This window comes from Lynx canadensis, chromosome F2 (genome assembly GCF_007474595.2).
Source record: "Lynx canadensis isolate LIC74 chromosome F2, mLynCan4.pri.v2, whole genome shotgun sequence".
In the NCBI taxonomy this organism is placed as follows: Eukaryota; Metazoa; Chordata; class Mammalia; order Carnivora; family Felidae; genus Lynx; species Lynx canadensis.
In genome coordinates this window covers 13,319,934-13,464,112 of record NC_044320.2, presented here as the reverse complement: position 1 = coordinate 13,464,112, position 144,179 = coordinate 13,319,934, and the positions used below count along the sequence as shown (strand labels likewise).

The 144,179-nt window shown below is 45.4% G+C and overlaps 1 pseudogene; it reads right to left on the bottom strand.

Annotated features, from left to right (window-relative positions):
- Nucleotides 1-12,040: 12,040 nt before the first annotated feature.
- On the bottom strand, nucleotides 12,041-12,139 carry LOC115506571 (annotated as a pseudogene).
- Nucleotides 12,140-144,179: the final 132,040 nt, after the last annotated feature.

The window sequence follows — 144,179 nt, the reverse complement described above, 5'->3', positions numbered from 1 at the left end:
CCCCAGCTCCTAAAACAGAGCCTGGCACATAGAATCCTTTCAATAAATGAATGAATGAATGAATGATGAGTGAACATGATTTATGAAAGCTCTTGGCCAATGGGACAGCACTTGTTCTCATGATTCATCCAATTTGCCTGCTTGAGACATTTACATTTTGAAGGCTCCCAAGGTTGTTTGTTTCCTTCACAGATCACCCCATGACTTTAACCCCCCTACTTGAGTTTCCTGCAGATTACAGCTGAATTTCAGGGTGACAAAATGCCACATTTCCCTTCTTTCTGGTTTCCCCTCTCTCTTTTTCCCCTCCATAACCCACCAACCAGTTTCAACACATCTCTCATTTCAAGTGAAGAGTATTTAAAAGACTGTAAAGTTTATTGAACTCTTACAACACCACATGTGTATTTGTTAAGTGCCAATGACTCAAAAAACATATTAGTCTCTGCTGAAATTCATGTGGTTTTACAAATTAGGGAGAAAGTTCTAGGTTCAGAGTCTTTTGCCAAGTTATAAAAACTTGTTACACACCTTTTGCAAGGCTCTGTTTTCTTCCTTCCTATTGTCATTTAGTCCGTAGCTTGAAGCAACAGAGTGAACTGTATCTCTGTATTCTCACTGAAAATATAGAAAAAAGATCATCCCTTTTTTAAGGGCACCTCCAAGGGGGGATTTGAGGGATTTGTGTTCATCCTTGAATGCAAATTATAAACAAAGACATGTATCAAACAGCAAAATATCTGCACCATCTCCAGCAAAACACAAAGACCATCAACATGGGTCAACAAGGCAAAATTTTCCCTCTGCCATTTTTAAGATCAATGCCTATCACAAAGTACACATAATACAGTCAAGAATATTTATCATGCAGTATTCATATTAACATAAAATTGGATCTAATCAAAATGGCCACCCAAAAAGAGGTTCGTTTAAGCACATTATGGTATACTTATATGAGAGAATACTATACAGCCCATAGAAATGATATTCTCGATGATTTAAGGAAAGTGAGCCTGACACCTTGATAAACGGGATTCATTCAAAGTAGAGCGTATAAACTGAGCCTCATTATTATGTGTCGGCCCCTTCTAAGATGGATTTTGTTTTCTCCCCTCTCTCTCCTTTCCGTCTTCAGTCCCTGGTCCCTCCATACAGTAGAAGACATAGAACGATTTTGACTCTACTCTTGTTTGATTAAAAGGCCATGGTTGTGTTTAGGAGTCCAGACACCCAGAGATAAATGCCTGCCGAGGGCCTGTTCCCACAGCTGCTGCCCAGGGAGGCAGCATAGCACCTTGAGAACCACATAGGCTTGGGTGCTTTGGAATGAAGTAAACCTGGATTTGAATCTCAGTTCTGCCACTTATTGGCTGTGTAACCTTAACCTTGGATTTGTTTCTCTGTTTCTCTATCAATAATATAGGGTTAATTAAGCCCATCCTATATAGCTGCTGTGCACAGTAATGGAGAAATGAGATTATTTCTTAAAGCACTTAGCAGAATTCTGAAAAGTAAGAGGTGCTAGATAAAGTACCCGCCCCCCAACACTCCTCTGATAGCATCTGTCCCCCACATCTCCCCTGTCCCTACCCCAATGTTCCCAAAACACTGGGAGGGGGAGAGGCTGGGGAGGGAGACTGGCAAAAAAAAAATTGTTTTCTCATGGAAGAACTTACCCACCAAGCTCCGCACTTACCCCTAGATTTATTTTTCCTTTTGTGCATAGAGAGATAAAAGAAAAAGGAAGCCTCTGGCAGCCTTATTAATAAATTTATCATTTTCTGGATTTAGAGACTTTTTAAAATAAGTCATCCAGTGTCATATTACACTCGTTCCCACAACTCGGATTCCATGCCCCCACAAGGATTCCAAAGCACTGGTCTATCTTGGGATATACCTTTTATCAAATAATCAAGGACTAATAATAAGCAAACTGATATCATTTTGATGAGGGACAAAGAACTCTTGTACACTTTCACACATAATGACTCTTTTAATCCTCCCAGTGATTCTCTAAAGTAGGCACCATGACCATCCTCATTTTACATATGAGGAAATTGAGGCACACAGAGGTTAAATGACCCAATGAAGCTTCATCCATCCATCCACTGTCAGGGTAGATATGAGCTCAGATAACCTAGCTCTAGAGCAAAGTCATCCAACTACAAATCAGTCTTGTGAGCCAAATCCAACCTTCCAGACTTTTGCATGGCTCATGAGTTAAAAATATTTTTTTTACATTTTTAATGAATATATGTTAAATAGCTCTATAAATCTTTACGTACAGCTCTCAGCATTGCCTCGTGGCCCTCTAAACCTAAAATGTGTACTACTCAGCCCTTGATAGAAAGAGTTTGCTGCTTCCTTCACTAGAAGATAGCCCCTCTCTAACACTGAAGACACTATCTTCACCCTGGGCATTTGCCATCACAGTTCCCTAGAGCAGTCCATCAAGAGCTACACAAGTCTTTGCCTGGCCTAAGTCCTCAACAAAAATATTTCCTGGAAGATTATAAAAGCAACTACAGAGAATAACCCCTGCGTGACTTTGAGGAAATTCTCACTTGCTTCGTGCCTCCATTTCCTCATTTGTTCAATGGGCTGGTGACACTGCCTAGCTCACAGGGTCATTGGCAGGTGACGGGGATAATATGTGGAACGTAGTGAGCACCTCCCCTGACCTGTCTATGCTAGAATAAATGGCCCTATTGCTATTATTATTACCCAGAGTTTTTAAATGTTGGCACAGAGGAAGCTCCCTACAAAGGGGCTTCAACAAGTTCATGGGACACCCAAGACTGCATGCAAAATTTGTATTTAAGATGCATTTTTTGGAGAGAGTTTCCCTAACTTATTTCAGATTCTCTAAAGGATCTGGACTCGAAACCCTTAAGAACAAGAGCTCAAAACTATACCAGTTATAGAAAGTTCCTGAAGACGCTGAGTAGAAACGCAGGTGCATCCCAAGGGTTCCTGAAGCACCACAGGAACACGTCTGCTAGTTCTGCTCTGTCCTCCTCACTCCACACACACACACATCCTCTTCCTACTCTTGAGGACTCAGGGAAGGAGAAAGAGGCTAAAGTTTAAGACTACATATTGGTGCCACCACTCTTAGGACACCTTCACAGAGAGGCTTTCCCCAACCAGGCTTTCTTTCTCAATACCACTCATCCTCCCTCCACCCCTGTAAATTCATTCCAGTGCTCATTTTCATAGCTATCTGGACTTACTCTATTTACGCATTTACTTATGAATTATCTCTATCTACCATCTGAATGCAGCTTCCATGAGGATAGGGGCTTGGTCTATCTTGCTCTGACCGAATCCTCAACATTTGATTCAATAAATATGCAATCAACAAATAACGAGACCCAGGGGTCCTCAGGAAGTTTCAATTCAGCTTGAACATAAACATTCAAAGGCACCGGGGGGCTCTTGATTGTACTAGGACTGCTAAGCCTCCTCCTTGGCCAAGTTGCCCCAATTCAGCTAAAGGGTGCATCAGAATGCACATTATGCATATTCTGCAAGGAGATGGGAAGAGCGAGGGGAGGGTATGCCCATTCTCAAACAACTTATGAATACCCAGTGTGTAACATCCACGATGTTTTCACATTTGAGCTTCCTACATCTGGCTGCTGCTACCTTTGGGCCGGTACACACCTTAGTGGTAGAGTGGCTATACTTTTGGAACTAAAATCCAGTCTAACGAAAGGACAGAATATCTAAATTGAGCCTGTTCTTTAAAAAAAATTGGATTTTAATTTTTTTATTAATTCAGCAAAAATACATTGAGCATTACTATGCACTAGGTACCGAGCACTGACCTGTGAACAAAACAGACAAAACCTTACACTTGTGATGTTTATGAGAACTCCCCTCCCTCAGTCCCATTCCCTATAGCCTCTCATATCTCGTTTACGCAATTTTCCCCCAAATACTTTTAGCATAAGGTAATACACACAAACGTACTCATGTACACACAGTGCACCAAACATATCATGATCTAGATCAGTGGTTCTCAACCAGGGGAGATTTTGTCCAGGGGAAACCTGGGAATGTCCAGAGACATTTTTGGTGTAGCAACAGGGGGCAATGCTACTGGTATCTAGCAGGTGGAGGCCAGGGATGCTGCTAAACATTCTACAATGTACAGGATAGCTCCTCACAACGAAGAATCATCTGGTCCCAGATTTCAAGAAGTACTGAAGTTGAGAAGCCCTGGTCCATAGTTTAGGACTAATTGCAGACCCAGACAGCACTTGTACCTTTCTCAGATTTTCCTTAATGTTATCCAGCTTCAAAAACTATAGTGGGTATTTGAAGTTTCCCATATTTTAGAGACTTTCCACATCCTTCTCACTCTCCTTTGCAATGCTCAACCTCAGCCCCACCAGTCACATGTCCGTATGGGAATCTAACTGAGAAGTGATCAAGATGAAAAAGGACGTGCTAGATGGAAGCCATTTTTTGGCTTGAGATGGCAGTGATGGCTGCCTTTGAGGAATAATGGAGGTGGACTGTCTGGCACCCTAAGTTCCAGATGTGAGCTGTGGTCTCTGTGCTCAATGGCAGTGATGGATACACTGTTGGTCCGTTCTCGTGATAGAGTTCGGATGTGGCTCTTGTCCCTGGAGCTGCCAAGTTTTTGACACTTTAGCTTCACAGAGATCCAAAAAACTAACTAATACACTTCAATAAGTTCTCCTCCTACCCAAGCCCACTAAAATGACTCCACTGTCTGTTTGCACTGTCTGATAATAATAAGCAGGAAAAGTTCATGACCAATCTGTGATACGAAAGGGATGTATTTATATTCACTTAGATCTCTACTGACTCACACCAATCATTTCATTTTGAGGTGAAGAGCACCTGGGCTGCTAACATAGTAAAACACCTCATCGTGCATTGCTTGGGGGGAAAGACCACAGAAAGTTAATAACTTCTTCAACAGCAAAAGAAGAAACCTTGTTCTCAGCCCTATAAAGTAGCCTATGTCTCCAGCCAGCCAGGAACTTTTCCTGGCTGTAAATACAACCTACGTGCTTATGTCTCTATTTTGCAAGCACACACACACACACACACAAAAGGAATCATAAGCCATCTATGCAACTTTTCATATCAAATTAAAAGGAAGGGAAGGAAAGAGAATGAGAGAATGAGTGGTGTGGGGGGCGGGGGGGGGGGGTTCCATAAAGATTTTAAAGCCAGACTGCCTTTGAGCTTCCTTGAAGGTTAGTGCAAGGAGGTTATAACACCCGGCTTGCTGAGGATCTGCCCTACCCCAGGAAAGGAGGACGGCCAACCCAGGGAAGATGCACACTTTCATCTCAGCTTTGCTACATTGGGGAAGGGCAGACACATCAACCTCTTCTGCTCACCAGTTCACCTTTTGCCAGGAGGGAGTGGGCGTAGCATTCTGGTCACTTTCCAGGCCGGACTAGGAAAATCACAAAGAGGCTATAGATCTGCAGCTAGTCTCACAGCAACAATCTGATCGCCCAGGAAGTAGAGTCTAAAATCAAGCTCACGCTCAAAGCAATAGTAACCATTTATCTTGCCCCTCCCGTGTGCCTGACACTTTGCTTACATTTTCTCTAATTGCCATGGCCATCCTACAAAGTAGATTAGCACCAGTTTATATGTGAAGAAGCTGGAGATCTAGGAGGATATGCGATTTGCCTAAGATCCCACAGCAATATCTTAGAGTCTGTGGGAACTGATGGTAGAATCTGTCTGAACTCAAAGCCAATTCCCTTTTCGTTGTGTCAGGATTCATCTCTACTCCCCTCCAACCTCATCTTCCAGACCATCTCCCTGTCTGCTGCCATAACAACCCCACCCTTTTGGATCTAGGCAACCTCCATCTCTCAGTCAGCGCAGCAGCGACGACAATGATTTGGATACAGTGGAAGATGGGTAAGGGCTTGTCAACTGAGATTCAGCTTCCTGTCCTGGGTCGGGCACTAAATGGAAAACCAAATGAATATGTATTTTGTGTACTCAGTTCACTCTCTTCGGTCTTGATTTGCTCATCTATTACACAGGGGTATTGGAACAAAAGTCTAGAAGGACCCTTTTAAATTTTATTTGAGAAAATGCTTGTCACTGATGTCGTCAATAAACTCCCCAAACACACACACTCAAAGAAACACACAGAAGCTTTACCTAATGTTTTGAGCCATTAGCTCGATGTGTAAAATCTCGCTGTGAAGGATTGGTACAAATATTCTGTCTATAGACAACTACTCATTATCTCCTTAATAGCACCTTATGCGATGTATATATATATTATTGATTTGATAACATTGCATTTATGGCCAACAACAGGAAAACCCAAACCTGAATGAAGCTTACGTACACATGTATTTTCTCCAGAAGGCATATCACAGTCTTCTTGGTCTCAGGAACACTAGATAGCACTTCTCAGGGACCATTTTAAACAGCAAAGTCACCAACCACGAGCATAAAAAAAGTGAAAAACTTAGCACTAAATAGACTGTAGAAAGGACACTTGTTTACAACGTGAGAGCTAAAACAAGAAGGCAAAGGGTCTCCTTGTTCGATCTCAGCTGGAAACATACGTGTTGAGTGACTCAAACTTTTGCCACTCTGTGCATGTTCATAAATGACTGTGCGAGCACAGCCAGTCTTCTGACCACAGAATGAACTGCTTTGGGGGTTAATCCCATTACTTTCTGGGTTGGACTGACAACTGCCCAAGAAGGATTTCCTCATGCCCCCTGGGATATAGATCTTCCAGCAAGGGCCCCTTTCTATGCTGCCACAGACCAAGCAATTTAAAACACAACAGATGAATCATCACATTCTACCCATATCCAAACCCTTTGTTTTTCAAGCCTGTTATAAGCTGTCCCATACACTTTGGTCTCCCTGCTCTTTCTTCTGTCATGTATGTTTAAATTCACCTAACATTAACTGAAAACCTACTATGTGTCTCTTTTGTTTACAAGTATTACTTAATTATACCTCCAAAGAGCGCTGAGAAGTAAATTATTGTTGTCATTTTACAGATGGGCTCCCCAAGGCTCATAGAAAATAAGCTACTGTCCCAGTTACTAATCATGGTGGACCTCCAAACTCCAACCCACATTTCCAAACTCCACTGGCGGTGTTCCTGTCTCTCAATGGCACTGCCCAAACTTTGGGATGACCTGGGAAAATGGATGGATGGATGGATGGATGGATGGATGGAAGGATAGATAGATAGATGGATAGATAGATAGATAGATGGATAGATAGATAGATAGATAGATAGATAGATAGATAGATAGATACAGAGATGATATAGATATAGATACATTTTTTTCATTCCAGGGTCCACCCCGAAACTACTGAATCAGAATCTCTAGAGATTCTTAGGCAATTAGCCCAGCTGTTTCTGCCAACTGGAATTTATGAGCCACTGCAGGACTCCACATGCAGTTTCGTCTGAAGCAAATTCTTCTTTTGAAGCACACAAAATGGGCGGTGACATGAAGAGTGGGCAGGAAAAAGTGTCCTTGTCCAAAACTTTCTCTTCCCCTCATCTCCATGAGCGTCCTTGCAAAAATAGCTACTAGAGAATGTCAGACACATGTTACCCACCACTAATAATTCAGTTTATTTAGCAAATATTTATCTATTCAGGGGCGTGTCAGACCCTGCGTTAAATGACGGGGCTGCTAGAGAAAAGAGTTCAGTGCTTCCTCCACATAAGACAAATAAAGATGATGGCCCCGAAGTTGAGGAGTTGTCACTGGGGATATGTAAAAAGGACTGGGGGCGTGGATGGTGCTGGGGAGCCTGGCAGAAAGAAATCTCTGGGGAATTTCTGCTCTGTGGTCTACATGGTGTGCCGCACCAAAAGAGAATCTGAGCGAGAAAGAAATGCCAGAGAAGGACAGAGACTTTACAAAATTCTTTGCGTTGACCTCGCTGTTCTTTCTTTTTTCTTTTCTCTTTTTAAATTTTGGTTGATTTGTTTATTGGTGTTTTAAAATTTACGCCCATTAGTTAGCATACAGTGCAATAATGATTTCAGGAGTAGAATGCAGTGATTCGTCCCCTACATATAACACCCAGTGCTCACCCCAAGTGTCCTCCTTAATGCCCCCCACCCGTCCCCCACCCCAAACCCCTCCAGCAACCCTCAGTTTGTTCTCTGTATTTAAGAGTCTCTTCTGTTTTGTCCCCCTTCCTGTTTTTCTTAAAGCGCTTCCCCTGGCACAAGAAGACATTAACTGGAGAGAAGAGATTTCACAGAGGTGGTGATAAATCAAGATATGTTTGTTTTATTTTTACACATGGAATTTTGAGTGATTTGCTGTTCATCTCCACCCTTTTCCATCCAAAGTCATTATGAATCTCAAATTCAGCCCTAGGTTGACTGGTTGACTCTTCCTCAGATGTCATAAACTGATCCCATTACAAAGAATGGAAACGATGCCAATAAACCCACCCTCTTCTTCTCAGAGGGTCAGGGTGAGTCCCTGCGGAGGGGGGATGTTAGGAATCACACTTCGCAGAATCAGACCATCAGCCCTACTGGTCACAGTTAGAACCCCAAGAACTCTTCCTTCCCACCCCCAGGCTGCTTCCTCCATCCAGGGGCTCATTGCCCCTCCCCAACGTCCAGCTAGTGGCTGGTGCTTTCTCCTCCATCCTTGACCGTGGGGAGAATTCTACATCCAGAAACATACTTTCACCTCACCATCTGACTCTGCAGTCCAATTTGCTTTCTCCCAGAAGCCCTCCACTCTCTCCATCATTATTTCTCTAAAAGGACCATCACGTTCCCCTCTAACCCACCTGCCACCAGACGCTTCCTTCTGAAACATGAATCTCCCTGTTTACCATCTTTCATCTGCTCCTTTACTGGACATATTATGTCAGCCTCAACCCCACAGGACACTTGGATTGCGTACACCCCTGCCATTCCCATGGGTAGCTTGTGAAAGCCCAGGCTTGTTCGAAAGTTCTCCATGCTGTTTGTTATGCCATTGTCTCCTTCTGGAGTGGCATCTTTCCCATCGACAGCAAGAGATCTACTAAACTCAAAGCTCCGTGGCTGAGTCTGGTCTTGTTCCAACTATGTCCCTGGCACCCAACTCTACATCTAGCAAGTAAGCAGGTGCTCAATAATATGTATGAAATGAGCGAGTGACCAAGGGAGAGAATAAGTAAGGAAGAGGGAATTCTTGCTGAGCCCTCTCCAAGATGTCCAAGGACAGTGCCAGCCTCTTTCCCCTGTGTCCCCACAGCATGTCAGATACCCCTGTGCTGTCACCCTTACCACTCTCATGGCACCAGCACCAGCATCCCTTCTTGGGCACAGTTTGTGCCATATTTCAGTGACACATGATAACCGCATAATACATAATCACTAACAACGTAAATTTAGGGACATACTTCATCCCCTCAAGTCTTTCTACAGTTTTACCTGATTCCCTACCTTTCCTCTTCACCTTCCTATCTTCAGAAGATTTCAGATCTCACCCTCTTATCCCAGAATTACTAGCTGAGATGCCTACCCCTGCACCTTTCCCCCTGCTTCTTTAAATCCTATATTCCTCACAGCCAGCAGAAACTATCCCCCTGAACCTCCTCACCCTACAGGAATATTCCTCCTGTGGCTCTCAGGTCTCTTTAATAATGGTAACGATAAGCATCGTGACTACCATTTTTCGAGTACCAGAATGAATCACAGGTGCTCTATAGAGTGCATACATACAGACATTTTTGTAACTTACACACACCATTGGCAAAGACAGGAAACTGAGGCACAACCAGATTAAATAACTTTCTTGAAGTCAGGCAACTGGTAAATGATAGAATATGCAAACCTGGTTATTATCCATTTCTTCATGCATTCATTTATTTATTGAACAAATCATTACTGAATGCCTGTGGGCTATTATTCCCAGACTTGGACACACTTTGGGGTGGAATAATTCATTTGGCAAACATAACCAATTCTGCTGTTTAGACAAAGTGAAGGCAGACAAAGGAGGGAAACCAGAAGGGATTCCAGATTAATTGACTCAGAATTAAAGCAAGGCAGGAAAAGGGAAGAGTGGGGAGATGAATTTCAGTTTCAGACAAGAGCCCTGAAAAGAGAGCAGTTTGTAGGGAGTAGCTTCCTTCCTCCAGGGCTCCTGGTTGAATGAACTCCCTGAATGAGGAACGAATGTTGAGACTTGTTTTACTGCTATTTACAAAAGTAGGTTTTAAAGAATCAGCGATTTGCAGATTCCACTCGGATGCGTCACACCCGTCTTTCATTCATCACACCAAAGAGAGCAGGGAAGTTGAAGGCACGGACTTTGAAAGACTATGTATTGTGAAAGGGGAAGCCTGGGATCCAGTGAATGAATGTTCCAGGATGAAGGCAACAGCAGTGTCCTGGACAGGGGTTTATCTCCCTCTCCCATCTTCCAGGTAGTTAGATGCTTGTCAGTTTACCCTTTTAGGCTCTACTCGATCACGGTTAGTGCTTAGCAAAGATGACCTACATTTGGAATTACCCTTTTCACCTATAGATCCTCTCCGTTAGTAGATTGTCAACCCTTCAAAGACAGGGACTTTTCTGTTCATTGTTCACCTGCTTCCATGCCTAGCGTGTCACCTAGTGCCATGTTACTGAGCTGCTGGGAAACAAAGGAAGGGCAGAAGGAGAGAGGAAAAGGAAGAAAGGAGAAACAGAAGCCAAGGAAGCTTACTGGATATTTGATAAGATAGTACTAACAGAGTGCACTTGCCGTCAAGAGTTCTGTGTTCCAACTCCAGTCCTGGCATCAATAAGCAAGTACTACAGACCCTCAGATCCCCAACTTCTTATGCTGGTAAATGGAAATAAATAATAGTGCCTCCTTCGTCAGATCGCTCAGGAAATTAAATAAGGTAATGCGCTGGGCAACATTTTGTAAATTTATCCAACTGTAGATGCAAAAATGGCTATTGGAAGATGGTCTGACAAGAATGAAGTGCTCTTCAAGACTTCAAGGAATTGCCATCAGACGTTGAAGCCAGTGGCTTTTACCAGGACCTTGCTGGCTTAGATGAGCTGTGTTCCTCTTTAAGACGACTCAGGTGACCAGCAAACACAGTCCCTGCAAGGTTTTATATTTAAAGAAGAGAATCTTAGGGGAGCCTGCGTGACTCAATTGGTTAAGCATCTAACTCTTCATTTCGGCTCAGGTCATGATCTCACGGTTCATGAGATCGAGCACCATGTTGGGCTCTGTGCTGACAGCATGAAGCCTGCTTGGGATTCTCTCTCTTCTTCTGTCTCTGCCCCTCCCCCACTCTCTGTCAAAATAAAGTAACTTTTTTTTTTAAAGGAAAAGATAATTGGAGTGTGCATTGAAAAGAAAAGATTCCAATTGCCATTGTCAACAGCAACACTGGTTGTGTTTGACAGTGAGTGAATTCTGTCACTTCTACTAGCATTTATTGAGCTTTTATTGTGAACACAGCATTCCGAAGCATACTGCTAAGGAACGGAGAGCAAAGATAATTAAGATTCACCTCATCCCCCATGATGTTCAATCCACTTCCTTCCCTACAACTGGTTTCTCCATTTGCCCAACAAGAGGTTGGGAACAGCTATCTCAGACTTTCTACCATGACCTTTTACAATCCTATAATGCTCGAATGCCAGGGTTCAAAGGGTAATTGTGATTACCATCTTCTTGATGATTCTTCTGGGATAAAGCTGTTTGCTAGGAATCCCAAATTGATGTCAGCTCCAAACAATGGCAAGTATACAATTCACAAAGCCCTCTCTCATACATTTGCCTACTGTATCCTCACTACAGGCCTGCAGGCTAGTGTTCTCAGACTCCTTTACAAAGAAATAATTGGGTCTTAAAAGGACTAAATTATAAAAAAAAAAATTAATTAATTAATTAAAAAATAAAAATAAAAGGACTAAATTATTTGCCCGGGTCATTGAGAAAGAAATTAGCTGGGCCAGGGCATAAAACCAGATTTTCTCTTCATTCATTCATTCATTGTTTTTATTTTAATTCCAGTTAAAAAATACGGAAGCTTCACAAATTTGCGTGACATCCTCGCACAGGGGCCACGCAAATATCATTCCAATTTGTAGTGTATGTGCTGACAAAGCCAGCACCAGATTTTCTATTCCTAAACAGAATTTTCTTCATCCCCTTTACTCTGCAAGAGCTTTTCTGACCAGGTGATCGAGTAATATTGGCTCAGGGAAGCTGAATTTAGCCGGAGGCCAATAGGACCCTTCCAAAAACCCGCGGTCCCCCCTCAAGCACTTGAAAGCCCAGAGTGGGTTAAGTCTTCCCTGGCTCAGTCCCAACAGACATTAAATTCACCTGTGCTTGCTCTGAAATAAATCAGTGTCCTTTTCTGCTGCTGCTGTTGTCTGGAAATAATGCAAATGCAATGGGCCTGCACTGACATTATGCTTCCCTGGAAGGATACACATAATAAATTGTCCCTTAATGCTGTTAAAGAGACATTTTCCTCTTATTCAGGAGCTCTGGAGGTTGGTTTGGGCTCCTCACCCAGCGAAGAGGAAAACATGGTGCCTTGTCACTGGGCCCAGTCATTCCTGTGACCCCTCGGTGCGCCTCGGATTCCTGCATTGCCAAGTTCAAGGATGTATTTTCTAGCCCCCGTGTCAAGTCACGGGATGATCTGGTAACCTAGACTGGTTTCCTGGTTTGTGACTTGACTGTATTTATTTTTATTTCATTGTAAGCAGTTAAATGTTTACTTATTTGGATGCTTCGAAGCCAAGGGAGACTGGAGCTCCTGGTCCACACCATTCATCCTTTGGAAGAACGCCAAAGCTGTTTCCGCAGAGGACAGAAGGCATTGGTCTCCCCTGCAGGAAGCCACTGCCATTCCTTAATTGTTTGCTAGAGGAAGAATCAAGGGTAAAATTTAAAGTAAATGGCTGGCCGGGTTGCGCTAATTCATCAAAGCATGTTTCAAGTCAGTAGTCAAAGCATGCATCAGCCCCGGGCACCACCACCTCCTATGCAAGTAGAAAACCCAGCAGACCTCCAAGCAGATGAAATCATTAGGAGGCATTCAGCAGTGCTTGAAAAGCAGAGAGGAGGCAGGGATTTCTGTGCACGTTCCGCTTTGCCACATGGGGAAACACCAGTTGTCTGTGACCTAGTTATCTGGGAGAGATACCCACAAAACTGTTCACTGCATGGGAACCCCATCCTCCAGTGCGCCCTGTGTGCTCAGAAAACAATTAGAGCTTCCTAGTTGGACTCTATTCCACTTGCTTAGAGATTTTTTTTAGTTGCAGTAAACACAAACCCACTTAAAGTAGCTTAAGAAAAGGATAATTTTCCAGGGAGAGACCATGGACAGGAAATAAAACCCAGGGTCATTAGAGATTGGAAGTAGGCACTGGAAAGTTTCCAGAAAGCCCATCAGCATCTCACCTCTCTCTCAATACACAGTCCGTTGTCTGTGTAATGCTTCGTTCTCCTGCTTCTCTGTGAAATCTCCTTGCTCTTAAGCATGGAGTCATCGATTCATTCAGTAAATATTGAATTCTACCACGTGGCTGGCCCTGTTCAGGATGCTGGGGACCCAGCAGTGAACACAATACTCAAAAACCCATGCCCCTGTGGAATGTGCCCTGCAGTAGAGAGCTAGACACTAAGAGGACAAGTACGGTGTGTTAGCATTAAGTGCTTAGAAGAAACGATCAGGACAGGAAATGAAATGTTGAGACAGCACTTAAAATCTTGAATAGGACGGTCATGTAAGACTCCACAGAGAAGGTCATTTTTATTTATTTTTTATTTTTTAATTTTTTTTAACGTTTATTTATTTTTGAGACAGAGAGAGACAGGGCATGAATGGGGGAGGGTCAGAGAGAGAGGGAGACACAGAATCTGAAACAGGCTCCAGGCTCTGAGCCATCAGCACAGAGCCCGACGCGGGGCTTGAACTCACGGACCGCGAGATCATGACCTGAGCCGAAGTCGGACGCTTAACCGACTGAGCCACCCAGGCGCCCCGGGAAGGTCATTTTTAAATAAGGACCTGAAGGAAGTGAGAGAAGTAGCCGCACAAATGACAGGCTGAGCACACTGGGCAGAGGGTACAGCAGGTACTGAAGGACCTGAGGTGATTCAAGGAGTGGCAGAAGCCCAGTGGGGTGGGGAGCAATGAGTAGAGGACTAGTGAGAGACGAAGCCTACATCTGGGGGTGGGGGGTGGGGGGAATCACAGAGTGAGGACGCTGCCTTTTTCTCTGAGTGAGGTGGGAAGGTCCAGAAAGGCTACCTCCACCTGAGTAACCACATGGCCCGCCCAATCCGGGAGTGGTCTCTTACTGCTAACCTATTACTGAATCAAAATCCCTTTGTCTCCAAAAGAGAGAATCCAAGAGACATTGACCATGCCCACTCTGCTTCTGCAGTCATCCTGAGTTCTAGGGGCTTGCCCAAGTATCAGTCCAGCCAACTAGGCTAAAGCCCCACCTGACAACCAGTGAGAGCCACTGTCTGTATATGCAGATGCCATTTCCATTTTTGCCTATTTCACTCAAGAATGCAGAGCAGTGGGCCAGCTAGTCAAATTTCGGGGATATGGAGACCCAGCTATATCTCTTGGGCAATTTCTCTCTCCCTCTCTCTCTCTCTCTCTCTCTCTCTCTCTCTTCAAAATACTTGAGGAACAGTGGAGGGTACAGGAAGAGACTTAGTGTCTGGGAGAAAGTACCCATACCCCACCCCACATTGGGTCTCACAGAATCTTTGCCGACTAAATGAATTGACAAGTGTTAATAAGAGTATCAGGACCTTAGGAAATGGAGATCCTTTTCGAAAACTCCGATTCTCAGAAAGATTTTCACATCAGATCTTCAACAAAGACAAAATTAGAACACGTACAGCCTCAGCAATCTCTTTACCCAGAGTCCTCAGATATGGCAGAAGGATCCACAAGAATTGTCATGAACATTTGCGAGGGGGTGCCAGTCATGTTACTATTAATAAATACCGTACTAGAGTTGGACATGTTTTTGAATAAATTAGAGTGAATTCAATATGAACCCCAAAATATCATCATTCTCACTGCTAGCATCCAACGCGCCTTCTGAGTGCAAGAGAAAGGGTGAAGCTATGGCTGGACTATCTGAGCCGCACATAACCCTACGCAGGTCCCACACACGTACATCTTCCCTTTTGTGACTCTTGCTGGAAAATAAAAACACAGCCACTTCCGTGGGGAATAAGATTGGTGCAATAAGGTACTTCTCTGCAGGGCAACTGCCACTTCTTTCTCAAATGACTGCCACAAGGACCGGCATGTTCCAGAACTTTCTTCTCTTCAATTCTCAGAGCACTGAACTCGTGGAATGGCCAAACAAACGATGATCTTTTTCTAAGAACAACCCTAAAATGGTTTCCTGTGTCATTCTTGTAATTACATGCAAGAAAGTTACCATCTGTAGTTCAGCCGTGGCTCTTCACATGGAAGAGGAAATGACTAAATATATATTTACATAGCTCTCATGAATATGCATTTTGTAAATGCACAAATATGTACAATTACTTGATAGACTGTTTTGGTTCCTATCTTTCGAATATTTAATACAACCATAAATGTTTAATTCATATTTACTGAGTTGATTGAACAGTGTTAAATTGATGCCAAGTCTTGCTAGAAACGAGATTGAGTGTCTCTAGCATATTCGTGCAGCAGGATCTGGCCAGCAGAAGCCACACTGACTGGTTAAGTGATGGTTTTCTTGTAAAGAATATCGAACAAAGCTGCTCATGAAAATTGACTTGGCTGTAGCCGACGGGAATGGGACTGCATTTACGTCCCACATCAGCCTGCAGAGCCCTTCGTCATTTGGCCTCCCTGCCACCCCTTCGCAGCTCTTTCCACTCTGTCCCCTGTCACTCAGCCACCTCTCATTCCACCTTAAGTCCCTGCACCAGCCGCATCCCGTGCCCACAATGCTCTCCACACAGACACCGAGACTTTGCTTACGCACCACTTGCTCATGGTTTATCACGACCAGCCTTTTTGAAACTGCAGCGCCCAACACTGTTGAGGGCTCCTTCTGCTTTTATATTTTATAAATACAAAATATTTTTCCATGGCACTCGCCTCTCACATCAAACATCATTTACTCATTTATAATGTTTATGATTCATGGTCCGTCTCTGTCTGCCCTTACTAGAAGGTAAACATCATTATGAACAGAACTCTGTTTGTTCACTGAAGGAGCCCCAGACGCCCAGAACAGAGCTGACACTTCAGGGCCCCAAAGTGGTGGGAGGGAGGAATGGGAACCAAGAGTCCTAGGTTCCAATCCAGCATGGGAATGAGGCAAGGCCAGGGCAGAACAGCAGCAGAGAACTCTCCTGGGTACATGTCAAGTCTCCACCAAGCTGGACCACACGTCTTTTAGAAGATCACCTCTAGGGGCACCTGGGTGGCTCAGTCGGTTAAGCGGCCGACTTCGGCTCAGGTCATGATCTTGCGGTCCGTGAGTTCGAGCCCCGCATCGGGCTCTGTGCTGACAGCTCAGAGCCTGGAGCCTGTTTCAGATTCTGTGTCTCCCTCTCTCTGACCCTCCCCTGTTCATGCTCTGTCTCTCCCTGTCTCAAAAGTAAATAAAAAACGTTAAAAAAAAAAAATCACCTCTAGAGGTGGCACCCACGTGGAAAGGTTTTGCCATCGTACTATGTAGATGCAAAATGGGAGTGTCGGCATCGCCTTCAGAGATCTGAAAACTGAATGCCATAGAGTAGATGAAAACATACCCATCTATCAGGGCAAGAGAGGAAGTAAAAATGGAGTAGGCTTCTCATGAAGCAGGGGATTGTTTTGTAGGGTGATTCCTACCCAGAAATTGTTCAGCTGCCACCAAATGCCAGGAGAGGCTATGCAATGTGGCCCATCACTGCAGTGTGGACACAAAGCACTCCAAGATGTAGCTTCTGCAGCAGAGTCGTTTTGCAAAGAAAGTGTGAGGGGAGGCCACACCTCCCTGGGGTGTGGTGTTGCACCCACATCCCAAATAGGGGACGGTATCCTTGCAACTACAGAAACAGAGTGGATGAAGATCCTGGATCCCACAGTGTGTATGTTGAGCAGTTCGTGACAAATTGAACTGTTTATGACACAGAATTCATCGAGCATATCAGCCCAAACCAAACGCAAGGGATCGTCAAGATGTGAAATAGATATGTAAAAAACGGATATGCTACTGAATGGGACAAGAAGACAGCGTGAGAATAACAGAGAAACAGAGGACAAAGGATAAAGATAAAAAGGAGGGGCTCATCCTGGAACCAGGAGAGAGACACCTCCCTAATTCTCCTGTCTACAGATGTCACCAAGATTCTGGTGAAGGAAATTGCTGGTAATTACCAGAACCACACACTCTAGTTATAAATGGAGAGTATTTATAGCTTGTCATACACGTGCGGGAATGTTTAAGGGGATGTTTAGTGAACTGTAAATAGCGTGGGTTCAGTTCTGCCCAACTAATCCTATATGCCATAATTATAAAGACTCAAGTAAATACAAACCCTTCAATTATCAAGAAGAGATATCCGAACCAAATAGAACTAACAGACAGTAGCAGTCAAACGCCTGATGCCCACAAAAGTGTGGAGACAGAAGTACTTTCAGACCCTCTTAGGGCTTTATAAGCTGGTTACACGACACTTAATTTTCTGGCAACTAATTTTGCAATTATTTTTCAAAGGCTATAAAAACGTTCCTAATATTCATCCCCCTACTCCTCTCTATCCACACTTACAACAACTTCTGGGAATACGGTCCACGGTCCATAGAAATAAGACAAAGAAACCAAGTTATTTGCCCACAGGTGTTTGTGACTGCACAGTTTGGGATAGTAAAAAATGAAAAACAACACAAGCATTCCGTTATTATGTATATGGTTAAGTATGTTATGATGTTTCCCTTTTGTTTAAAAAATTTTTTTAATATTTATTTATTTTTGAGAGAGAGAGAGAGAGAGAGAGAGAGAGAGAGAGAGAGAGAGAGACAGCATGAGCAGGGGAGGAGCAGCGAGAGAGGGAGACACAGAATCAGAAGCAACCTCCACACGTGGGGCTGGAACTCACAAATAGTGAGATCGTGACCTGAGCCGAAGTTGGACGCTCAACCAAATGAGCCACCCAGGCGCCCCTTCCCTTTTGTTTTTATTACACTGAGGTTATGGAGGTAGTTTTATGAGTTTTGAAAAATGTATGCAGTTGTGTAATCACCACCACTATCCAGATACAGAACACCTCCATCACCTCCAAATCTCCCTGAAGCAGCCAATTCCACCCCCCAGGAAATCCACTGACAAGATCCTTTCCCTGGGGTTTTGCTTCTTCCAGATCATTACCTGAATGGAATCACAGAGTGTGTAAACTTTTGCATGCCTTCTCTCACTCGGCATAACCCATGAGAGATTCGTCCAAGCTGTTGCTGGATGGAATTCTTAATACAGATGCATCCATATTTGTTTATTCATTCACTACCCACTTTGCTTTTTGGAACTTTCTATTTTGAAATAATTACAGATTCACAATCTATAATTATTAACTCACTAAATTAGAGATTTGAGAGAGAGCGCAAAGAGGTGTCATGCACCCTTCACTCGGATTTCACAAATGGTTACACCTTACATTTTGTAACGATGTCAAATAGCAACAGCAGGAAATCGACAGGAGTGCCCGAAGTTCTACACCCTATTATCACACGCCTAGAATCCCCATAAGCACCACTGCCATCATGATACAGAACAATTCACTCACCACGGAGATCTCCCTTATACTTCCCCTTCCTGCTCACACACCGCCACTTTCACCCCTTTTCACCCTCTGCCATCGATAAAATCGTTTTAAGTACTTTCTGCTTTGACGTCCTCCGATAACCACATCAGACAGTGCTATCATTTTGGCTTCAACCATTAAACACAATTTAGAACCTTCGGGAGAGGAAAGGAAGCCTGTCATATTTATACATGTTTTTACCTTTTCCATTTATTTTCTGTTTGGGGAATTCCTTTCGAAAACTTGCTCTGCTGGTGGCAAATTCTCTCAGTCGTCCTACACCTTAGAATACCTTTATTTCCCCTCTGTGCTACAAAAATATGGTCTCTGGGTATAGAACTCTGGGTTAAAGGTTCCTGTCCTTCAGCACTTAAAAACAGGACAGCACTTCCTCCCGGCCATAGAGGTGGTTTCTGATGAGAAATATGGTGTCATTCATTTTGTCTCTCCCCACCCCCCCACACTCCCCTGCCGGAAGTGACCGTCATGCCTCTCTCAGTGATTTCAAGATTTTGCGTGTTGCCTAGTTTTCAGAAGTTTTATTATGACGTATCTTGGCACAGGTGTCTTTGGGTTTATCCTATTCAAGGTTCACTCCGCATCTTGAAACTGTAGGTTTATCTTTTGTCAAATCTGGGAAAGGTAGCCATCATTTCTCCAAATACTTTCTCAGTTCCACCTTCTTTCTCCTCTCCTTCTGAGATGCCAATGTCATGAATGCTGGATATTGTGTTTTATTTTATTTCATTTCATTTTTAAAGTTTATTTGGGCGGGCGGAGGGGCAGAGAGAGAGGGAAAGAGAGGATTCCACGCAGGTTCCATAGTGTCAGAGTGGAGCCCAAGGCGGGGCGGTGGGGGGAAGGAGGTTCGAACCCAGGAACTGTGAGATCATGACCTAAGCTGAAATTAGGAACTGGACGCTTAACCGAATGAGCCACACAGTCACCCCGAGATCTTTTATTTTATTCCCACACATCCCTGAGGCTTGCCTTTTTTTTTTGTTCCCCCTTTAAATTCCATTTTCTTGCTGTTGTTCAGACTAGGTCATTTCTATCGCTCTATCTTAAAGTTTTACCACTTGTTTTGCCTATTCCTCCATTTTACTGTTGAGTTTTTGGGGTTTTTTGTTTTGGTTTGGTTTTTGTTTGGTTGGGTGTGTTTTTTTTAATATAATTTATTGTCAAACTGGTTTCCATACAACACCCAGTGCTCATCCCAACAGGTGCCCTCCTCCCTGTGTTTGGTTGGCTTTTTCAAAAAAATATTCTAACATTTCCATTTGGCTGTTCTTCATATCTTTGCCGAGCCTTTCTATTTTTTTATTCTATTTTTCAATTATGTTCATAATGGCTCACTGAAGCACTTTTATAATGGCTGCTTTAAAATTCTTGCCAGACAATTCTAACATCTTAGTCATCTAGGTGTTGGTATCTCATAACTGTCTTTTCTCATTCAAGAATTTCCTGGTTCTTTGAAGTGATTTTTTTTTTTATTGAATCCCGGATATTTGGGGTTATAAGACTCTGAGTCTTATTGAAATCTTCTCTTTCAGCAGACTTCCTCTGATACCAGCCAGAGGGAGAAGGGAGACACCACCTTATTCTGCTGGATGGAAGTGGAAGTCCAGGTGTCCCCCTTGTCCTCTGCTGACTCTCAGGAAAATGGAGGGAGCCCTCCTTCCTCCTGGATGGGGGTGGGGATTCAGGCTCCCCTCAGACTTCTGCTGGTACCACTCTGGCAAGCAGTGGGCAGTATGGGGGGGGTGCTCATTAGTGCCCAGTCAGGATAGAAGTCCCAGGTCCCTATTTAGCCTTCTCTGTCACCACCCCAGCTAGGTGAGGGTGGAAGCCAAGACCCCCCATAAAGCCGCAGTTAATAAGATGGTATGAGGCTGCTCTTTTCTCGTGGTATTTGGTAACCCGTGTCTAAAAGTTTTCTTTCTTGCTAAGCCGCCCTTTTTTGGAGAAATCAATCTTTCCTTGGGGCCTTTTTGTCTGAATGCATCAACATTGCTAGGATGCCAATTTCTCTAGCACCCAGTGTGGGATATACAAGGCAAAAAAGAAAGTCCAGAGAACTCGTTGCCATGTCATTCCCTGCGTCCTGATGTCCCCTGGCCGGTCTGCCTACTTTTCTCCAGTCCTCTTACATTGGTTTGATGTGTAAGTCCAGAGTTTCAAGATATACTTATCCAGAGATATAGGGAAAAGTGCCTATCCATTTCGTTTCAAAAGCTTTTTTTTTTTTAATGTTTATTTATTTTTGGGAGACAGAGAGAGGGCACGAGCAGGGGAGAGGCAGAGAGAGAGGGAGACAGAATCTGAAACAGGCTCCAGGCTCTGAGCTGTCAGCACAGATCCCAACTCAGGGCTTGAACTCACAAACCATGAGATCATGACCTGAGCCAAAGTCAGACGCTTAACTGACTGAGCCACCCAGGCACCCCTCAAAAGACTGGTTTATAAGACTATGTTGGAGCACAAGAAAATAAAGATAAAGCATTAAGTGAAAAGAAGATTATCACATTTTCTGCCTAATGTGGTTACTTACCACTTCTTTTTTAAATCACAAGTGTGTAAGAAAAAAGACTGGAGGGACATATACCCAATGTTAATGGTACTGAGTTTGTAAAACAGAAAAAAGGGGCGGAGCTTTTCTCCTCTACTTTCCAATCTTCTGTACGATAGCAACATCACATTAAACGTTCACATTAACAGAATAACAAAAGCAATTTGTCACTCAGGGAAGTAAAGCAAAGATTCTGAAGAATGGAAACTTCAAAGAGCGCTATTCCAAGGTGGCTATGTTACGTTCATAAAACTGCACTGTAATGTAAACCTTACCATTTATGAAGTCTATGAAGAATAGGCAGGGTTGTTGCTTTATGTTGAACAAATCCAGCTGGTATTTGAACGAGGAGAGTAATACGGTCAGTGGAAAGCAGTTTTATGGAATCGGTGGAGAAAGAAGTGGTGTTTTATACTGAAGCACGTATTCTCTGGCACAAGCCCACAATAAATTGAAATCGACACCAACAGTTGGCTCAAAAATAATCAACTACAAATATGCTCAACACAGAAGCATTCTCGTGGACAGAACCACAAGTCGCGCTCCGCATTGTTCCTAACAGCTCTTTAGAAGTCACCAGATGCAGTCCTAGCGAAAATAACCCAGTGAGGTACAAGTTAATTACATAGTTACCAGCAAAATCACACACATTTTTTTGCAGTAATAATGTGGTAAATAAATACATGCTCACTCCATGGGAAATGGTGGCAATTATCAGGAGCACATGTTCACACCATCATATTGCTTACTGATAATCGTGCAATTAACCAATGGCAGCATGCGAACATGGATATTTATGCTTCTCTGAGCTTTGCGTGCTATGTGGCACGCATGTGAAAAGCACAGATGGGGAGTTTCAAGGGTGAACCCCAAGAGTGTGAGCATTTTTAGTGGTCACGTCTTAGTCTCCAAACCTCCCCAAAAAGGGAGCTTCTGGTTTATTTCAGTCACAACTATTTTTAACCAATTGCTTCACATGCAATTAATGCTCAATAAACTCTTCATTAAGTGAATTAATAAAAGGTAATAAAAAATGTGTGTGATGTGAGTAATCCAAAAGGAACAAATAAACAAGAATAACTTACGTTTGTGTTGGGGTTTCAGAAAGAAGCTTCAGGTATGAAATCAGAAGTTCCTAAACCAAACACCAGGTCTCCAATGACTAATTAAGGAATTTCAAACAAATTACTTCCAGCCTTTGAATTTCAGTTTTCTCAACTATAAAAGGGAAGTTAAGAGGTTTGTTATGTGGCTCAAATGAGCTAATGTACGTGCAAACATTTGTAAACCAAACAAAAATATACGCATAGGAAATAGTTTTGCTAAGGTGCTACCATTTCAACAGCAACAAACCCAGACCTACCTTCGCAGAAGCATGTGTTATCTGAGAATTTCTCATTGGTAGCAAAAGAGAGAGGGGAAGAGAGTCAGCACAATTACTGGTCAGGAGGGTGAGGGGGTAGCATAAAAGCCTTCCATAATGGCTAATCTGCAGAGTGAGTAATCCATACAAAAAATTTTGGACATATTGGGTCTAATCCAGAACTAAGCCTATGGCAGGAAGTTCCTAAAATTATAAAAGCAGTGGGAGTTGTATAACTTCCGTACCTCTATGACATACACATCAGCTCAAGCAATCTATTTTTCTCATTTCAGTGGACTCACTTGGGAGAAACAATATACTTTCTAAATAATAAGGATAGAGGAATTTTTTTAAAACATGGAAATTCATTGCTTACCAACCAATGATTCCCCTATCTCTCTAAATTTCTGCTTCATGCCATCAAGAACAACATGCCGATCCTTAGGCTAATGGCAGTCAGAGAAAAAGCATCATATCTAAGAGAGCTTTTGTACGTCAGAAAGAATTCAACAAAGTTTTTCTCACTTATTGCAATTTGCCAACCCAGTAGAACCTTTTATTCAATATGAATGGGTCCCAAGGTTGGCTGGTTGATTGAAAAATCTGTTTATATGGATTCACATCTTTTACATGCTTTATTTTAGTTGAAAATATATAAATGTTCATTTAGTCACCAATCTTTTAATGTAACGACAAGGGTTTTTTGTTTTTTGGTTTTTTTATGGGTCCAGTGATTGGAGATCAAAGCATGTGTCTTGTGTAAACACACCCATTATGCATTGTCCACAAGTCCTAATCTTTCCTGGGGTGGAGTGACATCGTCAAACACTCGGGAAGAAATCTGAGTACAGATCTCTTATCGATTCCTATGAATGTTTTCCCAATGATTTATATTTGTCTCAATCACACCTAACTCAATAGCAATTTTAGGAAAAAGTTGTCTTCATCAAGTCTTTCCAGAGCACTTAGCTTCAATTTCATGGACATCTCAATTCTCGTTTTTGTACTCATATATCATCAGTTTATATAACAATTAAATGAGATAATTGCAAGAAATAGTTTAACTGACATAAACATATTTATGCATAAACATAACTCAAGTGCAAAGTAAGTCCTGGGTCTCCACTTCGCCTTCTCCTACGTGTACAGAACAGAATAAGAAGAGAGCATTTCTCAAACTACAGTAAACTAAGCTGAAATTTTTAAGTTCTTTCAGTTTCCACTCTCCTGTACAAAAATGCGTGCTCTGTATTTATTGCCATCGTCGGGGATGGAGTCTCTCTCTTCCTTTCCCCTACAAGGTAAGTAACCTTATCTTGTTCCTCTGATAGCTATGGAATGCACTTTTGAGTTGTTGTAAGAAGATACATTTTCCTACTAGTTTCTATTTTTAAAGTAAATTTTCATTTTAGACTAGTTTCAGGTTTACAGAAAAATCTCAAAGGTGGCACGGAGCTCCCATATACCCCACACCAGGTCTCCCCTATCATTAATGATTGCTGGCTTTTTTTACGTAACTTTGAAGTGTTTTATTCAGAACCAAAGACTCTCCCACGTTACAGAAGCCATCAAAATGTGCAACATTTCTTTTGTAATGTTATCACGCTTTTTTGTATTCCTCACCGTGGATCCATGGCGACAGCTACCAAAGGTTACGTACACCTTTATTGTTTTGACTGCACAGCACCCTTTCCTTCTACTAGGATACAAGCACCTGGTTTCCGGTGTGAAGAACCACCCACTCCCCTCACAATTTCTGTTATTCCACCATTCTAGGGGTGGACCAGTGACCAGGTCTGGCTAATCAGAGCACCCCTCACCGTGGCCACAATAATCGAGGCACTGTTAGGGTAGGTTATAACCACCTTGTGGGAACAGCCTAACTGAGAATATGATCTAAGAGAAAAGCAAAGAGAGAGAGAGAGCAAAAGAGTATTCTAATGACATACGTGCCCAATCATTGGGACTAACTAAGTTTTTAACTGTTATTCTGAGGTAATAACTCATGGAATTTTCTTTCACCCTCAAAATAGTAAATGATACAGTCAACCTAATGGGAGCCCTGGATTTATCAGTGCATGAAGCCAGCCGCCTCCATTGTTACGTGAACCAAAAAATAGTTTTAGGAAGAAGGGAAAGGTTGGCTTCAAATAATTTGAGAAGCAGAGGGTTACTTGCCGTGTTCCTCATCACACATCAGTCACAAAGTCTGGTTGACCATTTACAGTCAATCCATGCATAACCTGCAGAGACCACGCTTGAACATTTCCCTACAGGAGGCACATGCAAAGACCTAGAAGCAAGAAAGGGAACAACGTATTTCAAGACCTACAGGGAGATCAACAAGGCCAAAGTGGAGAGAGAAGTAAGAGGGAAGGGAAGGGAAACAGGGGGCTGGCCGAGTTGCACAGCCTTTAATGGGGACTTGGACTCTATTCTAAGTCATTGAGAAACTGGCAAGGGTTTCAGATCAGAAGGAGAGTTGCCATCACTTATCCATTTTGCAAAGGCCACTCAGCCTGCATAGGGAGGATGTAAAACAGGAAGCTGACCCAAGAAGCAATGAGGTCTTGAGTTGGGGCCATGGTAGTGACAATGGGAAGAAATGTATGTATTGGAGGTATAGTTAGGTTGCTCCCACATGTCAAATGTGGAGTCCTGTTAATAGAAACCCTGCCTGAGCCTGGTCCGCTTTCTCTCCTCAGACCAAATCACTAGGGTCTGAAATCCAGCCTTGCACAAATCGGTATTTGTTCAATGGATGAATCCCAAAGATTTGGTAGTTCTGAATAATTGGTGAAAATGAGACACCTCAAAATTCTCTGATGAAAATATTTTGTCTCAGTTCCCAGGTTTATGCACTCACAGAGGAAGTATTCAGGCATGACATACTTCAGTATGGCCACCTCCGTTTTCTTGGGCAAAAGCAGAAGTCATACTTTTAAGATTTCAAATACTTTATTAAGGGTAATCAGTTCTGGACTGATCGGAAAACACTTCCAGTAATTAAACATCAGTGTTTTAGTGAAAAGACCAGTGACAAAGCTTAAAGATCTCAATTGGAGTTTCTACCACCCCTGTTTCCCCACCTTACCTCTTATCTTATGAGGTGGAGAGAAGAAAACCGACGGTATCAAAGTGATACCGTGAAACTCAAATAAATAAGCATTATGAAAACATTTTGTGATATGAAAATCCTAATACATTAGTAAGAAGGGGTTAGTTTATTCACATTGAGGATTTATATGGTGTCACTCTTGCAAGCTAAACAAAACAAATGAACAAAGGAAAAAGAGACAAACAAAAAAAGCAGACAAATACAGAGAACAAACTGGTGGTTGCCAGACGGGAGGTGGGTGAGGGGATGGGATTAAGAGTTCAGTTCTCATGAGGAGAACTGAGAAATGGATAGAACTGTTGAGTCATTATATTGTACACCTGAAACTAATGTAACACTGTATGTTAACGACACTTCAATAATAACTAAATAAATAATAAATACTCCGTCAGCCACTACTTTTTGATTTGTTTCCTAAGAGGCATTCCACTACTGGAATCTTCCAGATACCCTTAGCAGACGCCTGTGGGTGCCTACACAGGAGGCCTTCCCTCTTCTTTTTAACAGGATCCTGATTTCCAAGTGGGACCACCACTCTTCCCCATTTTAACTCATGGGCTTTCACCAGTGACCAAGTGGGTTCATCTGTCAGTGACACATTTGCTAGAGATTCTGGAAAACAGACGTTCCCTTCGTCTTTCACGAGAACATTGTGTCTTCCCCACTGGATGTGAGCAAAGACAGCCATAGCCTCCAGCTGCAGGGGTATTAGAAGTATGAGTGGAACAGAGGAGAACTGCCTGAATATCGTGGAAGCAGAACCAAAAAATGGAAAGAGAAATAAGACATTGGTCGTGTCGATTTATCCTTAAATCAAGTCACACTAAGTTCCAGGTCTGTCTGTCAATGGCCAAGTGACCTTGGCAAATGTCCATTAACTCCCCTGGGCTTTTGTTTCCTCGTTTGTATAACAGTGATAATTGTCCACCCCTCACGGTGTTGTGGTGAGGGTGGAATTAGATGACAATCGCCACATCTTAGAACAGACCTGGAGAACAGTAGGTGCCCAGCTGATGAGGGCTCTCTCCCGTGGCTCAGCTCCTAAGAAGAGGGCTACACTGGGATGATACAGTAAAGACATGAACATGAGATTCTTGTTTGGGGTTTGAGAAGAGTCAATGCCCTTCACTCAGGCTACTTTGTGCAATACCTCACTCACCTCTGCAAAGGGCCGGGGCGGGGCATGCTCCACTAAACTATTTCTTACCGTCTTATTTTCATTTCTGTTTGTGTAATTCAATTTGCATTTCCATTGGCATATGAATTCACTTTCCAAGAACAACCCTGGGCCAATATGCAATATGATGTGTTTGTAGGCATGTGTGTGTGTGTGTGTGTGTGTGTGCACGAGTGTGTGTGATATAGAGTGTGCATTTGGGGAGAGAGCAGCCGGGAGCCTAAAAAAACAGCCAGTTAGAAACACAATTCCCTCAGTTACAGCCATCCCAAACCTCCTCATTTCCAATCTCTGTGACCATATACTAAGGCCCTGGTCTCGCTCGGTGCAGAATTGTCTAATTTTAATGTAATCCTGAGAAAGGAAAGAGACAGAGACCAAAAAAAAAAAAAAAAAAAAAAAGATAAGGAGAGAAAGAGGCAGATGTAACTGGGAAAACCAAGGCTCAGCTGGCTCCTTCTCAACAGCAGCAGCAGATAAGGAAGCAACATGTCTGACCTATTTGAACATCATCCAAAAGGAAATCCTCTCCCCACCTGCAGGAAACTCCAAGACTACACCTGGCAAGAGAACACAGGCAACAAAAGGCAGCGACATTGGCGGGCAGAAGCAGAAAATCAGCAATTTGCAGCCAGCTCTGTCCCTACCGCATATTTCCCCTTTTCTAGCCCGAGGGTCCCCAGCTGTAAAATGGGCTGTCAGAAATAACTCCCCAGAATGAGGACTAATGTCAACCTCCTGTCGGCTGCTTCCAGCCCAACCCTTCAAGCATATGTCCCAGACAGGAAAATAGGGGGTGTAAAAGTAGGAGTACAATAAACACCCCAGTACTCCTTCCAAAACTCCTTTTGTTTCATAAGATCTCCCCCCCCCAACCCCCCACAGCAAAATCCTTTTCATCTCCCAACTGAATGGTGCCTCTTTTGTGATGACTTCACAACATTCATTACCCAGGCCCACCCAGGCATCCTCTCCTCTGGGTCCCATAGCACTCTGAAAGTCCACAAGCCCCTGAAAGATTCTGATGCATGGCTGCTTTCAATGCCTGTGCCTCCTGCCAGGTTGTGAGTCTTCTGATGAATGCTGCAGGGTCTTTCCCAAGCCACCAAAGAATCAAAGTCAAGTAAGGTGAAGAGCCTACAGTCTAGGGGTGGTTATGGAAGGGAAAATATAATTACAAAAGAGATCAAAACAGACATAAAGGACAGAAGTAGCACAGAGATAGAGGGATAGGTTCTGTTGGGAAGGGGTGGGAGGCACAGGGAGGCCTTCCAAAGAAGGGGTACCTCAAGGATTAGGACCTGCTGCAGCATCTGAACCAACTGCTCCCCCAGAAGGCCTGCTGGCTGAGGGAATGGTATCAATGCCTCTGAATATTCAAGATCCCAGGGACATCTCAGAAAGTTACCCACGGCCTCATTCAGTTGTTCTAGCAATAAAAATCAACTTGGAACTCTGCAAATCTATCCTGGCATTTAGCATTTTAGATTCTAATGGAAGGTACCAGCCATGTGGCTGAGATCAGATCTAATTCAGTGTTCAGCCCGAGATTCATCAATTATTAAAGAATGATTTTGCTCTGCTCTCTGTGAAAGCTGGAAGTGGCATCATCTACTCAAAGACCCGTGTTCAGCTCGGCCCAGCATTAATTCATTTAATGATTCAATAAGAATGTGCTGACCACCAACTGGATACTGAGCACCATTCTAAACACGGAAAACCACAGAGAGTAAGAAAGTACAGTCTCTAATCAGATCTAGTGGGGTTGAAAAGCCTGCCTTTACCTGTCTGCATGTTTCAGAAATCCCTTCTATGGTTAAATACTCCTGGTTCGTCAATCACAGTATTGATTGAAAGTCCCTGTATGTAGTTCCCTGCACACACAATGCAGAGCATTTTTTTTGTGTCCTTTTTGCTCTCTCTACATTAATGCCATTCCCTCTTCCCCTGCCATTGCCTCTTTCTTCCTTGAGATTCCTCTGTGTTTCCTCAAGATTCTAATAGCAACTCCATGCAGGCAAAGAAACTTGTCTGATTTGTTTGCTGCTGTGTCCCCAGAACCCAGCCTCAGGCCAGACATACTGTGAGGATTCAATAAGTATTTGTTGATTGAATACATGGTGTGATGGATGATAAGATAAAGGCATCCCCTCTTCCAAGAAGCCTTCTCTGATTCCAAAGCTGGGGTTAAACACTTCTTCCGGCTGCTCCCACAGCCTCTCTGCCGGGTCCGGGAGGACACATTCTCTATTTGTCTCTGTATCCACCGTGAGCTCCACTAGAAGAAAGGCCAAGAGTGTTTCATCCATAATGCCCCGGCTCTAGCCGAGGGACAAGCCCAAGGATGTACTCAGATGTACAGTAAATAATGGAAACCCTCAACTCCTAGGTAACTCATTGCAGACTGGCCCTTGATCAGTTCCTAAGGACTCACTCTACCACCCGAAAACTTCCCAGGTACTGAAGAGCTTCTTAAAGCCAAAAGCAGCCGCAGGGCGGAGGTGGAAAGTATGTTGGATCGACTGTCAGAAGCCAAGAACCCAGTCACAGCTGTGTGAATGGGGGAAAGAGTGAATTATAAACGTGCTATTATTTATTGCCATTAAAACTAAAAATTACGTTCTGACTCCGTATGCAGGAGAATCCTGTGCATTCTCCAGAATTCAACTGGCACGGACCCAATGATAGGAAGTGCAGGATAACAAGGACCACAGTAGCAATAGGGCATAAATGCTGGTTCTGTTTATCCCAAGGAGGCATTTCAGAGGCTCTTTCTTGCCCTTGGTTTCCTGCAGGGATGGCAGAGGGCCAATTCAAGGAGGCACCACTTGCTGCCTGGGCTAGCACTACGGTAAGAATCCTCACCAGCGGAGAGTGCTACGCCCAGGAAGCTCTGTTGTGATGGCAGTTTTGGTCTGGGGTGAAAGGGGGACAAAAGGCAGGTTTGGCCATGGACCACCTTAACTTTCTCCCAGTAATGCTGCCCCCACCAATGTCCCTCAGTAACCACAGAGGTGTACAGTCCCAGCAGCTATTAACCTGAGGACGCATCCTCAAGTTATTCATGTAACATATTCATGTAAGTGCATTGTGGGAGTCTCAGGGTGGCCACGGGGTCAGCTCACCCAAAGCAGGGCATCACTGGTCTATCCCTCTTGCTGCTACTCAGAGTGATACTGACTTCATTGAGAACACATACAGCTGCAGTAACCTTTCTAGAAGTAACTCCTTACTGTGCTGGAGCCAGTGATTCCTGGAGAGAACATCTGGTAAACCGCAGGATCTTTCTCTCCTTTGCAACATCACCCAGAATTGCATGCCTTATGTAGCAGAATGTTATTTGTACTAGGAAATCTCCCCAACATGATAGTACGCCAGAAGAAGACCTGGCTTCACTCGGAGCTAATTGCTTAATTTCTCTGTATCTCACTTCCCTCGTAGGTTAAGAGGAATAAAAATACGCACCTCCTTCCAAAGTTGCAAAGGGAGAAGGGGCAGCTCCCTTGGACCACATGCTATCTCAGTGGTGTCAGTCACCAAGTGGAGATTGTTAAACTCGCCCACGATAAGAATAATAAGGACTACCTAGTGAGAGAGTGTAGTTTTGAGGGTTTACCATGCAGCTAGGAAGTGTGTTAAATACTTACACTCATTATTACACTTAATTTTCACAACAAAGCCATGGGGCGGCTTGGTTATCATTTCTGTTGGGGAGACAGGGACACAGACTTGGAAGACTGAGTGCTATGCCCAAATCCCATGCTAATTAGCGAAGAATTACAAAGGCCGTTCGCGTCCAAGTGGCCTGGTTTCCAAGCCCAGATTTAGTTAGTCCTAGGTTGGAGTAAGGAGGAGATTGGTGGATGCATGAATCAGAAGAGTCCAGATTTAAAAAGCTTGAGGAGTGTCTCCTCCCAACTGCCTTGACTTTGCAGATGGGGAAGGCTTATGAATTGGAAGCTCCTTAAGGCGTAAGCTGTGGTCATCCAACACCTTGGCAAGAATGAGTTTATCCAAGCTGTTGCAGTTCCAACAGCTAAGATCATAGGCTAGTAGCACACTTTGCATGTAATTACTCAAGTAATATTTATTTAAAGAAAGAAAGAATGGTACCTTGACTGAGACCAAGAAGGTCTAGATCTATATCCAGACTTCACCATTAAGTGTGATGATCCCTTCTCTGGGGCCATTTCTTTGTCTATAAATGGAGCGCGGTGTCTTTTTTTTTTTTTCCCTCAGCCATAAGACACCAAAACAGGTGAGACAAACACACTGAGGTGTGTTCCGACAATGTATTTTATATAGATCTTATCTTTCTGATGGCTGGGGAAAGAGAACCTTCATAAAAATTAAAAAAAAAAAAACCACGAAGACATAATACATGAAAAAGTTCATCTTGTTGCCAAACTGAAGATTCCCTGGAGATAGAGACCAAATTTCGTATTAATCACCACCAGTGTATCCTCAATGCTGAGGATTGCAATGGGCTGGCCGAGTCTATAGGTTTGGAGAATAAAGGAGTGTCACCAAGAATGTTTCATATGATGGAAAGAGATTTTTCAAGATAAAGGTAGGTGGGAAAATACGGTACAAAAAAAATTTGCACCTACTGCGTAAACTCATCTCCATTAAAAAAAAAGTGCATAGGAAAACTTTTTTTCATCTAGAAGGAAACATGCAAGACACAAAGTGGTTTGCCTCTAGATAATAGGAAAATGGGAAATCATTTTTCTGCCCCATTGAATTGTCTCTGAGTTCTCCAGATTTTCTGCAATGATCAGTTGCTAACTGATCATTGCAGAAAATAAATAAAAAATAAAACTGCACCCAGAGCCCAGCTTCATAACTCAGATCCTAACATAATGAGGAGGCAACTCTGAGTCTCAGCCGTGAACTGCCCCACTTCATATTAGAGTCGATGCTTAGCCCTGGGACCTCCCCAGCCATGTTATGAACACGTGCTTGCTTTCTGCGACCCCAAAAGCTATGCAACACTCTTGCTGAAAGCCCCCTGTACCTGTTCGGTGCGGGCCAGGAGGGAAGACACTGTCAGGGTATCTCAAGACAGACAAGACCCAGATGCATCCCAACACAAACTCACAGCCATGACTATGTATCAAGGGAAGCCAGAATCCAAAGGACGGACCTAGAAGCACTTCGCGCAGTCACGTCGTATCTCCTTCACCAGCCTCCTCAATTTTTTGCCACCCATACATGAGCATGTTTCTGAATCCCCAACACATCTCTAATGGGGCCAAGAAGGATAAGGAGATGGGACCCAGTGTGGATAAGTAAGAAGGGAGAAGGAGAGCTATAGCTGTACCTCAAGTGGGTATCTCACAGCACATGAAATTTCTGACTTGCAGAAATTTTACCCAGTGATGGACTGGTGCCGGACCTAGCAGTGCGTGGGGCGATGCTCATCTTTGAAGTGATGATCTGGGCCCTGCCGCTTCCATGAGCCCGCTCTGGTTTACGGCTCTGTCTCCGGTTGCCTATTAACATGAGTTAGTGCCAGTATTTTACAGTCTGAACCTCTGCAACACAAAAAAACAGCCATTCCCCAGGGCTAGGCGGCCAGCCACAGGAACGGCAACATACGGAAAAGGAACACGACTTCTCTGTGTGTTCCCTTTCACCACCTTGCCCTGATAGAAAGCTACAAGTCTTGTCATGACAGTGCTTCATTTCAGTGAGTGCTGGACCCTGAGCCTTTACGGCAAAGCCCTGCCTCTCTCCTTTTCCGTCTCCACCATTCAGGTGATAGGTGCTAGACTCCTAGTCTCTCTCCTGCACTGCCTGCTTCCACCCTTGCCCACCCTTGGCCACCTCCTCCGCCTGTGGTCAGAGTGAGCTATCCGAAAAGAGAATGAGATAATCGTATTACTCCTCTGCTTCAAACATCCGATGCTTCCCATCAGGCTGAGAACAAACTCAAAACTCTCTGCACTGGCTTACCTAAGACTACATGACTTGACATTCCTCCCTGACATCTGGATTCCCTTGCCTCCTGTGCTGTGGTTCAACCATGTACTCAGTTTCTTCCTACCCCCAGGACCTTGGCACTGATGACTCTTCTTTCGCCAAAAAAAGTTTCCCTACCCAACCACCCACCCCTCAATCTCTTCTTACTTGGCTCCAACTAGGCTTTCAGCACTTTGCCACAAAATAGGTATCCCCCAACCATGCAGTCCCTCCCTATCACATCACCCAGCTCAATTGTCTGTATGCTTACTGCCAGCTCTTAAATGTAGGGTCTGCATTGGCCTATCTTCCTCCGTAGGAAGCAAAACTCATAAAAGGCCAAAGACCTTGACATCTTAATTTAAAGCTGTGTCTCCAGAACCTAGGATACATCCTGGCAATGTCAATTTCTTTAATGAATTCCTGAGTGAATGAATGAGTGGACCAAATTCAAGCATAAATGCAACCCCAAATCACAGAGCGGCTGTTCTTTAATCTGTTACCATTTGCAAATGTCCCTTTCACCTCAGATCATCAAAGGTGAAGAAAAACTTGAAGAGAAAAAGTGAATCAGAATCCTAGTTTTACCACTGACTCTACGTTCCTGGACAAGTTCTCCTAAATTCCCTGGTCCTCCGTTTTCTCTTCTAAAATAGGGGAAGCAGAGAAATAGAGACACCTACCTCATAAGCTGTGGTGCCGATTGGATGTGTAGACATGTGCCAAGAAGTCCTACACGGGTGGCCCATGTTACCGCCATCATAATTCTATTCTAGCCATTTTGGCCGCATCGTGTACTAGAGGAAGCCCTTCGTTCTGCTGCCGTTGGAGGGTCATCTGTGCTACGGGGAGCAAATCTGAAAGCAGGACAGCAAAGAGACCAGTCACTCCCACAGCTGAGCGGTAATGAGGCTGGACCAGGGGAGGGGCTGTGCAGACAGACTTGAGCCGCTGGATGAACAGGGCAACCCAGAGGTAGAGTTAATAGCATTTGAGGCCATAGCTGGAAATTGGCCATCTGCAGCTCAGAAAAGTTCTTCCCCAGAACCTGGCCCGGATGGCAATCTGCTGTTGGACCTCCAGCCTCCAGAACTATGAGAAAAAATTGCTTCTGTTGATAAGCCACCCACTGTGTGATATTTTGTTATAGAAGTCCTAATGGACTAAAATAGGAATCTACTTTGTCCTTCATGGGTTTTTTTTTCTGAATGTGTTCAAAGACAAGCAGCAGGGGGGACTGGGGTGAAGAAGACACACACCCAACAACACTTTCTCTCTTCCATTCCCTCGCTCTCCCCTGTGGCTTTCCAATCCCTCACCTCTGATGAAATACAGTCATCACTTCACTAGCTCCTCCTCTGAGTATCCAGCTCACGTACCTTTCTTCCCGACCAGCCATCCGGGCAGACTCTCTATGCCTCCCTGGACCCAGAAACTCTTCTTTTCTGTATTATTTGGGATACATGAGTAACAAGGGCTCAACATTCTTTCATAAAAAAAAAGTGTCCTCTTCTAATATTATAAAGAAAAGGAGGTAGCCTAGAGAACATTCTATCCCCTTAATCATCCTCCCATAGGCCCACCAATCATCAGGTGATTGGTGAGACATAAACACAGAGACCCTAGGAACATAGAAAGATGACAACCATGGACCCTTAGGGATCAGTTAAAGCCTAAGAAGCAACAAGATTGAACCAGATACCTTAAAAGCTGTATCTCTCTCTCTCTCTGTCTCTCTCTCTGGATTCCCCAGGGATCTCAATACTATCTGTATATGAGGACGTTCTGAAGTCAGACATTTGTAATCCTGAGGTCTCCTGTGTGTAATTGGGAAGAATTGGACTACTCAGACATTAAAGTCAAAGAAAGTCAAAGAAAGATGAGTTCCACGAACAACTTTGGGAGGAAAGTGGACCCTAAGCCTACATCTGGACATACACATGTAAAAAATAGCCTTTCAAGGGGTGAAACAAATGTTAATTTGGCAAAGAAAAGTTCCTGCCATTGAGTAAGTTACTGTCTATTGGGGGTGTGGAAGTCTACCAGGGGTAACAAATTCAAATGCCTTTAGGGGTTAGCAGATCCAACAACATTTATCATGATCAAGGAGTTGTGGGGGCTGGGGAGGGGTATAAAAACCAAACAGTGCAGCTCCCTTATAAAGGCTCTCAATTTCAGAAACATTTTCAATTCCATGGCTGACAAATAAACACCCTTTGAGTAATAAAGTTTCATAATCTCACACAAAGCTCCTTAGAACAGAGTCCCTCATCCTGAGCACTGTTGACATTTGCGTCCAGATAATTCTTTGTTGTGAGGCATTGTTCTGTTCGTTGTAGGATGACTGGGCTCTTCACACTAGATGCCACAGGCACCCCCACAGTTGCGCAATCAAAATGTCCCCAGACATTGTCAAACGTACCCTGGGAAACAAAAGAGCTCCCTCCTCTCACCACTTGGGAAAGAAGGGCAGGATGTCACCATAGCAAACAGCAAGGCAAGAGGACAGCCCCACACTTGAAACAGCATCACAAACAATCCAGTTGCATCTCCACAGCAGTCTGGTGTGGAAGGATTTCTTCCCCCAGACGAACAGATGAAGCCGAGTTGCGTTCGGATCTGGCAGAGGTACTCCTTACCTACGTCAAGCCCTTCTGATCAAAGCTGCCTTGTTGAGCAGTCTGTCATGCCTCAAGCAGGGAATGTCTATGCTGACAGCCAGAGAGAGCTGGCCTTAACTGCTGTGTTTGGAACGTATCTCCAGCCATTCCTCTACCCACGGCCCGGAAGACGAGCTGGGGAGAGGCCACAGCAGTTCTGGGGCTATTGCAGTCATACTGATGGTAAATGACAAGGCTCTGCATCTGGGCAGTGCGGGTAGGGATATAGAAGAAGGTACGACAAATATTCAGAAGACAAAATTGGCAGGATTGGTGATGAATTGAACTAGGATTTAAAACAAAGGATTTAAAAACAAAAACAAAAACAAAAACGATGGCAAATTCTAGAATGAACCAGCATTAGTGGTGATAATTCACATCAGCTGTTTTAACAAATAAGGCAAATCTCAGCAGCTTAACAAAGGTTATTTCTCACACACATCATAGTCCCTTTGGGTGCCTGGCTCGAAGAGTTTGCTGTGGTGATTCAGAGATCTTAAGTCCTACGGTGCACCATCCTCCAGGTCAGAGGTCAGCAAACTACAGCCTATGGGCCAAATCCAACCACTGCCTGTTTTATAAATAAAGGTTTATTGGAACACAGTCACACTCATTTGTTTACACATTGTCTACGGCTGATTTCACACTACATTGGTAGCGTTGAGTAATTGCGGCACAGAGCATATGGCCAGCAAAGCCTAAAATATTTACTATCTGGCCCTTTGCAGAAAAAAATTTCCCTGGGATTCCCCGCTGAGTCCTCTTCAATCAACCAAAGACCAAAAAGAACAAGTAAGAAGGATCACACATGAAGTTTTATAGCCAACCCTAGACACTGTGCAGACCATTTCTCTGACCGTACACCTTGCATTGGCCAGAACTCAGCCACATGGCCGCCCTCACTGCAAATCAGGCTGGAAGATAATGGAGGAGCCGACGGCTAAGGGTGGGAACTACCAGTGCCACGTATCCATGGCTCTGGACAAACCTCCCTTTGCCTGATTATCATCCTGTGGTTTCCTTTGAATGGAAAATCCACATATTCTTGCAAAGCGCTATAAACAACCATATCTCACTGGAGAAGCATTAATGACCAACATAAACTACTGAGTCCTGAGTTTAAACAAATGTGTTATGTTAGTTGATAATAGTAGAATAAACATGACCCCAATTAATGAATTTTCTCAGAGTTATATCGTCTTTATTAGTTCAAGTAGAGATATAAATGGAAACTCCATTTAACTCAATAATACAAAGTGTCTACTTTATGCCCCGTGCTGTGCCAAACAGAAAGGAAAATAAAGACATACCGGATACCTGCCGGGGGCTTCATCCTATGCGTGAAATGCATAAATAGAGAAATAACAAAAGAAGTATTATGGCTAAGTTCAAAAAAGGTGGCGCTTTATCTTTTCATCAGCTCGGAGAAAGAATATACCGTGAGGACTGGGGTAGCTGAGACTTACTTCCTGGAGAAGAAAAATAAAGCCCATTGTGATTTATGCCTGTTTCCCATAAAAGTTAAAATAAGAGTGAAGGTTGACAAAATCTTAAAAATGCTTTACTACCTAGAAGTCATTCTCACTAGGTAATATCCTTAATAATCGCCAAACTCCTGTGAAATTGGCATCATTAGGACTATCTCACTGCCACTGAGAACCAAACTGCGGTTATGGGACTTGCCCTGGGACACAAAGCCGGTGAGGGGACCGTAGGCCTGAAACAAGGTTCCAAATTTTCTTTTTCCTTTTCTTCCCTTTTCCTGATTTCTAATCCAGAGCTCTTTCAACTCTATCACATTGTCATTAAAAATAAAATAGTGTTCTTTGACAGACTTACATTGCGATAACCACAGAGAGCTCATGATGTGTTGCAAAGCCAACAGCGGCCAAGAAAAACCTTTCCACACAGACAGTGAAATTTCTATTGGCTCGAAGACAACCCAGCCAAGGGTGAGGGAAACAAAGCCACAGGCTGAAAGTTCTCTCCAAAGATTTCTCCATCCAGTTCTCAGGTTGAAGGCAGCTTTGAAGTTAAAACGCAGCATCCCGACAGGTAAAGGAAGTAGACCCGTGAGGGATGTCAGTGCCAAGAAGTTCAATAAATGAATTAGACACAGAATAGTTGACTGAGGATATAGCAGCCCTTTGCGGATGGCCCCAAGGAATTCTGGATCCTACTTAGGGTCATGTTCCTTGACCCCTAGAGCCCCTTCCATTTGACTAAAGAGGCAGCTAGGACAGTAAGCTCCTGACTAACCAAAGATAATCTGAATATGTGACGTATATGTATACGGTTTTCTGTCCATGTTAGCAGCAAGTTCTCCCAGACCAGTGGAACAGAGAAGTGCCATGTCCTGGTGGAATATAGACCTCTTATGGTCCATTTGAGCCAACACTTTCATGGGGTGAACAGCAGCAGTTACAAAGACCAGTTTATTTTTTTTTTTTTTCAACGTTTATTTTTTTTGGGACAGAGAGAGACAGAGCATGAATGGGGGAGGGGCGAGAGAGAGGGAGACACAGAATCGGAAACAGGCTCCAGGCTCTGAGCCATCAGCCCAGAGCCTGACACGGGGCTCAAACTCACAGACCGCGAGATCGTGACCTGGCTGAAGTCGGACGCTCAACCAACTGTGCCACCCAGGCGCCCCAACAAAGACCGGTTTAAAAAGAGAATTTCTCCTGGGGTGCCTGGGTGGCTCAGTCGGTTAAGCGTCTGACTTCAGCTCAGGTCACGATCTCATGGTTGGTGGGTTGGAGCCCCACGTCAGGCTCTGTGCTGACAGCTTGGAGCCTAGAGCCTGCTTCGGATTCTGTGTCTCCCTCTCTCTCTGCCCCTCCCCAGCTCGTACTCACACTCTGTCTCTGTCAAAAATAAATAAACCTAAAAAAAAATTTTTTTTAAAGAGAATTTCTCTTTGGGGAAGCCACCCATGGAAATGGGAAACAAAATGAAGTCCAATTTGCCTTGGCCCTAAACGATAAATTCTACACCCCCAGCATGACATATAAGCTCTTTGGGTTCTGGTCCCTATCCACCTGAGCTATCTTCCTGCGCCCACTCTTCTCCCCCACGCGCCATCAGGGTGACCCTCTCGACATATCACTCACCATGTACCTAGGCTTTCTCCCACTTTCTCCACCTGAAAAATTCCCACACAAGTCCCATACTCAATCGCTAATGTCAGTTTATCTATGACAATCTCTCCAAGCTGTCCTTTAGAGCGCAAGTCAAATTCGGCTAGAATATGTGTGCTCTTATCTGTTTCCCTAACTGGTCTGGAAAGTTGAGTGAACAGACATGATGCCTAATTCTTCTCTGTTTTTTCCACATAGCCTATCATATTGCCTGCCATGTAACAGACACTCAACAAGTGTTGAGGGTGGTAAATCTCAGACAAAAATCTGGCCAGAGGGAAACTGTGAGAAAGTTAAAAAAAAAAAAAAAAGAAAAGGCCTAGAACTGAATCTTGAAGTACCCTAGACCCACTGCTACTCACCGTCGGACCCGAGACACATCAGCAAGCATATAGAAAGTAAGAGTATTTTGTCTACCTCATAGAACTAAAGTCAGGATTAAATGATAGAACGCCAGGGGAAAATCATTGGTTAATCATGTCAAAAGTGAATCACTAAGAACATGAAAGGAATTTTCACCATGGACTGTTAGCTGCACCAATCCATTGCTACAGAGTGTTAAGTCAAGAGAAAGAGAAGACTGTATCAACCAATAGGATAAGAGGAGGTCTTTCAGTAAGAGAGCTGGACAAAAATTCAGATTTATAACCAAATGGCCATTTGGTCCCATAATCATGGAGCACAGAGAAATAAGAAGACAGAGACCCCACTTAGTGAAATCATGACTCTCTTTATGCCTCTGGATGCCATTTAGTCCCACTGTTGGTTGGTACTTTCATTTGCTTATTAACATCTGTGTTCACTCAAAGACCCGTACGGCTCACTCTCAGAGTTTGGCAACTCTGAAGAGGTTGGTTCCACTGTCGATGGATTCTCTCTTCTCGACCAGTTTTATTTCCTTAGAGTAGAGAGCCCTGCATCTCCTTACTAACCGGTGGTACCAATGGTGGTGCAAAGCATAGGAAGCAAAGGTTGTCCTAAGGATATTCACATTTATTGAAAGCCCACTGACAAGTATGAGCCAGGCAGTCATTGAAGCCCACACCACATTATACCTTCAAATCCCACCTGTAAGTGACTTACTCTCTTTTATCCAACAAATATTCAATGAGATGTTCTAAGCACTGGAGATATAGCTGTGAACATACTAAGCAAAATCTCTGGTGTCCTATCAATTGTTACCTAACGGCGGGAGAAGAAAGACAGCAGATAAGCCAATGGTAATCACATTAGATATTGAGTTTTCTGAGAGGTAGATGTGACAGAGGAAGTGAAAGGTGGCTTTATTGTAGATAGTAGGGAGGTTATTATTAGTCTAATTTTATCAGTGAGGAAATAGAGGCTCAGAGAAGTTAAACAACTACTCCAAGGTCACATAGCTACACACTGACAGAGGAAGACCTTAAACCCATGTCCTTCTTAACCTGAAACAATAAAATAGCCCACACAAAAGAATATAGTCAAGAAATAAATGTATTATTCTCTTAGCCTTTCTTAGTAACTATTTAGGAATAGGACAAAAGTCAGTGTTGGCTGGAATGAGTATAGAAGTCTTCATGATAGAGGAAAAACTGAAGCTGGTCTTGAAGTCAGGATCTAGAAAAGAGAAGGAAGGAAGAAGAAGGAAGGAAGGAAGGAAGAAGAAGGAAAAAGAAAGAAAGAAAAAGAAAAAGAAGAAAGAAAGAAAGAAAGAAAGAAAAGAAGAAAGAAAAGAGAGGGAGGAAGAAGGAAGGAAGGAAGGAGGAAGGAAAGGAAAAGGAGAGGAGAAAGAAGGAGGATTGGTTATTAAGATAATAAGAAATGGTTATTAAGAAGAAATGGTTATTAAGATAATGGTTATTAAGGAAGAAAGGAAGAAATGGTTATTAACATAATAAGAAACTAGGGGTGCCTGGGTGGCTCAGTCGGTTGAGTGTCTGACTTCAGCTCAGGTCATGATTTTGCTGTTGCCGAGTTCAAGCCCCATGTCAGGCTCTGTGCTGACAACTCAGAGCCTGGAGCCTGTTTCAGACTCTGTGTCTCCCTCTCTCTCTCTGCCCCTCCCCCACTCACATTCTGCGTGTGTCTCTCTCTCTCAAAAATAAACAAACATTAAAATGTTTTTTAAAAAAGAGATTGCAGAGAATATTCAAGTGGATGCAGTGGAAGTAGGAATTGGCACAGGAGACAACAGGAGGCGACAGCAAGTTTTTCAGCAAGAAAGTGAAATTCAGAGGTGGAAACTGAAGCTGTCTCTGACTCTCCTCTGTCCCTCTAAAGTCATCACTCCTAAGTGTGGTTCCCCAACGATGTTCTCCTCTCCTATTACCTTGGAGTTAGACCTCTGCTAACTGGGCTTCTCAACGACGTGGACTACATCATTCTAGTCTCTCCATCTTCTTGGCATTGGGCACAGGACCAGGCACAGAGTGTCCAACTCCAGCTAGCAAAGCTCAACAGGCAGGCAGAGAGGCTACCTGGTGGATGATGGAAAAGACGGCACCAAAGTGGAGAGTCCCAGTGACAGTGACAAACCAGGAGATTCACCCACAGCGACCTGAGGCAGCGGAGCCAGAGAGAGCTGAATCCGAAGCTACTAACAGAAGAAATCAGGATCGTCACTGTGAAGGGAGGGCAAGCAATCACCTCTAGGTGTGAATGAGGCAAACTGAAGAAAAAAAGGAGCCAGGAGGTTAGAAGGAGAATCTAGAACAAAGTGGAATACGAGGTGAAGAGTGAGTTGGGCCAAGGGATCTGAAACGAAGACCATGAACAATGAGATCCCTAGAGGGAGCTCCCCGTTGTACGTTGCCTGGAACTGGTACCAAGGACAACTCACCATGATGGATCCCGGTTAAGCACACATTAAAATAAAGATGAGTGAAAGGTGATAGGAGTGACAACTTACGGGAAGGAAGGAAACCAGCGAGAAAAGGAAAAGAATAATGTATGGCATTTTCAGGAAGCCTTTATAACAGGGTCAGAAAATGGTGGACCTCAAGCCAAGTTCAGCCCGCTAACTGTTTCATCAAGTTTTATTAGAACACAGCCACGCCTACTCACTTACAGAACATTCAGGGCTGCTTTCACACGGCACAGCTGTTGCCACGGGGACTGCCAGGCCAAAAAAGCCTAAAATATTAACCATCTAGCCTTTAACAGAAAAGGGTTGCCAACCTCTGGTTATAGTAATGGAGTATCGCACTTTGGCCCTAGAGTGGCCAAAGATGAAACTGAAACCTGTGACTGGAGTGAGAATCTTGGATGCCTTGCTGAGAAGCTTAAACCTTTTTCTACAGGCAATGGGAATCCACCTTCATAGCCTCAGGTACCAAACGCATCTCTCCATAAGCATAACTCAAAGCCCATCAAAGAGCTCACCCGTTCCCACCAGTGTGGCACTCACGTAACAGGAACAGCCATCACGGTTCTGCTGGGACTTCGATTCACTAAGACTTACAAACGACACGCTGGTCACCAGTCTACCATCCTTGAGCATCACATCACCTCTCTGATCTTCAGTGTTCTCATGTCCAGAATGCCACCCATAGGCTCTTTGTGAAGTACAAAGGCAGATAATAGAGAAAAACGATTTGTTAAACGCATAAAACTGTGTAAACATCAGGGATTTTTTTCATTGATTCACACAACCAAAAAATGTGTTGAGCACCTATTACATAAAAGGGGATTCAGAACTGAGTGAAGGTAAGACCCACAATCTAGAAGGAAAGGTGGCAGGCAAACAACCCCGTCAAAGCACTCCCATGAGGTCACACATAATGCAAAGTCAGGAGAAATCAACTGTGCTTGGGAGAAAGCGGGGCTCCCAAGAAAGAGTCAAAAGAGGGGTCTCGAACAAGGAAAAAAGGTTCACCATGCCGAGGAAGGAGATGAACAGCATGTGCAAAGGCCCAGGGTGGCTCAGGAGACGTGGCTGGGAACCAAACGTGGATGCAAACAGAAACGAGGCAGAAATAAGGTAGGACACAAAAGGTTTTTCTGTGCTGTGATAAAAACTCGACTTGCTCTGTAGGGGGTAGGGAACCACTGAAGGGTTTGGCACCCAGGAAGAACTTGGTAATGGCTCATGACCAGGCTATTAGTTAGGTGCCCAGCATTTCCTCCCCTGCATGAACGAGGACGCTGCAGCAACAGTGGCCAATGGAAGATTTTTGGGTGGCTCTGCACCCCAGGAAAGCCAAGATTACCACTCACGCTCATTGTCTCTGCAGCCCTCAGGCAAAAGCAACAGGACCAGAGACTAGAAGGAGAGCACTTGAGAGACCCTGGGCTAATCCGCCTAACGTGCCCCCTGGCTCTGGGTCACCTGCCTCCAGAGAGCTGTTGCCTACCTCTGTGCCATGTTTCACATTCCCCAAACTGGGATCCTCCCCGAACGTGATCTGAGCAGCCTGTGTAGATCAAGCAGGACAGGAGATAATCAAGTTATCCAGGAGTGGGTGGAAAAAAAGATAACTTCCTGATTTGGGCTTACATAGTGGGTCAGAGTTTTTGTTGTTCCCTCAGTTCCCCAAACCTCGGTGGTGTCTTCTCCACCTCAAAAAGGGGGGGGGGGGATTAGGAAGTGATTAATATAGAAAGAGTTGCCGTGGGAAGGATGCCCATGGGAAACAGCGCCAAAACTCCCTCCTCCTGACTGGCCCTTCTGCTGATGGGACAGCTTAACGAAAGGGGCCAGTTTCCTATTTTTGTTCCTGAAAGCTCAGTGTGTCACAGAAGGGGGAACAGGACCAGGTTGCAGTGCAGTCTGACATGCACAGAGGTCCAAGAAGGACCCCCTCAGAGGGAGTCTCACCTATTAGGAAAGTATGCATGGGTCTGAAACTAGATCCCAAGTTTCACTTCCTGTGGGATCTTAAGCCACCTGCTAAACATTTCTAAGCCTCACTTTTGTCATTTATAAAATAAGGACAATAATTCTTACTCCCCTGCAATGTTATAAAGTGAAATTAAGTAATAGATTTTAAAGCCAAGCACAGTATTTAGCATGTGCCAAACATACTGTGTCTATTATTAAAATTATACCTTCAGGGGCGCCTGGGTGGCTCAGTCGGTTAGGCGTCCGACTTCAGCTCAGGTCATGATCGAGCAGTTTGTGGGTTCAAGCTCCGCGTCGGGCTCTGGGCTCATGGCTCAGAGCCTGGAGCCTGCTTCAGATTCTGTGTCTCCCCCTCTCTCCGCCCCTGCCCCACTCGCGCTCTGTCTCTCTCTCTCTCAACAATAAATAAACGTCAAAAAAAATTGTTTTTAATTATACCTTCAGCTGAGAGCTTGATGCACAAGACAAATTCCTAGCTTCACAGTTCAGTCATGTATGATAAACTTTAAAAATAAAAAATACCCGCAACATGAAAAGCTTAATAGACTGAAAGGAGTGTTTGAAGAGATAGTTATCCTATTACTGGCCAAGATTTTCCAAGGTTCCTTGAATGGCATCTAGCAAGTGCCCCCCGGAAATTGTGTCAATGATTAGATAAATAATTATGTAGTTAATTAATTTAATACTGAGATAAGCAGACTTTAAGAATATACACCTACATAAAACAAGTTTCTAATATACAGGAAGTTATATTTACTGGCAGGGACTGAAAAAGTAAATTGCCAAAGGGTTCAGAGACAACTCAGAGAGAGGAATTTGAAATCACAGATTTCACTCATATGTGGATTTAAAAAAACAAAACAGATGAACACAGTGGGGAAAGAGAGAGAGGCAAACCATAAAACAGATCTTAACTGTAGAGAACAAATTGAGGGTTGCTGAAGGGAGGTGGGGGGGGGGGGAGTGTGGTAGGTTGTTGCTGGACATTAATGAGGGCACGCGATGTGATGAGCACCACGGTTGTTGTAAGTGATGACTCACTAAATTCCTTTACTCCTGAAACCAATATTACGCTACATGTTAACTGATGGAATTTAAATAAAAACTTGAAATAAAAAATAAGAAAGAAATCACAGATAGGTACCTAAGCAAAAACCATGGTCAACTAACCCATAGTTATATGACCATAAATACAGACTGAAGCAGTATTCACTATCAAATTGGAAATTATTTTTGGGGGCGCCCGGGTGGCTCGTCGTTAAGCGTCCGACTTCAGTTCGGGTCATGATCTCACTGTGGTGGGTTCGAGCCGTACGTCGGGCTCTGGGCTGACAGTGAGAGCCTGCAGCCTGCTTCAAATTCTGTGCCTCCTTCTCTCTCTTTCCCTCCCCCTTTGGCGCTCTCCTCTCTCTCAAAAACTAAATAAAACATTAAAAATTAATTTAAAAAATGATTTTAAACTGATAGCATTGATGACCTGGGTCTGGGTGTAATGAGTCAATTCATGTACAGTTTGGTCAGAATGCACATGTATCAATTTTCTGGAAAGCCATTATCCAGTTCTATTAAGAGCCTTAAAGTATCTGAACATTCTGATGCAATGATTCTACTCTAAGAAATCTACAGTACAGAAACACCACAGACAAAAGATTTCATGATAGGAATGTTCATCACACTATTATTTAGCAAAAGAAGAGGAGGAAGAGAAGAGCAAGTAAACATGTGAAATAGCCGTGGATCTAATAGAAGGAAGATCCAGGGAGGCTCTACAGCAAGGCAGCTGGGTGCGAAATTAGCTGAGTTAGGTGTTACACATTTTTGGTGTGTTCTAGGGTGCAGGAAAAATGCTAAATTTAGAATTTGTTAACATAACAGGTGTGTTGAAATCACTAGGTAACTTCTGAAACTATACTCAGAGCACGTAGCTGCCCATGAGTCGAGAAAAAGTTGAAAAGAGAAAAAGACAAAAACCTAAATCAATCACAATGGACACAGGAAAGAAAACAGTGAAAAGAAACATGAAAGACAGGACAATTGGAAAGTACATGATCAAATTGTAAAGATAAATCCAATGTATCATTGTGTTAGTGACTTCCAGTACTATAATAAATTCCACAGGCTGGGTGGGCTTAAACACTGGGAGTTTATTTCTTACAATTCTGGAGGCTGGAAGCTAAGATCATGGTGCCAGCCCAGTCTGTTCTGTTGAAACCTCTGCCACTCATGGAAATAAAGAAGAGAGCATTTAAACCCTAATTACCTTCTTGAAGGCTCTATCTCCAATACACTAGCATGGGGTAGGGGGTTAGGGCTTGAGCATATTAATTTGGAGGGACATAATTCAGTTTCTTATCAAAGAAAAACACCTTATTATTTATCCTCCAAAAAGCAGAATGTAAACTGTTTATTTACATATATTATATTAAAATTAAGTCACTCCTCATGGGAGAAAGGTTGAAGTTTGTATTCAGCATTCATAAAAGTGTCTAAAGGGCAAAAAAAAAAATCAGTGAATCAAATCTTTGCCAGTAAAAATAAGATAGAAAATATAACTCTAAAGAGATATATTACAGTGGCATTATAAAATGTAATGCATGCAATAATTAACAAAAATATGCGCACCATTTGTAGATACTATAAAACTTAAATGGAAGATATTAAAGAAATGTAAACAAATGGTGAGCTCTACTATATAATATTCTAAGCAAGAATCAGTTTCTTGAAGATACGAATTCTTACTGAATTGATCTATAGATTTTCATATATTTCACAAAATTTTCTCATAAAACTTGATAAACTGATTTTAAAATTTGTATGAAAAATAAAAGTCCAGGAATGGCCAAGATGCTCCTGAGGGTGTGTAGCTAAAAGTTATGGGGGCTTCCCCTGTAAGATATCAAAAATATTATGAAGGTACAGAATTAAGCCAGCATAGTACTCATGAAGAAACCAACAAAAAGGAAGAAAATATAGACCTGTGAACAGACACACACACACAAAATGGAAAGCTCATTACTACAGAATAGCCATTGCTGACCAGTGGGGTAAGGATAAACTATGTAATAAATTGTACTGTGATAACAGTTATTCACAAAATGCTGAAATGTATTTGACTCCCAGCCAAAAATCACTCTAGTTGAATAAAAGTTTTGGATGTAAAGAACCAAACTATAAAGCTTTTGCAAGCAATATAAAGACTATATTTAATGTTTGGTGGTAACAAGTATTTTTTAACAAAGCACAAAATCACAAACTTTAAAGAAAATACTGACAATTTCATTACGTGGAAGTTAAAAATTTCATCAAAAGACACAATATAAAAGTGAAAGTCTCCAGGCTGGGTAGAAGATCTTTGAAGCCAACCAATAAAGTCTTTGCATTTGGCACATATAATATTTCCTACACACCAACTTTTTAAAAAAGACAAACAACCATTAGAAAAGGGGAGAAAGTTGGGGCACCTGGGTAGCTCAATTGGTTGAGTGTCTGACCTCTTGATTTGACTCAGTCATGATCCCAGGTCGTGGGATGGAGCCCCACATTGGGCTTCATGCCGAGCACGAGCCTGCTTCAGATTCTCTCTCTCTCCATCTTCCCTTCTCCCCCACTCACCCTCTCTCTCTCTGTCTCTAAAAAAAACAGAAAAAGAAAAAGAGAGGGAGGAAGGAAGAAAGGAGAGAGATAGGGAAAGAGGGAGAAAGAAAAAGAAAAAGAAAGAAAAAAAAAGAAAGGAGGAAGAAGAGAGGAGGAGGGAGGAAGGAAAGGGAGGAGAAAGAAGAAAGAAAGAAAGAAAGAAAGAAGAGAAAGAAAGAAACAAACAGGAGAAAGTTAAAAACAAGCATTGATGATGGGGGGAGGGAGGAGGGTGGGTAATGGTATTGAGGAGGGCACCTTTTGGGATGAGCACTGGGTGTTGTATGGAAACCAATTTGACAATAAATTTCATATTAAAAAAAAAACAAGCATTGCACAGAAGAGGACATACAAATGATACCAAAACATAGCATGCTCAGTCTCTTGGTTAAGGGACATTTTCAACAAGGAAATGCAAATCAATCCGACAGTGAGTTACCATTTCACACATAACAGATAGGTGAAAATTTAAATGGTACGTAACACCAAGTGTTGGTGAAATTGTGGAACAATAGGCCCCCTAGCCGATTGCTATTGAGAAAACATGTTGGCATGGCCATTGGAGAAATATTTTGGCATTAAAGAGTAAAATTGAGGGGCACCTGGGTGGCTCAGTTGGTTAAGCATCCGACTCTTGATTTTGGCTCAGGTCATGATCTCGTGGTTCATGAGTCTGAGCCCTACATCAGGTTCTGTGCTGACAGTGCAGATCCTGCTTGGGATTCTCTCTCTCCTCTCTCTCTGCTCCTAGCTCACTTGCTCTCTCTCTGTCTCTCTCAAATAAATAATAAACTTAAAAAAATTAAATAAAAAGTAAAATTGAGTATGCACATATATTCTCAGCAACTCTATTATCAACTCTATAGCCTTGTATTACAAGATTCTGATACCGTGAGCCCTTGGGCCAGCCATCAACTTCCCGACCTCAACTCCCCCACATCTCATCCCAGCCCGGCAATAAGATTCTCCAAGTCCCATCAGAGAGAACTTTACAGACACAACACAAGAGCAGATGACCAATATCTGATGATCACTGCTTCACTAGGACATGCTCAGCATGGACGAAGATGCGACCATGGACACAGGTCCCATCTAGGATCCAACATGTGGTCACTGACCATTAGAGCCTGAAATAAGGGAGGCCAAGTATGAAGTCCTGATGCATATGACCACTGGTACCAGCTACCTACTGGATAGCTCCAACATCTACCTACTGATAACATCCTAACTGGTGGTTCCACATCTCTGATCATTTGTCATAGATGTCAACACGCTTGTGTGCCCTCTCAGTGGTACCAAGGCCAGCTCAGATGAGCTGCCTTTGCCTTTTAACCAAGCATTTGTCCTGAACCTCCATATGCATTAGAACTAGAGTCTCATCGTTATTTTGAAATGCTTGATAAGACACCGCTTATTGGGATTTGAAACCTGTTTGCATTGTGAGAAGTAATTTTAATACAGCAATTTGCCAATAAGAGAAAAGTTACTAGATCCCACCACTGCTGTAAAACGTTAGAGTTGAAAATATAATGCTCATTTTACATCACCTACCAGTGCAAATTTTCTCACATACAGTGACCATCAAGAATTGAACAGATCACCCTTAAAAAATTTCATTGGAGGGCGCCTGGGTGGCGCAGTCGGTTAAGCGTTCCGACTTCAGCCAGGTCACGATCTCGCGGTCCGTGAGTTCGAGCCCCACGTCGGGCCTCTGGGCTGATGGCTCAGAGCCTGGAGCCTGCTTCCGATTCCTGTGTCTCCCTCTCTCTCTGCGCCTCCCCCCCGTTCATGCTCTGTCTCTCTCTGTCCCAAAAATAAATAAACGTTGAAAAAAAAAAAAATTTCATTGGAAATCATACATAGCCACTTTAGGCAAAACGTTTCACACAAAGATTGTATGTATGGAAACAAATTCACATTTACTAATAATCTGGAAATATTTTATTTTACTTCACTTGTGCTATGATTATTTATGTAATATAAGTAAGAGGCAATGGTTTACCCCCATGTGCTCTACTAATAGGGTCATCATTTTTCTAAGAGTTTCATGACAGGAGAAAGATTGGGAATCCACGCTGGAGGAGGACCAACTGCACATGCGTTCCAGAACACACATTCAGGAGTGTTCTTACCAGTCCTGTTCATTATGGCAAAAATGGAAACTCTCCCAGCTGCCCAACACCAACGGAATAAATGTCGGTAAGCCCACCCTGTGCACCACATGCAGCAGTAACAAGGAATGATCTACAACTGTAGGCATCAATATGGATGGATCTCAAAATCACAACTAAACATCAAACATTAGGGAATTATCTGTAGGCGGCAAAGTTTATAAGAAAGGCGATGGAATGATAAACACAAGAGGAAGGAGAGGCGTGTGGTAGGAGATGGAGAGCAATCTTCTAAAGAAGAAGTGACATGTTCCCTAAGCTAGATAGAAGCTTCGTTATTATTGGAATGTTCTTTATGATTTAAAAGTGTGTGTAGTGAATTATGCAATTCAATAAACAATGAACAAAAAATAGGAGCTCTTACATTTCCTGCCACTTGGTCAAGCATAATGGAGCAGAGGACAGAGGGATGTGGGGGAGGGATGGCTGGCAAGGAAGCAATGGAGAGGAAGAGAGAGGAAAACACATAAGCGCATCCAAGTCCATTACTTCAGAGTAAATTCCCTGATGCCTTCTTTACTGAGTTCTGCAGAAGCTCTAATCACCTTTGCCCTAGGGTTCCAGGAATTTCAATTTGCATGTTGATAATGACTCCTCAAAGCACCCTGCTCTAAAGGGAAAATGCTATTGGAGAAGAATAAACCTGTTACCAAAATCCGTTCTGCACCAAGCCATCCAAACACCCCGCCTTGGGAAAGCTGGCCTTAAAACAGAACAGCTCTTAAGAGATGAATCAGGTGAAGAATGAACTTACAAGTGAATAGAGAAAGGGCAATTCTAATGTGTAATTTACCTCATATAAACCGGTGTTCTTAGCTACCTCTTTTTATCACTCTGCATTTTCATGATGTCTATCATCACAGCACCAGGGCCATTAGATGGGAAATATTAGATTGGGAGAAAGCTGTTAAATAAATGGGGCTTCCGAGAGCCTAATGAAATGTACTTTCCATACACAACAGGCCCTCAGAGGGAAGAATCACCAGTTTACAGGATGATTTATGTGCTCCCTGAAGTTAGGTCTATGCCAGATTTTTCCGTGCTGGGTAAACTCATTTAATTCCGTATTTATTAAGCACAGGTTAATAATTTCCAACAGTTTTACATGCCGGCCATAGCACAGAGCAGGGGAAATAGAAGAGAGTGCTGGCTTAAACACTACAATTCAGCAACTGTGTTCTTTGAGCAAACCATTGACCTTAACTCCCTGTGTGTGTAATTCTATAACATGCCTGGCCCCCTGACCTGTGGGTTTGTGTGTGTGTCAAATGCTTTATTCCATGGAAATGTGAACAGGTAGCAAAAAAGTTTAGATCCGTTTAAATGGGCAATCGCATACGCTTAAGTTCTAGAGTCTCCGAACAGAATTTTAACATGGGTTCCTTTCCCCTTTAGAAAACGCAACAGATGGTAACCAAAGAGTAAGGACTGGGATTTTTGCAACCTACCTCCTACCCAAAGCAAGATCAGGTTTGCACTTAGGCTGACCAACATGTCGAATTCCAATGAGGCCATATCCTTATCTCATGAAATAGAAGAGGAAAATTCAAGGAAGATTCAGAGATGTAGATGCTCATCCATATTCCTAGTGAGTCCAGTTCTAGAACTCTCTCTAGAGTACAACCCACAATATAGCAAAGTCCAAAATGCAGTGGAGGGCGAGGTTGAATCTGTGCCCGGAAACATTCATTGCAGAATGACTTGCAATTCAAAAAGTTCCGGGGGGAGGGGATAAGTCATACATGAAAGAATCAACTAGTTGTGAACACTTGTTGTGTGCTAGCCACTGTCCTGGGCATTTTACATATATTTTCTCATATAGTCTTCACACTTATGACATGCATATGTCCAACCCCATTTTATGGAAGAGGAAACAGAGGCCCTGAGAGAGTAACTCTCAAGTAACTTTGTCTAAGAATGTATGCCTAGACTAGATCTACCTAACTCACTCCACTATGAATTCTTGCCATTATTCCCCCAGATTCCAGACTCTGGGGAGGGGTCGAAGGGGGGGGGCACGTGCAATTAGGTGGATGTGCTGGCTACCTTCTGTGTGCCCATCCAACTCCGCTCTCCCTCCTTCTCTACCTGCTCTCAGCCCACGAGGCTGCCCTGTGTGGGTTGGATCGGTGGACTCTCCCCATCCCTCTGGCTGCCGCATGGCAAGAGATCAGAAGAGGGGAGGCAGGGAAGTCTGAGTATTGGGTTAAAGGCTGGCTGTGTCCCTCATGTCAAAGTTACGGTCCCTTGTCTGGGAAAACTCTCCATTTTCTGAAACCACTTCCCACACCTCATTCATTCAAGCCAGGGGATAGTACTGCCCCACTGTGCTAGGTCAAGACACTGCACTATCCCTGTGGGTTCCCTCTATCCTTTCACACATTTATATAGATAGACCTTTATGGAACTCTCCTCAAACACAGACTCAGTGTGTCATTTGGGTCCTTGTACAGACCCTGAATGATACAAGTAACAGGAAAATCCAAACAGAAGATGGCAGAGGTCAGGGTAGGGCCAGAACTGGTGAGGTCCTAAGACAGTACAAGGGATCTCCCATGTGGTTCTTGATCAGTCAAGTCAACGTCACACATATTTATTGATCCCAAATGCTTCGGTTCAAATGGGGTATGTCGCATAAGGAGCTCACAATCTTATGGTAGAGACCTAGATGTCATAAACAATGCAGGACTCTGATAGGTGCCACGCCAGTGGTAAGAACAAAGTGCTGAGTGGGCAGGGGAGAAAGAGTATCTAATTCTGCCTTGAAGCAAAGCCTTCGGTGGGGGGGGGGGGGGCGGTGAAATTTGAGAGATGAGCTGAGTTTTGCAGGCAGAGAGAATGAAACCTCATCTAACTAGTAGGTAGCTAGAAGAATTGATTGACACCTGGAATTTCATATCTAGGTAGATTCAGACTAGTCTTTTCCAAGCATCTCCCAAGAAGGATTTAAGTCACCAGACCTCATGGGTTGACTGGGACAGCCCTGTTCTCTCCCCTTGGCCCAGGACTGCAGGAGGCTGATTTCTCTTTACACGAAGACTCATCCTCCTGGCAGCCCCTCCCCAGATGGGACCAGAATCCCAGCAAATGGATTTTAGGTAGCTTTCAGCCTTAAAGACATATTTTTGTCATATAACCTGCCTTGGACAAAAATTGCAGAATTCTGCCTTAATTAGCACATTAAACCTCTTAGTACGTATAGGCCTCATTAATGTTCAGACATGCAAATTCCACACAGGGCAAGTCAAACTGCCCCTCTCAAACACAACTCCAGGCAGCGAATAAAGACTGTAAATCTGGTTCAACCTTCCAACGCAGTAGTTTCTTCCCATAATGCCTATTCCTGTACATAATGGCACACAACTCAGTGTGCTTCAAAAGCAGTGCGTCAGTCAAAGGCAAGGTGGTACGACGAACTAAAATGTCAATAATTTTTTTAAAAAAAGGGCAAGGTGGTGTAAGCCTCCTAAATGACCAGCAAACTGGCCCTCTCTGAAGGATAAAAAGGGCCACTGCATAAGTGGCTGTCGGTTTCTTGAGCTGCTGGAATTGCATTCCCAGGATCTCTACTCTAAAAGCTTAAGCAGAACACTAGGTCTGGTGACCTATTTCCCAGAGAAACAGAGACTCCTTTCCTCTGGACTTTACAGTGATACGGATGCTGTTATTTGGCTACATTTAATCCCTTAATTTTTATCTGGGAAATATCCCTTAATTTTTATCTGGGAAACGGCAATATTCATCTAATGAATATGGTAGGGTGTGTTGGGTCAAGAGCAGGATTATGGTGCAAGGCCTTGTATGAAGCCTGGGAGTCCAGCAGATGTAGACTCGATTCCCTGACTCACCAGCTGACCTTGGGCAATCCACTTAACGAATCCATTCCTCAGTTTCTCCAGCCATAAAATGGGGATAATCATAGTTCCCACCAGAGATACTCTTTGTGAGGAGCTTTGATGTCAGTTTCCACAGACAAGGGCTGTTATAATTATCCTGGGTGCAGTAATAAGGAAGGCAAAAAGCCAGACAGATTTTTATAAGATCTCTCAGGTGCCAGTTTCCAGCTGCTGCCCATGAGACACGTTGGACAATAGGCCCACTCGCTCGTGGAGAGAAGCATACTCATGCGGTGGGGAGCAGAGTGAGGCTGGAGGGATGTTTGTTCAAATTTGTCGGTCTGAGGGTTACCGTGGTTGAATGCAGACTTCCGATCCTGACAGGTGTGTGCACTCATATCTCTTTCTGTTCCTTATTTTTTTTTTATGAACTTGGAAAAAGTTAAACTTTCGGAGCCTGAGTTCTTTAATCTCCCGTTCCCCTGTTAAAAGAATCCATGAGTAGCGTGTGCAAAGTGCCCACCACAACACCTGGAACATCGTAGGTGCCAAAATATTAATTCCTTCTTTAAGTAGACTTAAGGGCTCCTGGGTGGCTCAGTGGGGTTAAGCATCTGACTTCAGCTCAGGTCATGGTTCGTGGGTTCAAGCCCCGCATCAGGCCCTGTGCTGACAGCTCAGAGCCTGGAGCCTGCTTTGGATTCTGTGTCTCCCTCTCTCTCCCCCGCCCCTCCCCCACTTGTGCTCTCTGTCTCTCTCTCAAAAATAAATAAACATTAAAAAAGAAAAACAAAGAACTTAAAAAAAATAGACTTAACCTCTTAACAATTTTAGGTTCATAGCAAAATTGAGTAGAAAGTACAGGGAATTCTCATACCTTCCTGCCCCCAGACACCCATAGCCTCCCCAACTATCACCTGCCCAACTAGACTGGTACATTTGCTACAACTGATGAACCTACACTAACATATCCTCATCACCCTAAGTACACACTTTACACTAAAGTTCACTGTTCACATTGTACATTCGAGAGTTTTGGAAAATGTACACTGACATGTATTTGTCATTGTCGTATAACACAGAATAGCGTCCACTGCCCCCACATTCCACGGTTCTCCACTTGTTTATCCCTTCTTCTCCCCAGCCACTGGCAACCACTGATCTTTTACTGTCTCCATAGTTTTGCGTTTTCCAGAATGAAATAATCCCTTTTGGGATTGGCTTCTTTCACTTGGTAACATGTATGCGAGCATTCTCCATGTCTTCTTGTGGCCTGAAAGATCATGTCATTAGAGCACTGAATAATAGTATATTGTCTGGAGGTACTGCGGTCGATTTATCCATTCACCTCCTAAAGGACATCTTAGTTGCTACCGAGTTTTGACAAAAATTAATAAAGCTGCCATAAACATCTGTGCGGCCGTTTTGTGTTACACATACATTTTCAACTCCTTCGGGTAAGTACCAAGGAGCACAATTACTGGAGGATATGGTAAGAGTATGTTTAGTTTTGTAAGAAACAAACCATCTTCCAATGTGGCTGTACCACTTTGGGTCCCACCAGCAATGGATTTTCATGATTCTTATAAGTGTGGATCTTCTCTTTTTTGGAATCAAAAATATCTCGAATACATTAATCTAAGGCATTATCTAAGACCTAGAGAGCAGCAGTACTCCAAAATAACAATAAACCCCCAACCTTCTACAAGTTACAGGGTATTTCTCTCCAATGTTCAATACATCACCAACTGGTATTTATCACACCTCCTATCCAGTCTGTCTTGATGGCACTATGGGTAAATTCTAGCCACAGAATCCAGGCCCAGAATTGGGTTAGGCACACTCTCACCATGCCCAGGGCCCCAAAAAATGAGCAAAAGATTAGAATTACCAGCTACTTACTTTTTACTTATTCCATTTGTAACTATCTATCCAGCACCTACTGGATTCTTGACAGGCTTTGACAAGAAAGAGCAAATGTTTTTGCAGAGAGATGAGACCAGAGACCATCAGAGTAAGAGTCAGGTTGGGATTGGGCAAGGGTCGAAGCTCTTCCATTTGGAGAAAGCTACATAAGCCAGGGCAGCGAGAAAGTTTTGCTCTTGGGGCAGGAAGATGACAAAGGAGAATGGCAAAGGCTCTAGCTTGTCTAGACCCGACTAGGCTCATGACTGGTACAATCTAAGTGGATTACAGTCCCACCTTGATGATGAAAGAGGGCTGAGAGAAGGATGTGTGCTGGAGTCAACACACTTTGCTTCAGGACACCTGCTGACATCTCATGAAACACACTAATACACTTGTTATGGTGCGATGCTTTCATTAGTCCGTGGAGAAAGCATTTAAGAGTTTATTTAAATAAGGCAGAAAACAGTTATGTCTTGTGCAGTTTAACTAAAATATAGGACAATTTGGGTGGCCAGCCAGTTGAAGTATTTGACACTCACTCCAGTGGTTCTTTCTTTGTGTGTGTGTGGCGGGCGGGGGGGGGGGGGGTTCCCCAAAATGAGGACATGACAGAAAAACAGCCTTTTAGGTCCTTGTTATTGTATGCATATAGGATTTTGTCTAAGATGGGCCAAACAATCTACCTCAGTTGACCACCCAGTTGTTTTGAGCGTCATCTTAACTAGCGGTTAAGATTAGCATGCTACTCAAGGTCACAGAGGAAGTGGATGACGTAGCTCAGATGAGGACATGCGTTTCATGCTTTTTGCCAGGTTGTTTGCCCCATTCAGCACTACTGGCAAAAATGAACAATAAAGTATAATAGGAAAGGTAACCGATTTGGACTGTAAATAAAAAAGAGAGAGAGCAATGATTGAAATTCACCCGTCCTCAGACCATGAGAACAATTTGCTCAGCTTTATTAATGGGCATCCTCACATCCTTACCGACTTTAATTACTAATTAATTAAAAGATGATTGGATAAACAATAGGTTGTACTATAAAATGCAGATAACAAAATTTTGCTGTCATGGTGCCTAATGAACATTCTTGACCCTATCGCCCTACCAATCTTTCAGCTCCTGGGTTTCTGAAGTAAAGAAACCCAAGAGTTATTTCTTAAAAATTAGAGTTAAATCACATCAACATTAAACGGCTTCTGGTCAAACTGTATTGAGGGCCAGCCTTAGGCAATCATAACTTAATTGAAGTGGAATAGGAAAAAAATCACAGCAAGTGAAACAGTCTGGGAATAGTGACAAGAACCTTGGTCTTTTTTTTTTTTTTAATTTTTTTTTTTAACGTTGATTTTTGAGACAGAGACAGAGCATGAGTGGGGGAGGGTCAGAGAGAGGGAGACACAGAATCTGAAACAGGCTCCAGGCTCTGAGCTGTCAGCACAGAGCCCGACGCGGGGCTCAAACTCACGAACTGTGAGATCGTGACCTGAGCCGAAGTCGGATGCTTAACCGACTGAGCCACACAGGCACCCCAGAACCTTGGTGTTAAAATCAGCATGCCTATGTCTCAAACACTTGCTAGACACCATGGGCCAGATACTTCCATTTTTCTGAGCCTCATTCTTCTCATCTGTATAATGGAGATAATTAGTTCAGCTGAAACAAACAGAGACACAAAAATAACAATGGTCTGCACACGGTAGACGTTTATTTCTCTAATCTGTAAAAGATGCAGAGGTCGACAGTCAGGGACTTTTGGCAGCTACACTCTGCATAGATTTCAGAGCCTAAGTTCCTCCTATCTTGTTTTCCCTCCATGCAAGGGGACTCTATTTCCAAGGTCACCCCGTAGTTTAAGAAAGGCTGATCCACACCTGCCTTCATACATTCAACTCAATAGATATAAATGCCTAAAGGAACAAAACATTTATACCAATCTCTAGTAAGGAAAGTTTCTGGAAACGTCCAGATAACACCCAGCTTACATCCCATTGGCCGGAACTTAGTCATGTGGCCATATATATCTGCAAGGAAGGTTGGGAGAATTTAGTGTTATTCTGGACAGCTATGTATCTAGGATAGGGGGATTTTATCACTATATAAATAGTGGGGAGTGGAAATTGGGGGATACTTAGTTTTCCCTAACCCAAGATATAGCTCAAAGGATTGTTATGAGAGCCTAATAAAATTATGGATGTGAAAATAGCTAACAAAGTGTCTGGCTTATACAGTGTGTTCAATAATTACTGGCTGAAACTGATGGACAAGAGAAAATAGACCCTCGTGCTCTGTTGGTGGGAATGCAAACTGATACAGCCACTCTGGACAGCAGTATGGAGATTCCTCAAAAACCTAAAAATAGCACTACCCTATGATCCAGCAATTGCACTATTAGGTATTTACCCAAAGGGTACAAAAATACAGATTTGAAGGGGTACATGCACCCCAATATTTATAAGAGTTTTATCATCAACGAGAGCCAAACTATCTATTGAGAGAGCCCAAATATCCATCAATGGAGAGTGGATAAAGATGTGATATATAGATATAGATATAGGTATAGATAGAGATAGAGATAGAGATAGAGATAGAGATTTAGAGATAGAGATAGAGATAGAGATACATACAATGGAATATTCCTCAGCCATCAAAAAGAATAAAATCTGGTCTTTGCAATGACATGGATGGGGCTAGAATATATTATGCTAAGTAAATAAGTCAGAGAAAGACAAATATCATATGATTTCACTCATATGTGGAATTTAAGAAACAAGATAGATGAATACATGGGAGGCGGGGTGATGAGAAGCAAGGGGAACACACCATAAGAGACTCTTAATGATACAGAACAAACTAAGGGTTGAGGGAAGGAGGTGGGTGGGGGATGGGTTCGATGGGGGATGGGCAATTAAGGAGGTCACATTGAGATGAGCACTGGGTGTTGGATGGAAGTAATGAATGACTGAAATCTACTTCTGAAACCAATATTTCACTGTATATTAACCTAAAATTTAAATAATAATTAATAATAAAGAAAAAAGGGAAAATAAGGCTTTTGAGAATTTTGAAACTCTTTAAAGAGTAATGGGAGTGTGCTCCTTTAGCACATGCATACACAAAGAGATCCAAATTCCCCAGGGGCACTGATAAGCCAGGGAATGACCTGTCTTTATTTATTTTGGGGGGGGGGTGGGGCAGAGGGGGGGGAAATGACCTGTCTTTAAGCCCAGCTTCTGTTCAGAGTCTTTAAGGGACCAAGAAGTGCTAATTGTGTTCTGTTTCTCAGTCCTCCGTGTCTTTACAGTTTTCTCTCTCCAAAATCTCGCTGCTTCTCCACTTTGCCAGGACTCAGTCCAAATATCACTTCCTTCCAGCAGCCTTCCTACTCCCCCAAACTGGACTAGGTGCCCTTTTTGCTGAATTATCACATGTTGGTGCATACTGCTGTCATAGAAATAACCGTATTGACATTCAGCCACTAATATGTCTCTATCACTGAACCGTGAGATCCTTGAGGGAAAAGATAAAGCCTCATCCATCTCTGTATTCCCAAAACTGACCAAATCCCAGGCCTCAATCCCTTATTCTCATCCAGGGAATTAGAATATATATTTGATGAACATTACAAGGGACCGTTGGCAAAAGGTTTTATGTACAACCTGGGAATAAATAGGTACAATTCTCTTCCTTGACTTGCTGAATGCCTACGGCCAGGACCTGGCACATATTGGATCCTTAGTGAATTCCTGTTCTACACCACTAAATGGATTGAAGACTAAAATTGAGAAACCAGCGTTCCAGAGTAGACCATGACAAGTTTGGGAAAGACAGAAATCATACGTAAACTCTGTGTGTACATGAACTTGGATAAAAGAGAAGGATGGGAAAACAAAACTAAAAAATATGCTTTGGCATTGTGTGTCAACTATACTCATATTTAAAAGAAAAAATATTTTGGGGGGCAGCTGGGGGGCTCAGTCGGTTAAGCGGCCAACTTCAGCTCAGGTCATGATCTCACGGTTCGTGAGTTCGAGCCCCACGTCGGGCTCTGTGCTGACCGCCCGGAGCCTGGAGCCTGCTTCGGATTCTGTGTCTCCCTCTCTCTCTGTTCCTCCCTCACTCGCACTCTCTCTCTCAAAAATAAGTTAAGATTAAAAAAATAATAAAAAAAAGAGAAGAAAAAATAATTTTAAATTGCAAAAGTCAGATCTGGCTTCTTCAAGAAGTTGAAGCTTTTTGGTTACCTCCTGAAATTATGTTAAGGGAGCAGCTAATTATTTATCATGGTAAACTTCCAGAATCAGAATCACTAACAAGCTTAAACAAATAAGGTATTTAGGAGGAAATGGAATTAAGGTATGTTTTTTACAACAGTCAAATAGTTATAAAATAAGAATCATAGATTTACCCACCCCAGAATATCTAGGGTACACCTCAAGATTAGGGCTGTGTTCAGGCTGATTGTAGACTAGAAATGAAAACAAAGCCTAAAGGGGAAAAAAAAGATATGGAAAAAAAAAAAAGATAGTGGAAACCTAGTTAGAAGGCAGAGTAATGAGAACTTGGTGATTGGATAAATATGACAGAAGATAGAGAAAGAAAGACATCAGAATAACTCTAGTTTAAAATATGAGTGGGGCACTCAAGTGGTTCAGTTGGTTAAGCCTCCGACCCTTGATTTTGACTCAGGTCATGATTTCAGGGGACCCAGTAGTGCTCTGTGCTGAGAGCACAAAGCCTGCTTGGGATTCTCTCCCTCCTTCTGCCCTCCCACCCCCCCCCCCCACTCACTCTCTCTCTCTCTCTCCTCAAAAATAAATAACTTAAAATAAAATAAAATAATTAAAATTAAATAAGAGAAAGCATTGAGAAAGCAAAGGAAGTTTGCCTTGGAAAGGAGCTTTCGTGGAGGCAAGCCTGTTGTCTCCATGTATCAAGGACTTTATTCCATGAAAAAATTGCTGGGTTTGTTTAGTGTTGACGTCAGAGGTTGAAACTGGAACCAGGGTTGGAAGTTCAGAGAAATTCTGCTTTAATGGCATGAAGGATTTCCTGAGGTTCACCTGCTATCCAAAATTAACACAGGTGTCAGCAAAAGGTAGTGAACTGCCCGTCGAGGCTGTGCCCAGGGAGACGTTAGATGCAGCTGCTTTAAAGGACACGTATGGACGTGGACTAGTCTCTCATCTCACTTCTGGTAACATCCTGTCTTTGAAGAACCACTCCTTCCCCCTTCTCTCTGGTGGTCTTGTGGCCCAGATTGCACAGTGAAGGAGTAAGTCGTAAAGAATGGCTGTAAGTGAGCATGGCATCCAAGCCTGAAGAATAAGGGTCCCCCATCAGAGTTTTTGCAGAAATCTTAGGGAAGTTTTGCTCTCTGTGCAGAGCACCTTTAATGGTAGATAGAAAGTTGAGCCTGGCGCTCCTGGGGACAATCCAGCTGCAACCCAGGGAAAAGAGGCCTAGAAATGAAGACGACACACAGGAAAGCCAAGTGGAGAAGGAGAGAGACAGAAACAGAGAGACAGAGAGAGAGAGAGTGAGAGATTCAGGAAAGAGAGAGGAGAGACTGAGATGGAAGGAAAGAGAAAGATTCAGAGGGAGAGAGAAACAAGAGAAAGGGAGAGAAGAAGGGAGGAAGGGAAGAAGAGAGAGAGATTCAGAGAGAGAAACAGAGGGTTGAGAGAGAGGGAGAGAAAGACAGAGAAGTAGAGGAAGAGAGGAAACCCGAAGAACTTTTTAAGAGAGCCCTGTTCATAATTGTATCTTTTTAGAAACTCAAAAAGAAAAAAAGCCTTTTTTTCTTTAGCCAGCCAGTTCAAGATAGGCTTATTGTCATTTGCTCCCCCCCCCCCACCAAAGAACCCTTATTATGGATGCTGTATTTAAAAATCCAAGTATAAAATGGCTCCCAGACAAAAGATCAATGTCAACGAAGCTTTGAAAAAAGGCTTTTTTTCCTTAGCCAGACAGTTCAAGGCTTATTGTCACTTGCCAACCCCCCCCCCACCCGCCTCCAAAGAATCCTTATTATGGACAGTGTATTAAAAAATTCAAATATAAAATGGCTCCCAGACAAAAGATCAATGTCAATGAAGCTTTGAAACAGTGTGTTTCGATAGCAATTGGACGATTAGGTTAAAAATAATAATAATAATATTTGACATACTATAAAGATTAAAATAAACCTGAACAATAGTGTTGGTCGACAACCCTACTGGGAGCTTCCCAGGTGTAATGTGAACCCAACCCCCATTGGTGGACAAGCAGAGACTGAAGAAAGAGGCAGGCTACTCCAGGTTGGTAAGTGGCAATTTCAATAATAGCAAAGACCCTAACGGGGCACAGTCACATATACCATGCAGTGTTTTCAACACCACACCACTCTCTCAAGGCCATGTCCTTAGAGCAGCCTTTATAAACAGGAAGAGCAAGCAGAACCCACATTCCAAGGACACGGGAGGGGGCGAGGAGCCTCCAAGGCTCAGGTCCAGCTTATGGGTCAATCAGTCTTTCTGATGATGTTCCCCAACAAATAACAATAACAAAGATATCTTTTACTGTCATGGTACTTAGAGAATTTACCAAGCACCTTCTAATGCATCAAAGGGGAGCATATTTCTCTGCTGATTCCAGTTATTATTTGTAGAAATTATAGCACTGCCCTTCAGAAATATACTAACAAAAAAAGAAAGGAAAAACAGTAAACATTTCCAAAGGGGAATGACAGAATTGGCGGGGGGGGGGGGGGGGGGAGGGAATACAAAATACCACAAAGCAACATTTAAATTCTAAGTACTTTGGACCTCACAAGCACCGTAACATTCTGGTGTGGATCTTCCTCACTGAAAACGCCTTTCGATGCCTTTAGCAGCTCCCCTAAGACCAACAGCATAGTAAGTAGAAATGAAACGTTCTTCATTACACCGCTGGATCATGCTTTAATAGGAGAGTATAATCTCATTACAAGCTCTAGTAGTCATCCAGATCACAATCTTAATTGCCAGTATAGGTAAAAGTGTAATAATATACGCTTATCCTTTTGTGGGATTTTTTTTTTTTTTTTGTAATGGCATAATTAAAGAAAAGCAAGAAATTTTTTCTGTGCGCATGCCTTCTTGGCCTCGGGCTATTACAGACTTTGCCCCACCTTTAAATGTGGTATTTAAGTGGGATCAATTCTTAGAAAACTATACAACACGTTAAAGACTCTCTTACATTTTGGGGAAGTCACAGGGTGGGTCATTTTTTTCCCCTCCCAAATCTCTTCCCTTTCCTCCCTTCAAATGCTTCCGTGTAAACCACGTTACGAGAATAAATTTAGAAACAAAAAATCTATGTTCATGTGCTGACATGTTCTGTTGACCTTGAGTAAATCAGTAACATCTCTGGGACCCACTCTTCCTCATCCATGACATGGGACTGTAAATGCCTCCTACACATGTGGACCAAGTTAAAAAAAAAATGTGTAAGGTTGCTACACCTATAAACTATTATATCCCTTTAAAGCGGATTTCATTGAGCACTTTGTAGGAGTGCTACACTGAGATGATATACCTTATCTACTTTTTGCTCTTCTGATATAGAACCCCAGAGTTGGAAGGGATCTTTAAAAAGTACCAGGTACATCCCTCCCAGTTAAGTAGCCATCCTCTGGTGGTTTCCTCTGTACAGCAGGTGTCAAGCCTCTCTGGAGAAATGGGTTTCAACATGTAGCCAGGAGCGGTATGCCAGGACTGGAAGCCAGCCTTAGAGTCGAACAGGAAGATATCTACACGCGTGGATGAGGTCAGAGATGGGAACACACACACAAGCCGATGATGTGAATCAGATCAAGATGGAGGAAGGGACATATGCCCAGTGTAGATTATGAGGGTGAGGACCAGGAGCTGGAAATGGGTCAGGAAGAAGCAAGGATCACTCGATGACATGAGCCTTGTGGATTTACGTTGAACGGGAAAGTCCTCAAGACTTGCTCCGGCTTTGGAACCTATTTGGGTTGTCAAACCTTGGGTATTGAGGGCCCTCCGAGGAACAGGAACAACTTCTCAGAGTCATTACTACTTCCAGTAGATCCCTACCTCAGGAGGGATCCATGAGACCCAAGTTGAATGACTGCATGAACTTCTAGCAACATAATTACATGACTTCAAGTTTCTCTAATTTTAACGTTTCTTGTTCTTCCTTCTATCGCACTGGCACCCAATGCATAGTCAGGGTTGAGCACAGCCTTCAACAAAAGGTTAATAAATATGAATTTAGATAGATCATGGACCATGCACTGAGCTTGGCAAGGGAATATGAAGCTGAAAAGACAGGAATGGCCTGTGCCCTCATGGAAACTATGGTCTGACCATGAGGACAGACACTTAAAAGCAATTCTTTAATTCCTGTCCAGAAATAAAAGAGAAACAGATGCAAAGGGGAGACAATTAGCTGAAACAGGGCTGATGGACAGATACAGCACCAGGAGGAAGTAACTGGTTAGCGACCACAGCCTTCAAGGGGCATGGCACCTGCAACCAAGGTCCAGTCCAGTCATCAGACACAAGAAAGGTTTCCTCTGGAGAAGAGCATGTGACCTCAGTTTGTAAAGGATGGAACACAGCAGAACATACAGCATGACAGGTGGCCATGTCAGCATGCAGTGCACAGCCCCAGAGGCCTCCCTTCACAGAGGTTTCCTGGCCTCACAGCCAAGATAACCAGGGCGGTGGACATGAGCCAAGTTAGCCAATGGGATTTTTCTAGAATATGATATGGAGGAGAGAAAAGGATTGAGCTCAATCAGGGCATGTTGACAGATGTGGTGGGTAGTCATGCATAAAAGCCAGCAATGTAACTTCGCTAAGATTTCCTGGACACCTACAATGTGTTTAGCGTTCTTCTAAGACACCATACATTTTAGAATAGAATATTCGTGTGTGTGTGTGTGTGTGTGTGTGTGTGTGTGTGTGTGTGTAGAAATATTCATTTACTCTGCACAGCAAGAAGAGTAGGTGCTATTTTGTCCCCATTTGATGGATGGGAAAACTGAGGCTCAGAGAGGTAAAGCGAGCGATAGAGTTCACACCGTCAGGAGTGGGGGCTGGGGCACAAACCAGGAAGCCTGGCTCCAGAGCCCATGAGAACCAGTGCCTTGGGGAAGGAGAGATGGACCTAAGTGATCCAGCAGAGAAGGGCTAACAGAAGCATCCTTCCCCCTGCCCCCCACCCCCCAGTTGGAGACCAGCAGCTTTTGCTGTGGCTGTGGCCCTTGGGCTTCACAGCCATTCTCTCAAGAATGATACAACAAAACCAATTTCTAAACCCAACAGTTCATGAAACTAGGACCGTTGATACAGTGGCTTCCGTCAATCTAGAAAGAATTGGAATAACCTACATCTCACTGGATGCTTCTGAGGAACAGCTTGGGCAGGGGCAGCTGACAGGGCCTGACAGGAGCCTCCGGCAGGATCAACACAAATAATACTTCTCAACTGGAAGTAATGTGAATCTAGCGCTGGTCAGCTGTCCCAGAAATCAAATTCAGGTCCAAAACATCTACCCTATATTAACCTTTTATGTTTCCAAATTGCAGCCTTAATCTCTTTCCATCAGCTTACTTGTAATTGCACCAGAGACCCCACAAACCTATCATTATTCCTCTCTGAGGCCCCGAGGCAATCATTTGTGTGCTCTCTGATTGAGTGCCCTGTTAGTTAAGTGGGGAAAAGGAAAAAACCTTTCTCACCACAGTGCTGTGAAAATTCCCAAGATTCCTGTACGTGGCACTTGGAAGATACGTTTTTCCCTTCAAAAAAAAAAAAAAAAAAAAAAAACTTGCCCCTTGCTTTTCGAGATGCCCAGGATGTATGAGGAAAGGGGAAACCAAGGTTTTGATTCTTGCTTATAGAAGTCTCCCATTCATTCATTCGTTCATTCGTTCAAAAAGTAATTCTTGAGCACTTACTATATGTGAGGCACTGTGCTACGTGCTAAGGAGTCAATGATGATCAGAACACATCTTCAAGCAGCTCTCAAGCAGCTTATGGTCTGTTTAGAGCAATGCTCCTCTGTCCTGGCTGCACATCATAATAGACCGAGAGACTTTTTTTTTTCATAGAACTTATTGTCAAGTTAGCTAACACACCAGCGTATACAGTGTGCTCTTGGTTTTGGGAGTAGATTCCCATAATTCATCACTGACATATAACACCCAGTGCTCATCCCAACAAGTGCCCTCCTCAATGCCCATCGCCCATTTGCCCCTCTCCCCCCATCCCACCCCATCAACCCTCAGTTTGTTCTCTGTATTCCAGAGTCTCTTATGGTTTGCCTAGACTGGGAGACTTTGAAAAAGACCCATGTTCAGTGGCCCTACCCAGACCAATTAAGTAAAAATATAGAAGTTAGGCCCCTGCCATTTGTATTTTTCAACCTCCTAATGATTATGATAGCTAGAGACAGGTGAGAACCATTGGTTTAGAATGAATGAGTTACCCTCTCTGGCTTTGGCCCAGCCTTTTTTAGACACCATTATACTCACAGACCTTTGGCACCTGCAAGAAACACCCTTGTCATTTTGTCTATATGACAGTCAGGTGGTCATTTCTAGCTTCTCTGAGGCATGAATTGGAACTTTTGAATTGGAAGGCTGGGTACAGAAGTAAAATCATCAGCTAGTGACCCAGTCTGGGTGACCCTTTGGTATCCATGACTCCATGTCCTTTGAAGGGAAGGATACATTCTCTATGGATAGCCAAGAAACTGAATTTAATAAACGATCAATTAATCTATGGAAGTGGGAACGGACATCTTTTATTTTTATTTGCCTGGATCCCTTGGTCCAAGAATTCCCCTCTACCATTTGAAGAATGACTCATTCTTCTCCCTCTCTCTAAATCCATGCATTTTTTTATAGGGCTACCCCTCAATCCCTTAGCTCCAAAAGATGTCACTTGGCCCAGATGAAGCAATGTATAACACTGTATACGTTTTGCCTATGACCTACACCAAACCAATCAATGTCCATCATCAGCCTTTGCTGAAACAATCAGACATCATTTTTGTTCACGGTTTACACAGCTGGCATACAATGAATTGAAGTTTCTGGTGGGTCTCTTAGCCATCAGCTGGGGAGACTGGCTGAGAATAAGGTCAATTCAGATTTCTGATGATCTGGTTTGAATACCTGGGTCAGGTAAGCCTGAACATCTATCCTTGATCTTCTCCTTATGTGAACTAATAATTGCCCAGTTTGGGTTTCAGGCCTATTCGAATCAGATTTCATCTCTCACAGTCAGAGACAGTTCACTAATAAAGTGGATAAATGAGTGAATTCTCTGCTCCTTACTCTTCAGGTAAGGAAACAGCTTGGCTTCTTCTCTAGCCCTCTAAATAGTTGAGAAGGTTATGGTGCCATCAAAGGTACTGACCTGCTTGTCTAGTAAAATTTTTCCCAAAATGTGCCCCATCGAACATTACATTTTTCCGTGTTCAAAGTAAGTTTTACAGTGGAACTGTTGAAAGGTCTCTTCAGTGCAAAATTTCTCAGACCTTGACTTATCAGTGAGAATTGTAAATCTTTCACAAGAACTGTATAGACTATATTTTCCCAGCTTATTTAAGTACAAGACTCTTTTTTGTCCTACATCTCCTGGGACTAGAGTTTTGGAGGGAGTGGCATTCAAGCTGCAACCTAAAGAATGTTCTTCCTTCTGCCTGTAACACTCTTCCCACACCCTCACATCCCAAGCCTGTCCAATTCCTACTCCACAGTCATGCCTCAGCTTAAATTCCATCTTCTCCAAAAAAGCCTTTAACAGAACCACTACTGTCACCCTCCCCCAACTTCAGAGAAGGCAAATTATACTCATCTTTTGCTGTCTCAAGCTCTATACTTCCTATTTTACGCGATTTATCACACAGGATGATAATTATGCATATGTTTCCCACTTATATCCGTGGAAGCCATTCTACAATATGGCTGGCAATGAGCCTTACCTACTGGTATTCATGCCTTAGTGAATCACCTCCCACCCTGATTCATGACTGGCCAACTAAATATGGCAGAAGTGAAGATGTGTAACACCCATGGTTAGGTCATAAAACTCCTTGCAGCGTCTGGCTTGGGTTCATGAATTGCTCACTCTGGAGAGAGTCAACCACCAATACCATGAGAACACTCAAACATCCTCATGCAGAAGCACTAGGCCCCCGACCAACAGCCAGCACCAACTGGCCAGCACTAGGAGAGTACCAACTTGGAAGTAGATCTTTCAGCCCCAGGTAAGCCTTCAGAAGAATAAAGTTCCCAGCCACATCAGCCTGAAATCTAGTGGGAGACCACAAATGATATCTATCCAGCTGAGCCCTTCTCCCATTTCTGACCCATAGAAACCATGAAACTATAAATTCATAAGGACCAAATCTGAATTGCTTGCTATTATACCATACCCTCCCCAAACGCACATGCATACATGCTCACACAAATACAATTACACACCACACACACACACACACACACACACACACAACACACTACACAGATCCTAATTACAGCACTTGAAACAAAAAAGGCACTCCACATTATGAAATGGATAAATAATAAATGAATGAATATGTAAATTATAAATATATATACACACACACATAAATACGTGTGTGTATGTGTATATACAGTGGAACTGGCTGATAACTTGGGTTGTGAAGTAAGAGAGGAGAAACTCTAAGTTATTCAACACTTAAATCCTTAGAAGACTCTCAACAGAAATTCATATATCTCACTGTGACTACAGCCCCAAAATGGGAAATTCATAAGACATGACGTTAGCATGAGATCTGTATGGTTTTAGGCAATTGCCATATTCTCCCTGGACCTCACTCAGCCTGCTATGGTAGAAAACAAAAGGGTTAGGCTAAAAGGCATTATCAAAGGCTGTGTCACCTCTGAATGTTAAAGATTCCGAGATAGCAAACTTGAACAGCAGGAACGAAGTCAGCTTGGCTTGCACAGAGTTCTCGTGTGACACAGCCATGGAAGGAAGCCCAAGTCACCTGCTGATGTCCTGTCTTCTTCTGTCCCTCTTCCACCGCTTTCATCTTGAACCGGGTAGAGTTAATGGGTCTCCAGTCTACAGAGAGCAGGCGAAGGCTCTGTCCGGACAGCTGTCAGATCTCTGGAGCAAACCACCCTCCCAGGATTGTCTTGGAGTGGTGTTGGTCCTTGGCCATGGTGGCAGTGGTGGTGGCACTTATAGCCTTTGGAGCCCTACTTCTGAGTCAGCCCCTCAAAAAACAGCTTCTGCCAATGGTCTCACATAGTCAGCTCTTAACAGATACAACAGCTGCTTCTAAGAACATAGTGTAGCTTTAGGCATCCTGCCTAGAAATTCTTTTTCACTGAGTTCCTGGAAGAGGCTGCTTGATTTTTCTCCACACCCAAGACTCAGCGGAGCCCAGCAGGCCAGAAAGCCAAGAACAGCACACACCCGCACCTGAGGAAATTATGTCTGCTCAACCCAGGCTCATTGGGGAAGTGGAAAAGGGTGTTTGTTCTGTGAGGAGACCTTGTGAGTGTTAGCAAAGAAGGAGAGGCTATCATTCTGATTTAATAGCATGTTGGGGGAGGACAACGGAGATTAGAGCTGCAAATGACATGTAACATGTGTCAGGCATGTGACATATGTGTCTCATTTCATTCTTATAAGTTCTGAAAGGCATGCATACTTTTTACCCATTTTATGATTCACAGAATATTGGATAGCAATGCACAGAAGAGTCTTGTCCCAACCCAAGCCTTTTCAACCACCAGGCTGTCTTGCTTCCTAATCAAAGTCACTGAGAGTGTGAGTGAGCATGTGGCATAGTGGAAAGGGTAGAAAAATCAATACACTTTTAGAGCAGGGTTTGGCAACCTGTGGCCTGTGGGCCAAATCCAACCCACTACCTGATTTCATAAATCAAGTCCTACTGAAAACACTTGCAAGCTCATTCATTTCTCTTATTGTCTATGATTGCGTTCACACTGCCCTGCTTGAGCTGTATGTACGGTCTGCAAAGCCTAAAATATTTACCAATCCTGCCCTTTAGAGCAAAAGTTTCTCAGTCCCTACAAGGCTGTGGTATATAAGCTCTTATTGCCACGGTAGGTCCAGACTAGAAAGACAGAATTGAAATTTCTAATTAGCTTTGCTTGGATACGGAAAGAATTAGAAAATTGACCAAATTGCTATTCACAATTAAATGTCACTTTACAGGACAACTTGGACTAACATTGTTCTTGTATTCTAGAAGTCACTAACAGAGCTACAGCCATTGGTAAAGTTAAACCAGACATTAAGTGTAGAGCCACGCTGAGTAAAGTCAGCTCTCTGAGGGGTTAAATCCCACACCATCCTCTGAAGGGTTCAGTGTCATATTAGTTCAAAAGAGCTGTCCCCCTACCCCGTTCTGTGGGCCAGTTGGAGCAGTCACTCAGACAAGAGAGAACGTTGGTGAGACTGAATGAGTGGTAACCTTTCCCCATGGTCTCCACCATTTCTAACTCTGGCCACCGGCTCCCAAACCTAGAGCACGAGGTGCCCCATTAAGAATTATTGAGCTCAAAGAGCAAAGGGAGGGGAGATATCGCCACAGAAATCTGGGAGCTACTGAAGAACCCCAGAGATCTGTGTAATTTAACAGAAACAAAGCTCTGAGAAGGTAAGTGACTCCCCGTGATAGGGCAGAAGTTCTTACTCAAGCCCCAAAGCCCTGTGCAGGTCGTGCTCGAAGGTGACTCTGGGCATGGATGTTTGTAGGCAAATGAGAAAGTTCTTCTCACTGGCACTCTGATCTCTGCCATAAAGGGACAATATGGGCCTGGATCAGGTTTCTCAAATTTCAGACATTTTGGATGACTGTTCCAATTTGATAGGTCTGTGGATGGCATATACCATCATGACTTCATATATTTAATTAAGTCACTTTATCTTAATTACCATAAAAGGAAACTATACCATCACATCAACGGGAAATCAGTATCGGTTCCCAATAAAGGTAAAAATGCCACGTAAGTGGGACAATGGTGTTAAATTTCAGGTAGATGACATTGCTCGCCAAAGCTCTGTTCCAGATCCCTCCTCTCTCCTCCTTTCAAAAGGTTGGAACAAACGCTGGAAAGGTCCAAAGGAGTAGCAGCAAACTGAGCGTCTCTCCAGAAGGAACAGAGAGAATTAAAAAGAGAACAACTTTTCTCACAGCCTCATATCATTAGCAGTATTCTCCCCGACTTTTGGGAAACACTGAAACCAGACAGTCTGATTTCATGAGAATTACAAAGCCAGACAAAGAGTTGGGGAGAGGGAGTAGAACGTAAGAAGGAAAGATTCCCTTCCTAAAATGGATTACATCCCTCCAGTTTCTTGTTGGCACCTCATGCCCAGCAGAACCTGATCGATGTTTGGTAACCCCCGGTGGGAACAGTACGGTAAAGCCAGAGCTTGGATATCAGAGTCAGATCTGAATTTGGATCCTGATTACCATATTTTGACTGCCTGTCTTTGGGCGGGTACATAAAACCCTCTCTGAGTGTGTTTCTCATCAGTTAAAAGAAGGGGCAGGAGGAATTAACAGAAGCTACGCTGCAGAATTCAATAGCTATGAATAGTATATGAATAATATGTACATGAAAGAGTGCCTGCATATAGTCGGCACCCCCACAAGATACACTTCTTCCTTCTTCCCTGCACCTTCCCCCCAGAATTGATTCTCCTGTTTGACTTCCTGTTTTTGAACTTTCTTACCTGGTCTTAAAGTACTTAACAAACTAAATGTGTTCTAATTTGGGAAATCAGTTGACTATTTTCTGAGACAAGCAAGGACATCCAGAAACCTTCTCTTCCCTTTAAGTTCCGTGAGCTGCCCCAAAGAGCCGAACTGAGTTCTGTACTAAGGGTCTGAGAGTCCCAGCCCCTACCACACCCACACAGCATATCCCCCTCACGGAATCCTAAGGGGGCTGAAGGAGAATGCCCCCTCTAATGCCAAACACAGCCCTGGGGAAACACATAGTCTATGTCGCTGAATACTCAGATCACTGGAAGGCTGAAACTTATTCCCATTTTGGAGATGGCAAAACCAAGGCGCAGAGAGATTAAGTAATATACTCAAGGTCACGGGGGTTTGTAAGCGGACACAGAGTGTTTGAGGCCACGGTCCCACTTCTTTCTTCTCTGCCATTGAATAGCTGAACTCTGACTCCATCATAATCTCAATGGTCCCACCAGAGATCAAGCCCCTGCTTCCTGGCTAATGAGCATAATGGTCCCTGTCCCTTCTCAGCACATCCTTCATGTGTCTGCTACAGTCTGAACACCTCACGTGGCTCAGCCTTCTCTGCGCATCGCCCAGTCCCATCTTTCTCAAACTCCTCACATAAATCCAGCCCTGTCAAGCTTTTCTCACTCTCTGCTGCGTCCTTTTAACTGCATCCACTCCCTCAGTGTCTGCTCATTAGTGGGCTGTCTGAGACCAAAGGCAGTCTGTCGGGAGACCCGAAGGCACATCAGCACTGAGTGAGTAATTACCTGGTGCATCGTGAATGAGTTTCTTACCGAGTCCAGCAATGGGAAGGTGCAGCTAGAGGTTCAGGGTGACAAGAGAGGGTAAAGGGCAACCTCGAGAAAGTTGGATTGCTGACCCGGCATAGGGCATGTCCTAGGCACAAGGATGTTTAGAGTAGAGATACATCAAAGAAGATAGACAGGTGTCTCCACCAAGGACTCACCATCTGGCTTTCCCCTGTCCAACATGGGAGCCACTGCCATGGGTGGCTATGAGTACTTGAAAGGAGGCTGGTGAGACTTGAGATGTGCTGTGTAATACATACCACATTTGGCAGACTTAATATGAAAAAAAGTGTATAAAATATCACACTAGTAATTTTTTCCGTTGATACCCCAGATGAACATAATATCACTACTAGACCGGGTTAAAGGAACATACTATTAAAGGTAATTTTTGTATGTTTCTTTTTACTTTTTTTTTAAACACCAAGGCAGCTAGAACATCTGAAATTACCATGCGTGGCCTTCGTCAGATTTCTGTTGAACAGTACTGGTCAAGTCAGCAAGGCAGGCATGGAGTTGACATACAAGACTCGTCAAATTAGACCCGTGTTTATCTAGACACAGTGCTCTCTCGTGGGGTGGGCAGCCTTCCGAGTGGGGGAAAGCACAGCTATTACTTATTTACCCAACTCACATCATCCCCCCAACACGCATTACCTACCAATTTTTTTCTACTTTTCTCACTATTTCCCTTATGCACGTCTCTGTCAGAGAACAAACTGTACAAATGACATCGTCTGCCACCTATGGCACCCAGCACAACCCCTCGAAGTTACTGCAGTACTAGACCCACAAGAAAAGTCGGTCGAAATAGATCAATCCAACGTGTGTTTATCTAGACCAATTTCACAGGGGCCGTTTCTACGTGGATGAGTAGCCAAACAGTAGAGAAAGGCTTTTGATGTGAGTGCAGAAAGACAGACACCTGGAGACCCTCGAAGAGAAGGCAGGGACACGTATTTGCTACTGCATAGCAGACTCTCAGCGGGACGCTTAGCATGCGAGATCTGACATCAGCTTCAAAGAACTCTGTGAAAAAGCCCACCTCTATGTTTACAGCTGAGGAAACTGAGGCCTAGAGGCTACGTAACTGCCATAAGTCAGCGCAGGCTATAAGGGGACAGGGCCGGAGGAGAGATCTCGTCTGCCCGTCTTCAAAGTTCAAGGATTTTAGCTTCTACCTTGGATAACATTGCCGACTTGGTACAAGCCATGTTTTCTGAGCCTCGGGGACAAGATGTTGTGCAATACCTGTGTCTGTCCACAGGAGGGAATCCAGAGGGACACAGGCGACGTGACTTTGCTCCCTTCTGGGCCCAGCTGCCAAGAGCAGCTTCCTTTGCGGCTCCAAAATTGTGTTTTATCCCACAGGTTCACACTGGGTAGACTCCCAAACCCATACCCAGCACTTGGAAACCAAGCCAGTGGAGGAGGGAGGGAAAGAATATTTTCGCAATAGCTACAGAGCTATTCCTGGAGCTGGGGAGTGTTGACACCGGGCTGTCAGAGAGGGAACAGAGAAAGACTCTAATTTGGAAACATTTTACCACTGTGTACTTGACAACGTACCCTAGGTTGGTCAAAAAAACAGTGATGAAGGCTCAGATGGGTAACTGAATATGGCCTGGCTTATGTTGGCCTTAACATCCACTAGGTGACAAGAAAGCAGTGGACGATGGCTCACGTGGGTAACCAAATATGGGCTGGCTCATCCGTGGCCTGTTACTACAGTAACTCCAACTTTCAAAAGGTAATGGGGGATATCGGTTGCTGGGGTTCAAATCCCAGCTTTGCCACTTTACAAGCCGCCTGACTTTGAACAGATCAAGCTCTCTGTATCTCATTCCCTCGTCTATAAAATGAGGGCAAGGATCATCCCTGTCTCATGAAGTCATTGTGAGATTTAATTCAAGTCAAATACATGACACGTTTTCAACAAGGTAAGTAGCAGCTTACAATTATTTACTGTGGTTTGTATTGGGCTATCCAGAGGCAGCTCCACCCCGCCACCCTCACTCAACAATAGAGTAATCCAGGCTAACCCTACCAAAAGAACATTCTCTTCCCACAGATGCATGGAAATGGTGCGGTTTTCTTCTTAGGTTTATACTTAGCGGGGCAAGAAGTGGAAAATGTTGGTAGAGAGGAGGAAGACAGCAGAAGGCATAAAGACATGAAAAATGAAAGAAAAAAGGTTATTAAGAACGTAAACTTTACACAGGATGCGCTCTCACCTTTGTCCAGGTGAGTGTGACCACAAGCTTTCCTCATCTCTGTAACTTCTGATGATCTTCTCCCCTTGCTTTGAAGTGATGTGTCCGGTGAGGCTTTATTGAGAAATACTTACCAAGTTCTAATAGCAATGTGTTATTTGGAGATGGGGCTAAGTGCTCTCAGAGCTCCTTGGAAAGACTAAATCACCAAGTTATCTTGAGCTGATAGAGTTCGACTCTGGAGTGTGGGGTGGTACCATCAGCTATACAAATGCTCCGTGGGTTCTCAGGAATCCCGAAGCCGGTTCATTCAATCCGTCGCGGACATCAGACTGAAATAGAGGGTTAAGAACCACTGTGTCTGGAGTCTTTCTCTTTCCCCCTGACTTGTTCAGAAAGAACTTGGACATGAGCTCAGGGTAATTGCAGAGACAGGACAAACAATTTTCAGAACTGATGGTGTTTTGGCCGTGAGCTGCAGCTGTGCAACACGCAATGTCCTGCATTGACCGGTGATTTCCTTATACGGTCATTTTTTATGTTACATCTCACTGTTTTTAGCACTTGTGAGAAAGACAAACGAAAGAAGGGGACAACCCTCCCCCCCAAACCCACTCTCGTGATAATGACCTCCAAGTATGCTTCTGCCTCTTCTGTGGTGACTAGTGTCCAGAAAGGTCAAATGGAAATTTCTTTAAATGAACACCGCCCTCATCACAGTCCAGCACAAAAGGTTTAGTTGCAGCGTTTGTAAGATGAGGCTAAAGCGATTACTCTCGATGGGAGTTTTGTGTACTAGACCTGCACCTACAACTTGTGCTTGTCCCTTCCCTCTGTGAAAGCTGCAAATAAAACCACACTAAGCAAGTACGGAGCGAGCACGGGTTTTGTAGCCAACTCTGAGGTCTGGTCCCAGCTCCGTTATCTCGTAACTATCACCTGGGCAAGTTGCTCTCACAGCCTCAGTCTCCTCATCCAGAAATTTCCCAAACCAGGCTACTCTGCTGATCGGCTCCATATCCTCCCTGCCACTCACGCAATGGAGGGAGGCAAAGATGTTAGAAGCGATCTCAGGCCATAGTTAAGGACAAAAGTTTTGACTGTTCAAAAGCTAGATTTGAGTCTCAACTCCACCACTCGATCGCGGTGTGTGACCAGGACAAGTTAATTAAACATCTCTGGGCCTCTTCTCCTCATCCATAATATAGGGAAGTATATGCCACCGTTAGCTTTGGGCAGGTTGCTTACAATTCTAAATTCAGTTTCTCATTTGTCAAGTGAGGTAATAATGCATTCTCTCATATTATAACAACAACAACAACAATAATAATAATAATATACGCCTTCCCGTTACCAACATCGCACATCAGAGGGAACACTAGTACAACCTGAGGAAACTTCACTGGACACATCATTGTCACTCAAAGTCTATATTTACATCAGGGTTCACTCTTTGGTGTTGTTCATTCTATGGGTTTTGAAAAACTCTACGGTGTACATGTATCTACCATTATAATTTCATACAGAACAGCTTCACTGGCCTAAACACCCTCCGTGTTCTGCCTATTCATCCACCCCTCCTCGACCCCTTGAAACCACTGATCTTTTTCTTTCTCCACTTGTTTGGCCTCTCCAGAATGCCACATAGTTGGAATCATACAGTGGTGGCCTTTCAGATTGGCTTCTTTCACTCGGCGATATGAATTTCCATGTCTTTTTGTGGCCTGATGGCTCATTCGTTTTAGCACTGAATTGTGTTCTATTGTCTGGATGTGCCATGGTTTCTTTACTCGTTCTCCTATTGAAGGACACCTTGGTTGCTTCCAAGTTTGGGTAATAATGCATAAAGATACTATAATACATCCACGGCCAGGTTTTTGTGTGGTCATACGTTTTCAGCTCCTCTGTGTAATACCAAGGAGCAAAGCTGTTGGATCAGATAGCAAGAGTGTGTTAGTTTTGTAAGGAACTGCCAAACTCTCTTCCAAAGGGGCTGTGCCATCTTGCGTTCCCACCAGCAATGAATGGGAGTTCCTGTTGCCCCACATCCTCACCAGCATTTGCTGTCCTAAAGGTTCTGGATTTGGGCCATCCCAATATGTAGTAGTAACACCTCATTGGCGTTCTAATTAGCAACTCCCTGAAGCCCATAATATGAAACATCTCTTCTATGCTTATTTGTCATATGCTGTATATCTTCTCTGGGCACCAAATCTTTTGCCCATTTTTTTAATCAGGTTGTTTGCTTTCTTGTTATTACATGTTTGAGAGCTCTTGTGTACTTTGGATACCAACCTTTTATCAGATATGTCTTTTTCAAGTATTTTCTCCCACTCTGTGGCTTTGTGGTTCCCCATTTTCTTGAGAAAGTATGAGTTTTTTTAAAGTTTAAATTCCTTGGCCTGGAAAACCCACGGGCTGATCTTCTATGATTTGGTCTCTGCCTTCCCCTCACGGTTCATTTGTCCTGACACGGGCTTGAATCTTCTACCCACACAGAACGATTCAAAACTCTCCATCAACCCCAGGCTCTGGGAGGCTCAGATGCCTCTTCTCAGTGGGCTCTCTCTTCCGGAACGACCACTCTGCCCTCACCCCCTGTGCCACCACTCCCTTTTCCTCCAAAACATGGCTCAAAACTTCGCCCTCTGTGAAGTGTCCTCACAACCCTGGAGAAGTGTCCACTTTCACATGAGCCTCCACTGTCTTCTGTAGCAGACTTCTCTTTGTCTACACTCAGAAGCTCTTTACTGTGATCCTGCTGGCTCAGGCACTGAGAAGAACAGTGCTCTTTTCATATGCTTACATCCCCTCTAGACACTGTGATTCCGAGGACGGGAGATGTACTGTATCAGCAGGACCCGCCAGGCTAGGTGCAAGCGTGCGTGCGGCAAATGTTGGTGAATGGACCGGATCAGTGGAGGTAAACGAATGATCACTAATGCCCCCTTTGAGTCCAATTGTGAGGAAGAGGTGATCAATATGACTGAACCATGATTTCAGTTCCTTTCCCGATCACTCCCCAAACCATGCTCTTTTCTCTAGGTACATCGCTGTACTAGCTTCCTATGCTGATATGACAAAGTTGCCACAAATTTACTGGCTTTTAAAACCACAGAGGACTTATATCTTACAATTCCGGGGGTCAGAAATCCAAAAATGGGCTTCACGGAACTAAAAACCAAACCTCCAGCCGAACTGTGTTCCTTCTAGACTCCAGGGAAGAATCTCTTTTTGTTTCCTGTCCTTTTCAGTTTCTAGATGGCTGCCTGCATTCTTTTGGCTCATGGCCCCACCCTCGTCTTAAAAACCTGCAGTGTAGCATTTTCCCATTCTTATGTCCCCTTGTCTCTGTTGTCACAGGGATTCGTCAGACCCTAACCTTCCCACCTCTCCTATGAAGACCCTGTGATTGCTATAGGTCCAGTAATAATCCAGGATAACTCCCCATTCACGAGCCTTGCTTACCCACATCAGCAAACTCCCTTTTCCATGTAAGGTTACAGAGCCCTACACAGGGATGAAGACGGGCACATCTTTGTGGGGCCATTACTCCACCTACTACCAACTCGATTACAACCCAGGAGATAACGAGATCATCCAGGGAGAATGTTGGAGCCAAGAGAGACAAAACACCGAATTTATGGGGAGCATCTGAACAGAAAGTCGGCGAACAGAAGGGCAAAGGCTGCAGACAGGGTAGGAGAAGAACCAAGTGGAAATTCCATCCCAGAGCTTAGAAGAGGAAATCTCCAAACTTGTGGCCACGGAGCCAAATGCTCAGAACTCAGGAGAGGGCCACTCAGGATGCCATGCCCTGTGGGAGACCACCAGTGACCTTAGCAGGGAGGCCTGGTGGCAGAATGGAAGCCACCCTGTAAGGCCTGCCCCTCTGCTCCCAGGAAGCCTCAACCCTGCCTCTTCCCTCGGCCAGTCCCTGCGTCCTTGAACTCAGCTTATTGGAACACAAAGAGCCTGCAGCTGTCACTTGGATATAATTGGAAAAGTCAGGAGTCAGCCTTTGGAAAAGTTGTTTCAGACAGCAAGAATATTTTAGCTCAGGGAGAAATATATTCAGCTGATGAAATGGGTGGGGACCGGGTTGACAGGAAGAAGGCAAGATCCCCCTGGTACCTCCCGGAGCCTCTGTGCCCATTTTCTTTTATGTGGCGTTGCTGTCATTTTCTACCATGAATGGTGTGACTGTTCAGTGAATATTTAATCATGACGGGGTCTCTTCTCGGCCGCACCTCCAGTCCCCTAGCTTGAGCCTTTCTAAAGTAATAAGTCTACTCATCAAACACCAAATCGGCACCTTCCCATCTCCATGCTGGGCCTGTGGTGTAGACTCTAGCTGGGTTCTGAGCGACAGGTGGCTGGTTAGGGCTGCAAGGGACAACTCCCAAGGATTGCCGATCGATGCTGGCCTAGATTACCCCAGGGAGGATCGTTTTAAACCCCAGAAGCCATTTGGCAGTTCTATTAAGGCACCTGCATGCGCGGGCCGCTGCCAACAGACCCGTCTCAATTAGCTCACACACAGTGATTTCTCCCTGCTGCGCTCACGGACGTGCGCGGGATGTCGGGGAAGAGTATGAGCCCTCGCAGAGTGATGGAGAGAGGAAGGAGGCTTGAGAAATGCTGGGGAAATCTTTCCTCCTCCTGGACTGGGGCGTGGGAGACAAATGCACACACCCTTCTTTAGTAAGGACCACTGACAATAGGCAGCTGGCATTGTTCTAGCCTTTACTCCCTGGCACTCCATGCCATACCCACCCAGAGACCTGGGGTTACTTTCATCCCATTTTTAGGTATGTGGAAATCCAGGCTTCGATAGTTTAGGTGAAGTCCCCAGGGTCCCTAAGGATGATGAGGGGCCGTGCCAAGGTTCAAGGTGCCAGCCAGGTCTACATGGACTCCAGGACTGTGGTGGGTACTTACCACTTTTCCTGTGCCTGCTGTTGGGCTCATTGTTTTGCATGTATCATATCGTTTAACAGGCGTGTGTTGTGTGTGAGAGACAGAGAGAGAGAGACAGGAGAGACAAAGTGACAGAGAGAAGGTGGATACATTTCTGGCTGGCTGAAGGCAGAAACAAACGTACCAAAGTAGAAATGGGCAATGGGGGGCACCTGGGTGGCTCAGTTGGTTAAGCCTCTGACTTCAACTCAGGTCATGATCTCACGGTTCATGAGTTCGAGCGCTGCATCAGGCTTTCTGCTGTCAGCCCAGAGCCTGGAGCCTGCTTCGGATTCTATGTCTCCCTCTCTCTCTCTGCCCTACCCCTACTCATGTGTGTGCTCCCTCCCTCTCTCTCTCTCTCTCAAAACTAAATAAACATTAAAAAAATTGCCAATTAGTGATTAGACGTCTATGAAAAGAACAGAAAAGAAAAGAAAAGGGCAATACTGAATCCATTTAGGACATTCTTTCCCTTCTTTGCTTAACAAATATTTACTGACATCATCTCTGTGTCAGGCACAGTATTAGGCAGAGGGAAATGGCCATGAATCAGATATGGTCCAGGAGAGAGACTGATAACAAACACATCAATATCGCAACAACTGTGATAAAATTGCAAAGTTGATGAGCAAGAATACGAGCTCAGAAGCGATGCAAGGGCCTCGCCCTGTCTGGAAGTTAGCAGAAGACTCTCTGAAATGGAATCTGTGAGCACATTAGTGAGTAAGAAAGTAGGGTTTCTGCTCTCTGGGTATGGGCTAAACGGTCATTCGATGGCGAGCTCCTCAGGGAGGTAACATCTTGCTATCAAGCCAGGCCAGCACTGGGATGGAATCAAAGCAGGAACTAGCCTGCCCGCTTCGTTACCAGCCAGGAGACATGGCATCGATCAAACGAGTCTCTAGGACTCTAGGGTTGGGACTAGATATCTCCAGCAAGAGCCAAGAATATGGGCCTCCCAGGAAGTTGCCAGGCTCCTGGAAGAAACACCATGCATTGCGGAAGCTCCAGCACCTTTTCCAGACACTGTAACCACAAGGGATGCTTAGCATGCATTATCTCATCTGCGCTTCACAACAAACACACGGCGGGGGGGGGGGGGGGGGAGTGGGGGGAGGGAGTGGCCAGAAATATGCAAGCCTGACCCAGAAGGCAACTGGGAGAGGGCTTGCCTGAAGGCACCCAGCCCCTGGGATTAGACAGGGGACTTCCCATCCTCAGCCAAGACCCCATGCACAGGCCCTGGTCATCGAGGAGGACCAGACTGAAACTCACCTGCTAACTTCGTATTCAGTTACGAATAGCCGTATAGAGAATGCTTGCGTAGCATTTCACTTTTATTTCCCAAAGCACTTTGCTTCCCATTATCTCACTGGAGCATCTCAACAACCCTGCTAAAAACAAACAAAAACAACACAAAACACACACGCGCGCGCACGCACGCGCGCCTGTGTGGCTCCAAGATATCACGTGCTCAAAGCTGTGCAGCTGAAACACTGGTGAAAACCAAATCACAAATCCAGGGGTCTTTCCATAGAACCCTTTGCTTTCTTTCATACACCACACCACACCACACCATCCCTCAATGTGTTTATTCCACAAATATTTCCTGAACATCTCCAGGGTATGAGCATGACCCGGTTACTAGAGATGCAGTTCTCATGAGCAATTCACAGGGTAAACAACCCAACACATTACAGAACCATATGGTCAGGGCTCTAGCCATGGAGGGTGCAAAGTACTGAGGGTCGGGGTACTCAGAGGAAGCAGGAACAAAAAGGCTGAGTGACAGGGTTTGGGGAAAGGGGGGGGGCTCCCTAAAGGAGCTGGCATTTGGCTAAAGTGTAATGGATGAACATGACTTTTCCAAGACAACCAAGCTAGACGAATATTTGAGGCGGATGGAACAAGGGCTCAGCCATTCCAGGAAAATGTGGCCGGAGCAGGCACAGGTGAGAAATGAAGAGAAGGCTGAAGAGGAAGGAGCTGGGGTGCACCGGAAGCAAGGGAAGCCGTACAGGTGTTTCAGCAAGGGGCTGGTGCATTCTGCTCTGTGGTTGCTGCATGAATGTGGAATAAAAAGCAGGGAAAGAGCCTGAAAACTGAAACCTAAGGTTTGAGGGTGACGGTGCAGAAGGAGGGACATTGAGTCTGAGAAAAATCCGGGTCTGCAATTAGCAGAACTGAGTGACTTATTGGATGAGATGATCAGAAAGAAGGCCAAGGATGACAGCAAGCCATCTACCTTGAGACGCTGGGGAAACAGCAAGCCATTGAGAGAACCCTTGTTTCTTCAACACACACACCACACACACACACACACACACTCTACAGAATATAGGACAAATGGAAATATATTTGCATGTTAGCAGTACTTGGCCTTGAATGACAAAATACTTTCCAGAATTTTCCAAGTGTTCTAAATGTGCATGTATTATGATGGGCAAAGTAACATTTTAAAATTACTATTCATAATTAGTTACATTTTAAACAACTACAACATTCTCATGTTTTTGTGAGATAAGGACATCATTAGCCCTGTTTTATAGAAGAAAAACTGAAGCTCAGAGAAGGGAAGTAAGCTTCTCAATGACACACATCTATTACGTGGCCCTCATGACTTACGTGGCCGCAGATCTGTTTGATTTCACAAGCTGAGGTTGGAACTGAATACCCAATACTGCCATAAAAAGAACCCAAAACTTGCTCCTGAAAGTTTGAAGCATTGAGGTGACCAGAGATGTTTTTAATGGGCAGGTCAATTTTAGACCTGGAGCTTGAGAGGAAATTCCTCATTGGAGAAATGGTTGAGGAATCCTCCGCACAATGATGGGAAAAGGAGAACATCCCAAGGATAATGCATAGACTGACAAGAGAAGGAAACTGCCAAAGACCACCCAGTAAGGAAAGAGAGGTGGTGGGGGAGACACGAACCTGGAAGCCAAGGGAGAGGAGAATTTCAGCGAGCTGAGAAAAATCAGGAGGAATGAGTAGGCTTTGGGGTGGAGTCTGGTGATGAGGCTGGCAAAGAACATTCCAACAGCATAAGTGAGACTGCACCTGGTCAAAGCAGGAAATTACGGAAAGTTCTTTCAAGAATGGAATTGACAGAGAATAGACGAGGAAAAGATTCGTAGGTCACCAAAAATGGTGGCGACAAGAGAAGGGTTTTTTTTCCCCTTGGAGAAGGCTTGACTGGGCTTCTAAGGCTGAGTGGAAAGAGTGAGCAAGCCAGAAGAGTCAGGAAAGAGAGGGGAAAAGACAGAGAACAATTTCTTGAGAAAGTGAGGAGGGGCGAATCTCATGCACAGGTGAGGGGCTTCTCTGAAGCATTTCTCAAACGTAATCATTTCACATTCCAGTTATTGATTCTCTTGCAAACAAACCACTTCAAATGGCAACTGTAGTGGGAAACCGTTTTATAGGCTACCTGCTTCTGTGGGTCATCCCTACGGTGACAGGCCACACCGGGGAGGCTTATCTCTGCCCCCACCATGCACAGAGCACATCTGGGACGACTCTCATAGCTAAGGGCGACTCTGATGATGGAGGACTAGAATCACGCATGTGGCTGGAGCCTGGGCTGGGATGGTTTGAAGGCTGGGCTCAGCCAGGACAGGAACGTTAGATCTCTATGTTCCCTTGACCTTCACATAGCATGGTGGCAGGGTCCTGAGAGGGGATAACAACACTCTAGGTATCATCACTATTGTTTTTGCTGAAAACAGAAAACAAAACAAGAACAAACAAAGAGCTAAATAAAGTTCAGCAAGGCTAGGCCACTTTCTCAGTTTCACATGAGCTTTACGTCATGATCTCAATTTCACTCCAAAAATACATTCACACCACATACAGGAAAAAAAAAGTCTGGAAGTACACATGCTAAAATCTTAGAAGTAGTTGTCTTTGAACGGTTATTTTTTTTTAAGTTTATTTATTTATTTTGAGAGAGAGAGAGAGAGAGGGAGAGAGGGAGAGAGAGAATGATCAGGGGAGAGGCAGAGAGAGAGAGAATCACAAGCAGGCTCCATGCTGTCAATATAGAGCCCAATGTGGGGCTTGACCCTCTGAACCATGAGATCATGACCTGAGCCCAGATCGAGAGTTGGATTTTCAACGAACTGAGGCTACCAGGTGCCCTTGAATGTGATTTTTATCTTCCATTACATATATGTATGTTTTGTTTTCATTTTTCAGCAATGACTAGGCATTACTCATATCTTAAAAAAAATTTTTTTTAAAAGCATTTTTCAAAACAACTTAATGACTCTTCGACTTGGCTGATTTCAGGACAAGCCCGGGTGACATCCTCTGGATGGAGACACAAACCAACCTCTGCCAGGCACGTATCAAGGCTTCATACTTGGCACCACCTTGTCTGAGAGATGAGGTTCCCACACTTGGTACTAAATCAGACATCGTGCAGGGCAAAGAAACTGCCACTGGCTGAGAAGGTCCTGTGCGTGCCACATCACAGGTGGGGGCGTGAAGAGGCCAGGATGTCACTAAGTATCATGCCTTGTCCTTGGGACAAAGGCACCAAAAACCTGCGTGCCTTTTTTGACATAACAAACTTGGATTCTGGGGCAAAGGACCTGAAACTCCTCCAAGATTTTCATAAACCAACTCATACTTTAAACACATTAAGGGCAATCTTGGAACACAATAGCATCTCCCCTGAATCATGCCCCGAACATATGCAATTTTTTAAAGTTTATTTTATTGTTTGAGAGAGAGATAGGGAGCAAGCCAGGGAGGAAAAGAGAGAGAGAGGGAGACAGAATCCCAAGCAGGCTCCACGCTTTCAGTGCAGAGACTGATGTGGGGCTTGAACCCACGAACCGTGAGATCATGACCTGAGCCTAAATCAAGAGTTGGATGTTAAACCAACCGAGCCGCATAGGCACCCCAACTTATGCAGTTTTAAATTAGGGTTTTCATTCATCGAATGGAAATGGAAGAATTTTTATAAATTGAAGTTTTTAAATGGCAGGTTTTGAATTGGCTTTCAACGAACCATAAACAAAATGTAGGGTTCAAATTCAAGTACCCTTACTGAGAGCAGCACCTGGCCCTATGCCTAGTTCATCACCATGCACATGCACTGGTGCCTTTCTCTGTCACCCAGGACTGGGAGAGGCCAGCAAGCATCCTCTGAACTCAACTGCCAAGTTCACACAGAATCTAGCTGACCTTGGTTGGGCAGCGTGTTTGGGTGACAAGCCAAGAGACCACCCGGGTTAGAGGCTTGGGACCAGTCCTCCACTTAGCTGCCTGCAGCAGGAGGAGAGGACAAGGAACCAGACCAGACAATCTCGAAGACCCCTCCAGCCCCGAAGTTCTGTGTTTCTTTCAAGTCCCAGATGCAAACATGTCTCCTTGTTACATCAGAGCCGCCCTTCGTCTGTCATCAGACAGCCACACGCCCACAAATTACCCATTGAGAGACATGCAAAACACACCTCCACACACACATCCTGAGCCCACAACCCTGCAGCAAACAGCCTCACCCAGGCTCACACCCAAAGAGAAGCCACTGTGCCCATCAGGGCCCAGCAGCTCCCGCCATTTGCTATTCTCAGCTCTCTCAAGGTCGTTTAAGAGAAGTATTTTTCTCCCTGACACTTTCTTCCCACTGAAAAGAGTTGGAAGCCCCCTCCTCGCTTGCCTTCCCACTATCTGGAATTTAATCCTATTTATTGCAAGTGCCTATTTCCCTATCTCCATATTCCACTAGACTGTAAATGTCCAAGAGGAAAAGAGCCGTGTGCCATTTTTTCGAGCGTTTTATCTCCAGCAACGAGCTCAGAGCTGCGTATAAAGTTGCTGCATGCTGGGCGTCTTTGTCATCCTTCCAGATCCACATGTTCTCCAACGCTTCTCCCACAGACAGCCGGGGTCTGCATCCCCTTCCCTCTAGTCTAGGAAGGCAGATGCCATTCTTATCATCCCTCCTTTGTAGGGAGAAAATGGCGGCTCGGAGCTATAGAGCCCTGCTCAAGGTCACTCAGGTAGCAGTGGCAAAGCCGAGATTCGGGCTGAGTGTAACTCCAAAGTCCAGGCCCTCTATCACCAGTGGGGTATCCCGCTTCCTACACAAAGTTACTGAGGGTTCATGTATGTGGAATCGAGGGAGGAGTAGGAAAAATAAATACCTTCTATAGCAAGGGTAGGCAAAGGATAGCCCATGGGCCAAACCCAGCTTGTACTTACAGATAACATTTCTTGAGATGTGGTCACACTCATCCATATACATATTGACTGTGACTATTTTCACATACCTCAGCTGAGTTAAGTGATTGTGACAGGGACGCTTATGGCTCACAAAGCCTGAACTACTTCCTATCTGGTCTTTCCAGAAAGTTTGATGCTACGTATTCGAAAGGCCAGGGTAAAGGATTACCGACACTGTCTCAAGGGCACTGGATAGGCTTTGTTATACCCAAGGTATCATAAAGGATGACCCACTTGTCCCTTTTGCTCCAGACCTCTCCTAAGATTTTCAGGGAACTTCCTGCCTAGTCCTGGGTAAACCAGGACAGTTGGTGACACTGGTTCTAGATAATGCAGCACAGACTCCGGGCAAGGGTACAGCCCTGCCCCACCTGGAAATGCCCTAAGCTTAGTGCAATAGACGCTGATGGGGAATCAGATGCCCTAGGCGCAGGAAGGCACTCTTCCAAGGTCCTGCTGCAGAGCTGACCCAGGGCAAGGTCGTCCTGTTAATGAGCTTAATTGGATTTTGCCAGCTGGGCCATGAGCTCATTGTCCCTGTCAATCCCCTGCCTTCAAGTGCCAAGAAAAATTCCTAGAGGAAATGATAGTGACAGACCTGAGCCCTTTGCAGCCCCCTCAGACCCTGGAAAGGCATACACAGAGTCTGCCTTCATGCACCCCCAGGACAGTAAGGAGATAATATTGATGATGAATCTTCTTGGGAAGTTACATTTAATACTGAAACAGGCTTGGGTCTTTTTTTCTTTTTCTAACCATTCAGTTCCATCCTTTTGGGGAGTGGTATGATAGGAAGGGGGAAATTGTAATTCTGGAGGATGTATATATGTATATATATATTATATATATATATATATGTATATATATGTATATATATATATATACACATTGTATATATGTATATATACATACACATATGTATATATGTATATATATATAATGTGTATATATAATATATATATATATATACACATTGTCTACGCAAATTTTTCCTCAGAAACATGAACTTTTATAGGCCTAAGACTCAAACTCATGGTCCCCTCACCTTAGAGATTTGCTTCTTGTTGTGCAGGGGGCCTACATAAATGAGGTATGGACAAGCCAGTCGTTAGCATAATTACCAGACATGATGCTAAATAGCCAGGTACGAGCTGAGACTGGGAGGGAATCAGCCCCAGATGCAGCTCTCCCTGTACAGTTACCAGAAAGAGGCCAGAGCGGCAACGGACAGGGCTGAGAACAACGCTTCATTGCCTTCCTCCAGACTCAAGGGCTACACTCTAACAATTCTCAAAGGATGAACTCAACTTCTGCAGCCCCAGGGTCAGAGTCAAGGGAAGGTTTGGGAAAAGACCTAGAACAGGGGTAGCACACTGTGGTCCCTAGGCCAAATCTGCCCACCACCTGTTTTGGTACAGCCCACAAGCTAAGAACAGTTTTTACATCTTTAAATGGCCAAAACAATTAAAAAGAATAATAATATTTTGGGACACGTAAAAATTATATGAAATTCAAATTTGAGTCTCCATCAGTAAAAGTGTTCTCGGAATGGGGCAAAACTCATTTGTTTCGCTTTGTCAGGGCTGCTTTCACTTTTACAGATGAAGAAACTGAGGTCCAGAGAGATGAAGTAAATAAACTCTCCCAACTCCACACTGTTTGTAAGAGTCAAAGCTAAGATTGGAGCCCAACAAAACCATCATAACTCTGATGAGTCTCATCTTGAAGGAGGCAAAGAAGTAGGGTGTTGGGTGAGTGAGGGGATGGGGGGTAGAAAGTCAGATGAACAATACGAACACAGGCCTGAGTCGCACACAGCGTCATCTGTGGACAATGGCTGACTAAAGCAGTGTATACAAACAAATCAAGACCACTAAGCAGAAGCGGAAAGGGTCGTTGAAAAATACGCCATGCGGGCTCTTCATTTTACAGAAGGGAAACTGAGGACATGAGAGAATCCGCCCAAGATTATCCAGCCAGTCAGAACAGGAGGTGAAGACCACCGCCTCATCAACCCCAAGAGATGAGGGTTGGGTCCCCGCACAAGATATGGAGTCAGGGGACAATTCACTGGCGGTCAAGAGCACTGGCTGGCAGATTCCAGTTCCACAGGTGACCTTGCACAATGCTGGATATAGTCTGTGAGCCAAAGGCCAAATCGAGCCTGAATACACTTACCCTTCCTTCCCCCACCAAAGTTCCAGAAAACAAAATAAATTAGCATTTGAACAAGTGATAATAAATGTGAAAGAAATTACACACATAAAAGCGTGATCTGTTTGAAAAGGAAAGAAAACGTCCTGAGAAGGACCCAACGCTGGGGCCTGATATTTGTGGTGAGAATCTGAGTGCCAGTTAGTGACTTCTCCTGTGCTAGCTGTCCTTCCTCTTCCAGTCTTGCCCAGACAATCAGAGGCCAGGACAAGGACCAGAGAACCACGCGCAGAAGTCACCAGACTCAGACCGAACACCGGCTGCATATGGGGCTGTCTGCGTGCGCTATCAATCACGACCCCGAGGGGTAGACGGCACGGTTCCCATTTTACTCACAAGGAAACTGAGCTCGGAGTGACTAAGTAACCACCAAAAGTCACGCAAGAAAGGTATGCTCAACAGATGCAGAGAAAAGTGGCATCATTGCCGTTAGATGGCCCAGATTGCCCCTTGGGGTCAAATGCCACCACAAATGTCTTTTGATGCAGGCTTGAGGAACTGATCATGTAAACCTTAACAACCCAGGCAGGGCACTTTTCATCTCCCTGCAAGCTGCGTGGCTCATCTCAGGATGAAATGGGCCGCAGGGAAGGGTTTGTAATTCAACTCCGGACTCCAAAGGCTCCCGCAAGATAAGCCCACACCCTATGCAAAGTTATGGCAGGAAGCCCCACCAGGCCCTTGTGATAAGCTCTCCAAGCCCATGGCCGGGGATTGACGATTGTTTGGCAAGGGGTGGTATCCACTGCTTCAACTGTGACTTTGGACCAGAGGCTTCTAACAGACAGACGTGCCTCAGGCCAGTCATGGCAGTGTATGTGGTGTCAGGGCCCGGCTGAGATTACTTGGAGAGGGAGATCGATGCTATTAAACCCCTACTTGGTGTGAGTGACGGTCTACTGGCACGTGTCAATCCCGGAGGCATATCAGAGAGACAAGGGGACACATGCTGAATTGGCTGGAGTTGAGGTTGGGGTTGGGGAGTGGTATATCCACGTCAGGTATCCTGAGCAGGCTTCCACCCAGGGCTCCAGCCTTTGTATTCTGCATAACAAATGATTCCCTGCTGCTCCCAGATATCTGGCCCTGTGCTTAACTCTCTCAGAAGACAAGCAGGCATGCATTCACCAGAACAATCTGTGGAATCCTGTTTTATCCGCTTTTGGGGAAGGACTTAAACTGCCCCCCCCCCGCCCCCCGCCAATCTAAAGAAACATTAAAGATGCTGACATCCGAGCCCATTTCCACAAAGCTGTCTCACCTAATCTCTAGCGCTTTGTTCCATGTTCCAAGAGGACCGAACTGCTAGGCGCCCCCAGATATATGTAAGATGCTATTTCCTGTCCCTGGGCCTTTGCACATGCTGTGCTCTCTGCCCCAAACTCTGCTTCCCTTCTTGTCCCCCCTCCCCCCATCTATCCCCTCCTCCTCCTCCTTGGCTCAGATAGCATCTCTGAGCTGACCTTTCCCTGAGCCTCCCGGGGGGAGCTGTACCCCTCTTCTGTGCTCTCCCAGCGCCCCACCATGACCTCTGTCAATACTTCTCCCCGGAAACATAACCGTGCGTAGGCCTTGGCTTCACCATCTCTACAGCTGCACAGCAGCCACTCGGCCCGGAGAAATGTTCCCTAAATGCTGACTTCATTAGGCAGCATGCAGAAAGGACCTGAGGCAACAGACCAGGTCCGGAAACCTCTTCGCTGACTTGTTCAGCAAATGTTTTTGCCTACCTGAGGGGTGCGCAGAGTGAAAGCAGACGGCACGTGGTAGAGAGCAAAGCTGGCCTCTCCCTGCCCGCGGGGAGTTCATGTGCAGGTGAATCTCACAAGCTGAGGTACAACTATTTCGCTGGAGTTTTGATTGCGGGCCCGCAAAGAACAAGGCCGAGATTCGGGCGAGGCCGGTGAGGCACTCACCCAGGGTGCGAAATTTAAGAAAGTGATCCCCAAAAAGACAAAAAGGGACTTTAAGGAAACATTTTTCAAATCAAAATTAATGCGAAAACATGCATGCTGAACAATATGTCCAAAATATAAACATATACCATGCCAAGCCAAGCCCTATTGGAGCCGAAGGAGGAAAAATGTGTACGTACATGTTTTTACACATTTTAATAGATTATCTCTGCCCCCCCAGCACATTAAAGTACTTGAAAACATTGAGAACATTTAAAAATAGGTGTATTAAAACTCTGTTTTATGCTTAAATATTTATTTCAAAACCGAATTTGTTGTCATTTTACCATCAGCTTAACTCAGAAACCTCTGAAGATTGCCACTCGGTCACGAGAAACTGTCAAATGTGGCAATGGGGAGTTTGCTTCTAATAAAGCCAGGAGCACGTATTTTCCCTCTGGCCTCAGGCACTAACTTGGCTTAGCACGGAATAGGTCTTTATTTAAGACTTGTTATTTTAAGACTGTTATTTTGTTCGTCATTCTTTTGCATGAATTTTGATAGTTTGAAATGTTGAGTTAGAATATTTATCTCGATCACTGAGGGGCTTTAAGGGGGCACCCACTTGTATGTTGCACCCAAAGCAAGCACGTCACCCATTTCACCCTAATCCCAGCCTTGCCAAAGATTAGAGGAGCCCATCCTAGGCCAGGGGTTCAGGAAAGCCACCCCCACCCGCCCCCACCATGGAACAGTGAGCCTGAGGCCTGTAGGGGGCGTTAAGGGTGTGAGGGCTGGAGAGAGTCCTGCCTACAGTTCAGCTCTGAGTTGGTAAGAGTCTTAGCCAAGCATAACAAGAATAATGGTGAGCATATATCAGCCTAATATGCCCAGGCACCGTCAGGGGAAATAGATACTGATTTAATCCTCACCCTAACACCTATGAGGCAGGGATTGCTATCCCCATTTCAAAGACTAGAAACTGGAACACAGGTCAAGCTACCCGTTCAAAGCCATGAAGGCATGAAGTGATAGAGACAGAATGAGAATCCAGGCAACCTCATGCCTACGCCGATCTAAAGACCCTCCGCTTTCTCACTTACCAAAAAAAACCCAAAAAAACGATACTTTGGCTGGAGTGGACCGAGGCACCAGGAAGCTAACGTGGGAGGAGGATGAGATTCGGGGCCAGAAGTTCAAGCCTTGGGAAGGTCCCTGCAGGAATTTCAAAGCCCTGAATGGAGAGTAAATGGCGCCATGTTAAAGCTCTCACCGCCATCGCTACAGGTGTCTCGTGCCTCCATCTTTGAAATCTGGACACATTTGGCTCAAGCGGTCCCTGGAAAGAAGTAGAGGAGGAGTGTTTTAACATAATTTACTTTAATTCAAATGAGGACTGTCTCGGCCGAGCCACAGTGGATTCCACACACTGGTGATGGAAAGCCCTGCCCACACAGCCAGGGGACAAGGGACCTGCCACAAATAGGAACCTCAGCATCTTTCATCACCAACAACCTTCTGAGCACTTTCACTGCACGTGGTGAGGCAGAAGTGCGGTCAAAGGCACAGATTCTGGCATCAGACCGCGTTTTCGGTCTTGACTTTGTGACCCTGGGTGTTACCTACAACCTCTAGACCTCAGTTTCTCACCTTTAAGAGGAGGTATCATTACAGAACTGGCTTAGCTGGTCACAAACTCATTCTCCTTTTCTCCTGGCACACAGCTAGACTATTCACAGCCCCCGTGCCATTAGGTGTGGCTGTGACTAAGTATTGGCCAACGGAATGTGGGAAAGAAGCAATGGGTACCACTTCCAGGCCTGACTCACACACCCTCCCTCACCATCCTCCTCCTCTCTCTCCCAGTCTGCTGGCGGGATGATCAGCCCCCGGGGGGACTTGGAAGCCCTGGGTTGAACATAGAGCCTCCACCAGCTGGAATCCCTGGTCAACCGCATGCAGCAAGGAGCTCCTGTCTTGAGGCACGATCTCTTGGAGCAGGACCCGAGGCAGGGACTGGAGTGAATGGGAGCCTTTGACGAAGGGTCTCAGGGAGAGGAGGTGGGGAAGGGGAGGCCAGGCCAGGGACGGGGAGCGAAGCAAGGATGTGGTTGCAGCAGGGGACTAGCCTTGGCCTGACCCCCCAAACTACATCACGGGGCTGGTTCGGCCTGAAGGCAGGCAGTGGGGCGCTGGCCTTTGTACTTGTCATCCACTGACGACGCACCAGCATCCAGGAGGTGGGGGATGTAAACTCCCTCCTGGGCAGGAAGCCTCTTCTCCCCTCCCCCCACCGCTCAGCAGAAGTCAACTTTCTGGAGAAGGGGGGCCGCTGTGAGCCAGTATCACCCACGATGGTACCCCCCAACCTCCCACTCAGGAATTTCTTGTGGAGTTTACTTGAGCAACAAGTGAACACGGTCTTTGTTCAGCCACCGCAATTTCTGGGTTTCTATACTTCACCGTAACAAGCATAAGAAAAATCTATCGATTGAGTTGTGCGGTGATTAAATGAGATGCCATCCGACTGTGGTGATTAGAACCACGGGTTAACGCCTATGTCTGAAATCATCAAATTATGCGGATTAAATACATGTAACTTTTTGGATATCAATTATACTGCCAATAAAGCTGTACCAAAAAAAATCTTCTGGATTTTTTTTATAAAAAATTATAATTCATAATTATAAAGTTATAATTCATAAACAACTTTCATTTTAAAAAAATATTTTAAAACCGCATATTGAAAGGGATACCATGGGCCTGGGAATATGGACCCAAAGCAGCCAAGATAGGAACATGCTCTGAGAAATCTGTCTTTCAAGAAAAACAAATTAAATTATTTGACCACCTCCCTCAAAAATGAGATGCCAGGCTCAGACTGCTTAGCACATGGGATGCGCTCAAGGACTGTTAGCCATCATCAGTGATGATTTCTCTGCAGCAGTTACTGGAGAGGCGAAAATGCCCGTCCTGCCCTGCTCTGGTGATCCTCACAGTCTTGAGAGCAGAGGACAGGTGGAAATAGATGATTACCAACTACGGGAAGTAAGGGCAGTGTCCGAAATATGCGCAGGGGAGCTCACCCCTGAATCTACCTAAGGATGGAATAAAATGCTTCAAAGTGGAAGTGAAGCTTGAGTTGACTTTTCAAGGATAAGCAGGTGTTCTCCAACAGATACAGCAGAGAAACCACTCCCAGAGCGGGGGCCATGCATGAATGATGATGTTGGGGACCTCTCCTTCTGGCTCCAGAGCTCCCTGTATGTATTTACACAAGAATTGGTATTTTCCGTTGTATTGGTCCCTTCTGCCTCTTGGTTGTCTGATCTGGGACAAATCACGAAACCTTTAGAGCCTTAGGGTCCACAGTTGTCCTAGGGAGATGACGGCACCTGTCTCTTAGGCTCGGGTTTGATTCCAGGACTGGGCAACGCACAACCTGACCATAGTAGATACTAGATTAATGTTAGTTAGCCCCTCCTCCTTCCCTGCATGCCTCCCCCCATCCTGCCCCAGGGCTTCCCCCATGGTACCTGCCTCAGGAACCTCTTGGTCACATAAAAGCTCCCACCTACCCCACTGCACCCATTCTATCCAATCCAGAGCCTCAGCTGCATGCTGTGGGCCAGGCACTCCAAATCGGCACTCCTCTTTGTTCCCCCACCAGCCCCCGCTCACAGCCAAGCCTCACCCCCCCATCCCTCCCGCCTCCTGCCTGCCCCATTCATCAGCAGAAGCTTGGGGGAGTATGGATGTGTCAGACACAGAGTGGGTTCCAATCCTCTGATGGCCTGACTATTTTTAGCAGACCCCCAGCCTCCTGCACACCTCGCCCCAGGTCCTCAGCTGCCAGATCTTTCCAACAGGAACAGGGACGTGCCTGGATACAAACAAGATTCGAACCTCCGAGTCCCTTTTACCTAGATATTTGCAGCTCCAGCCTGCGAGTCCAAACAGTCCAGGCTTCTGTTTGTGAACTTGTTTCTTTTTTCCCCACTCCCCAGCCCCTGTCTGTTCTTATTTTGGTTCGCCACCAGCAGCAATCATTTCCATCTCCCTATAAACTAGCAGAGAAGAAGGTCCCTCTCCCAATACAAAGATACTATAGCAGGCAGGGAAAGTGGAACCATATTGGGCAATTCAGCAGAACAGAAAAACGGAGGATGGGACACATCACACGGGAGAGAAGACATAAGACGTTAAAGATAGGGGCCCTGGGTGGCTCGGTAAGCATTGATTCAGGGTTTGTGGATCGAGCCCCACACCCGGGCTTGCACTGACTGCACAGAGCCTGCTTGGGATTCTGCCCTCTCTCTCTCTCTATCTCCATCTCTGCCCCTCCCTTCAAGGTGTATGTGCAGGGCTCTAGGAAGAAAGAAAGAAATCGAGAAATCAAGAAAGAAATCAAGAAATCAAGAAAGAAAGAGAGGAAAGAAGGAAGGAAGGAAGGAAGGGAGGAAGGAAGGAAGGAAGGAAGGAAGGAAGGGAGGGGGGAAGGGAAGGAAGGAAGGAAGGAAGGAAGGAAGGAAGGAAGGAAGGAAGGAAGGGAGAATCTACACTCACTAAAGAGTGTCACTATTATTTTCAGTTTTGACATTCACCTGCACAACAATCCTGTGAACTCCCCCCTAGAATTAGGAGCACCTGGGTGGCTCAGTCGGTTAGGTGTCTGACTTTGGCTCAGGTCATGATCTCACGGTTCATGGGTTTGAGCCCTGTGTTGGTCTGTGCTGACAGCTCGGAGCCTGGAGCCTGCTTTGGATTCTCTCTCTCTCTCTCTCTCTCTCTCTCTCTCTCTCTCTCCTCTCTCTCTCTCTCTCTCTCTCTCTCTCTCCTCTCTCTCTCTCTCCTCTCCTCTCTCTCTCTCTCTCTCTCTCTGTCTGTCTCTCTGCCCCTACCCCACTCACACTCTGTCTCTAACAAACAAATAAGCATTAGAGAAAATTAAAAAAAAAAAAAAAAAAAAAGAATTAGGAGCACCTGAAGGACAAGATCAGTTTCTTATTCTTTCGCAGACCTAGCACCTGCCATCATAACACACACTCACTGTTGGCTGAAGATGAAAAGGTAGCTGGTGCCATCCTTACTTCATAGATCATGACAGTCAGGCTCTGAGGAATAAGACAAACCTAGTGTGTCTGCCTCCAGCCCCTCCAGCCCCTCTCTTCACTAAGCCATGGCCATACTCAGCTGCCTCTTTTACAGAAATAATTTGGAACGACAGATAAGGTCATCACACACATTTGTCTGAGGGGTGAAGAAGGCTAAGTTTGTCCACATTATGGAACAGATCCAGGCAGGTGCCCTCTGGTATCCTGTCATCGCGCAGAGATGCCCTGGTTTACCAGCCCTAATCTCCGGAGTTTCTGGGCTAGTGATCATTCATTCATTCATTCATTCATTCATCAAGGATTGATTGCAAACCTTGGCAAGGAGGAAACAAAACATAAAGAGACACAGGCTTTTCCTTCTGGAAGTTCAGTCTACCAACTGATGTGGGCTTGTACGTAAATAATGCTGCTATAGTGTGACACAGGTTTTAAAGGAGATTTGCCCAAGGTCCCCCTGTGAGATGAGACAGCAGGATGTCTTCACTACTTTGGAGGCAAGAAGGAGGATCAGAGAGGACTTCCTCCAGAAGGAAAGGCTGGATCTGGGAGAGCACTCACTGGGCGAACAAGGAGGGAAAGGGCGTCGCTAGCAGCCAGAATAAAAGACCAGGAGGCACAGCTGAGCAGGAAGCCTGAGACCATAAGCGACTGTGAGTGGCAGGTGTCTAGGCAAAGAGCTCAGAGCAGTGACTGTAGAGGAGGCAGCAGGAACAGCCTGCACAAGCCTCACGGGCAGCTTGCTTCATCGAAGACAATCGTAGACCCTGGAAGAATTTAAGGTGCGGCCATGATATGATCAGATTTGTGTTTTAGGAGCAGGGTGCACATTTCTCATCCACACATGAGCCCATTCAAGGGAGGGCACACTTTCTTTTCTTTTTCATCCTGTCAGCAACATTTGCCCCTTTCTTGTATTCCAGAAGTGAGCACGAGCTTGGCTCTCCTCCTGCTTTCCTGACGGTGCCTTCCCTGCTTTCTCAGTAAGACTCTCTCTCTCTCTCTCTCTCTCTCTCTCTCTCTCTCTCTCAGACTTTCTAAACATGGATGCCTCCCCAGTTTCTGCCAAGAGTCAACTGCCTACATTTTCTCTCCACTCCATCCTTGGGGATCTCATGCACATCTGATGCTCCAACACTGAAGTGCCTTGAGGGTGAACCCTGAACCCAAATCTCCAACAGGGTCTATAATGATGGGCAGGTCTCCACAATTCTGCCAAAATACCTGAACGTTGTTGGCCAACATTATTTATAAAGCTGTTCGAGAAGAGCAGATTTCTAGTCCTACGAGAGGGTTTGGCTAAATCCTGTGATGTCAAGATTGCCCCAAGTGTATCAAAGTACCAAACAAAGAAGTAAAAAAGTAGCATCTATGCATACTATTTTGCATATCAAACACATTCTTTGCCCTCTTTAGCAGGTGTTTACTGGGAGTCTATTCAATATCCAAACCTGTGCTGGGCAATGCAGAAAACACAAGGGCAGCCCTTCAACCCTGTTCTTTCTTCAAAGGGCTTCCACCTCCGTGGGCACAGTACAGGGGACAAGGGGACATCGCGACCAAGAGTACGAGCTTTGTGCCTGCATCCTCGCCCCTCGCAAGCATGATCCTGGAGAAGGAATTTCACCTCTCTCAATCTCAGTGTCTCCATCTGTAAAATGGGAACCAATAAACACATCCCTTATCGACTTGCGGCAAGGATCCAGTTCAATAAAACTGTAAAGGGGAGTGTCTGGGGTGTTATAAATGAGCCACTGCAGGAAAGAGTTTGGTAGTTCCTCGAAAAGTTAAACCTGGGGTTACCAGTTGATGTATGACCTAGCAATTCTGCTCCGAGGTGTGTACCCAAAAGAAATAGAAACACGTGGCCACATACAAAGACGTGGGCGTGAATGTTCACTGCCGCATTATTCACAACCACCAAAAGGTGGCCCAACCGTCCACCAGAAGGTGGCCCAAACTGTCCATCGATGGCTGAACGGATGAACAATTGTGGTATACCGATATTTGCTGGTAATTTTGGGGTGCCTGGGTGGCTCAGTCGGGTTAAGCGGCCGACTTCGGCTCAGGTCATGATCTCACACAGTTTGTGGGTTCGAGCCCCGCATCAGGCTCTGTGCTCACAGCTCGGAGCCTGGAGCCTGTTTCAGATTCTGTGTCTCCCTCTTTCTCTGACCCTCCCCTGTTCATGCTCTGTCTGTCTCTGTCTCAAAAATAAACATTAAAAAAATTAATTAAAAAAATAATAAGGGGCGCCTGGGTGGCGCAGTCGGTTAATGCGTCCGACTTCAGCCAGGTCACGATCTCGCGGTCCGTGAGTTCGAGCCCCGCGTCGGGCTCTGGGCTGATGGCTCGGAGCCTGGAGCCTGTTTCCGATTCTGTGTCTCCTCTCTCTCTGCCCCTCCCCCGTTCATGCTCTGTCTCTCTCTGTCCCAAAAATAAATAAACGTTGAAAAAAAAAAAAATTACTGTTTTAAAAAAATAAATAAAATGGTTAATTTTATGTTCTATACATTTCACCTCAATTTAAAACCAAAACAAAACTAAAAACAACGAGGTTTCCCCTCTTCCTGAGCCAGTCATGATCGTCAGCTTGGCTTGAGATTAGCCCCGAACTCCACAGTGCCAGGGCCACCTGGGCGGCTCAGACAGTTGGGCATCCAGCTTCAACTCACGTCATGAACTCACGGTTTGTGGGTTCGAGCCCTGCTTCGGGCTCCACGCTGAGAGTGCGGAGGCTGCTTCAGATTCCCTGTCTCCCTCTCTCTTTCTCTCTCTCTCAAAAGTAAATAAACATTAAAAAAAAAATACCATGCCAGTCAGGCAGGAGCCCTTGGCACCTGTGCAGCCCTAGGGCCCAGGAGAAAGACAGGAGACTGTCCCTGCCCCGTGGAGCCCATGGACGGTCACAAATGCTCCTGAGCTCCGGAGGCTGGTTCTCTGGCTGTGCATCTCGTGCCCACCTACTGCAGTCTCTGTGCAAAACATTCAAAACCTCTGACCCCCCGTTTCCTCACCAGTGAGATGGGAGGAATAACAGTGCCAGCCGCAGAGATGTGAAGATGAAGGGGCAGAACGTTTTCCTGGGCCTCCGCCAACAAATTAACACAAACCCCGGGGAGTCGGGGCAGCAAACTTTGTCCCTCACGTCTAGAGACCGGAAGTGTGACCTCAAGCTCTCGGCAGGGCCACGCTCCCTCTAGAAGCAACAGGGGAGAAGCCTCTCTTGCCCCTCCAGCTTCTGCTGGCTCCAGGCATGCCTTGTCTTGTGACTGTATCCCAGCCTCCACCTGCACGGGACCTTCTCCTCTTCCCCATGTCCATAAGCACACTTGCCACTGGATGTAGAGCCCAGGTGGATAATTCAGGATGATCTCCTCTCCACATCCTTACCTAATTGTATCGCAAAGCCCCTTTCGTCCAAATAAGGCCACGTCCGCAGGCTCTGGGAATAACAACACAGACGGATCTCCGGGGGGGCCACCATTCAAACCACTACGGGGAGAATCCAGATGAAGTGCTTCTGTAGCACTTAGTAATTGTCAGAGATGTCATCACCGTCCCCATCATTGTCACAATTATTGGCTAGGCCATATCTCAGCCCCTCTCGGGAACCCTTGAAATCTTCACCTCGCTGGGGCTCCTCCCAGGCCGCAGACACTCTTCCTCCTCATTAGGAGGCCTGATTTCTTCCGGTGCCCCCTTCCCCTTACTAAGGTGAACCCTCACAGGGCTTTTTACAGCTCTCCTTCCTCATCACCAACCATCGAAGCCTCCCATATCTGGGTCCCACCACTACTCTGATATTAGATCGTAGTCTAGACTGCCTGCATAATTTATGGAGCAGCCCCCAGCTACCTCTGCCCCATCCCTGCCATCGAGGCTCCTGCTTTCCTCCCACCTGCTGCCTCCAACCCTTAACTAGGGAGTTTATAAAAATCGAAGGCTCAGGCTGCATCCCCAAACCACTGAATTGGAATTTCCTGGGAGTAGAAGACAGTCATTCAAGAATGGCATTGTCCCATACCCAGGCACTTGGAATGCCCAAGATACCCATGGGACTCCGCCCACTGTGCAGGCGTTTTAAAGAAAACATCGCACTTGCTGGGCAGTCCTGGACCAGAAGGAGATATAGTGACACAGCCTGGGTTTTGGTGGCAGATTGGGATCAAATCTTGCTACTGACTAAGCTCTATGGCCTTGGCCATGTTCCTTAACCTCTGAAGCTCTGGTTTCTTGTGTTGAAAATGGAGACAACAATGTTTACCTGAGAAGTAGTTTGTATAGTGATGGATATTCACATCTAGCAGTGTCTGGACCCATAATAGGAACAATCAAAAGCCCCTACCTCCTGGAATTCCTCCCTTCCTCCTGGAATTTGCCAAAAGTTTAATCCAATTTCAGACACCAAAACTGTACCTTCTATAAGTGGCCCCTGGAAAGGAATGATTGTTTAGGCTAGATTCCTGAACGTTTTATTAGATAAGGGACGACTCCAGAAACCCACTCTGGATTATTAAAATAGGGAGGGGGGTGCTGATTGGTCCTCGGCTTCCAGACACTTGGAGATCATCTGCCTGGTTTAACACAGGCAGCACACAGAGATCTGGCCCTGTGACAGGCTACCAAAGCTGGTAGCCGTAGACGTTCTGTTGAGCAAGTTGGCCAAATTCTCCATCTTCCTGCCAAAGCAAAGAACCCAGAGGCGCTGGTTCCAAGAGACTTGAACTTCCGGGGGAGCCGCAGAGTCCCTACTCCTGACCACCCAGTGTTTTCTTGGTCATCCCTACAAAGTGAGGGACAAACTCCTCTGAGAAACCAGAAACCAGAACCCACCAGGCTGGGAAGTGAAGAACCCAAACCCTCTGCCTTTTGCCTTCCCAACGAGCACCCACAGAATCCTCCTACACCAACAAACACTCAAACCAAAAGCCCTTTCCTTGCCCATCTCATCTTTTCATCCTTCTCATACCAGTTTGCAAATACCCTGCTGTCGTCCTTCTCCTAGGATACAGGAAAGATGGAGGTATCTTTGCTATCTTCTTCCATCTTTTTTTCTCTGTCTCTTTTCCCCAGTGCCCAGTGGAACATCTGACACATTTATCCATTGATTTATTCAGCAAATGTTTACGGAGCACCTGCTAGGTGCCAGACCCTATGCATGCTTAGAGATTGGCACACAGAAGACAATCCACCGAAGAATTGTTGAAATGAATTCAACTTATTTAGAACCCACCCATACCAGCCAACCGGTTCACAGATAATACGTTGGCACAAGTCCCATGGGTCGTAACATTCTCATATGCCCTGAGCAAAATGTGTACTTCCATGGGGAAGGCAATATCGGTACCTTAAACCTTCACCATAAAAGGAGTCTTAGGGTTCATATAAAACCCCGGATCCCAACTCTGGATCCCCAGGTGATTCCAGTGTACCATCAGAGTTGAAAAACACTCATCTAGTCCAACCTCTCACCCCAAAAAAAAAAAAAAAAAAATGTCCCTGCTATGTCTCCCCATTGTCTTTTGTATAAAATACCCAACTGTTTTGCCATGGTCTACAGTGCTCTGCATGATCTGATCCCTGCCTGACCTAACCCCTCTGCTCACGGTGCCCAGCCACACGGACCTCTCTCCATTCCCGAGAGCATCAGTCTGGGCCTTCACCTTTGCTGGTCATGTAGGACTTACTCAAGGCTTATCCCATCAGAGACAGCTTTTCTGAGTACGCAGTATGAAGTATAACACACTCCACACTCCACACACACATACACACAAAAGCACACATATGACATACAAACACACAGTTGTTCTTGTACATCCCCTTTTGTTGCGCTATGACACCCATCACTGGCTACAACTATCTTTTTCAACTATGTTTCTTCACTTCTTTCCTGATTGACTCCACCATTAGAAAGGAAACTTCATGAAAGCAGGGACCTTGTATATCTTGTTCACCACCGGATCCAAGTGCCTAGTGCATAGAAGACGCTTAGTAAGCACTAGTTAAATGAATGAATCCATCAACAAATCAGTCATTGAGCTGGAGTCCCTACCTGCACACCTCTAGTGACAGAGGGAAGTATCTTTCTCCCTCCCAAGGTGATCTCATGCCATTGTTGGCCAGTTGAGATTGTTAGAAAATTGCTTCCAGGGCACTTAGGTGGCTCAGTCAGTTAAACAGCTGACTCTCGGTTTCTGCTCAGGTCAGGATCTCACGGTTTGTGGGTTCAAGCCCCGCATCAGTCTTCATGCTGACAATGCGGAGCCTGCTCGGAATTCTCTCTCTCCCCCAATCTCTGCCTCCCCTGCTCTCTCTGTCTCTCAAAATAAATTAATTAATTAAAAAATAGTTTAGAAAATTGTTTCCATCGCTTCTTGGCCTTTTAGCTAAGATCAAGTGTAGAAAATTGTTTCCAACACCAAGCTGGTGCCTTCATCCTTCTCACTTCCTGCTACTGGCTTCACTGTCACTCCCTGCAGCCACCCCAAACAAGGCCAGTCCTCCTTACTCATGACAGGCCTCCAAATATTTGGAGACTGTTAAGTTTCCTCGCGGCCTTCTATCATCCAGGTGAATAGCTTCTGGAAGATGTCATCAAGAAACACGGCCGTGTTGGCCTTTGATGACTGTGTCCATAAAACAATTCAACTTCCTGAATCTGTAAACAGCCTATGTTTTTATTTTCCAGAACAGCCGCCTACACGCTGCCAGGGTGGGGCCTGCATTTGCATTTTCCCCATCTCTGAGCTGTCACCACGAAGGTCCGAGTGTCCTCTTTAGAGGACCCCGAGAAATACACTCCTGGCCATTATCAATTTCTACGAGAGGATCTTAGAAGCTACTTAAAGACAAAAAATTTTTAAAGAGGTACGTGGGACGAAGTCCCCACGGGAGCCCACTGCTCTGTGGGTGTAAGAAGGGAGCATAGAATTTGTTTTCCTTCAGATTCTACCTTTATCTCCCGCCAGGCCTCCCCCATCACCCTTTCTGAAGTAGCATATACACCCCCCTCCATCCTCTACCAGCCAGCGCCTACTACCTGGTTCCAATGCTTTGTTTTCCTTAAAGCACATGGTCCTATTTATCTACTTAGTCGCCTGTTTATTGTTCCTTCAGGTAGAATGTAAGCTGGGTGAAGACAGGGACGTTACCTGCCTTACAAAACATGGTATCACCGGGGCTAAAATGGCAGCCAGTGCCATGACGGTGCTTCATAGCCAATGAGAGAAGAATACAAGGTTGCCCGAAAGCTTGGGAGATATCGGACAAATCAGATTCTCAGTTTCCTCTTCTACAGAATGGGGAGAGAAGACAGTAATCCCCTCCTTACCAGACAACTGGAAGGACCAACTCAGATGATGTCTGTGGAAGCGTGTCACCAGCTGAAACTCCATGAGATGTTCAGGGTTATGGCGTCATACACAGGCACACACAGGGCTGCATTTACAAGCAGAAAAAGTCAGTGGCTGCCCCTTGAGTGTGATTTGAAGGGCCTAATTGCCCTGAAAGAGTCTCCCTTATTGTTTTACTGTCTCAAAATTCCACCATGAGACATTCCTTTCAGTAAAGGCATCGTGTTTCCACTAACAGAGAAATGCTTCCCTCGATCTGAAGATGGGAGGGTAGAGATAAGGGAGGAGAAGATAGCTTTCTTTCTCTTTACCACAGCTATTTTCCTTTCAGCCCTGGAGTCTTGCTAATTTTTACAACACTTCAGATGCAGGAGCCTGGATTACTTTCACTGCCAACTATTTTTAAAATGGAAGGATAAACTTCACTATCATCAGCCTATCTTTCCAGCTTGGCTTAGGACTTCGGAGGCATTTTCCATCTGGACCTCAGTTCTGTCGCAACACACATTCCATAGGAGGAGAACCTCACCGTCAAGTGTTTCCTGTCTGTCTTGCCAAAAAAAAAAAAAAAAAAAAGGACTCCAAAGATGAGACTCCAGGCAAAGCTTTGGCCCAGACGGGTCCAACAGGATTATCACTGTCTGGAAGCAGAGGCAGGGGATCCCCTGTGCCTTCAGGACTGGCGGGAAGAAGTAAACTTGGGAGAAGCCTTGACCAACTCCCCGTGGTGATGCCTACACTCCAACTAGCCCAACTGTCTGCCCTTCCCCGTGCCATCCTTCCTGTTCCTGCATTCCGACCTTGGTGCTGGCTGTCCCTCAAAACCCAGTCACTTATGTAACAAGCAGGGCCTTAGCTCCTGCTCTGAACTGGGGTCATACGTGATCTCTGTCCGTCAAGACTTCAGAACCAAGTGAGGGCACCCAAAGAAGATGGCAAGCAGGACGCACGGTGACAATTCCAGGATGCTGGGGTGCTCAGAGGAGGAACATCGAGGGGGGTCATTTAATAAGGTCTCAGAAGGTTTGGGAATGCTTGTGAGAGGAGGGGGTAAACTGAAGCTTAAATCGTAAGTGTGAATTGGCCCAGGACGGAAGGGAAGAAGAGCACCACAAAACTTCGGGGAACAGAATATGCAAAATGAGAGAAGGGCATCTTCAGGGAAGTAGAGGAGGTTGGTTTGGCCCGAGAGAAGAGAGTATAAGGCAGGAGCCAAGAAGGGCCTGGAACAGCAAGTGGGGTCAGATGATGAAAGCCCCACAGGGTATGCTGAGGGGGATGGGCTTATCGCTAGAATGTCATATCCCAGAAGCCACCGAAGGATTTTTAAATGATCAGGGTTGCATTCAGATAAATTACTACAGCTATAGTTTGGAAAACGGATCCTGGGGAAGGAGGCCAGATGGAAGAGTGGAGAACAAATAAGAAGCTATGGCAAAACCCACCCAAACAGTGGTGACATCTGAAACAAGGCAGCGGCAGTTCAGGGAATGAGAAGAAGCTCAGTTCAGGGCATGGTGAGACCCAGGGCTTTGGTGCCATGTGGACCTGGGTCTTTATCTTGGCAGCTGGACCTACTCATGTGGCCCCGGCAAGGCAACGAGCTTTCCACACAGTCACTTTATCTGGAAAAGAAGATAATAATACCCAGCTCGTCAGGTTGTGACAATTTGAACTGCAAATGTCAGATGTCCAGTGCGGTGCAGAGTCAGGCACACAGTAGGTCTTCAACAGAGAGCAGCTTTTCTGTTTATCTCTATCATTGAAGAAGAGAGAGCCAGCATTCTAGATCTGCCAATATTCTGCATTAGCAACCCCAATTCTGGTGGTTATGGGCTACCCAACGCTGTATGCAACTTGAAACCTCATATTTCCTCCTCAACAGATGTGGACAACTTATAAAACATGCCATCGTCTTAATAAGGAGAAAAAGCAACAGCAACGTGAATGACCATCAACCTACAGGTATCTGGTGGATGCCCTCTGCATGCATAGCCCTGCACTAGAAAATGCAAAGACCCAAAGAAGAACCCAGCAAAGTACTAGATATAATATCTGCCTCAAGACATTTACCAACTGGTTGGGGAAATCAATTAGACACCCATGAGATCCTGGAAGAACAATATCTCTTTTCATTTCTTATCTTAGAAGAATTTTTTACAGCTTTTGTCCCTAGTGACTTTGCCTTCCTTCCTGAAACTGGCTTTACCCTGCATTTCCAGGGCACCACCCTACACTAATGATTTTTTTTTTTTCCATTCTCTTTTCTTGGTTCTTCTTCCACCTGCTATCCACTGTTGGAGCTCCCCAGGGCTCTCTGGTCCTCTTGTCTTCTCACAGCACACAGCTCCTGATTCACAGCTCCAAGTCATGGCTTCATGGACCTCTGTGCCGAGTTTATGGCCGAGCTGCGGCCCCACCTTCCAGGCACAACCCCTAGGTTTCCCATGCACATACCAGACCTAACATTTTCAAGGCCGAAGCCATGTTTTCTCCCCCTCCAACCTCTTCTTCCTGCAGGCCAGACCCAAGTTCATGCCTTTACTATCTACTTGGCTGTCCAAGTTCTGCTTTCCGAGTGACAGATAGCTCAGTGGTTATAAACCGCAAGTGCTAGAACCAGGCTATCTGGGCTCAGGTCCTATTTCCCTTTCTGATTTGCTCTGTGATATGTAAATTACTAACCATCTCTGTGCCTCAGTTTCCTCACCTGTAAAATGGGTACTTCAGTAGTACCTATCTTATAGAGGTGTTGGGAGGATGAAATGAGTGAAATTTACATAAAGGGCATCACACACATCATGTATGGCACATTACGCGTGATATATAAAGGTTTGCATTTATTACTGTTATCTCAGATTCTTGCTCCTTCCTCAAACCTCTGCAGATGATTTGCCCTCAACTGCAGCAAATTCCTGCTGCTTAGACCCTCACTTACCCATTCCAGTTGCTACTGTCTGTGTTCGGGCCTTCCTTATCTATGCTAGAAGGTCTCAAAGCAGCTGCCCCTCATCCTACACCTCCCCAGGGAAGGGCCCCAGGGTGGAGGCCCCAAAATCACCTGGCTGGTGCTCCTGAAACTAATGCCAAGACCTTCTAACCATCAGATGCTGTGGTCCTAGAACCCCGGCGTCCCATCTAGGTCAGCATGAGTCCGTGGAGGTCCTTAAAATTCCCCCCGGGTTGGGATTCTTCCTACTTGGTTTTCCTGCCTTCAGCCCTCCCTTATTCCCTGGTCCCTTTCAGTCTCAAGACAGGTGAGACTCAACTTGGCCTTTGACTCCCACTTGCTCTCCCCGAGGACCCCTCCTTCTGGATTGATAAGGGTGAGAACACCCAAGCCCCAGATAAGACCTCAGCTCCCAGCTCCTGCCCCTCCACTCCCTCCGGCTCCACTTTGAAGTTCCCAAAACCCTGCCTCTGTGGGCTGATTGTGTTATCTTCACAGCCAAGGTGAGAGCGCGGAGAATGACTTTATGGTTTCCTGTAAGCGACTCTCCCCAAAGTCATGATTTCTTATAAGAGGAACAAAAGGAAGCGAGGGAGTTGGGACGGAAGGAAGCCCAGCAGTTTTACGGCCATTAGAATGCTATTCCTCGTGGAGTAGAGGCCCCATGCGGGTTTAGAGAACGGAAAGGAGAGGGGTTTAGCGGGTATTTGATACACGTTTAGAGCAGTGGTTCTAAACCAGGGGTAATCTTGCTCTCCAGGGAACATGTGACAAAGTGTGGACATATTTCTGATTGTTACAACCTGGAGGCATGGGTGCTACCAGCTTATGGGTAGTCCCAAAAGATTCTCCTAACCATCCTGCGATGCACACCACAGCTGCCCACAACAAAGACTTATTGGGCCCAAAATGCCAATAGCGCTGTGGTTCAGAAACCCTGGGTTAGAGAATGGAAGGAAAAGGGGAGGGAAAGAAAGATCCTTCTGCTAACCCGAAGGACAAGGAGCCAAACCATTTTGTTTGCCGCTCTTTAATTTTTCCAGTGTCTACACTACTCAGAGGTCTCCGATCCCACTCTGATTCAGAAAAGGGTACAGCAAAGTGGGATCTATGGGTTTCCTGACACACACATGAAAAAGCACACACGTTGGTTCTCAGAGACGTTATTCCATTGTAGCTCTGTCCCTGGTAACCTGCCACATTTGGGCAAGTGACCTCAGTTGGCTTTTCTGCACAAGGAAGGAGAGGGACCCAGGGCTCCCTGGGAGACACCAAATTCTCTAGGACACAGTGGGTGCTCCTGGAAGCAAGAACCGGGGGGACCTCCAAAGGGGTCAACCAGGTGGGCCGAAGAGCGTACAAGTCCTCGAGGAAAAGAGGCACCAGAGCCAGACCCTGGACAGGAGAGGGTGGGCGTGATTTAGCAAACAGAGAAGGGAAAGAGGTCTACCTGCAGAAGCAGTTTTGGAATGGAGATGAAGTGTCTGCCTGGCACACTGCCGATGCTCGCAAATACCGCCTCTTTCCCCTGAAGAAGATGAGGTGAGTGGACAAAACTAAATAGACAGGGACCCCGGCCAGGTCATCTGACAGCTACCGTAATTACCGACAGCACCCCGCAGCCCTCGGGAGCCCCCCTCTGGATGGGTACGCTGGGACAGAGCACCAACACCGTCTCCTTCAGTCGACCCGCCATATTTCCAGGTATGAGAACCTTTTCAACATAATTTCCTCCTGATTTTACTCTTCTCTCTATTGTCAACCCACTGGCACATCAGAGCAAAACTTTTTGTCTAAATCCTGTAAACTATAAATGAATGTGTGTTTTTGTCATCACAGTGCCCATGCATTGTTGTTTTTTCTTTCGTTCTTTTCACAGACCATTTTTTACAAAAGTTTAAGGTTTACAGCAAAATTGGGAGGGAGGTACAGAGATATCTCATGTACTGCCTGTCCCCACATATGCACAGACTCCTCCAGTATCAACGTCCACACCAGAGAGGTACCTCTGTTATAGTCAATGAACCTACACGGACGCATCGTAATCACCCAGACTCCATAGTTTACAGAAGGGTTCACTCTTGGTGTCGTACATCCTATGGGTTTAGACAAATGTATAATGATGTGTACTTACATACATTAGAGTATGATGTGGAGTAGTTTCATTGCCCCAAAAGTTCTCTGTGTTTCATCAATTCATCCCTCCCTCTCCTCAGCCCCTGGTAACCCCTGATCATTTACTGTCTCCATAGTTTTGCTTATTCGAGAATGACATATAGTTAGAATCGTATAGCTTGTAGCCTTTTCAGATTGCCTTCTTTCACGTAGTAATATGCACTTAAGCTGCCTCCATGTCTCTTCGTGCCTTGATAGTTCATTTATTTTTAGCACTGGGTAATATTCCTTTCTGTTGTCTATAATATTAATATCTATAATATTCTATTCACCTACTTAGTGAAGCACATCTTGCTTGCTTCCACTTTGGGCAATCATAAATAAAGCTACTATAAATATCTGTGTGCAGTTTTGTGCGGACGTAAGTTTTCATCCATGCACTTTTGAGAAATGGCCATATATGTGTGAGGTACCTTGTGCTCTGGTCTCCGGGTAATGCTCCGAGGAGAAAATGATGACTGGGTTTCCTGGAGAGACCCAGTAGCCCCCACCCCCCAGATCCTTGGCTACTGATAAATAGTAGCTAAAACAAATTCATATTTCAGATCATCCAAACCAGGCTTCAAGAGGGAATGTGACAGGTAGACACTCATAGTTCTTTACTGACAGACTCCAAAGGATAGCCCTGGGCTCCTGCCTACTGGCTGACTCTATCCCCTCCCACCCCCACCCCTTCTTCTTTCAGATACCTTTGTCTAAAATCCCTCCTTAGACTAGGGGCATGCCTCGGCCAGTCAGAACAACCCAGCAGCGTGGGTTACTACTGAGTGTAGTTAAAGAAGAGTCACATTCCTTCTCTGACAGATAAGTCCCTAGAAGGATCTTGCCAGCTCTGAGGCAGGGAAGCATAATGACAAAGGCCCTGAAGTCAGATTCCGTCCTTCATTTAACAAATATTTTGGAAGATCTATCTGTGTCAGACACCATTCTAAGAACCAGCCATGGTGGGGAGCAGGGTCGTTCCCAACACCCAAGTTTCTGGCCGCCGCTTGCCAGCTGAGTGACCTTGAAATACAGTTCATCATCTCTGAGTCTCAGCTTCTTCATTCGTGAAATGGGATTTTGTTAAGTATGTACCCTATACAGGGATTGAGATAACATCTGGACATTTCTTGGCCAATGCTGGCAAATCATGAGCACACAACATAAGTTAGCTGCTAATATTAAGAGACCAAAGGAACTGGGAAAGTCCTGGTGGAGATTTATCTTAAAACTCTGAGACAAGTGGATTGTAGGGCCTCCCCCCATGAAATGACACCAAGAGTAAAAGCAGGTGCCTTTGTTTTTAATGTGAGTGCTTACAGACTGGCACAGACCTCCCTTCTCCTAACCTCCATGCAGTGGCTTCAAAGAGAAAATTTTTCCATTTGCCCAGAAGCTGACCCACCCTTTCCTTTGCTTATTGAATAGCCATTAATGACGAGTGTGCCTCCCATCCCTCAGAATCCCACTTATGTCTGGGATGGTTACAGTGGTCAAGACACCTGAGCCTCTGTAACTGCATCTCGAAATCCAGGCCCCTCTGAAGCCAAGGTCTTAGCTTCAGCATTTATAGGCACACCTACAAACTAGGACTAGGATATAACAGGAAGCTTCTATACCTTTGACTTTTACAATTGCTTGTGTTTTAAATTCACAATACTTTTCAAGAGCTTAAACAAAGAAAAAAGCCCTCCTTGTATTGATTCAGCAATGGGTCTTCTTAGGCCTGGGCTAATGGAGCACTCAGAGGCTTTTTCATTAGATAAAGTCTGCCCCTTTCTGCTTGAGATTCTTGTGTCCATAGAGAAGTCTGCCTTTGTCATTCTAAATAGCTATTAAGGTCATAAAGAATCAATGGGGCCTTCATCAGCCTATGGGCTTCCTTTGTCTTGTCTGTAAGACCCTTTGAGATGATGGGCTTGACTTTCACCTGAAGATTCTACTCACTGGTCTGGCCAAAGGCTTGAGGCACAGCCAACACCATCACACCTGTCACTGAACCTTGGGAAGCCAGGTCCCAGTTATGTTAAAACTCTGAGACAAGTGGATTGTAGGGCCACGTAGGGGGAGCCCCTACCATGTCCTAGAGGTTCAGGCATCCTTGATGGCAGTGCATCCTTATGGCTCAGTGCAAAATGAGGCCACAGGCACAGGATAATAAGAATCACGCTCTTACACTGGGTGTTGTATGGAAACCAACATGATAATACATTATATTAAAAAAAAAAAAAAAAAAAGAATCACACTCCTTGTACCCAGACGAGGTAGAGGGGCAGTCATCATATCCCCAAAGGAAAGTTTTAGGAGGACATGAGGTGAGCCTTTAGAGAATGAGTACAGAATTCCAGAAGTTCTCTGCATCCTAACAAAGCAAAGATAACCACAAATCCGGAAAGTGCCCCAGGCACCGTGATTAACAAACGCAAACCTGCAAGGTTCCAGTGGCCCTCATTGTCTTTGAAGTTCCTCCTTTACCTCCAGGTCATGTCTAAATTCCTCAACCTGGCTGTCGAAATCCTTCAGAAGTTGCCCCAAATCTAGGCAACTTATCGTGACAGCAAAAGTAAGGCCACAAGATTATAGCACCCGGAGCAGGAGGCACCACGTCGGAGGCCTGGCTCTGGTATTTCACAGCACTGAGTGCTGGGCAAGTCTCAGCAGCAGCCCTGTGAGGTGGTTCTTACGGGAGAGAAAAGGGAACAGAAGCCTGAGGGGATCTGGTGACTTCTAGGATTTATGGGATAGTCAAAGGCAAACCGGCGGAGAATGGGAGTTTGCTTCCCGAACCCTGTGCTCCTTCCCTTAAGCCACACCTGCCCCTTCCCTCCTCAGAACATCTAACTCACGTTCTGTACAGGTTTTTGTAGCTTTTGCACTTATGAAAGCTTCTGCTAATTGACATCTTGAGCTTTCCTTACTCTGTGCTTAGATGCCAGTGCCTCTTTGCATCCAGCATCTGTCCACGCTTTGCCCATTAGATGCCCTTCGGAGAGACGATGCAGGAGGACTTTCCATCGATGCAGGAGGATTTTGTTCTCCCGTGAGAATGTTCACTAATTCTCCCATTTCACTTTGGTTTCCTTCTCCCTGACCATGAACCCAACCTCAACTTACAGAAGCCTGAAATTTTCATCAAATAATTATCTATTGGCTAGATAGACTAAAAATTTATATATATAATTTATGATATATAAAATATGTTGTTACATATATCTATTAATTATATACACACTTTTATATGTACACTGTAATATAATATTTACATTATAAATATATTATATATACACATATATAATTTATATATACACAGATGCAAAGGACTAAAGTCCGAGTGCATACATAATCAACAAATAAGCTTTCAACATAGCCCTGAACCCCCTAACTTGAAGGGTGGCCCCCGCACACATGAGAAGAACCCTTGAAGCTTTAGTCAATAGAAGGGGAAAAGATAGGGAACGATTCCCTCTCTCCATTCTCCAAAATGGGTAAGTCAGAGGCTTGGAGGCACAGAGGAGAGATTTGAGAATGAATGAGGGGAAAGCACAAGAATGAGGGAAAAACGGGGCGCCTGGGTGGCTCAGTGGGTTAAGCGTCCGATTCTTGATTTAGACTCAGGTCTCAATCTCGGGGTTCGTAAGTTTGAGCGCTGACAGCAAGGAGCCTGCTTGGGATTCTCTCTCTCCCTCTCTCTCTCTGCCCCCCCCCACTCACACACACAAATAAATAAACTCTCTCCAAATAAATAAACTTTTGACAAATGCGGGAAACGAACTCCGATGTTCTTCCTTTCTTCCTCAAAACTACTCAGCCCGGGTCATTATACGGAGCGTGTTAACAAACACCCCTCCCCCCAAGTGTCAGTGCTTTCACACAAGAGAAGCTTGTTTTTTCTCTCCTGTAACAATTCAGTGTGAGGACTCAGTGGGCACCTGTCTGAGTGGTCCTGCTGAAAGGCCCTCTCGCACACAGACCCACGCAGACACGGGGAGGGGAAGCACGTCACCCCTGCCCCTTCAGAGCATCACAGAGCCCAGCCCGCAAGCTACTCGAGCCATCGAGTCCTCTTTCCCCAGCGCCTTCCTATCCTGATGGGGATGAGGGGCTCATGACGTCACCAACTGACTCCCGACCACCTACTTGGCAGAGGTTTTCCGGGCGGTCCGTCTCATAGCACATTCTGGTATGTGATAATCTGTTCCCTTAGGGTCTCAGCTCAAAGTTTCATGTTAACGTCCTTTTATACAACCCTTTACTGTTCTGTAACTTCCCCCTGAGCAAGTGCCAATCTTTTCATCTTTGTCGCCCAGCCCCAGACAGAATGCTCGAGAGCCATTGGTTGAATGAAGGAATTAATGAACTGACCGACGTTGGAGAAATATGCACAGCACGTTTCGCAAACATTAGGACATCAATCTGGCTGGAGTGGAGCTTGTTGAGGAGATGATCAGGAACTAAGCTTAGAAGAAAGCTCAGACGTGTTTGGAGCAGAGAAAACTAGAAGTGACAGACTGAGGAACAGATTGAAAAAGCATGTGCGCCAGGAACACATGGGTCCAGGCGGACGCCTCGCTCTGTCACTAAGGTTAACTGTGGACCAAAAGCCAGTTACATAAGCTCTCTGGCTCTCAGCATTCTCATTGTTAAATACATACCATCATTCCTATCTGGTAAAGTTTATGTGAAGTTTCACGGAAACAATGGATACAAAGCATCTGCTGCGGGGCTTATCACACAGTGGATAATCGACATGTGATCATAATTATAATTTAAAAGCCATATCTGAGTGCTTGCTGGTCTCATGAAATGACACACAGGCCGTGTCAAATGCTTCATAGGCACGATTTCGTATAATCCTTGTACAAACCCCACAAGATGGGGAGAAAGTCAGCCTGGTTTTAACACAAGGAACTGTACTTAAGTGCCTTGCTCAAAGTCACAAAGCTAGTGAGAGACAGATGGGATTTGGACCCACATCTCTCTGCAGAGCGTGCTGTTAGCCTGACACCCCTATGCATCTTTAATGAAGCATCGTTGCAAATCTCCCATTCAGAAACTCTAGGAAACAAACACGAAAGAGTGCCAGATCTCAAGGAGCACACCATGCTAAAAGCAATTACAAATTCTCTTTTCTCGATTAAAAAAAAAATTGGTGATGTTGGAATCAAAATATTTGTTGAAAATCTCTAAGGAAATGGGAAAATGTTAGTATGAGTGGACCTCACCCTGTGGATAGGAGCCCGTGGAGAGGATCAGAGGAGGGGGTGTGAATAATGCTGGGAAGCTCGTGAAGTGCTTTGGGAAAAGCGGAGGCAGTAGGTTTCCAAAGGTTTGGGGAGAGCTGGGTTATTCTCCCGCAGACCTCCCCCCTCCCCATTGCGGTGTTCTTCCCACGAAAAGTAGAACAAGAATGCTAAGCAGAGAAGGAAAGGCAAGATACATGGGGATACTGTGCAAGGGCACCCCACCAAATTCACAAAGCCCAAATCCCAAAGAGAAGACCACCGCTGAGCTGGAAAAGCAAACAGAGAAAGCCTGAGTAAGGCTGACTCAAAGCATGCTTCATCTGATGCTAGGACCAAAAGCAAGAGTGACCTGGATGTTAAACTCTAAAAAACTTCCAGAATATATTACTAAAAAGCCAAATGCTGACACTTAGGAATACAGATGGCAAGCATCAGGCCATCCGGATCTAAGTCATGAGCCCAGGATGGATGGCCAGACACGAGGGCTGGCCACCTTTGAGGAGGTCTGGCAGAAGAGCTCCCAGAGGTCTGGTGGAGCCAATGGGCAGAGTGATCAACTCAAGCTCCTCCAGTGGCTTAAGCTTTAAACAGACCTTTCGCAGGACTAGCTGGTAACAGCAAAGATAATAAGAACAGCAACAACAACAATATTGACCGTGTGGGGCACGGAGAGTGTGCACCATACATAACACTTTGCATAGATGAGTCAACTTAACCCTTATCACAGTCTGATAGACTGGCTATTTTAATCACCAGTTTAATAAAGCTACAGAAAACAAGACACCCTGGTGTTAAATGACTTGCCCGAGGTCACACAGCCAGCAGGGGTAGCACCTGAATTCCTAAGTCCCTGCTGACAATCATTCTGCCATATGACACATCTCAGAGGGTCAGGAGCTAAACCAGAGGCCAGGATGAAGATAGGAAGAGACGGTAGCATGAACAACAAGCAAAAGAGGGAAAAGACATTGGGCTCTAGAAGTAGAGTGCTCAGCCCTAGTCTTTGTCAGCTAAATGACCTTCAGCAGGTTACTTCACATTCCTGTTTCTTAGTTTGCTCATCCATAAAATGGGGATAATGATACCAACTACCTCCTAGAGTTGTTGCAAGGAGTCTTTGAGTTAACAACGCACAAAGCACTTAGAACAGTATCCAGCACTTGGCAAGTGCTATTTTAGCTATCATGGTTATTAAGGTGGGTGGGTCAAGCTGTGTGTTTGAGACTCCGTTCTTGAGTGCCAGGATCCGATGGTCTCACAGGAGCTTCAGGGAGCCACCGTGAATTGGAAGAAGTTAATATCGGTTTACCTACAGTGAGGCTCGGCGAACGCATGGATTTCCCTCTCCTAATAGGGTTTGAAAGCAGAAATGTTCTATGCATAGCAAGCAAAGATTTTGAGGTCTCTTACGACATTCTGGTAGCAATGGGGAGAACTGAGATCTTCACAAATGTTGGAGGTGGTGGTGAATTCACGGAAGGTTGAAGAATGTTCCTGCAGAGAGCCAATCAATTTTCTTATTAGTTTGGAAGAAGACAGAAAAAGGCATGCTTGCCCGGTAGGCAGGTGACTCCAAACTCGAAGACAAAGCAAATGCATGGGATGACTGACAGATAAATGTTCAAAAATTTGTCACGGGGGGAAGGAGAGTACATGTCCAGGGATTGATGCAAAGTCCTGCCCACGTACTTTAAAAATGTAGGCTGAGGTCTAGATGAGAGGACTGAGCAACTGCCACTGAAGAAGAGGAACAAGAAGAGAAGAAAGAGAGAGGGGGAAGAAAAGGAAGCAGAGGAAGGAGGGGGAGGAGGAGGAGAAAGAGAAGGAGAATTGGAGTCTAAGTGCATGCGCCACGCAAGCAACCATGGGAAACAGAAGCCCCAAAACTAAACAAATCCTGCCAATATTCATCAAACGTGCAAGCCCTTAACAAGAAGGCAGAGAGAGACCTGAGCTCCGAAGCAATCAGGTCAGGACCGAAGTGCCAGGTTCACCCCCAGGCAGTGCTTCCATGGAGGAAACTAGGAACAGACCCAGCTGCGTTCAGGAGAGGGGACAGTATCTCAAAGCCACGTCACACCTGGAGCAGCTGATGGAACGAGAGGTGTTCTCCTTGGGGAACCGAATTCAAAAGGGACCAGGCCAGTTATCTTCAGTACTCAAGGGCTGTCATGAAGACAGGGATTCAACTAGCGCTCTGTGGTTCCTGATGCAGCGTTAAGATCAAAAACTAGAAGCGAAAGGGTGGAAATTTCAACTCAAAATATAAGAATGAAGAAACCAAGCTGTTCAAAGGGGTAGATGATGGGCTTCTTAGTGGTGGTGAAATATCTGGAGATGTTTCGGGATCATAGAGAGTTACACAGGCCTCCTCTCCAGTTGCTGTCAAATCTGAGATTCCGCCATCCCTTGACATGGCGACAAGGACTCTTCCCAATAGGCAGCAACAATAACTACTGGAATTTGTAAAATTCTTTGCAGTTTACAGGTGTCTTTCCTCTATGTTATCTAAAAGAATACTCTATATACTGGGACCATGGCAAAGAGGAATTTTTTTCATTAATTGGCTTATTTACTCATTCAACAGATTGCTTTTGCATGCCTGCCATGTTCCAGTCACTGTTCTAGCTACAGAGGATACCGTTGTCTAAAAATAAAGCAATCCCTCTCTCAGGGGGTTTATAATACAGTGGCCGGAGATGGGCAATAAAGACATACGTCAGGTTCCGTTAATCTCTGTAAATAAAACTCAAGCCATGAAAAGACATAGAGGAAACTTAAATGTGTATTACTAAGTAAAAGAAGCCAGCTGAAAGGCCACATACTGCAGGATTCAAAATATGTGACATTCTGGAAAAGGCAAAACGATGGAGACCATGAAAAGATCAGGGGTTCCAGGGCTTGGGGGTGGAAGACAGATGAATAGTCAGAGCACTGAGGATGTTTAGGGCAGTGAAACTGTTCCATATGCTACTCGCATGGTGGGTACATGTCTTTATACATTTGTGAAAACCCACAGAATGTAGAACATGAAGAGTGAACCCTAATGTAAGCTTGGACTTTGAGGGATAATGATGCATTATCATCAATTGTAATAACTGTACCACTCTGGGGTGGTAGGGGTATTGATAATGGGGGAGGCTGTGCACAGATGGGAGATCTTTTTGTCTGCCTTTTAATTTGCCCTGAATCTGAAACTGCTCTGAAATGATAGATAGATGATGGATGGATGGATGGATGGATGGATGGACGGACAGACAGTTGATAGACCGACAGAGCAGGAAAAGGAGACTGAGCATGACAGAGAGAAAGTTCTTTCAGGTGGGTGTTCATGGAGGCCTCCCTGACACAGGGACTTTTGAACAGAGATACGAATAACATTAGGGATAATGCAAGGGCAGAGCATTCCAGGTGGAGGGAGCAGTGTCTGTGCAGCCGAGGAAGAGCCAGGGCAGCATGTGCTAGAGCAGTGACAGCAGGAAAGAACCAGAGTGATGAGCTCGGAGGTGCAGCAGGGAGTCAGGGCACTCATCAACCTTGAGAACCACTGTAAGAACTTTGAATATTGCTCTGAATATGATGAGAAGCTACTGGAGGGTTTTGAGCTAAGGAGTCCGACAATCTAATACAGATTTTTAAACTATCACCCAGAGAAACAGGCCACCAAGGAACACAAATGGACGCAGGAGAGGAGTTAGAGACCACTGCAGTGGCTGAGGTGAGAGATGAAGAGTTGATGCCCACAGTGGAGGTGGGAGAAGTGTCACATTCTTCCTGCATTTTAAAGGGGGAACCACCAGAATTTGTTCATGGACCCAGCGTGAAGAGAAGAGACGTCAAGGATGAGTCTAGATTTCCTAACTGATCACTTGGAATTGAAGAAGGGAATAGTGATTTACTAAGAAAGGGACGCAGGCACGCCCTTGGTCTTGGGAGAGACCAGGAGTTCAGTGTTGACCGTGTTACGTTCGAGATGCCAACTGGGCAGGCAGTTGGATATAAAAGTCTGGGGTCTAGAGGGGAGATACAGGTTTGAGCTAACACTTTGGAGTCTTTGGTGTACGGATGACATTGTAAAAATGTGCAACACTTTGGAAACAGGAAAAAGTAGAAAGGCAAAGACAGCTTTGCTGGGGCCCTCTGACATTTAGGGATCCAGGAGGTGAGGTGAGGAGGACTTATTGAGCAAGACTGGGAGCAGCCAGCAAGGTGGAGGAGGCCCCAAGGAGAGAGAGGCTCTTGCAGCCAAGTGCGGGAGTGATTCCACAAGGAGACGACAATCATTTGTGCCACGAGATGCACGGGTGGGCGGGTAAGGCCACTTGAGGATGGCGGCTGAGGCTGAGGCTAAGAACGCTGAACTGATGACTAGATTTAGCAACAGAGAGGCCACGGGTGATCTTGATAGAAGCTGGGTCTAGTGGAGTCCTGCGGCCAAGGCCTGCTGGGAATGCATTGAGAGGGAGTGGGAAGACAGGAAATGCTGACAAGTCCAGACAATTCTTTTGAGAATTTTTCTACAACTCTAGGAAAATGGGACAGTTGCAGGTGGGCGTCCAAAGTCAAGGACAAACTCCAATGTTTTTTAATACTACTTTCCAAAGACCACACTTGTGGAAAAGAAATGTTAATTTCTGAGGGCTGGAAATAATCTATCGATTGATCCATGCTGACTATTTAATTATGTAAGGGTCTAGAGTAATGAGGCACTTCCTTGGATGTGACACACTGACTGCCCATGGTTACAGAGACCAAAGAGGCCATGTTAAAAGTGTCCCATGCTGAGGTAGGCGCAACACCAATTATCTACAATATTCCCAGAGAGGAAGGTAGGGACCTAATTTTTTTCTTTTAACAGAGCAAATATATAGGACAAGGAAAAGACCAAAATTAAAATTCTGGAAATCTTATCAAATCACTGTTGAAAGAGAAACACTCTCCTCAGCAATCTCCAGTGCTAAATTAGACACAGGTTGGAGACACTGAATCCACAAACTTCCTTTAAATTTACATCCATTAACCCATTTAAGCCCCACAACAGCCCAGTGATGTAAGTATCTATTGCCCCTTTCATACTGCTGTGTAACAAACAACTCCAAATGTAGCGAAATAACAGCAACTATTTTATCAGGCAAACAAAATCTGTGGGTCAGGACACACATGGGGCACCGTGTGGGAAGGCTCTTCTCTGCCCCATGATGTCTGGGGCCTCATGTGAGAAGATTCAAATGGCTAGGGGTCAACGGCGGGGGCTGCCCTCTATCATCTACAGGTTCATTTACTCACATGTCTGGCTCCTGGGCTGGGATGGCTTGAAGGCTGTTGACCAGAGACCCCTCCACAATGTCCTCGTCGTGGTAATTGGCCTCCTCCTAGGCATCTTAGAGCCCCGTGAACAACTGTTCCAGCAAATGAGGCAGAAGCCACGTGGTCTTCTATGACCCGACCTCAGAAGTCACAGGTCACTTCCTTTGTACTGTGTGGATCAAGCAGTCAGTCACAAGGCCACAAAAAAAAAAAAAACCTCTCCTAAATCCAAGGAAACGGGACACAGACCTCTCAAAGAACTTGCAGCCACTTTTTGAAGCCACCAGAAATCTATTTTGCACAGGGAGGAAAATTAGCACAGGTAGTTACGTCACTCACCCAAGGTCATAGAGCCGAGTGGTGGAAACTTGGCTTGGCTTCTTTACAACGTCTCCTGCCTGACCACCCTCTACAGAGGACAACCCCTCTGCACCCCCCAACACGCACACCGACCGCACAGCTTCATGGTCTCTACAGCACCGGTCACTCCTGCAGGACCCAGGAACACGAGGCCTTGGTCTCGTTCACACTCATGTTTCTGTCCCTCAAGACACCGCCTGACACACAATAACTGCTCCAAGAAACTCTAACATCCTCAGGAGGTCAGACTTTTAAAATTAAGCTCTGCTCAACGACAAGCCTCCAATATGGATGTTATAAGCCCTTCAAACACTCTTGACTCTCTGTACAGACTCTTGGGTTTATCTCAAGGAGGCATTAGGTGGTTTTGGCACTTACAACATTGTTTGAGAGGCTGCATATTCAGGGATGTACATTTTAGTGACGTAGGAAAAGAAAAGCTGCACACACACACACACACACAAATAAACCTACTCTTCCTAAGTCCACTTCGTAAGACCCTGCTGTTCCATCTCTACCTGCTCAGCTCACTTGCTGAGATCCTCCCATCTCTCACCCCTGCTCTGCTTCCAACATGAGCCTCCCTGCCCCCCCCCCCCACCATGCCCCTACTCGGGCCCTTGGCCCAGACATCCTCAATCCTCAGATCCCACCCACCCCCCACCCGCACAATGCTGTCATGTCTCCTTGCACTTCTGTCACTTTTATGGAAATGTGTTTCCTTCCACCCTTATTTTCCAGGCTCAAATTAAGCGTAGCCTCCTATAGTGGGCTGAGTGGTGTCCCCCCGCCAAATATCCATTCCTAACCCCAGAACTTGTGAATGTTACCTTATATGGTAAAATATTTGCAGATGTGATAAAATTAGGGATTTTGGAGATGAAGATGCTATCCTGGAGTATCTGCGTGGACCCAAAATGCCATGACAAGAAACCTTATTACAAGCGAGAAGCAAGAGAGAAGAGGCACAGGGAGAGGAGAGGCCATGTGACCAGAGAGGCAGAGACTGCAGTGATGCGGCCACAGGTAAAAAGAAAAACAACGAAAACAAAAACCACCCGCCAGCAGCCAAGCTGGAAGAAGCAAGAAGGATCCAACCCTAGAGCCTCAGGAAGGCGCTCCAACCTGAGGACACGTAGATTTCAGCTCAGTGCAACTGATTTCCAACTTCTGGCCTCCAAGACTGTGAGAGAGTAAGTTTCTGTTGTTTTAAGCCACGAAGTTTGTGCTCATTTGTTACAACCAGCAAAGGAAACTAACAAGAAAACCTGCCCTGACCCCTACCACCCCCACCCTTCCTCCAAAGCCTCAGGGAGGTGGTCCCAGCTGCAATCCCGGCTCCCTTCCTGCAGAACTCTCCCACCAGGGGACACCAACTCCCTGCCTCCGGGGGACAGTAAGTAACATCGTGGCTGGGTGGATGCGGTACAAACCCGAAGGGCACTTGTCCCCGAAAATCCAGAAAAGTTAGGAACCACAATAGAGAGATGAGCAAGGAATATGACTTACGGAAGAGGATCTGCAGATGGCCAGGAGGCATACGAAGAGGTATTCAGACTCATTAGTAATCAGCAAAAGAATCAAATGAAATGAGACTTCTTTAAAGCTGGGAAACACCAAGAGTTGGCGGTGTGGGGGGGGGGGGCAGGGGTTGGGGAATGTCAACACCCGCTAGGGGCAGCGAAATGCTGCAGGGGGGAGGGGAGAATCAGATACACATGCAACCATATGACCCAGCCCTCCCCCGCCTGGATGTGTTTCTCCAGAGGGTTCCTCCCACCGGCCCAGAAGGGGAGCATGGCTTGCTTTGATTGTCACAGCAGAAGGCAGAGAATGGAAGCACCTGTGTGGCCCTCACTGGAGAAGAGAGTGGGAGCACACAGTGGACACTGACCCCAGCATAGCTAGCAGCAGTCAGGAGCTGTGACACACACACACACACACACACACACACACACACACACACACACAACGATGCGCTAGATCTTAAAACCCAAGGCTGAATCCAAAAAGTAAGACGCGGAATGAGATCTCTGAAATAGCACCGTTTATGTAAATTAAACCGTGCGCGCACAAAGCGCTATATATCACAGCAGAACACCTACAGACAGAAAGATAAATGCCACATACATGACAATGTTGCCTATGAGAAAAGGAGGATGGGCATTAAAGGGGAAAAATAAATAAAAAGATAAATAGATGCAAACATAAACGAGCCAGGTTTTGCAGGGACCGGCGGTGTGAGGACGGTAGCGTGCAATTAACTGAGTTTAATTAACTCCACCGTCTGCATCTGAGGATCGGGTTAAAAGAATAAAAGAGCACCTGCTCTTTGGAGATTTGGGGGAGAACGCCTCCAAGGTTTTGACTCTTCCCCTCAGTGCCGCAGAAATGATGCTTCAGGACTTCGGGGGGCTGGGCCCCTGAAAGGGATTTCCCCTCCCAGAATACTCCCCTCAGAATCCCAGGAGTCAGGGAGGTGAGATTGGAAAACACAGCCTCCTGGAGAAGCAGAGGGAGATGATGCTTGGACCGACGGTTCCCGGCTGAGCCCCCACCTTCAAGGGCGCCAGATGTGAGTAAGAAGACGTGCTGGAAGAGAACCCCCTCGCCCACCCCAACCACAGCCCCCACCAGCCCCCAACCGCTGGAGGGGCTTCCAGAAGGGTCTTACCAGCTCAGACCCCAAACATCGTGGAGCGAAGACATGTCATCCTCTTCCCGTTCCTGACCCTCAAAATCTGTGAGCGTTAAAAAGATGGTTGCACTAAGATTGGGAGTAACTGGGGCACCTGGGTGGCTCAGTCGGTGAAGTGTCTGACTTCGGCCCTGGGTCATGATCTCACAGTTTGTGAGTTCGAGCCCCACGTCGGGCTCTGTGCTGACAGCTCAGAGCCTGGAGCCTGCTTCGATTCTGTGTGTCCCTCTCTCTCTGCCCCTCCCCCATGCGCTCACGTTGTGCTCTCTCTCTCAAAATAAATAAAAACATTAAAAAAAAAAGATTGGGGGTAACCGGTGACTCAGCCATCCACAACCAAACATGCCTTATCTAAGGGCCAACTACTACTCAGCTCCCACTCTTTTCCCAGTGAAATGGGTGCCTAGATTCGCTGATATTCTGAGCTTTTCAAAGGAACGGGAATATCTAGATTTTTCAATGTTATTATTTCAAAAGTTTTTCTTAAATATAGCAGTAGGCAAACAACTCGTGTTCTGGATTCCAGATTGGCCCAGTCACCCATTTGCAAACTTCTGTCTGTCGTTCTCCAAAGTTCTGTGAGCTCACGTGTTTTATCTCTGTGTCCCTCACACTTTCACAGTCAGCCAAGATGCGACCCCGGACCAGGGACTCCATCTTCCAGCACTGGCTGAGGCCAGCAGATGGTGGATGCCCTAGCTGCCCAACCTGGGTTTCACTGCACTTCCCTTACCTGCCAAGCAGGGGCACCAATGACTCCCTTAGCTGCTCCATGGGCTGCCATGAGGCTTAGATCCAAAGAAGTGTGTATATAAGAGCAATCTGTGAAGAACATCGTGGTTGGTACAAGTAAGGGGCCACATGGTGGCCCCCCAAAAGATATGCCCATGTCCTAATCCCCAGAACCAGCAAATGTGACCTTACTCACAAAGGATCTTCGCAGAGGTGATCCAATGACAAGTGTCCTTATGAAAGACCCGTAGAGGGAGACAGATGCATACAGAGGAAAAGGCTGTGTGAGGATAAAGGTAGAAACTGAAGTGACGCAGCCACAAGCCAAGGAATGACAGGAGCCACCAGAAGCTGGAAGAGACAAGGAATGAAATCTTCCACTGGAGCCCCTAGTGGGACCAAGGCCATCCCAGCACCTTGATTTCAGACCTCTGGGCTCCAGAGCTATGAGAGAACAAACTTCTGATCGTTTGTCAGCATCATTCTTAGGAAACTAACACAGAGCATAAGCAGAATTATCACTGATGCCTTTGAGCAGTGCACCACATTGGCCATGAGGCTGGCCACTCCAGTCTGAAAGGGACTCCTTGCTAAAGTCACCCATCTGCCATTGTTCAGCAGCGCCTTGTGAAATCACATCCATTCTGGGATGAGTTACTCACATCTTGAGTTGTTCAACATTCTCGTTTCATCCTGGTGATAAACCTCAGGCAGGTGGTGGGCCATTGCACAGAGCAGTGGTCCTGGAAGGCTAGTCCCCAAACCACCCTCATCAGAACCCCCCGGAACAGGTCCTAACAAACCTGGCTCTCAGGCTTTGTCCTAGATTTCGTGGGTCACCTGCCAGAGGTGAAAAGGTAAGGAAGACTGAGAGGACTGTGAACCAGTAATTTGAACAAGCTCCTCAGGTGTCTGTTCTTGCTCACTAGAACTGAGAAACCTTCCACCTGAGAATGGGCCGTGGTAGCCTTGAATCAAACAGCCCGGGGCTGATTCCAGCCCACTAAAGCTGCAGCTCTCTAGGGCTGCTTTCTCCTCTGTAAAGTGGGGATCATAAAATAACGATGGTCCACCAAAGGATTGTGGCCGAAGAGAGTTTACATGGGATCGTGCATACAACCCACCTAGTATGGTGGCTTAATAAATCTTGGATGTTGTTAACATGCTGGGCATGGGGGGGACGATCCTGCCCCACAAGTACATGGCTTCCAGGCCCCTGAGGTCAGTGCCACATGAGCCTCCCAGGTGGTCTCACCAGTTCAAATCCACCATTCTCCATGGGAAGGCACTCACTGCAAACTTCTAATCTGACCATGTTTAAGGGATCCGTATCACTTTCTCTGAAAACGAAGATGTATGTCGTGGACATCATCTCTATCTTTGTTCGGGCCTTCTAAGACTATCAGAAGACTTTGAAAAATGTTTCTTCTTAAGGAAAAAAAAATTACTAATTTGTTTAGTCCTCTGCTTAAAGTTCCTTTGTCTTCGTGTGGTGCAGAGTGGCCCATGTGACCTCCCTCAGTTCACCTCTCGATCTCGCTTCCCTAACCATCACCTCCTCTATGAAGGCTCCCATGATTCCCTCTTCTTACCCCAATAATCCCTACAGCTGTGCTCTTCACCCCCTTCTCTGTGCCACCCTCTCCCCAGTTCATGAACTGCGTCGCATAGAACCTGGGGCCCCAGACGATGCCACCAGACTACCTGTGTTTGAGTTCCAGGGACCATGACTTACTAGCTGTGTGATCTGATCCTTCTGGGCCACCACCCCCTTGTCTCCACAGTCTGAATTGTGATAAATCTTAAATGAGGTGATTCCTTGTCAAGTATCAGACCGGGGTGCCTGGAACATAGTAAACACTGAAACTCTGTGCTACTCTTGTTATTGTTCTTTGGAGAACTCTAAAATACAATTAAGGTGACCTTTATTTTGCTCTCCAGACAGCCACAGAAAACCGATAAAGACAATCTGTGATTAGACGGGCGAATCACCAAAGCCAGGCTTGGGAAGACCTCGGAGATAATTTGGGTCCAACTCATTTACCGGCCATAGACAATATCACTGTGGCTTGGGGTGCAAGTCAGAGGGCTCTTGTCTGTGTGACTGAAGGACCCAGAACAAAACAAACACATTGCAAACCCTATCCTCATGACTTCCTTGAGAAACAGGTATGAGGCAAGGACTCAGAGCCCCAATTTCTAGATGAGGGAACTGAGTCACAGGGTTGTGTGACCAAGAGGTCACACAGCCAACAGGGAGGGCCAGCTCCTAGATAACCTCCTCCATGCTGTCATGAGCAACCTCAAGACCGGGAAGTTGTTTTGGGTCACGAAGACTGCTCCGTGTGGGAAATGAATGTGAAGTGATCACATGAGCTGATGGGAAACAGAGCAAAGGGAGTCACGTTCAGGTTTTGTTGCTCATATTGAGCCCTGGGGCCGTGGTGAACGCTTGTTTTCCTTGATTCCAGAAAGCCTTATGATGAGAAACAGGCGGTGAAGCATCCGGTGAGGCAGCATGGCCTCATGGGATGTGGGGATGGTTTGGAATCCAAAGGCTGAGACCCGCCCCTAGCCTGTCATTAGATGGGAGGACCCACATACAGATCCTATGCCCTAAGAGCTCCGTCTTCAGCCCTACAACAGGGGCATTGGTAACGCCTCCCTCGCGGCGCTGTCATCAGGATCTTAGAGATGTGCGTGGAACACGTGACACAGGTTAGGCGCTCTACAGCGCCTATTGCTGTGACTGGAGCTGTCTGGGCAGCTACACACGTAAACCCCCCGGGAGGAGGTAGAAGGTATCTGAAAAGGCGGGCTTGAGTGTTAGAGAGGTGGTGCCTACAAGCAACAAATCTTCGCTGAGCGCCTGCGAGTGCCAAGCACGGGCCAGCACGCTGCAGACATGCTCTCGTCTTTGTGTCTTCCACCCGAGGCACAGGGCCCAGACATCGTGCGATGAGGTTTGGTGACTTATGTTATGAATTCAACATACAAATGAGCGAATGAATGGCTGCAGGAAGGAACACGCGAAGGCATTTAATTCTCACAGCACTGCCAGAGAAATATTATCATTTTCTCGCCTTCTAAATTAAATGAACAGAAGCCTTGAGCAGGGAAATCGCTTCTCCAAAGTCTTATAGAGGAATCAGGCGGCGAGTCAGGCGTCTTTTGCAAAGTGACTTCAGGCGAAACCCAGAAGATGGGGTTGCAGCTGAGGCACGAGCCCAGGGAAGAGAAGTCCAAGGACAGGAAACACCCATATGAAGGCCATCAAATGAAGCAGGGCCTGGCATGTTGGAGGAGCAGAGAGAGCCAGTGGGCCCTGAGCGCGTGGCCCATGGCCCAAGATGAACTCGGGGAGCAAGGTAGGGGTCAGAGCAAGTAGGGGATTATCGTCTTCAGTCAGGGCTTTGAATTTTATTCTAGGCACAAGGGTAAGACTTAAAGCATTTTCAGCAGAGGAGGAACGTGATTCCAATTTCACCTTGGTGCAGTTTAGAGAATGGCCAGGAAGAGGGAACAGGAATAGAATCCAGGAGGCTTTCAGAGCAGAAGGCCAGAGAAGAGCCGATGTGCTGGTGTCATGTTGAGGTGGAGGAAAATGAACAGTCTAGAGAAGTCTTTGGTTAGTAGACCCAGTGGACCATAGACCAGTAGAGGGGATTAAGGAAAACCCCAAAATAAAACCGTCTTCTGCCTGGAACCGTTTCCTAGGACTTCAAAGGCTAGATGAAAAGCAGGTAGGGGAAGGCCAAGCATCTAGATGGGGCACTGTGGGGTTGAACAACTATGGGACAACCAAGCACAGATGTCAGGAGGGTATGTAAGGGCTGGTCAGAGACCTGTCTTCGAAAGTCCTTCACATAGGGGTGGTATTGTGGGAACGTATAAAATCACATTGGTTTGAAGTGGAGAGTGGGAAAGTTAAATATAGCGTGAGAAATGCACCAAGCCCTGAGGAATATTTAGAGGCTGGGAGGAGGAGGAGGGGGAGGAGGGGGAGGAGGGGAAAGAGGGGGAGGAAGAGAAAGAAAATGTAATTAACAACCAAGATGAAAACCAGGGGATTTGGGATGTTTCAGGAGACAGCATGGGCATTGACTCAAAGTAAACAGAAGTTTAAAATTAGGTCAGATCCACTGGTTTAACTGCCTTGTTTTCATATGGGAGTCTGCAGGCCAGATAAGGGAAGTGGCTTGCCCAAGATCACACAACCAGATAACCTCAGAAGAACTTTCTAATAATGAGAACTGTTGCCCAGTGGTGACCTACTCTCTCTTCTCCTGTCGTGGACTCCCTACCATGGACAGATGTGAAGAGAAGCCACTAGATATTAGAGCGCAGCTGTGTATATTGGGGATGGAGGTGGGATCGAGGTAGAGGAGACTCCTGTCAGCTCTAAGGACTCAGGGACAGCCAGAAAAAAACTTTGTAAATCAGGATTCCAGGGGCCCCTTTCACTGGCGCACAAATGAAAACACCAAGAGCCATAAACGCAAATAAGTGACCATGTGGATGAACAATGGACTTTTTGGACAAAAAGCCCATTTACAAAAAGCACGCTAAAACAGAAGTTTCTTGCTGATGCTCTGTAATGATGCCGGGAAAGCAATCAAATGTATTCACAGGTTTCTGTCCGGTCCCCCACTCTGTGGGGGAAACCTCTGTGTCTGTACCACAACTCAGAAGTATCAAGAGCTTAGGATTCTGCATCTCCGGTGTTGCATGTGCCCACGATGTGAATGCCAGAGGCCAGCGCACCTGGGGTCAGAGGTCGATTCTCCCCCTCCCCCAGGATTCCCCGGGCCAGGGCTTCCATGCAGGCACCGACGGGACAGAGCCCAAAGCCTTTGGTCAACACGATCTTCATAACTTCCCTATGAGGCAGCTGGGTGAGGCAATCTGCCCCCAACGCTCAAAGGGAAGTAAGGAAAGATGAGGCCATTGACAGAGCGCTCAGTGGTAAAGCAAAAAAAAAAAAAAAAAAAAAAAAAAAAAGCCCTCAGAACATGTGAGGGAAGGGCTAAGTACCTCTTTCACTCTTCTCTCTGTCACCACTTCGACTTTCCTACTGGCTTTCCCTTTCTCTCGTTCCTACCCGCCCCCTGTCATCCGGTCACTCTGTTTAGTCCCAGAGGCTAGGAGTGCTACGGTTTCTGACATGACAAGGGTCATATGGCCCCTAGAACATAAGAGAAGGAGGTGGGGGGTACGGATGAAGACAAGTTTTCATTGCACAGAGGGCAGAAGCAGAGGGCAATCCCACTCGGGGCAGTGACTCTATTTTCTCCCAAATAACAATACGGGTGAAGACATGGGAACTGAGGGAGAGTTACGGGGCTGAAGAAGAGACACAGCTGGCCAAGGGTCAACAGGAGGGATGTCGGGGGACCCCGGGCCCCAGCATAGCAGTGATGCTGTGAAAGTGTGATGGCACTAGTCGGCACAGCGGCATGATCTGCTCCAACAGTGCCCAGGAGCTGGGTACAGCAGGAAGGGCTGAAGGCCTGCCCAGATCTGGTGCAGCCCTACAGCGTTCCCAGGGCCAATGAGGTCAGTCGTAAGGATGAGAATGGTGACGGAAGGGAAAGGCTCTGAGCTCAAGGCCAAAGTCTCCCAGCCAATAGTGGGGAAGGGACACTGCCAGTCGCAAGATGGAGTGAGCCTCCAAGGAGAAGGCAGCATGATGGGAGGAAGGAGCAACAAAAGTCTAACCTACAGTGGAGGCCAGGAGGGAGCCGGTCTGTCACCCGTGAACCCACCCCCATGACAGGAGCTGTGGCGCGGGCAGGAGCGCCACAGAGAGAGTGGGGTCTTGTGAAGGCGGGAGTCACCCTCACTGAGGAGCCGAAATGCAGAATAGTAAGCAGAGGGGAAAGATTTGTGAGAAAGGACGGAATACCGACTGCACACAAGACATCGACGTGTAGAACTTTACTTGGAATCCTTAATGAGGGACCTATGGATATTACGGGTTTTCTTTTTTTTTTTTTAAGAAATTTCTTTTTTTTTTTTTTTAATGTTTATTATTTTTGAAAGAGACAGAGGAGGGGTGCCGGGGTGGCTCGGTCGGTAAGCGTCCGACTTCAGCTCAGGTCATGATCTCACAGCCCGTGAGTTCGAGCCCCACGTCGGGCTCTGTGCTGACAGCTCAGGGCCTAGAGCCTGCTTCGGATGCTGTGTCTCCCTCTCTCTCTGCCCCTCCCCTGTTCATGCTCTGTCTCTCTCTGTCTCAAAAATAAATAAATGTTGAAAAAAAAATTTAAAAAAAAAAAAAAGAAAGAGAGACAGAGAGAGGGAGACGGAGGATCCGAAGCAGCCTCCGAGCTGTCAGCACAGAGCCCGATGCGGGGCTCGAACTCACGAGCCGCAAGATCATGACCTGAGCCGAAGTCGGAGGCTTAACGGACTGACCCGCCCAGGCGCCCCCAGATACGATGTGTTTCTTTATCAAATACTATTAATGGGGGATTCTTGTAAAAAAAAATCAAAATGTCTATTGAGAAGTGAAGGGATAAACACAATGTGCTATATCCATACGATGAAGTTCTGGTACCTATTACTACATGGATGCACCTTGGAAACGTTATGCTAAGTGAAATGAGCCAGACACAAAAGTGCAAATATTGTATGGTCCACTTACCTGAGGTCCACTTACATGCCTAGAATAGGCAAATTTATAGCGATAGGAAATAATACAGAGGTTACCAGGTGGGGACTGGGGTACGGGGGAAATGCAGAGTTAGTGTTTAATAGATGCAGAGTTTCTGTTTGGAATGACGAAGTTCAAGAAATGGAGAGTAGTGATGATGCACAACATTGTGGATGTGCTGAAAGCTACTGAGCTGTACATCTTAAATGATTAAAATGGTAAGTTTTAGGGGCACCTAGGTGGCTCAGTCAGTTAAGCATCGGACTCTGGCCCAGGTCATGATCTCACAGTTCGTGGGATCAAGCCCCCTGTGGGGCTCTGTGCTGACCGCACGGAGCCTGCTTGGGATTCTCTCTCTCTGCCGCTCCCCTGCTCGTCCTCGCTCCTGCTCTCTCTCTCTCAAATAAATAAATAAGCATTTGAAAAATGGTAAATTTAATGTTATGTATTTTTACCACGATGAAAAAGAATATTTAAAATAATCAAAACCAAATCTGATCATGCCTTTGAATGCTATGCCCCAGTTATAGGAAAACCAGGAGACAAAATAATGTGTTAAATGACACCACTGGGGTGCCATACAAAAACGCATAATTTAAGAAACAACAAACAACAAGCAGCCTGGTTCCTTAAAGAACAACAAAAATTCAAGGCAGAAAGGGGAAAATAGAGGAAACCCATTAACTAAAAGAGGCTTAAAAGACATATCCACATGGAATCCTGATTTGAACAAAGTAATTGAGATAATTTGAACACTGATTGGGTATTTAATAATATTAAGGAAGTACTAGTAATTTATTTTGGCATAATAATGATCTTGCAAGTAAGTTTTTTTTTAATTTTTTTTTTTTAACGTTTATTTATCTTCGAGAGAGACAGAGACAGAATGCGAGTGGGTTAGGGGCAGAGAGAGAGAGAGAGAGACACAGAATTGGAAGCAGGCTCCAAGCTCTGAGCTGTCAGCCCAGAGCCCGACGCGGGGCTCGAACTGGATCCCAGAACTTTCCGGGGTAAGTAAGTTACTTATTGCCAAGTTCAAGCTGGAAAAAAGAAGGCTCAGTTAAGGACACATAAGGACACAGTGGTGGAGACTCCAGGAAGGCAGCTCTTGGCTAACTACGGGGATTTTCTCCACATCAGCAGGTAGCGTGGGACATCAAAGAGGTTTTCAACATTTTCCAGTCTATCAGGCCCAAGAACGGAGGAGAATAAATACACCCCCCTGAGGGAGCAGCACAGGCCAGAAATGATCCAGAGGCATATACTCATCTTGTGGCTTCCTCTACCCCTAGCACAGTAGCCCATATCGGATGTAAAAGGAGGTTTACCCCTCGGCGAGACGTAAAGGGGGTGGCGAGAGCCCCTGCACCCTTCCTAGCTCTGTGCCTTTGAGTGAGGGAGTTAACCTCGATGAGTCGCAGTTACTCATCTGTAAAATGGGATTCCTTACACTTGCCTTACTGAGTTTAACGAAAGGCTGAGAGACACTCTACGAGCGATCGCAACTTTCATTTACTGCACATTTGCCGTGAATCCTGTATGGTCAGCTCTGCCATCGTGATTGCCTTGAAGGCACTAATTTGTTCCAGCACAACTGATGTATTAGGGAACAATTTGAGCATAACGCAAATTTCGTGTTTGCTTGAGCGGGATTTCCTCCGCGAGGAACGACAGATGCTCCCAGCCGCACCACGCTAGGTAGGAGCATACAAAACACGCTTCAAATATCCACCGGCTGCCTCGGGTGGAAATGCAGGGTGTGTGTCATGAGCCTCACCCATGCACATCTGGTGCAACAACTTTTCATCCGATTTCAAATACGCTCCCATCGCTGCTTTCCGAGGTCTCACAAGCTACGGCCCTTCTGACACCCACGGACACCAGGAAACTTCAGGTCTCCCTGAGAATAAAGTGCCATGTTTATTGCAGTATTTTTGCAGTTCTTAACCGCTTCGTGGGTAAAACTGTGCTACCCTTTGATTAGGTCCCTATCGCATTCACGTCTTTGTGTACGGGTGTGTGTGTCGCTGCTGAAGTTGGTGAGTGTTTTTCCCCTCACCCCATTTTCCCCTAATCCCTGTGGTTTTATCGGGTGATTTTGCACAGCACAGTGATTTTTAGGAGTGCATATGTTGTCTTCTAGCAGACCTGGCTGCACTAAGCAATTTACGTGCTTTCAATTTTCAGCAACTCAGTGTCAGGGATGCTCTCCTTGTCTTCATATCATAGGTACTCGGGAAATGGCAGCTGCTGCTGGGACCGATACGCACAATGAAATCAGTCCAGGACTGGAGAAGGGCCCCTCGTCGGGGCACTCGCCCTCACTGATGGTCAAGCAAGCGGAAAATCAATGGCAGGTTTTTGCTTGGGTGGCGTAGGCCCTTCCGTCTTTCCAGAGCCTCCAGTTATGCAGCCCTCCCACCAAGGGGACAAAGCAGGGGCCTCAGTGGACCAGCCCCCAGGCCATTCACGCACCACACGGGTCAGGTAAGCCTATGGCCTGTTCGGTCCTGGGAGATGTCTTTGTAATCCGCCCCCTCCTCACTGACCCAGTGCCTTCACTGAAACATCAGTTTGCTGGAGAAGCTTCTAAACAGTTCAATCAAATGCTTTCGGTAAAATCTGCACGATTACTTATGGCCCCGATGTCTTCAATGTCTGGCACTTCCTGTCCTGCGTTCTCTGTGAAAAGGGCCCAAACTGAGTCATTGAAAGATTCGTGCGGTCGATCAGGATTTGCTCCAGAAGCCCTCCCAAGTGCCTGCCGTTCTCCGTGTCTCTATTTCTCCAGGTTTCCCCTCTGGAGAGCTTTTTTTGGAATAAGTGACCTCTTGAAGATAAAAGCTGAGAAGCTCGTTTATTCATCCGTCAACGCCTCTGGTCGAGAGCCACGTTTCTGCTGGGCTCGGCACAGGTGGTGGGGGCCCAGCCAGAGGCAGCACAGCTGACCCCATCCACTCTCGTGGAGCAAACAGTCCAGTGAGTTCACAGAAACAATATATCACAAGTCTACCCATTTTAGACACATTTTCAAATTAAATTATGGGAAAGCTGCCCACAGTTCTTCCCTTTACTGGGATTTCAGGGGCAAAAAAGTGGCAAGTTACAAATCCCAGCTTTGTGGCCCTTGGGACTTATCACCATGAGTGATTCGGCTACCCTCTCCGAGCCTCGGTGTTCTCATCTGTACATTGGGGACGTACCTATGTTGAAAGGTTGCTGTGCAGATTACAACATTTATGGCATGTAAGGCATCCAGCACAGTGGCGCGTGACATTAAAAAGCTGTTGGTTGTCTCCCCCTTTCAACTCAGGCGGCCCTCGGCCTTCAGGGTAGCAAGCACTTGGCACAAGGAGCTCTGAGTCAGCGCTTTCTGAATGCTCACCCATTCAGGAGCACTTCGGTTTCGCTTGGGAGCCTCACTCAGGCACAGATACTTAGGGATCAGGACTCAGAAGACAGGGGAGTAGCCTTGGGCTGAGTCTAGGAGAGACAATTCACCCAAAGGTCTTGGTATGAGACCTCGCCACACTACAGCTCTGCCAGCTTGGCCCCTGGAGATGCCTCCATAGTTCTGGGCATGATGAAAACCAACCAGTCACCATAATGGAAAACGCAGCAGCACAAGCCTCCAGCCTTCCCCACCCACACCTGCATTTGCCCCTCTGAAATCGAGCTTTCTCCATTCCCCATAAATGGTCATTTTAATCCATTAAGCCACTTTTGACTACCTGCAACACAGACATTTAGTTGCTGGCTTGTGTTCTGCCAGGAGCTGATGAGGAAATAACTCTGATACCAGTTGAATTCACAAAAGGTTTTTTTCATTATGAAATGTAGGCATCCCTTCTTTTCCCAGCATTGTCAGGAAATGAGTTTTGAGGGACCCCCAGGTGTCACTTGAAAATCGTGGCTTTCGGCTTGGATCTAGGCCTGTGCAAGAGAATTCCAAGATGCGGTATCTTCCCCCATGAGTGATTCTTCCTGAGGACTGACCTGAACTGCATTTTAAAAATAGTAAGTGCATTATCTCTAACCTCTCGACAACTCTTGGGAAAAAGTATGATTATTCTGGCTTACAAATAAGGAAACTGAGGCCCGGAGAGATTGAGACCAAAAAATGTTGACTGAGCCCTTTCTAGGGATGGCCTTTCTTGACTCTGTTAGCTCCCCATGGAATCTGGTTTCAGAGTACCAAAATATGTTCATATAATTATACTTAGCAAAATTGTGTTCAGCGACCCATTTCTTTTGTCATTAAATGCCTCTTTTCTCCCTGGCCAGAAGAGTCCCCACAGATAAGGGATGCTGTTTGCTTTGTTCATCTGGGCAACAATGATGGGAGCCCCCTGGATGCCAAACTCTAGTCCAGCCGCTGGAGACTCAGTGGTGACGATGACGGGAATGGGCCCTAAGGACATTACAGTCCCGCTTTCAGTACTGCAATCCCAGCTCCCAGCTCAGGGCCTAGTGCACAGCAACCATTCGATAAATGCCACTGACCACATGAATGCTTGAGACGCAGGCCCCCTGCTTCCAAGAACTGATCTGCCTATGCCTCAAACATTAGTGTCTCTTTGGTGTCCTCACCAGGTCCTTCGTGATCACAGTCTCATCTGCTCCCTTTCCAACCCAGCAGCGCTCAAACAAACACGGCTTCATCAAATAATGCTCTCAGATCTCCCTGCCTTTGAATGCACTATTTCTTCCTCCTGGATTGCAAAGACCGTCTGACTCAAACCTTCACCTAAAGCCACCTCCTCTCTGAAGCCTTCCGCAACCTTCCATGGCAGACCAAGCTCATTCCCCTGTCCCGTCCTGAAGCACCTAGTTTATAACTGTATCATGGCACGAATTAGACCACACTGGCGTTAATTATTGCCTTGCAGCCTTTGAAATTAGGCTGTGAGATCACAGCGGATAGATAAGCCCATGGGTTGCTCACTGTTGCATCATCTTATATCTGTTAGGAAGTTTCAAACTGCAAGTAATAGCCAACCCAACGAAATTGTCGAATAATAAAGACACCTGTTGTCTCACAAAATAATATAAAGTTGGGTGCGGAGACCCCAGGACTGCTTAGTTCAAAACTTCAAGGAACTCTTTGAGAAACCGGCACGTTCCAGAGTCCCACTCAGCCATCTCTGTGAGCAGTACTGTGATTACAAGATGGCGGCCACAGTTTCAGGTGTTACACGTGGACACAGCAAGGTCGGCAAAGGGGAAATGTGAGAAATGGGGAAATAACCCCTCTCTCATGTCTCTTTCTAAGATTGAAAACCCTTTCTCAATCATCCAAATTTCCTCTCACATCCTGTGGGCCAGAAATGTCCCACATGTCCACACCCAAACCAATCCCTGGCAAGGAGAATGAGACCACTTTCATTGCTGAGATTAATTCTTTCTCTTCCTCTGAAAGACGCAGCCTCCGAGGAAGGCGAACAAACTCAAGGCTTTGTTAGCAGGGAAGAAGTGGTGGGAACAGATTAAGCTGGCAAAGCAGTGGCATCGGCCGTGCCCCTTATGATTTCTTACTATACAAACCCACTGTTCTCCTAAATTACGTAGGCTCACTGCCCACGGTGGAACTCTTGTTATGGTAGACCTAGGCAAAAACTGGCTGGTTTATTGGAAAGACGTCACCAGGTCACCTCTGGCTGGGATTTCACCATGCAGGCCCAACTCCATCTCGGTCTTGCTGCTTGCTCTGGGTTGGTGCAATGAATTCACTCAGTGGAAATGTGTTGAGTGCCATCGTGTGACAGCTCCTAAGTTTTGGGGTCCCAGGAAATAAGCCACAGGCTCTGTTCTCGAGTGGCTCGGTCCACTTCACAGCCTTATTTGTTTTTTCCTCCAAAACATGAGACAGGCAAGAAGACACTCCCCTTGTACAGATTAGGAAATTCAGGGACAGATTAGTGGTGCGATAATCGTGCCAGTACAGAAGCTCTTCTCGGACCGAAATGATCAGAAATGCAACCAGCCAACTATAGGGCCATTTATAATTCTGCTCAGCTTACAGACAATGGCTTTGTCTGAGATCTAGTCCACAGGCTAAGGTGGGAAACAAAGCATCTCATCCCATGAGACGTTCCCGGGAAGAAAAGGGTTCCACAGTCAACTGCTTTTGTGAAATGCTGCCTACTAGCCCCACCTTCCTCTGAAGAACACAACTCACTTTAATGTACCGAAGGCTCTGAGAAGTTCCACAAGAAATTAGCTGGTTCCACTCAGCAGGTCAAAATCTCATTTGCTCACCGAACATTGTCTCATTGCCTAACACCTCCTACAGCATTCATTCATTACGTAGCTATCACATATCTACTATGTGACATGCATTGCATACTTGTGAACAAAATAGACATGGCACCTGTGTTCTTGAACTTTACAAAGTAAATGGAACAAAGTCCCACACCACAAAGAGCGGTGCTTGCTGGGCTAATGAATATTATTATGAAATGTATGGCTCAACAAGTGTTTCTATAACTAATTACTGTGCTTAAATGGATTCCCACATGTATTATTATCAGCCCATCCAAGGTGGCATGGATAAGAATCAAATCCAGGACCATCTCCCTGAGATTACTATTATCTACATGACCCATCTATCTCAGAATATCCTTGGGCGTACTGGTCAGATTTGGGAGCAGCCACAAAAAGCACCAAGATCTTGGTAGCTTAGAACAACAGCAAAAATTTATTTCTAGCTCATGTTTGCATATTGACAGCTGAAGGTCAGCAGCGGTCGCTCTGTGCTATGGATTAAATATTTGTGTCCCCTCGGGATTCATATATTGAAACCTAAGGCCCAATGTGATAGTATTTGGAGGTGGGAACTTTGGAAGGTGATTAGGTCACAAGGGTGGAGCCCTCATGAATGAAATTAGTTCCCTTATAAAAGAGACTCCAGGGGCACCTGGGTGGCTCAGTCGGTTGAGTGTCCAACTCTTGACTTCAGCTGAGGTCATGATCTCAGGAATTGTGAGTTCGAGCCCTGTGTCGGGCTCAGCACTAATGGCATGGAGCCTGCTTGGGATTGTCTCTCTCTCTCTCTCTCTCTCTCTCTCTGTCTTTCTTTCTGCTCCTCCCCCACTTGCTCTCTATCTCTCTCTATAAGTAAATTAAAACATAAACTTAAGGGGCGCCTGGGTGGCTCAGTCGGTTAAGCATCTGACTTCGGCTCAGGTCATGATCTCGCAGTTCGTGAGTTCAAGCCCCGTGTCAGGCTATGTGCTGATGGCTCAGAGCCTGGAGCCTGTTTCAGATTCTGTGTCTCCCTCTCTCCCTGACCCTCCCCCGTTCATGCTGTCTCTCTCTGTCTCAAAAATAAATAAACATTAAAAAATTTTTTTAATAAATAAATAAATAAAATAAAACATAAACTTAAAAAATTAAAAAAAAAAAGACAGAGAGAGAGAGACCCCAGAGAACTCACTCATCCTTTCCACGGTGTGAGGACAGCAAAAAGATGGCCACCTGTGTACCAGGAAGCGGGCTCTCACCAGACAACAAATCTTCCAGTGCCTTGATCTTGGGCTTTCTGGCCCCCAGAACTGGGAGAATAAATTTCTGTTGTTTATAAGCTACCAATCTATGCTATTTCTCTTAAAGCAGCCTGAACAGACTGAGACACTCTGCTCCACATGTCCTCTCGTGCTGGGATCCAAGGCGAAGGAGATCCAGGCTGTGTGGAGAGTGCCACCCTCATGGGGAAAGCAAGAGAGATGAGACTCCTGACCCCTGTGGCATGTATCACTCGTACCTACAATCTCCTGCCCAAACCAAGTCACATGGCCGAACCCAAAGTCGGTCAGGGAGGCTGGGAGGTATCTCCCTCCCTTCTACAGGGGACACACTTCCAGTCACACAGCATGAAGAGGAGGGGTATGCGAAATCCTATCACAGGAAAGGGGCCAGCGGTGACCAGTTCCAGACAACATAGCAACATGGGAAAGAGAAGAATAACATGGTATCACGTTAGAAGGATGGGCTCTAAAGCCAAATGGACCTGAATTTGAATTCAGCCCTGCCGGTTATTAGGTAGGTGGTCTTGGGGTATTAGATAAACAAACTTTAATCCTCAGTCCCGTCATCTGTAAAATGGGAATAACAGTGACCACCCTGTAAGGGTTTAGCTAAGATTTAATGATTATCTCGTCATCTCAAGTTCTCCACGGCGTGCTTGCTGTGGTAAAATACTCAGCGAGTGGCAAGTATCTTGCCAGAGTTTTCTTGGCATCTAAACCAGTGTTCTCAAATGAGACCTTGAGAATGCCTGTGATTCTTACCCTCTTCACACTATTCTGAACTTCCCTTGGCAGGGCTGCATCTCGCAGCCGTTTTAGGAAAAGGCCACTGGGTCCACAGTGAAGTGAGGAAAAAAAGCAAGGAAAACAAGAATGAATGACAGATGTGACAAGCTGTTCCTTCAGCAGCCACTTCATCATAGACAAGTCAACCCAAGTGACATATGCAAATGACACGCCCGGGACAAGTAAGCATACCTTGGCCTCCTGGTGTCCCAATCTGGCTTTGGAAGGAGAAGAAAATTCATCCAGGAGTGGAAAGTGAGCAACTGAAGGCTTACGGGAGGAGGATCAGTTTACGGGAGGATCACACCCCGTTGGCCTCAGACTGAGCCTCGAGACCTTTCTTGGTCAGTAAAATATGGGTGAAACTGTGCCCCGTCCAAGCAGGAGCAGTAAGAAGCATGTGGTTCCAGCATCACTCTTCTCCTCTGCCACAAGAATGCCATTGTCCCCAAGGCCAGCTGCCCCTTTCAGAGAGGAGACATGGTGTAGAGGTGTAACTGACCTGCAATCCACATGACATGTGAACGAGAAATACATTTGGTCTTGTAAGCCGCTGATATGTGGGGGTGGCCTGTCACCACAGCATCACTTCACCTAAACCACGTGGCAGCTGTGACATATGGAAGGAATCCCATTTTACAGATGAGGGAATTGAGGCTGCAACTTGTCAGAAGCCACAAAGCTGGACGGTGAGGGGCCCACCAGGCCGGTGTCTCTTTTCCCCAAAACCTGCGCTCACCCCACTACTGCCCTGTCTCCCCTTCCTGAACAAAGCTTGGTTCCCTCATAGAAGTTCTCATAGTCCAGGGGCGCCTGGGGGGCTCAGTCAGTTGAGAGTCTGACTTCGGCTCAGGTCGTGATCTCACTGTTCAGGGGTCTGAGCCCCACATGGGGCTTTTCACTGACAGTGAGAGCTTGCTTCTGCTTCTCTGTCTCCTTCTCTCTGTGCTCCTCCTCTGCTCGTACTCTCTCTCAAAAATAAAGAAATGTAAAAAAAAAAAAAAAAAAAAAAAAAATTTCTCGTAGTTCAGAATTTCATTTATTTTTTTCCTCTTTTTTTGTCTCATTTTTCCATTGATCTAAGCTCCATGAAGTCTAGAACCCCATGTCTGTTTCATCAATTCATCCTCGGCTCTTGGTACAGGTTAAACATCACCCCTGGATGGATGAATGGATGGATGGATGGATGGGTGAATAGATAAGCCCACCTGTTCATCGCTTTCATTCCTGTCTTTATGCTGGGCCGCACACAAACCCACGTCTATTCTTCCTCAGACCCGTCCCTTCATCTGCATCTGCTGCCTTGGTAGGGGCACCCCACTGCCCAGTCACCTAACACAGAGACCCTAGGGTCCTCCTGGATTCTTGGCTCACTTCCCAAATCGGATCAGTCACCAAGCCCCACCGATGTGTGAGATGTCTCTTCACATTTCTGGCTCTCCTCACCGGACCTCCAGGCCTCCTGTCCTCTCCCTGGGCTTCCGTTCTCTCCCTGGCTCCTCTAGAACCCCTTCGGTACTGCTGCTGTGGAACTTTAAAAATAAGCAAACCACACATGCAAAGTACACACCCATAAACGACAGCCAGCCTCCTGCTTTAAAAAATGTTGGGGCGCCTGGGTGGCTTGGTCGGTTAAGCGTCTGACTTCGGCTCAGGTCATGATCTCACGGTCCATGAGTTCAAGCCCCTCGTCGGGCTCTGTGCTGACAGCTCAGAGCCTGGAGCCTGTTTCAGATTCTGTGTCTCCCTGTCTCTCTGCCCCTCCCCTGTTCATGCTCTGTCTCTGTCTCAAAAAAATAAATAAACGTTAAAAAAAAAAAATGTAGGGGGAGGGGTGGATTGTACCTACATCTGGCACAGTGTTTTTTGAACTTTCACCATAAGAATCACCTCAGGGCACTTGTTGAAATGCAGGTTCCTGAGCCCCACCCTTAACCTACTTACCAGGAATCTCCTAGGGAAAGGCCTGGAATCTCTTTTTAATAAATGCCTCTTAGGATTAGGGAAGTTTGGGAAATACTGACATAGCCTACTAGTTAGATGCGATTCAGCTATGTGGGCTAAAAATACAGAACTTTGACATAGAGGGGCTTAAATAATATAATAGTTTATTTGTGGCACCCGGTAACAGCGACAGTGTCCCCTAGGAGAGAGAGCGGGGGCAGGGGGAGAACAGCTACAACAAAAAACCTATCTTTGTGCCAGTTTCTCCTTTCATCAGGGAGAGCCTTTCTCCAGAAGTTCCTCAAGCAGGGTACTGGTCAGAGCTGGCCACATGCGTACCTGTAGTCTAGCCCAACCACTGGTACAGTGATTTGTCCCCTACGGCTCATCACACTGTGACCTTAATAAAGTCAGGTTTCCATGAGCAAGAAGGTACTCAGTGCTGTTCACCAAATATTTCTAGTTCTCTACCCTTCCAGTGCCTGGTGGGATCGCCCTTCCCCTCTCTGTCCAGTGAAGCGTGAACAAGGGTAACCTGTGTCGCTTCCAGAAGAAGCGCTAAGAACCAACGCAAGATCTACCATGGTCCCTTTTCCTGCCTTGAAATGTATGGAACCGATTTCATGGAGCATCTTTCAGCTGGATCCTGGAGAGACCAAGATGATCTGAGCGTCCCCTGCCCGCCCTCAATGGGTAAGTAAGAAACCGACCTTTGCTGTTACAAACCATTAAGAGTTGGGGGCTACTGGTTACCGCAGCACAGCACAGCCTGCTCAGCTGGCAACAGGACTTACAGACCACACAGGCCAGGAAGTACACCCTGGAAACACCCACTGGGAAAACCATACAGAAGCACCTGCAGGAAAATGGCGTAACAGCTGGAATACCTCCCTCTTGACTGCCGTCTTGCTAAGAAACAAGACACAGCACAACACAGCAAATAAATAAATAAAGATTCTCCCTCTGAAAGAAGCAAGTGGTACCCACCCATGGAAAAGATGCCACCATTTTTCTTTCTCTCCCCTGCTCATTCTCTCCGAATTAGGAAACGAGTTAGCCCTGCAACAGAAGCATTTACTAAGTGCCCATTATGTGCAGAGCCCTGTGTTAAATGCTGCTGTATACCAATGACCGCAGGAGATAGCTGCTGTTATCACTCTCATTTTTCAAAGAATAAATCGGCCCTCATAGAACTTAAGTAACTTGCTCTACACCATGCAGGTAGTGTATGTGGAAGCTACGATTCCAAGCCGGTCGGTTCGACTCTGTTCCATTTGCTATACTGCGAGGTCTGTGTCCCGGGCCCAAGGAGAGCCCCCACCGTGAATGTGCGAAGCTGTTTCAGGTGCTTCTTTCTCCCCCCAACCAGAGAAGTCCGTGATCTGAACAGAGCAGATCAGGTTACCTCATTCATCGGAAGTGCAGCAAATCGCCAGCAAAAGGGACAAATGCAAGAGAATTGGCATCCTCCCAAGTCAATCCCGTGTCTACACCACTTGTCAGCTTCTCGGTTTCACCTCTATCCCTCACCAGCAGCCACATGATGGTTCCGTAACAGCCAACAGCATCCATCAAGATCACTTAGGCCTCACCCAGGTTGGCCCAGGTCACAAGGAATACAGCGACCCGGGGTAAAGTCTAGACAGACAGCAGTGCTCACAAGGTAAAAAAAGGTGACTCTTTCCTGCCACTTGCCAAACCCACCTTTATAACTTGACACCTGCTTTTTTGTCTGTATGGGATGTTCTTCTCAACACCAGCTCCCCTACCTACATTCTTTATACATCTGTCTCCCCTCACTGCACTGAAAAAATAGAAAGCACAGGGAGCACGTTTTATTAATTTTCACCTACCTCAAACTCAGCCCACTGCCTAGTACATAGCCAGGGCTCCATGAGCACATAAATGAATCCTGTAACCCAACGGTGACCTGGATCTCTACGTTTCTACAGCGCCTTACTGCCTACAAATGCTTTGACTCTCATGATTCTTAACAACTCTGTGACTTACCCAGGGCAGAATCTATTCCCTTTTTAAGGGGGAAAAAACCAAAGTTCCAAGATTTCAAGTGACTCAGCCACGATCACCAGTGAGCATTCTGTACGACCAGACACGAGATCATGTTAAACATGTAGCAGAAACATCATAATGCTTGTTGGGGAGATAGAAGGAAAAGAGGAGAAATGAAGAGAGAGAGGGGAAAGGCAGAGGTGATTTGGATCCAACCCTGACTCAATGGTCTGACCATCTGCCCATGATAATTTGGCAAGACCCACGTTAAGGGGTTGAATCAATGATTGTTTTTGTAGCCAGAGATAAGTGGACACATTTTCGCGTTGACGAATTATCAAACAGCAATGTTAACAATGTCATTAGACTGTAATAGAGATAAAACGCAATTTAGATATGCATATCCTCTTTCTAATCATCATTTGTCCATCAGCCTTGGAGGTCAAGTTGAGTTTAATCTTCTTCAGTGACCATACTTTTGGTTTCCGTCTCCCCATACTCACCGTACCTCCTGTAACTTCCATCTAGCCCATAATGGGAAAGGCATGTGTCTGGAGACTGGGAAGGGAAGGTGATTCTTCTTTGTTAAAACAAGACAAGGAAGGTTTGTTGTAATGCTACTTTTCCTCAGATATCCCAGCCTTGTCCACACCTCCACAAATATACCCACTTGAATACACTGTTGTGTATTTTAGGCAACTCTCGATGGTTCTTCAAGCACAGATGACTGTTCATAGTGGTTTTCAGCAGCTTTGGAAAGCGTGATGTTTGAATTCTTGAAATCATCTATTTTTTATGTGTAAATAAACAGTGGGAGGAAAGGAGAAGGCATCCATACAATTTTAATGAACAAGATTCCCATCGGTCATCAAAAGAAAACAAAAGGTAGCTTAATGGGCACAAGGAAGCTATTTTTCTAGTGATTTCTCTGCTCAGCTCTCCTGGGAAGAGGAGTGGCTTCTAAATTAAAAAGAAAAAATGATGCTCTGAGTGTATTTTTTTCCTGTCATTTCATTGTCTTTGATCTTGTATTTCCTAAGAAAGAAGCACTTAACCTCCAGTGTCAGATCAATGTTGGAAATGCATGCTTTATTTTAAGATCCTTTTTGAGTGCATAGAAACTCTGTGAATTAGGCCAAATCTGTGTCTTCACACACGAACTTACAAAGATTCAAACAATAGGTGACCTTCAAACAACCAGCGTACTTCAAAACGATTGGCTGAATTCAGGTATACAGCTGGTTTTTTCATCAACCAGTAGTGAATTGTTTTTGAGATAGCAACTATTTTCCAGCATTTCCTTTATTTCCAAATTTACTTAACCAAATTTCACTAGTCATGACATTTTAAAGCGAGTTTACTCACAGCCACTAGCCAAGTGGACGCACCCTTAACCAAAATGGTGGCTTCTCCACAGATTTCTCGTGAAGGGAGGTGAAAGACCCCCACAGTCACACACGCAGTCTATCACGGATCTGTTTGAATTCCCTTTTCAAGTGAAAGAAGTGTATTATGTTGCCAGAAGGATACTCCATCATCTATAATAAATATTCATCTGTGTGTATCATGCACTTGAGCGGCATGACTGATGAACTCCAGCTCCAGAAATGAATGGGAAACTCACTAAGACAAATGTCACCTTTCAGGGCTGTTCTTTCAGATAAATTGCAGTTAGATTTAAACAAAGTCAGTAATTTCATGCTTTCCAACTGGTCCTGATTCAGTTCAGACAGCCCCCACTGTCTGTACGAGGGTGCTAACACCCAATTTGATTTGTTGGGTTTTGGCAAGCTCTACCAGGGAACAATCAGCAATTTCTACTTAGCAGTCTTATTATTGGAATACAATAATGCTAAAGGTATTTATGCAATTTGGCCAATTTAAAATTTGGGCAGCTTCATTCATGCTTGGTAGAAACGTACAAAGGTATCGCTCTTTTGGAAAGCAATTTGGCATCATGCTATAAAATCACATTTACTCTTTGAGTCAGGAATCCCCCATCTGGAGACTAAGCCAAAAATCTTTTGTAAGGAGAACCATTTATCTCCCAGTCCCCTGGGTTATTTTCATAGGGGGGAAGTTCCATATCCTAGGAGAGTCAGAATCCTCCCCTCTTTCCTGCTACCCCAACTGGGAGAGAAGGACTCAGCAAATGGGTACATTTGGGACAAGACGCCCAACAAGTCTTCAGACATATGTTTGACTTCTTCTCACCATGCTGCCTCCGGGAGGCTTGTTTTGTTCTACATTGAGCAAGAAACGATGTGAAGTTTGATTCAGGGGAAATTCTTATGGTTGATAGCTTATTCTCCATCCTTCGGACACTGACACTTTTCTCTCATTGTACCAGGTCTTATGAGAGGAAGAGAACGGTTTCCATGTATTAGCTTTCATGAAATGCCAACGCTCTTCAGACTCCAAGATATCCACTGTCCTATTCAACAACGGGAAAATTTTAGGAGAGCATAATTCACTCGGTGTAACGTGCGATAGTAGGTAGCCATTGCAAAGAATGTAAATATCATGTGCAGAATTTATTTTAAAATAATAAAGCAACAAAACCGAGGGATAGATAAAACAGGGCTAACAAAACCTCAGTATTTGTTAAAACCGAGTCATGAAAATGTTAGTGTTCATGACACTGATTTCTCTCTAGAGGTAATCAAATGAGGTAAAATGAGGTGTGGGTCGCACTTCTCTATTTGAATAGATCGATTCTAGTTATCAGTTTGAGTAGATAACTTTTATTTCAATATTTATTTTATATGGATTTTTATTCATCTTTCACATGGGCTAATAAAGGTGCCACTTACCTACAGAGTTTTGTAGCTTGTTGGATGGCAGAACAGCCAGTGTATTCGTGGAATGGAGTTCAAAACAACGTGCACTGGGAGCGCCTGGGTGGCTCAGTCCGTTAAGCGTCCGACCCTTGATTTCGGCTCAGGTCGCGATCTCACGGTTCATGAGTTCAGGCCCCCAACACGTGGAAACAACCAAGTTGTCCTTCTATACACGAGCGGTTAAATAAACTGTGGTACATCCATACAGCGGAATAGTATTCACTGATGGGAATGAATGTGCTATCAAGTCATGAAAAGATGGCAGAAACTTAAATGCATACGCCAAGCAAAAGCGGCCAATCCAAAGCGGCTCTATGTACTGTATAATTCCACCTATACGACGTATTGGCAAAGGCAAAACAATGGAGACGGTAAAGGGCCAGTGGTGGCCACGGGCCTGAGGGGATGAAGGAAGGGGAATTTGATGGAGCCCACAGGAATTTTAGGGCAGTAAAACTATTCTGTATAATCCTATAAAGCTGATAAATATCATTCGTTAGACATTTGTCCAAACCATAGAAGGAACAACAGAGTGAACCCTAAGGTAGTCTATGGACTTCAGTTAATAACAAGTATCGATCTTGGTTCTTCAATTGTAACAAATATACTAAGTTAATACAAGATGTTAATAACAGGAGAAACTGGGTGGGAGCCCGGAGATACAAGGAGCACTCTACTTTCTGCTCAACTGTTCTAGAGACCTCAAGCTGCTCTTAAAAACGGTCAGTATTTTTCATTTTTTTTATTTAATAAAAATTTTTTAATGTTTTATTTATTTTTGAGACAGAGACAGAGCATGAGCAGGGGAGGGGCAGAGAGAGAGGGAGACACAGAATCAGAAGCAGGCTCCAGGCTCCGAGCCGTCAGCACAGAGCCCGACGTGGGGCTTGAACTCACAAAACTGAAAGATCGTGACCTGAGCCAAAGTCGGACGCTTAACCAACTGAGCCACCCAGGCGCCCCAACGGTCAATATTTTTTAAATAATTCTAACATGATGACAGCAATAGCCCTGTGCCCTGAGTACACGCAGGTGGCCTCTAAAGTGGTGAAGACATGGGTCCAGCCTGCCAGCCACGACTGTCAGAGCAACACTTCTCTGATACTCTTTTCATGGCCAAGGCCCAGAGAAGTGCTCAGTGACACCTGAGACCTTATCCTCATGGCCTGCTCCTCCCATTCCTTTACTCTTGGAAAATTTACATAGTTGGAAA